Source organism: Andrographis paniculata, unplaced genomic scaffold, assembly GCF_009805555.1.
Source record: "Andrographis paniculata isolate CXL003 unplaced genomic scaffold, ASM980555v1 Contig80END, whole genome shotgun sequence".
Lineage (NCBI taxonomy): Eukaryota > Viridiplantae > Streptophyta > Magnoliopsida > Lamiales > Acanthaceae > Andrographis > Andrographis paniculata.
In genome coordinates, this window is record NW_026137618.1 from 5,034,171 (window position 1) to 5,178,349 (window position 144,179).

Genomic DNA, 144,179 nt, shown 5'->3' on the forward strand with positions numbered 1-144,179 from the left:
TATCTCGTCACATCACTCAAATAAAAAAATAAATAATTATTTCTCTCTCCAATCAGATCACTTAATATCCAAATTATCTCAAATTATCATACTTAATACTCCTCACTTAAATTTTCGTGCTAAATATAAATGTTGCACGATGTTTTGGACGAAGAGAGTATAATTATATTCCCTCCGTCTCATAACAAAGTATTTATTTTTCCATTTTAGTCTGTCCCATAACAAAGTATCTATTTCATTTTTTAGTAACTATATTATTTACCTGACCTTATAAATATCTTTACAACTTATAATTTATTACACAAATGTCATTATCTTTATATCACACAATACTGATAAGGTTATTTTAGTCATTTTTACTTTATTTCTATTGCATTCAAATATAATACTAATATTTCTGAGTAAAAAACAAACAGATATATAGTTATGGTACGGAGAGGTGAGAATATTTCTAAAGAAATTTTTTTTATCATAATTTCAATAGGGGCAAGTGAATCTATACTTTATTTAATAAAATTATACATTAATTTTTTTATCGTACAATTAAATTAAATATTATTGTCAAAAAACAGTCACACAATCCTCCCAATTTAATCCAAAAATAACGAACTAATAATTTGTCGTATCCGAAGCTACAAAAAGCACACTGCCATTGCCGATCGCCATTTTCTTCTCCCTCGAATTCCAAGCTCTTCCCTGTCCTCTAATGGCGGTCGGCCCGACTTGACGACGTCACCATCAAATCCAACTTACAAACTAACAAAACACACGCCGGAGACAACTGTTCTGTCACCATCACTGCTTCCCCGGTCCGGGCCGGGCCATGGCTGTCTCCCCAACGTCTCTGCTACTTTTTCAGTACTCCACTCTTTCTCTCTCTAAACTCCCCATGTGATTCGTTTTTTTCCTCTTTTTTCTCCTCCTTTTTGCAATGGCGCAATCGATTGAAGTTATCTTCTAGCGTGTAGGATTGCCTTTTACCCAAACGACGCCATTATTGCAATTTGGGGAAATTTTTAGAACCCTAGAAATTTCTGATTGAAGTTTGTGCATTTTGAGTTGGTTGAAATTAGGTTAGGGTTAGAATTTGGAATAGATTAGATTGTTGAGTTTGAGAAAAATGGGGAAAAGAGGGTTTAATTAGGGTTTAGGAATTTGATCGGAGGAGGCGCCGGTTTCAATGGCGCTGCTCAGGCGACTCTTCCACCGGAAACCGCCGGATCGGCTTCTGGAAATTTCCGAGCGCCTCTACGGTATGTATATATTCGTTTTTACAACTTCTTCGAATCTTCCATATTTATGAAATTCGTTTGTTTTTCTAATGTAGAGATTAATATGGTTTTTTTTTTTTTTTTTCGATCTTTATATATTAATTATAATATTAAAATATAAGTATAAATTAAAAAAAATTATAAAATAGTATTTTGTAATACTAATAGAAAGATATTTATAAAAAAAAATAAAAATTATATAAATATAAAAATATATTTAATTTAAGTAAATGACACAAAACAAAACGTAAATGCGACACTTAGAGGCTGATTGAGAAAATATTATTTTTATTTTTTTATGAGCTGGGAATCCATAGCCAATGCTCTTATTGAGTAAATTCTGACGGAACTTACTAACCAGTATATTAAGTCCAGTAAAACAAGTCATATTACTCAGTGTGTTTGTTTGAGAGTTTTAATTTTTTATTGAAATTTGAATAATGATTATTATAGGCTATATGATAGTAATTTTTAGTTTAATATAAAAATTAAATATAAGTATTATGATTTTATATTTTGAAAAAAAATATTTGATGAATAATAAAAATTGATAAAAATTCTTGAAACAAACACATCCCTAGGTGAACTATTCAGGGTAGACGGCATTTACATAATGAATTTGATATTATTATTATATATTTGTTATGACGTAGGAATTTATTAGATACTGTTTGAATGAATTTTAGGTAAATTTCAAATTTAATTTAATAATTTGTAAATTAAATTGGAAAAAACTATGTCACACTAGAATTTCTTTACAAGATTTTAAAATTATTTTATATAATAACATTTCAAATTTTCGATAGTCATAAAAAATTAATTAATTTATTATTTAAATAATTTTATAATAGTATCGAAACAACTTGTAAAGCTATTTCAAGTTTTTTTTGACAATTTTCTGTGGAATTATTATTTGAGTATATGAAATTTGTATCTAATTATAAGTCTTATTTTATTATTAATAATAAGTCATTTTGAAAATTCTGCAAAAATATAATGTGGCGTGAGAGTTGCAATTGTTCATATGTGCAAAATATTGAAATATTTTAAATATTAAATTTATAATTTAAATTAGACTTGATTTCATTATTAATAATAAACCATTTTGAAAAAATTCTTCAAAATGTAACTAAAACATTTTTGTGTAGTATTCGATTGCTGCTTCTCCGCCGCCGCGCACGGCGGCGATGAGTACAGAGCTTACCTGTCGGCGGCGGTGGCGCAGCTGCAGGACCACTACCCTGATGCCGCCTTCATGGTCTTCAATTTCAAGGAAGGTGAACGCCGGAGCCAATTTTCCGACGTGCTGTCGCAGTACGATATGACCGTTATGGATTACCCTCGCGGCTACGAAGGCTGTCCGCTCCTGCCGCTCGAGATGATCCGCCATTTTTTCCGGTCGACCGAGAGCTGGCTGTCGGTGGACGGCCAAAACAACGTCGTTTTGATGCACTGCGAGCGCGGCGGCTGGCCGCTGCTGGCGTTCATGCTCGCCGGACTTCTTCTCTACCGGAAACAGTTTTGCAGCGAGCAGAGGACTCTGGAAATGGTTTACAATAAAGCTCCGGTGAAGGAGCTTCTCCATCTTTTATCGCCGGTGAATCACCGGCCGTCGCAGCTCCGGTACTTATCGTACATTACGAAGTCGAATTTGAATTTCGGTTCGGATTTGGCGCCGATGTTGCTCGATTGCGTTGTACTTCGATCGCTTCCGTCGAGCGACTTCGATGGCGCCGTGCTCCGTGTCTACGGCCACGATTTGTTGTCGAAAACGTCGATTTCGAGCTCGAAGACTCTGTTTTTGAGCAATGTGACGAAGTGCGATCGTTCGTCGGAGAAGATCGACATTCGACGTTATGTTCAAGGCGATATCATTCTCGAGCTGGTTCGTTCCGGCGACGATTTTCCGCCGGAGGAAGTAGTTTTTAGAGTTATGTTCCACACGGCATTCGTCCCGGGGAACGTTTTGCGGCTAACGCGCGACGAAGTCGACGTTCTTCGCGACGCGAAAGAAAGATTCTCAACGGATTTCCGAGTCGAGGTGAGGTTTTCGGATTCGGGTCAATCTGTCGAGGACGGAAGGGCGTCGCCGGAGGAGTTCTTTGAGGTGGAGGAGATTTTTAGTGTCGCGGGCGACGGGCACGGCGGAAACGAGGATATCGATAGCCATTCGATTCAATCCGGAATCGTAAAACTTGACCGGAAAACTTTGCGCGACGGCGATAATCCTTTGTATTTGGCGTTCCCGGTAGAGTCGAAACCGGCGAATAAAGAATCGAACGAAAATTCGACGCTTTCGTACGATCCTCCGTCGAGATATAATGCTGCTCCGGTGGCGTTCGATCCCGACAAAGATGGATCGACAGGTGGAAAATCAAACCCGCCGCCACCGCCACCACCACTGCCGCCACCGCCGCCACCATCTTCGAGCGTGCATAACATTGTTAGAGTTATGCCGCCATTTCCTCCGCCACCACCGCCACTTTCGAATAGAGCACCATCACCACCTCCGCCACCAATTTGCGGAGCTCCACCTCCGCCGCCGCCTCCTTTCACCTGTGCACCTGGCCCTCCGGCAACTCCCGGACCTCCTGCACCTCCTCCTTTCAGCTCCAAGGCATCTCCGGCGTTAACTTCCGGCAGAGGGCGAGGATTTTCGTGGCTCGGGATATCCGCGAGTGCGCCTCGACGATCGATGCTACGGCCGCTTCACTGGAGCAAGTTCGCGCGTGTATCGCAGGGGAGCTTGTGGGAAGAACTGCAGAAACATGGAGAACCTCAAGGGTATATACTTTATTCCGATCAAAATTCGAACTTGATATTAGTTTCAGATTTTGCTCGATCGATTATCTTTGCAGGTCGCCGGAATTCGATGTGTCGGAGCTGGAGGCGCTGTTCTCGGCGGCAGTCCCGAAGCTCGAAAATTCTGGTGCGAAATCAGCAGCGCGACGGAAGTCTGCTGGATCGAAGCCCGACAGAGTTCATCTGGTATCGTTTCGATTCATAAAGAAATCGTAAACTTATGCACGCATTATGTTTTGAAAATCGACATGGTTTGTATTGTAGATCGATCTGCGGAGAGCGAACAACACGGAAATCATGCTAACGAAAGTGAAAATGCCGCTTCCGGATATAATGGTTCGTATAATCTTGTCGATTTACATTTTTCGCAACGTAAAATTTTCATCGAAGGAAGTAAGAATGCGGAGCTTGAAGCTTAATTGTTTGTTTTTGATCGACAGGCTGCGGCGCTTGCTTTGGATGAATCGATTCTCGACTCGGATCAGGTCGAAAATCTCATCAAATTCTGTCCAACTAAGGAAGAAATGGAACTTCTCAAAGTAAATTCTTCGTATGTTCTTTGGGAAAATTGCAAAAATATCTCACACGTATACCCCATTATCATTTTTTTGTTGTATTTATCTCGCTGTCAAAATATATCCTGTATATATTTGCAAAAGTTGCTATTTTTGTCTTTATAAGGTATACATGTGAGATATTTTTTGCAATTTTTTCTATGTTCTTCTCTCGAACAGAATGAACCGTTTCTTTCGTATAAATCGATTATCGACGAAATCTTTTTTAGGGATACACTGGCGACAAGGAAGTTCTCGGAAAGTGCGAACAGGTGCGTCTTTAATCTTGTAATAAAATCTACGATGAAAATGCTCGGCGCAACGTTTATATATGTTAACGATCCTTTCAGTTCTTCCTCGAACTGATGAAAGTCCCTCGAGTCGAATCCAAGCTACGCGTTTTTCTATTCAAGATCCAATTCACTTCTCAGGTCTGCTTGACGTAGTAAAAATCCTTCGAAAAAATTAGAACTACGGCGCGCTAACATTATCATTTGTTTCAGGTTACAGATTTTCGGAAAAGTTTGAACACTGTGAGTTCTTCATGTGAAGAGGTAATAAAGCGAAAATTTATCCGAAAAATGGAAGCTTTTTTGTTCCTATTGTCTCTTGATGGCTTCAACTTTAGCAATGCATCGATCAGATCCGGAAATCCTTTCGACTGAAAGAAATCATGAAGAAAATCTTGTACCTCGGAAACACATTGAATCAAGGAACTGCCCGAGGTACGACTTACTTTACATTTAATCTGTTATCGATGATCGCGTAATTTGTCTAAAATTTAAGTGTTTTACATATCCGGCATGATCCTTAAAATGTGTCGACGAGCAGGTTCTGCTTTAGGCTTCAAATTAGACAGTCTTTTGAAGCTCATAGACACGCGATCGACAAACAATAAAATGACGCTTATGCATTATCTTTGCAAGGTATCGTCTTCGCCCCATTTCAAACTTCGATCATTTTTATTTCGCTCCAAATTAATATTAATCTCGAGCACATCAAAAGTATAGGTGCTTGCTTTAAAGGCGCCGCATCTTCTGGAATTCCATCGCGATCTTGTTAGCTTGGAACTTGCCTCGAAGGTTAATACTACTATGATCGAACTTTTATTTTTTTATTCGTAAGTCCTATAGAAATAATTTCGATTTCGATATATATATATGGAGAAAATTGCAAAAAGTATCCCACATATATACCATATGATCACTTTTGTCTTTTATTTATCTCGCTGGCACAATATATTTTACATGTTTGCAAAAGTCGCTATTTTTATCCTTCGGACGCGCGTGGTGTTAATGTCATGCGCGGCTAAAGGATATAAATAACAACTTTTGCAAACATATAGGATATATCTTGCCAGTGAGATAAATATAAGACAAAAGTGATAATAGAGTATACATGTGAGATAGTTTTTGCAATTTTCCATATATATGTATATGTATTTGTATAGATACAATTAAAATCGTTGGCGGAAGAAATGCAAGCGATAATCAAAGGTGTCGAAAAGGTGAAGCAAGAACTCATAGCGTCGGAGGGCGATGGTCCTATATCCGATGCTTTTCGCAAGGTATTCCTTACATACGATTTTCTCTTACACTTTGCTCGAAAAGTTTCGATCTTTATGTCATTAGAAAATACGATGATTTATAATTTCGAATCTCGACTTCATTTTTATTTTTTTTTAATTTATAGACATTGAAGAACTTCCTTCGCGTTGCTGAGAACGAAGTGTCGTCCGTAACAACTCTATATTCACTAGCGGTAAATAACTGCCCGCTCGACGAGCTAGCTTGTGAGTAGTGTTTGGATTATGTTGGAGGAAAAATATACGGAAAAAATTTGAAACGATACTTTTCTTCTTCGCGTTCGTATTCCTATGGTCGCCGTTTGTTTAAAAATAGGAATTCAAACTTGTAAGAATTCACAACTGTTTCTCTAATAGCTTAAACTTTTAGATGAACAGTGGCTCGATATATTAGCCTATTGTAGTAATAATGTAGTTCATTGTTGTTGTTTTTCCGCAGGGGAGAAATGCCGATGCATTGGTTCTATACTTCGGCGAAGATCCCGCCCGGTTCCCATTCGAGCAAGGTATTATTCGTTCTACTCGGCCTTTTGTTTGTTTTTTTTAATGATGTGATAGGTCGAGTTTAGTCGAGCTTTTCATGTTAAGAAAGGTCATTCGTTTTTAAGCTTTATATGTAGGAGAAACCTATGGTTCCCCGTTTAGACACAGGCTTCTCGAGTTCTAAAAAAATTTTAGAAGAATAAAAAATTAGTATTTGATATAAAAAAATATTATAGATGAACATTTTAAAAAATTTAAAAATTCTTTGTATTAGAAGAATAAAAAATTAGTATTTGTACATTTTTTACTATAAAAAAAAAAAAACAACTAGATTTACTTACTTTCTTTAAAATCTGTATCTAATGCCATGAGCATAATTTTCGATGACGGAGGAAGTACAAGATTGTCATTTTTGTAATAGTTGGTCGTCATTGTATACAAAAAAAAATATATATTTTATGCAGACTCATGCTAACACAAGGGATTTCATGTATTGAAGAAAATATTGTTAACACAACAGAATTTTATGCCTCAAATAAGACTTTTTATCATTTACGATATTTTCCCGATTGATGATCTATTGTCTCGTCGTTGGCGCAGTCACATCGACCCTCTTCAACTTCGTCAAAATGTTCCAAAAAGCCCACGACGAGAACTGCAAGCAAGCCGAACTAGAAAAGAAAAAAGCTCGAAAGGAGGCCGAAATGGAGGGCCCAAAGGGACATCATCGTCATCATCATCATCGAAGAAAGACATGAACAAGAATCGACATATAATTCTCAATCTCCGTCTTATGAAAATCTTCGAAACATTAAGACATGACAACAACCTCGACGGGGGACAACTTGGCGTGGCATCGATGAGGGGGGCTCCGTCGGCCCCCCTCATAATTCGATGGAATTCCACTTTTACAAAGATGAGTCGATAGAGGTACGCGTTTTGGATCTCTATCTTGAACACGATGAAGCCATCTCGCTCTATGTAGAAGGTTTTTTTTTTTGTTGGCGCCATTGGAGTTAGACGACATTCGTCGCTTTCTTCCTCGAGAGGATTCGACTCGGAATCGACGGAATTCGGGCAACATTGTAGAAAAGTCTATCTAAAGATTGACTATGATTCTTTTGTTCTAACATGAAAAATCATCTTCTTTGTAATAACCTTACCTAACTTACCTAAATAGAACAGTGTACATATTTAGGTGTATTGGTAGACTGAGAGAGTGAATGTATATACTTTGATGTATGTATATATGCATATATAAATATATATTATATATTTATTTGACTCAATTAATAAATCTAATAAAATATATGTTATATTATAAATATATATATTGCGTATAATTAGTTTTATATATTTTTTTATATATTGATTGGATCAAATATCTCAGGCAATAGATATTGCCTATTTTTATATTTTTTAAATTTTTGTTGCAATATTTATAAAAAAATTTTTTAATTAAACATCACATTCATAAAAATATTAGGTGTAAGGCTCGTCATAAGAAAAATATACTATATTACATGTAATATTTATTTATATTTGTGTTTTCTATTTAATTATTTATTAATTTTCAATTCATTAAAAACTTTAAGGCCCAGTTTGTTTGTAAATTTTTATTCAATTTTTATTATATATATAAATATTATTCCAAAATATTATAGAAATCTTATACAGTGTGATATATTATTAATAAATTCAAATACGTTCTTATGTAATCAAAGTTTATTTGAATGAAAGTATTTATTTGTATTTTGGTATTTTAGATTATTTTTTAATTTTAAAATTAATTTGATAAATGAGTATTGATATGAATAATTTTTAAATATTGCATTACATTAAACTTTTGTTAAAATAATATCCATGGGATGTTATACTGAAAATCTAGCTAAAATTATCCTGTGTTGAAATGCCTTTTGCATTTTGGTTTGAATGAGTTCTTTTATTATGTAAAATATGAGAAATTGTATATATAATATAAAAATAATGATTACGTGTAGTATAATCAAAATTTTCTTAAAATACACACTGTGTTCATTTAAAAAATTTAATGAATCAATGTTAAATTTAAATTTAAAAAAATTGTATAAACAAAATATTTAATTTTAAAATAAGCACAAATAATACTAATGCAAAGTCGGAATGAACTAAACTTCATGGGTTACAAAAAGTTAAAATAAAAAAAATAAAAAAAATAATAATAAAAAAAAGAATTTCCAATGATTGATAAAGTATGTAAGAATACAAATTCTAAAATAGTTACATTGAAATTGAAAATAAAAAATAAAAAATAATAAGAGAGATAGAAACCTTGTTTATAACATCAACTCTAAACCCTTTAATTCTAAACACTTTTCATTTCCTTCGTATATTTCAATCAAAAAAGAATATGAAAACGAGCACGAGCACGAACACGAGCACAGATCATCATGACGATTGTTATACTCTTCTTTGCATCGTTTCAAGAACACATAGCCAACGACGGTGTCGAGAACAACGAGCACGGCGTACAAATAAGCGACGAGAATCGCCTCCAAGTTCATCCACGGATCGGGACCGGTTCCATGTTGATATCCTCTCACAACACGGTACTCAAACAAAGCTTCGATCGCAACCAACGCCGTGTTAGTAGCCACCGACAACGACAATGCGGTAGCCATCCATTGACGCGTCAACACAAAAGCCTCGACGATCCCGCCAAACCCGCCGCGCCTCTCCGTCGCAGATATCACTAAAGATATTCCACAAACGACGTGCAAATTTGCGATAACGACAACATAAGCAACGGCCAAACCCAACCCGAGAAACACACGAGCCCCAATTGACGAAAACCCTAAAATCCTAAAAAACTCGAAGGACGCGACGGAGAAGTAAAAAAACACGGCGTGGATCGATACAACGAGCAATGAGTTACATAGGTGAGTGATCAAGAGTGGTTTGAGCTCGACAATCCAAGAAATGGGTGAGTTTTTTCTCGACGGCCGAGAAAATTGGAGGGCTCGTATAACGATGGATTTCGAGACGACGAGAAATGATAGCGCGAAAGGCGAGACGAGGAGGGATGAGAGAATTATTTGAGTGAGTTTATAATCGAGAGCGACAGATAATTGTGATGAATATCGTGAAACACCTGCGGAGAGCGTGAGTGAAGTCACGTGGGCGTGGATTAATGAGAAAAGGCGCGATGATGGGGCGAGGGACGGGGCGAGGAGGGCGGCGAGGGCGAACGGGACGGCAACGAGCGACGGCGACGACGAAAAGAATTGGAAGTTCTTGAGGAGAGTGAAGATGGAAGTTCTTATGATGTTTAGGGTTGTGATAGCCATTGTTGTGATGAGAAGAAGATCAAGAAGAGGGAAAGAAGAAGTGCTTTTAAATGTGATTTTAAGAGGGAAAAAGATTGGCCAACAACTTATGTGTTTTTATTTATTTATTTTATTTTATTTTTTTTCTGTAATTTTTTTTTTTTAATGACATGGAAACTCGCAGCTGCTATCCGAAAGTATATACAAGATCAACTTGGTTGAATATTTTTTTTCTACATTTGGGGATAGGAAATCTTGACTATAGGTTTTTATTATAAAATGAGAACTCGCAGCAGCTATCCGAAAGTGCGCAACGAACTAACTTTCGGTCTTATAGTTTTTTTCTACATTTGGGGATAGGAAATCTTGACTATAGGAAGTGGTTGAATTCAACCAATCTTTTTTCGTGTTGAGACTACTAATTAATTTATTCTTACAATTATTAGGGGGTTGTCCATATTTTGTTTATATATATTTCAAAATTATTAAAAGTATATTATTTTATAAAAATATTGTTTCAACTCATATAATATTATATTCCTTTAATCTTATTTGAACATATTTTTTTAGTTTTTATAATAAATTAAAAAATAATAATTTTTTATTAGTTAGTAAAAATATTTACAATGATATTGATATGATTTTATTTTATATATAAATTAATTGTACAAATAATAATATATTTATAGTTTATATAAAAAATTAAAAATATTTGTATTTTTAACTTGGGTGTAGAAAGTATTGAATATTAAATTTTTTATTATTTTTTAAAAATTTTAATACTTTCAAAAATTAATTAAACATAGCCTTGTTTAGTAAAAATATGTTTTTTAACATAAAATATTATATTAAACTACTATTTATATATTTAATACAAACCAAAAAACACTCTCTTTAAGTTTTCTTTTTTTTTTTTTATAGTAAAAATTAATGGTTTAAATAACAATATATATGTATTTCTTTTGAGTGTGCATTGAATTTGAAAGGTTTAAATTTTTTATTTAAATAAAATTTTATATAAATATTTTTAAAGATGAAATATATATATATATATTAACAGTCCAAATAATAAAAAATTACATAAAAACTTGAAAGATATACTAATATATTATGACATACAAATACATATTGTTTCTCTCATTGAATTTATTGATATGATTTCAAGTTATCTGACATATTAATTCAACAATTTATGTAACAAATTATAAAAATAAAAAAAATAATAATAAAAAAAAAAAGATTTTGTTTTTTGATTTTCAAGATGGAGTGTCCATTTCAAGTCATTTTCTTCTTTTATATATTATTTTGATTAAGAACTTGGTTTTATCTAATCAATTGTCATTATCCTCTACTAATTAATTAAATGTCTCTATAAAAAAGAATGTAACATTTTTATTTTATTTTATTTTATTTTTTTTAAAAAAAAGTTACTTATTATGGTAATATTACAATATTCAAGTATTTTCTTTTACCTTTGTTGGTAAATACTTATATGACCAAGAAATATAAAATGGGACATGCATAGAGCTGTTAAACGAATCGAATTGTTCGTGAACTCGGCCTGGTTCGACTCGATTCGATTCGGTTAAAGCTCGTTCGCGAATGTTAACGAGTCGAGTCGAACAACATAAACAAGCTTGTTTGATTAACGAACGAGCCCGAGCTTTGTTCGCGAACGTTCGTTTAAATAATATATTTATTATAAATATTATATATACATATAAAATTATAATTTATAAATAAATAAAATATTAATTTAAAATATATAAATAAAATAATTTTAAATTTTTTTTATAATTTATATATCAATTTAAAAAAATAAGACAAATGACCTCGAACGAGCTTAATCGAACCTAAACGAGCCGAACACGAACACGAGCTCAAACAGCAAAAATTCTTAACGAGCCGAGCTTTATTCGCGAACGTTCGTTTAAATAATATATTTATTATAAATATTATATATACATATAAAATTATAATTTATAAATAAATAAAATATTAATTTAAAATATATAAATAAAATAATTTTAAATTTTCTTTATAATTTATATATCAATTTTTAAAAATAAGACAAACGAGCTCGAACGAGCTTAATCGAGCCTAAACGAGCCGAACACGAACACTAGCTCAAACAACAAAAATTCTTAACGAGTCGAGCTCGAACACTACGAACGAGCTCGAAAGCTTAACGAACGAGCCCGAGCCTTGTTCGCGAACGTTAACGAACACTTAAAATTTAGCTCGGCTCGGCTCGGCTCGGATCATTAACACATGCACGAGTGGATGTAAAATAAATTTAAAATTATAATTTTATTATTTTTTAGTTCATTATTAGGAAGTAATATTTTACGTATTTTTCATATTTTAATTTATTTTTATTTTTTTATATGAATTAATTGTTGAATATAATATTTTATATAAAAAAAATAAATATATTTCAAGTGTGTTTAGTTTGTGTTTTTTAATTAGTGTGGTTTGCTTTATTTTATTTTCAATTTTTTTATTATATAATTCTCGAAATTTTCTATAAAAATATACTTATAGTATTTTATAAAATATTATATTTAATTTAATATTTGAAAATAAACAACTAAAAAATAAGACCAAAAAAATCACCATGAAAAGAGTTATGACAATCCAAGACTCTATTTTCATGCATAAATTTAATTTTTTTGACATTATTCATTAAAAAAATGTTTTAAAAATAAATACCACACAAAATATAATTTTTACAATAAATTATCATGTTAAATATCTAATTTTTTATTATTTAAAAAAATTCAAAATTATAAAACTTAAAAAACCTCTTTTACGAATATAGTCTAAATTTGTATATGGGACCAAAATTGTAGCAAAAAATTATTTAAAAAATCATTATAATTATTTCACGTGAGATGAGTTTCATATTCTGTCGGTTGATTATTAATATATTTCAATTAAATATTTTTCTTTTTCTTTTATTATTATTATTATTATTATTATTATTATTATTATTTGTGTAATACTATAAAAAGTCAGTCTACAGCTGCAATGATGTTTATGAATTGATATTTCTTTTATTTGATAAATATTATATATATGAGCTGTCACACATTTTAAAAATATATATAAATTATTTTAATAATGTCAGAAATTATTTTAAGGGCAAAGAATGAAGATAACATATACTCCCTCCCTTTCAGATACCATATCCACGTTGTCGTTTCTGTTCGTCCCACATACTATGTCACTTTTTAATTTTGAAAAATGATTACACACTTTAATCTCATTTTAAATTTTAAATTTTTAATTTTTTTTAAAATTTTAATTAAACTAATTAGTTATCTTAATCTTAATTTATAATTATTTATATGATAGGATAATTATTTTCACTAATACATTATTAATTATTTACTAATTACACTCCTACTAAAATACCGTGTCTACGGTGTAGCAGACAAATCATTTTTTATATATATAATTTTATTTAAATATAATTAGGTGCTTGCATAAAAGACAAATCATATAATTCATAAGTTATATGCATAAATAATTTTTTTTTTAAATAAACACTATTATTATTATTATTATTATTATTGGCAAATGATTTCACATATGTTACTTACCTAATCAATTAATGAAATTAAAATGTATAAATATTATCTTATCTATTACTTAAAAAAATAACTAAAAACTGAAAAATTATTTTTTCATTCTTGTATGTTATTATTTACCTAATTATTTATAGAGTTTGTTTGAGGTGTGTTTGGTTTTATTTTGAATTTGGAGTTTTGATTTAAGTTTTGTCTTACGTAATATTTTGAGATGATATTTATAAGAGAAAATAATACTATGTTTTTGTTAAAAATTATATAATCTAAATAATATTGATTTGAATTTAAAATGTAAACCAAATACATCTTTGATTTTTTATTTTATTTTATTTTTTAAATTTGAGTTTCTTATATTTGAATTGTTTAAATAGTATTATAATTTAATGGTTTATTGAAGAAAAAAAAAACAATATTTTATTTTATTAAAAATTATACCGATTGAATACTAAATAATTTTAGTTAAACTAAAACCAAACATGCAACAATTATTTTATTAAAAAAATTTAAATCCAAATATATATTACTTGCTCTTCGACTAAATTTATTTTCACATTTTTCTTAGTCCCTACTTTAAATTTACTATATTACTAATTTCGAAAAAATCAATAAATAACATTTAACTGTTATATTATATTCAATATTTATTTATAATAAATATTATTATTTTATTATTTTATTTTCTTCATTTTTTAATTAAATTTTCAAAAGACCTTAACTTTTATTATTATTATGATGAAAATCATTTCAAATGATTTTGATTAATGAATTATATAAATAATTAAATGTTGAGTAAGTGAGAAGTCATCTTTGAAGTTTGGTATCTAATTGGACATTTTACCACATTAGTTGGCATTTATTGAGATTTTAACCAATTTTACCTCTACAAAAATATACATTTATTTTTTTGTCACAAAATTTAATAAATATTATAATTTAAAGGTAATTGGTATATTTTTAGTACATAAAATATTATTGTCCATATTTGTAATGTATAATGAAGTTTATATTTAGTGTGTCTGTTTGGGGCTTTGGATTTTGAGTTGGGATTTTAATAGTAAAAAAATTTTGAATTTAAATAGTTGTATGATGTGATATAAATAGGTGTTGATGTGATGTTTTGAATGTAAATTTGATTTTTAGTATAATATAAAAAAATAAGTATTTGATTTGATTTTTTGGGGAAAAAAATGAGATAAATAGTGAAAATTAAATCCAATCTCCCAAACAAACACACCCTAAAAAGAAAAGTAAATTTTTTTTGCATTAAGACAATAAAAAATGACAAAATTAATATATTTTTCGAGAAGAAGATAGTACGATAATAATATTTTTTATTTATATTTAATAATTTATTTTTATTTAAAATGCTTTCTCCATTCGTAATTAAGCTATTTATTTTGTCATTTTCATTCATGTGAAATCAATATATTTGTTCCCATTTTTTAGTAATTGTATTTTTCACATAAATAAAAAAAATTACAACATATATATTATTAAGAAAATAGTATTCATTGTTTTTTAATTAATTAATGGGTAAATTTGACTATTTATATTTCTTTTATACCACATATATAATATTAATATTAAAAATTACGTACAAAAATAAAAAACATATATAAATACATATCGAACAGAGAGAATAATAAAATTTAAATTGACAAACAAACAAACGAAAACTTAGGGTGTGTTATGTTTGTGTATATGCTTGGGTTTAAATAAATGTTACTTCCTCTATTCGTATCTAAGGGTCATATTTACCTTTTGCATCATTGTACTTAATATTAAAAATATTTTTATATTTGGATGATTTTTTTTTTAGAAATGTCTTTCTATTAGTATTATAAAGCACTAATTGAAGTATTTTTGCAATTTTTTTTTAATTTGTACTATATTTTGATATAATAATTAATATTCAAAAATCAACACACAAAAAGTATATGAGACTCTTAGAGTCGTATACAGGTAGTATTATTTATTTATGCACTAAAGTCAAATTAGAATATAGACTAAATTATTTTGTGGGGTGTAATATATATATATATATATTTATATTTATATGTTTGGTTCCGTTTTAAAAATATTTTAATTTCATTTAATCACTTTTTTCTTACATACATATTATTGGGTAAATAGCATAAAATTTCTTAATTGATTTAATAGATCTTCTATTATTTTATAAAGTAATAATTATATTATTAATAATATAAATTAAAATAATAGATTTATAACTATTCAGTAAAGATTAATTACTTGAATTATAATTTGTTATTATTATTAGAATTTAATAGTGTGAAAATGTGTTTTCTTTTATATTTTTTTAATAGTAGGAAATGTAATATTTTATGAGATGAAATGATATACTTCCTCCGTCCCAAAATTATAGTTTGGGTTGTGTTTGACACGGATTTAAGGAATATTGATATTATATTGATAGTGGGTTAAAAGTACGGGTAAAAGACTTTTTTGCTCTTGTGAGTGTATTAGTGTAAAAACTAGTGACAATTGTGTAATAATAAAGAAAAAGTAAGGATAGTTTTATAGTGATATAATTATTTATGAAAATAAGACTATTGTTTTGAGACGGATAAAAATGATAAACAACACTGTTGTAGTGGGACAGAGGGGTACTATTTTATAAGAAATAACTTGATACTAATTTTATATATATATATATATATAAAGAGTATTTACTTTTTATTTTGGTCACAAAAAATCAATAATTAAATACAAATTATTACTATATATATATATTTTAGATATTTACTTTCTCTGTCTTTAACAATTTATCTTTTTTTTTTTTTTTTTTCGTCTGTCTTGTAACAAAGTATCTATTTTATTTTTTAGTTATTGTAATATCTACTTAACATTATAAATACTCTTCTAATTTACAATATATTAAACAAATGTCATTACCTTTGCATCATACAATAAGGTTGATTTAGTCTTTTTATTTTTATTTCTACTGCATTCCAATAAAATATTAATATTCTTAAAACTCTGTAAAAAAAATAAATAGATAAATAAATATGAGACGGGGGAGTATATATTATTCATTTATTTTTTTCTTATTCAATTTGGTCACAGGCATAAAAACTTACTTTTAAACAATACATTAATTTTATTTTTTCTAAAAAAAAAAAGTCAATAATTAACAATAATTGTGAAAACTCAGTAGAAAATGACATTAGATCCCCCAAATTTATTTAAAATTAAAATTAATTTATCATCTAATCCAAGAACTTATTTAATTATATTTCTCCAATCATATATGTCAGATTGCATAATTATCCTACCAATATTTGTCCTACCCTATCATCAAATAATTAAATAAATAAACATGAATAAATGGAATCAAAATTAGGTTCAATAATATGGTTCAATTACAGTGAAAAATAAAAAATAAAAAATAAAAAATGGATGTATTTGATGTGATATATATATATATATACATATTTAATATATTATTATTTTTTATATAAAAAAAATCATGTTAAATAAAGAGAGTGAAAAACTTTAAAAAAATATGTATATAAAAATAAAGTTATATTAACACAATGATTGAAAGATTTATGATTTGTTCACTTATGTTTTCAAACACATCTTTGTAATATTCATAAAAATAAAAAGTAAAAATATCTCTTTAAAAAAAAATATTACATCCATTTTTATTTTTATTTTTTTTTTTATAAGATTATTATCAATTTATGTTACATCGTAAATTTTATTTATATATATATATTAAATTTTTATTGTTTCCCCATATATATTGAATAAATATTATATTGAATTATATACAAATTTTACTATAAATATATAAATGTGCATCATTATTATTATTATTTTGAATAGTAATTTAAATATAATAATGTTTTACTAAAAAATCTTATATTTTTTTATAAGAAAAATCGTATAAACTGAATAGTAAAAAATAAAGAGAATTGTTAAGTGAATTGTTAAAAGAATATTTTTTTTTATCCAAAATATAGAAAATTATGTAAATAATATAAAAATAATGAATATGTATAGTATATTAAATTTTTTAAAAAAATATAAAAAATTTTGGATAAAAGAACAAAGTTACAAATGCATAGATGAAAGCTTGGGTTGAGTTATTCCACATAAATAAGCCCAAAAATTAATTTGGGACTATTATTGGGCTTTCATAACAAGCCCAAAATTAAAAAAATGAATGGCCCAATAAAATATGGTTTTTTTATGTTATTACTTACCCTCTCGTAATATTCTCAATATAATCAAAATTCATCAATTTTGGTCCAAATATAAAAATCTTATTAATTTTGATCCCAATATAACTAAAACTCATCGTTTTTTTGTCTCAATATAAAATTTTTATTAATTTTAGTCTCAATATAACCAAAACTCATCGTGTCACAATATAATCAAACCTTATCTTTTTTTGGTCTCACCGTCAACAAACCGACGGAAAATATTGACGTAAAAAAAATCAAACCTTATATTTATATTCGAAGAAATTGTACAATCTTGCAAGTCCACGTCAGCATTTTCCATTGGTTTGTTGACGGTGAGACAAAAAAAGATAAGGTTTGATTATATTGAGATAAAAAATGATGAGTTTTTGTTATATTAAGACTAAAATTGATAAAAATTTTATATTGTGACCAATAATGATGAGTTTTGGTTATATTGAGACAAAAAATGACGACTTTTGATTATATTGAGACCAAAATTGATAAAATTTTTATATTAGGACTAAAATTGATGAATTTTGGTTATATTGAAATAAAAATAATTATTTTCCTATTATTATTATTATTATTATTGTTGTTGTTGTTGTTGTTGTTGTTTTTTTTTTTTTTTTTTTTTTTTTTTTTTTAATATATATATTTAGCATTTCATATATTTATATTAAATATATAAATTTTATTTTTATAGAGTGACTAAGGTATTAATTAGTGTTAAATAAGTATGGTATTGATAAGTCCATAAATAATTATATTGGTAGTGGGTAGAAAGTATGGATAAAAGACTTTTATGTTCTTGTGAGTGTACTATTGTAAAAAATAGTAGCAATTGTATAATAAAAATTGTTGATGTAATTTTTCAACAAAAATAAAGTAAAATTCAAAGATATAGAAAATATCCTTAAACTTGATTAATTAGTGCCTGAGATTAGGAATCTCTAAACACTGTATGGTACAGAAAATAAACTGGAAAATAAAAGACTGAAATTTAAAGTGGTGATCCCCAAATCTGACTTTGCTTTGTTGAAGTTGATTGAAGATGCCTTGCCAAATGATGATCCAAATCCTTAAATATTCTTTGAAGAAAACGTTCAGAACCGTCGCACTGTTTCACCAACCGTTCCCACCAGTTACAGAACTCAAAACTGCCTCTTTCATTGACACATGTCTTTAACCGCCTCGCCAACCGCATAACCCAACGACCGACCAACCAACCAATCTAGATACATAATTGGTCGCCAGATCAAAAGACTCACTGGTCGCCCCATCAAACGACCACTATTTGGTCTCTTCAATCGTCTGACCTATCAACAGACCTTTCTTCGCCCGACTTCCTTTTTCGACCGACCCCCATAGCAGCCAACCTTTGTATCAACCGACCCATTTATCCGACTGCGGATAATCCGACCTGCTTGCCCGACCGCGGACCATCTGACTTGCTTATCTGATTGAGAACCAACCGACTGAGAACCACCGACTGACTTTGGATACCTTATTATTATTATTATTATTATTATTATTATTATTATTATTATTATTATTATTATTATTTGTGCGTAACAACATGCCTCCTCCTCAAGACTCCTAAGCATCATTTCTTATGATGTTTTAGGAGTTAGTAGGTTAGCATCCGAGGCTACGTCAGCCTCAGATCCGACCTCCATCCTTTGAGGCTACGTTGGACCCGACCTCCATTTATCGCGGACTGGTGCTGGCCTGGACGTTGGTCGATCTTGCACTACCATTGTATTCAGACTCCCGTCCGACTTATTCCTCCTTTCGGCCACTGTTGTTCTGTCATTCTTTTGCTCGCCTGAAAAGTTATGGTCGGCGACCTGACCCGTGTCCGTCCATTCGGCGGGGTCCTCCTGACCTGTATCCGTCCATTCGGCGGGGTCCTCCTGACCTGTATCCGTCCAGGTTACGTAGTCCTCCCGATTTTTGTCCGTCCAGTCGACGTGGTCTTCCCGATCTGTATTCGTCCAGTCGGCGTGGTCCTCCCGACCTTTGTCCATCCAGTCGGTGTGGTTGTCCCGACTACGGTCCGTCCATTCGGTGTGGTCCTCCCGACCATGGTCCGTCCAGTCGGTGTGGTCTTCCCGACCATGGTCCGTCCAGGCGTCGTGATCCTGCCGACCTGTCTCCGTCCATTCGGTCGTCCCTGGTCGGGCCTGTCCTCCTGTTTGGTCCTGTCTCCAGTCTGTCTGACTGGGTATATGCTCAGGAATGGCGTTGTCCGTTTGGGGGCATGACATTTCTGGCGGTGCAGGAACCGAATTCAACATGAATTTTGATTGCTCCATCAAGTTTTGCATTGCGTCATGTATTGCCTGTAGATTTGCTATCTGCTGGTCGTACATTTGCCGAAAACCTGCTGTCAATTCGGCCCGTAGTTGGGAAGCTTCTTCTGCCGTGATAAAGCCAACGGCTGTACTGTGGAATTGAAAATTTGCCATATGGATCAGCAATTTTCTCCCACTGTGGTCGCCAATTTGTTGATGTAATTTTTCAACAAAAATAAAGTAAAATTCAAAGATATAGAAAATATCCTTAAACTTGATTAATTAGTGCCTGAGATTAGGAATCTCTAAACACTGTATGGTACAGAAAATAAACTGGAAAATAAAAGACTGAAATTTAAAGTGGTGATCCCCAAATCTGACTTTGCTTTGTTGAAGTTGATTGAAGATGCCTTGCCAAATGATGATCCAAATCCTTAAATATTCTTTGAAGAACGTTCAGAACCGTCGCACTGTTTCACCAACCGTTCCCACCCGTTACAGAACTCAGAACTGCCTCTTTCATTGACACATGTCTTTAACCGCCTCGCCAACCGCATAACCCAACGACCGACCAACCAACCAATCTAGATACATAATTGGTCGCCAGATCAAAAGACTCACTGGTCGCCCCATCAAACGACCACTATTTGGTCTCTTCAATCGTCTGACCTATCAACAGACCTTTCTTCGCCCGACTTCCTTTTTCGACCGACCCCCATAGCAGCCAACCTTTGTATCAACCGACCCATTTATCCGACTGCGGATAATCCGACCTGCTTGCCCGACCGCGGACCATCTGACTTGCTTATCTGATTGAGAACCAACCGACTGAGAACCCACCGACTGACTCTGGATACCTTATTATTATTATTATTATTATTATTATTATTATTATTATTATTATTATTATTATTTTTTGTGCGTAACAAAAATAAAAAAGTAGGGATAGTTTTATGGTGATATGATTATTTATGAAAATAAGACTATTGTTTTGGAACGAACAAAAATAGTAAATAAGACTATTGTAATGAGACGGATGGAGTATTTAATTTTTATATATGTACTAAATAATTTTTAAAAATCAGAATTATACTACAAAATTTTAATCTAATTCTCCAAGAATTCTATATCTAACTTGATTTAAAAAAAGAAAAAAAGAAGAAAGTATTTTATAAATAAAAAAAATAAAAGATTTTAATAATATATACGGAAAATAATAGAAAAGACAAGCTGGCAATGGTAGGCTTTTATGTATATCCGTTAGATGACTCAGCAGCCATTTATTTATCAATTAATTTATTTATTTTGCCATTGACACGTTGACGGAGTGTTGGTTTGTTATTTTCGAAGCCCCTCTCACTCCTCCTTCGGCGCTCTCTAAAACCTCCGCTCGATTCGCGCGCGGAGAACCACCGCGGTGTTTGCGCGTGATCTACTTCAGGTGATTACCTCTTTTGCAACCGAATTTTGTGTTTAGTTTACTTGATTTTGTGTCATATGGTTGGTTACGTATACGAAACTCACTGAAATCGGAATTAATTTACTGGATTTGGAATTATGTTGGTTTCTTCCTCTTTGATTGGGAAATTTGGTGTTGCGATTTATTCCATGTGTTCCGGTCGAGGTTTTGGTCGGTGGAATTGTTTGTGGAGTGTGCTTGAAATTATTTCGTGGTTACGCAAATGATAGCGAAAGAAAGCTTAGTTCATGTTTGGATTGTCTGGTATTGAGGTGCTCCTGGATATTGACGATAAATTAATTTTTCAAAATTTGGATGGTAGTGTTAGATGAAGGTTTTGTAGGAGAAGACAACTAATTTGAAAATTAGACTTAAACAACAGTACGAGAACGAGAAATGTAGGCAGAACAGAAGGTGATAAGTGTTTATATTATATATGTATTGGAAGCTGTATGGAATAAGTTTTGTTACCTTTTAGTTGTTTTAACTACATGAGCCATTAATGATCAAACTTTTCTTAGTAAATTGAGTTGAAGAGCACTTTATTCATTATTGTTGATTAAAATGCTAGAAATAGAATGAAAATGAAAGCCAATCAGTATAAATACTTGAAAGATAATATACAACTCTTCTATGATATTGGACACAACTATATATGATGTGCTGGATTAGGTTTATACTTCAACTCTAAATGACCTTCTGAAGATTGTCTTAAATTTGTTGAATAACTATGTGATATAAGATCTTAAACTAGGTAGAAATAACAAAGGATATTATTCTATCTAGTTATTTTAACACATTTTAATAGATCAATAAAATCAATTTGGAATATGAGAATGCAAATGCAGGTGATTTTGATAATGGTTAAAAAATTAAATAAGCATACTCGATAAGTTCCGAAGTCTAGGATCAACTGATTTTTTGTTCTTTTTTTGGGTGATATTATCATTTTAATCCAAAATATAGTGAAAGATACGATAATGGTTGAGGAAGGTTATGGTTAGTAATTTCTTCATGAGGAGTAAAATATCTTAATAATTTCAAGTATAATTTCTTGATATACTTTTATATAACAAAAATCGGTCTAGATTTCAGATTCACTTATGGCCCAGCCAATAGTTTGTAAAATGTGTTATATTATTGTTTTTCATAGTTGTCAATAATGCACTGTTGAAGAGTGGGCGGAGGTCCGCCACAGCCATTCCCTGGCGGTGCATTTCTGCACTTGCAGCCATGATGCGATGTGGTGAGGGGTGGCCACAGCAAAAAGATGAATAAATTTGATGTATAGACTTAAATGGAAAGTAAATACAAAATTTAGCGGATGGAGAAATAATTTTTATATGTATCTTTTATGTTTTCAAATAGCAGTTATCACATTATCCGCTATCTGGTCAACTGCTATTTACCTTTATCGAGATTGACAACTATGGTACTTTTGAATTGTCCTCTTTGCAAGCATGCATCTACCAAACTACCACATAAATGACATAATTTCTATTCTTTCTCACTTCTCAGGAACATGGAGATTGGACCTGGAGCTTCTGAAGCACTTTCAAGAAACTATAGACTTGGAAAAACGCTTGGCCATGGCTCATTTGGAAAAGTTAAAATTGCCGAACATATTCAAACAGGTCATAAAGTGGCCATTAAAGTCTTAAATCGCCGGAGAATGAGGAGCCCTGTTATGGAGGAAAAAGGTGAAATTTTTTTTTTTATTATTTCTCAAAGAAGGTTTCTATGAGAATGCTTCTTAAACTTTATTTATTTATCTTTTGCTACTTTATGAATTCTTCTTGACAATGCTACCTTTGTTGGTTTTCCATTGAGATTACTCTATATAGTCTACAACTTTCTAAATGCTATTTATGTTATGCAGTGAGAAGAGAGATTAAAATATGTCGCTTGTTTGTGCATCCACATGTAATACGTATCTATGAGGTTATTGAAACACCAACCGATATATATGTTGTCATGGAGTATGTGACACGGGGAGAACTCTTTGATTATATTGTTGAAAAGGGAAGGTTACAAGAGGATGAAGCTAGGCGTTTTTTCCAGCAGGTAGAATTCTTTGTCATCCTATTCCTAATGATCTGTGTGGTCTATGTCATATTCTTGTTTTGGATCAGATTATTGCAGGTGTTGAATATTGCCATAGAAATATGGTTGTCCATCGTGATCTCAAGCCCGAAAACTTGCTTCTGGACTCAAAGGGGAATGTGAAGATAGCTGATTTTGGTTTAAGCAACATTATGCGGGATGGACATTTTCTGAGGACAAGTTGTGGAAGCCCAAACTATGCTGCTCCAGAGGTTGTATAGTCAATATAGATTTGTGTGTGAAAGTTACTTATGATAAATTTTAGGACTACTTTTTCTCGAAGATGCAGTTTGCTACTTTGCTGTATCTCTGCTCCTTATATTTGAGTTGCTTGCAGGTTGTGTCGGGAAAACTCTATGCTGGTCCTGAGGTAGATGTTTGGAGTTGTGGTGTTATTTTATATGCTCTTCTGTGTGGCGCACTTCCTTTTGACGATGAAAACATTCCTAATCTCTTCAAGAAAATAAAGGTACACGCACAAGGAACAACTCTATTTCATGAGCTTTGAATGCTTAGGATTATTGGTATCCCAAAATGTGACATGAATTAAAAATTATTTTTCTATGATTTTTGAATATGTTAGAGTGGAATGTATACACTCCCAAGTCATTTGTCATCGGGGGCTCGTGATCTAATTCCAAGAATGTTGGTAGTCAACCCTATGAAGCGGATAACCGTCAATGAGATACGCCAGCATCCTTGGTTCCGAGTAAATCTTCCACGCTATTTAGCTGTTACTGCACCTAATGCCACAGAGCATCTAAAAAAGGTAGCAGCTGTTTCTCCCGTGGTTTTAGGGAAAGTTCAGACACTTTGAATGAACCATAGAATAGTATTTTGTTTTTTTTTTTGGTAACTATATTGACATAAAAAGGTTGCATTTGGATGGGTATAGTGAAATTTACTCAACCACTCAGTTTGTATTTGAGGTTTTATAAATTATCATGTTTCATGAGTAACATTTAACCATTTTTTCTCCATTCGCCAACACAAAATTTTGTATATCCTACGAAAGTAAATTAGCTGGATTCGTATCTGAACTTGTTATAATCTAGTCATCAAATTTCCGTGCTTTCTTGCTAACAATATACTTGCTTTTTTTTTTTCGCAGCTGGATGATGAGATTATTCAAGAAGTTCTTCATATGGGATACGACAAGAGCCTGCTGATAGAGTCACTGCAGAATAGAATGCAAAACGACGTATACAACATCATGAATTTTTGGCTGCTCTTTCGTATAACATTATTTCTGTAATCATCTTAACACTGCCGTCTTTTCCTGCAGGCTACTGTGGCATATTATCTATTATTTGATAAACGGTCCCCAATTTCAACAGGTTATCTGGCTGCTGAATTCCAGGAGTCCATGGTATGTTTAAGTTTAATGGAACACATTACTTTCCGACTGTATTTAAAACCCGTGCCTTCCTGGTCCGTTAAGATGGATTTTTATACCAACCACGTATCAAACAATTTACTAGAAACAAGATTAAAACTGTGAAATGAACTCTTCAGTATCTTAGCGAGCTAGAAAAGTTGATTCTTCTGTCGTCTGAAGTCTATGCTAGATTATCCTAGAACTGCATCTGTTAGATGTGCTCTAGTTTCTGATCGGAAAAGGAAACCACCCATTTTTAATCTGATGTAACATGAAAAGTAATTATTGTTTGGCATAATGTAAAGCTCAGCTGTAAATTATTTATCATTAAAAAAAATGTAGCAGAAAAATGCATAGTCGACATCCATATATTGGTAGAGGTGGCTCGGTGTTGGAATTTTCAGTCGATATGATTTTTATGGGTTTGACGTATCTATTCCTTTCCAATGTAATAACATCTCGATAAGGTGCTTAAGTAAGATTCAGACATAGCTTATCCATTCATATGTGTATTTGTACTCTGTTTTTAGGAGCATGTTACGACGGGACCTTTCGTAGATGCTAGCCTGCATGGGCCTCCAATGGACGGGACTGTGCTATCCCCGACAAGAAAGAAGCAGTGGCTTGTTGGGCTTCAGGTTTGAGTCTGAAAATGATTTTTTTTCCCCTTTTTCCCATCAGTTATTTGAAACTCGATTCTTTCTTGGTGATAAAATGTGACAGTCTCCAGCACGTCCTCGGGATATAATGATCCAGATTCTCGGTGCTTTGCAACGACTCAATGTCAGGTGGAAAAGAGTCGGGCACTACAACTTGAAATGTCTTTTCACTCACGGCGCTCCGGATCAGGACGGTAATCACATGCACGACAGCCATCAAATGTGCAATGGCGCTACCACAGATGATGCAAACGTGTTACGGCCGCAGGGTGTTGTTAAGTTCGAATTGCAGGTACGTTATTCGAATTGCCCTTTTATACTTTATTCGATTTCTTAAGTTAGATAGTGCTGGGATTAATTCAGCGTGCTTTCCATGAAATAGCTTCACTTTAAGATTTCATCATGCATGTGTTTGGGAAAAAGCATAGACACAATAGGATAGCACGAACTTCATGGACGTCGTATCTTGAGTAGTAAATATCTACAATAAAATGTAGCGAAATTTTTAAAAATTTTGAAGCCAATATATCTTGGATAGATAAAAAATATCGAACCCTTTATTTAGATTATATATAAATTTACTTTTCAGAAAGTGATATATAATTATATATATGTTTTAAATAATGTTTAATTATATATGTTTCGGTTATAATGTAAAAATAAATTAAAGGTTGGGTGTAATTTATAAATATAAAAAATTATATAAAATAATATAAAAGAAGAATATATAGGGAATATACTTTTTAAAAGCGAAAATTGAAATTTATAGTTGGAGTAAAATTACAGTAGATCAATTTTTACTGTAAAAACGGAGTAATGGGCTGAATGTGGTTTTAATACTCCCTTGTTCACCAAATTTATGTATGATTATTATTATTATTATTTTTAATTTATCCATACAAAAATATGCACAAATAATTCTTACATATTCTTTAGTTTATATCCTTCACTTAATCATAAATATATCACCACTATTTATGCACTCGATTTATAAAAAATAAAAATAAAAATTTCTCTCAATTTATTGACTTCATTTATGTACTTCCTAAATATATTTATTTTATGTCATAATTAACTAATATAATATAATATTCATTAAAACCCATATCCAATTCAAATGAATATAAATTTTGTGGACGAAGGGAGTATAAAAGTAACGTAGGGGTATTTTGAAAAATTAATTAGAGCATGTATTTAATTGGTAGTGCATGTGTGATGTAATGACAATGACAAAATTGTCATTATTGCTAAAATACGGGTAATATTTAAGTAGATGGTAAAAATAGTTTCTATTTATGGCTTAAGCACAAATTTGACGGACGGACTTAAATGGAAAGTAAACATAAATTTAAGGAGTAGTAGAGAAAGACTAGTTTGATAGCTGTATTTGATCATCTATCTACTGCAAGGATGAACAGGAATGTAGAATTGACATGAGTTATATATAAATAAATAATGACAGCTTTATAAAACGAGCGAGGTCGAGTATCTGCTTGACTTACAGAGGCTTAGCGGACCAGTGTTCCTTTTCTTGGACTTCTGTGCTTTTTTCATGATGAAGCTTGGCGCGCCGTAGTAGTGTTGTGTTCCATTGCCGCCTAAAAAGCGAGATCGAAGCAGCAGCAACAGCAAGGTAAGATCTTTTTATGGTTTTGCTTCTTTTTGTTGTGTGTATATTATATATATATATGTATACACTTTGCTTGTTTTGTACATACTATATGTATTACAATATATATATATGTGTGTATATGTTATATCTGGGCTTTTGTTATGTATGTATGTATTTTGCTTATACTGTCGTATTATATGTATAGCATATTTACGTGTGTGTGTGTATATATGTGGGCTTTTGTTATATATGTGTACATTTTGCTTGTCCTGTACATACTATGGGTGTGTTTGTTATGGTTTTGGATTTTGGGTTTGAGTTTGAATAGTAAAATAAATTGCATTGAATTATTGTACGACGAGATATATGATATTTTGGATATAAAATTGATTATTACTATAATATAAAAAATAAAAAATAGGTATGTAATTTAATAATTTTTAAGAAAAATATGATAATAAATCTTGGGCAGAATTCCCTTGGCAAACACACCCTATGTATTATAATATGTACTCCCTCTCTTTGAATCGAAAGAGGCTTTTCGGAGCTTTGATATTTTTGTTTTTTTGATTTTATATATAAAGTTATTTTACGTGTAATAATATGTTTGATATTTTTATATTAGTATATGATTATTTTTTAAAAAAACAAAAAAATGGTATTTTTGAATAGGACAAACTAAAATGGTAAAAGATATATTTAAGTTGCGACAGAGCGAGTAATATATACATAATATAGGTGGTTATATACTTGATGTGAAAATTGAAATAGAGGCTGGGTTTGTTTGGTTATGATTTGTGTGAGTTTGTGATTTGGTTTTGATTTAATTAGTATTTTAATATAATATTTCGTCTAACTAGAAAATATATATATTTTTACTTTGGAATGTTTAATTACAAAATAATCATTTTATTAAACTTATTTTTTTCTATAAATACTCTTATTTTATATTACATTATTACTTTTATACAAAAAAAAAATAAAATAAGGGCAAAAATATTATTACATTACACTATTTTTACCTATTCACTATAATTAAGTAAAGCGTATACTTCTTATTTTGACGGAGGGAGTAATATTTTGTAATAACAATACTCCCTCCGTCTCCCTCTAAGGGTCACATTTAGTCATTGTACTTAACATTAAAAATATTTTTATATTCGTATAATTTTTTGTACAAATATCTTTTTATTAGCATTATAAGACACTAATAAAACTATTTTATAATAATTAATATCCAAATATCACGCAAAAAGTAAATAAGACCTTTAAAGTCGGACGGTAGTATATTTTTATTCAATGTTAAAATAGTGTTAACTTTGTTAGGGATAAAAACTAGCTGAACCTAGGGTGGTTATGCCCATTTTAGTTTCTATGAATAGTGGGATTTTTATTTTCTTTTAGTTATTGAGGATCATAACTTTGTTCTTGCCATAATTGTTTGTATTGTTTTAAATATTTTATGAAAAAAAAGTGCATTTTTATTAAATCAAATTTCAAGTACAAATTAAACAAAATACGAAGTGTGTTCTTTTAATAAAAATAATTCATACATATTTTTCTAAAAAATTTAATATATTACACATTTATTAAATTTATATTTCCTATATATTCTTATATACCTTACATAATATATATATATATATATATCTTCAGATCATTTGGCAAAACAAGCACGAATCTAAGTATGAGCTATTTCTTCAATAAAAGTTAATTAAGTAGGAGGGTATTCTTAAAAGTCATTTTCCTGTGACCTTATTTACAACCCAAAAAATAGAAAAAGAAAACCATACACAATACCAATAACCAAAAAACACTTAGAGGGTGGTTTTCTTGATACATATAAACACACACATATATATATATATGTATATATATAGAGAGAGAATATATATATATATCTATATAGAGAGAGAGAGAGGCTTCTCATTAAAAGGGTATAATCCTTCAGTCTTGTTCTAGTCATCTTCTTCTTCATCATCTTCATCTTGTTGTGGGTATGTATGTAATGTTTGTAATAAGGATGGACAGAAAGATCCAAAGAATATTTCTTATCAACAATTTGACAACAAATATTTCACAACCTCATTCATCCATTCATTCATTCAATCAATACATACATACTCGCAGCGGCGGCAGCAGCAGCAACGGCTATTTTTATTAATATTAATATTAATAATATTATTGTAGCCGACATCCTTGCTCTTCCGCCTTTAAATATAGAAGCGCCCTTCGAATCCTCTGCCACACAACAACAACTGTCTTATAACATTCAAACACACAAGAACAACGAAAACGATTGATCATCCTTTCTCTACCGTTATCTGTCGTGACATCTATAACACAGCTAAAAAAAGAAAAGGCAAAAAAACTTATTTATACTTGAAAGAAAAAAGAAAAAAAAAAGAAAAACTGATTTTTCTCTAAAAAAATCATACAATATTCAAAACTTATTTTTCATTTCGACACATTTCTCATTTAAAATATATCATATTTAAAATTCATTTTTCATTAAAAAAAATTAAATTCAAAACGCTCCAAAATACAAAAGAGAGGCACCCTTAGCATTATCACAAGAATTCACTTCACCATAATATATGTGTGCGAAAATGCTAAATCGTCCTTACATGTATCTATAACTCAAATTTCATTGCATTATTCAATACTTACCTCTTTTGTGTCTCTCATTCGAAGGAGATCTAATCTCTCCGATGGCCTGCGATTAGTTAACGTCGCAAGCTGCATTCATAACATATATATATATCATCATCGTCATCATCAAAAAAACCAAATGTCCAAACCATGAATCACAATATATATATAATATATATATATATGAGTTAAGACATGCTACCCAAAAGCTAAAGCGCTCAGGATCCCGTATGGATGGCATTAAGCCTTCGGCTTTGAACAGCTCGGCAAGCCTTATTCTATCTGAAAGTGAAAACTCATTCCCATAAACGGCCAAATTTTGGAAGAATCAAACACGGGCATTCGAAGAAAATGTTTATGGGCAACTATTTACCTCCCTGTGCCGCTTCTTGTGCATCTTTTATCCATTTTTTAGCAAAGGTTGCTGCCTTCTCGACCATCTCTAGTAACTAAAAGAGTTGAAAATCAATCACTACATTTTGTTTAAACACGAGAGCCAGCATCTAGACTCGTTTGTTTGTGTTTTCAAATCAAAATTTACTATTCAATAATTTTTTTTATATTACATTAAAAATCAATTTCGGATTTAAAATATCACATCCACAACTAAATAACTATTTCAACTCAAGAATTTTACTATTCAAAGCTCAAAGCCCAAATCTCAAACCTACAAACAAAAAGAACACACCCCTAGACGTGAAAAGAAAAGATTCAAATTTATAATAATTTAAATCACTTGGACACAATCGTAGATGCTCTCTCTCAAAAATTCTTAAATTACTGTGTAAATGTGAGACCCTGGAGAACTAAAACAAAAAAATAAAATGCACGCATCTGCATAAACAATCAACTGCTGCTGAACTAACATGTTGTTCAACAAATACCATACATTCAGCATCAATACTACGGTTCAACATATTTCTTACATCATTCGACAACAAATTTCTGAAATTACAATTATTGTCCTAAGTAACAACCACTCAAATGAAAAATTCAACTAATTAAGGTTTAAGATCTAATTCAGAAGGTGTGGATGATTTTAAATCGCAGCGCATGATGCAAAGCATTTTTAGACGATTATGGTGCATAACAGGAAAGGTCCCATTATTCATATGTAGAGTATAGGAATTTAATTGTAAACGAGTTTGAATCTAAGAATCACCAGACAAATGGAAAAGCCATTGTTACGCTGCATTTAAAGTTTAACTTACATTGGTTCTCTCATTTTCCTCTGGTGAAATGTTATCTTCTACCCATTCAACCTCAGCAACTCGGTACCTTCATATGGAACAAATTATACAGGCAACAAATCACTAAAGAAACTTAACAAACAGAGCGTGAGAATCGCATAATTATTTGGAATGCAAGCGCTGTACAGTGACAGGGGATTTACCCATCTTGATCCCAATTTTGTAGGATGTGACATCGCCTGCGACTTTCAACCTGCATCCAGCAGTTGTTCAGACTGAAGAGCACGACAAAGCAACTGAAATGTCGACTAGAGCACGGAGATAACACTTCAAATCACTATATCAGTTTTCAGAATGCATGTACAAATTCGAAAGGGATTCTTTTTTCCTTGGCACTCTTACCATCAAGTTCTTGTGGAAATGACAGCATGAAAAAAACTCTAATTGCTCGATTTGACATAATTTAAGAAGAAAATTGTTCCGTACATGCATCCAGCAGCAGCAACTAGTTTCACATTGCGTGACTTATTTAATCTAAGATTAAAAAGAATGGAGTAGAACAAAATTTAATCTCATGCATGACAACTAAATAAGGTTCCCATGTACGACTCTAATTATCATTTTAGGATTCTAAATGGATCCTATATAGAAATTGCCGTGCAACTAATGTGTTTTTGCAGAGATAGTCCTCCATCGCCGGAATTGATACGTCATTGCTGATGGGGCTCGCCGGTGTTGATTTGGCGTTTGCATGTCTAATCTGTCAGCGCCACCTGAGTGACGGGTAGATTTTTTAATTTCTTAATGTAAATTTTATTTCCTTAAAAATCTACTTGTCGCTCATGTGGTGCTGGTGGACCAGACATATCAGCGCCAAATCAGCACCGGCGAATCACATCACCAACGATGTGTCAATTATGGTGATGAAGGACTATTTCTGCGAAAAAATTTAGTTGCGGAAGAATTTCTATACAAAGTCCATTTAGAAGAGTCCTAAAGTGATAATAGGGGTTAGGTGCAGTACCAAAAAAAAATACAATTTACCCTTGGAAAAAATTATGGCTTGATTGTTTGTATTTTTCAACCTTGCTTTCGCACTCTAATCATTCTACAATAAAACAATTTCTCCTCTAAAACATTATATCTAGAACCTATTTTTAATTCGAAATATTTCAAATCCAAAACATGAACACAGATATCAAAATATGATGTTCGATCATATTTAGTGCTATTCGTCATCCAACTAGGCAAACATATGTTCCATTCTTATTTCAACTTATGGATCCATTCAGAAATTTCCATCCATGTGCATCGTCGAGAAAGAAAAAGTAACTAAAAACGTGCAATCTGCTTCTACTTTTACCTCCAAAAAGAAACGTCCATCCAGAAGTGGCTCACAACTGCATTAAGAAAATGTAATCACATCTATGGTCCTGAAGCGCCAATAATAGTAGTCTATGAAATCGTAACTTTTTCTCCAAAAGAAAATGCAACATAGTATTGAGTACAATTAGTATTGAACACCTACTCTATAATCTCCACCTCACATGCATAATCAGCTATTGAACCGGTAGATGAGTCGATTACAGCCTAGAACAGAGAAACGACGGCCAGGAAAGTGAGTGAATATGGGGCAATAACATTTCCATACATATATATACATAATCAAAGAAATTAACACAATGTACCATCCCCATGCGACGGTTTCCTTCCATTATCCTCCTCACCTGTTTCGAAAAATTAAGATATAACTTCAAATGATTCAGAGACAATACATGAGCACAAATTTAACAAGTTCAGCTAGTGTTTGGGAATTATGATGAATGGTAAAAATAAGGACCTTTTTTGGCAATCTAACTTATATTCGTAAACAAAAATCACTTTCCCCGTGATACGAGTCATTATGACAGACTTAAAATTATTATAATAAAGTTAAGCAGTTGATTTAATCTCTTTGAAAAATGTTTTAAATGTGTAACTCCCATTTCTTAATTGAATTAATTAATTGATCGGCATGCCTAGAGCTGTTAAACGAACCAAGCCTTCGTGAACTCGGCTCGGTTAAAGCTCGTTCGTGAATGTTAACGAGTCGAGCCGAACAACATAAACAGACTCGTTTGGTTAACGAACGAGCCCGAGCTTTGTTTGAGAACGTTCGTGTAAATAATATATTTATTATAAATATTATATATACGTATAAAATTATAATTTATAAATAAATAGAATATTAATTTAAAATATATAAATAAAATAATTTTAAATTTTTTTATAATTTATATATAAATTTTAAAAAATAAGACAAACGAGCTCGAACGAGCTTAATCAAAACTAAACGAGCCAAACACGAACACGAGCTCAAACAACAAAAATTTTTAACGAGCCGAGCTCGAACACTACGAACAAGCTTGAAAGCTTAACGAACGAACACGAGCCTTATTCGCGAGCGTTAACGAACACTTAAAAAATTTGACTCGACTAAACTCGGATCGTTAAAAGCTCTAGGCGTGCCACAAGTGACCTACGGAAAAAGAAAGATTCTATTGGTGACTATATAATGAAGAATGAAAATAAACTACTCACCATTAGTCTATACCGTGGTTCAAATATGTTTAGCTGAAATTTCTGGCAAGGTAAGATAACATCCATGACAAAAAGAGGTAACAAATCGACACCAAAACATGTCAAGCTGTCTTGCTCCGACTTCCTTTCAGCATATTCTTCGGGAAAGTTCTTTTGTATGATGTTGTTTAATGTGACACTGGAAAAGCCAAAAAACTAATCAGCTATATAAGCCACACTGGTAACCTTTTTTAATTATTAAAAATACGTTAGTCATAGTAGCATTTCATATGAGACAATTTATAAACGACCTCTGGATCACACAACTCCACTCTTAAAATGAAATTCCACAATCTGTATACTATCTCAGCTGTGTATCTATTGCTATTATCTTTGTAGAAATTTCAGTGTTTGGTTACATTTATCCAAACCCAGACCACTTCACTATTTTCCAAAGAAAAGGGTGGGCGGGAGAGGAAGATAAAGAAGAAAGAAAGACTCCCATAAACACAATAATTGTAAAAAAGCATTATGTTTCTCTCATAAATTTATGCAAAATTTAAATTTCAATCGACCACCTAATCTTGAATCTATTCAGACCTTAAATTTCAAAATACTACCCATAAGATCACACACAAGTTACATAAATACCTAAGATTTGATCTTTATTACCTATAAATTATCACACCATCCAATCAATGCCACCTATACAATATGAAATCATTAAATCATTATAAGATACTTAAATATAAGAAAACTAACAAATCAGAAGGCGCAGATACTATTCAGTATTATTTACACAAAAAAGTTTTTTTTTTTTTTTTTTTTTTTTCTTTTTGTTTAACTATCCACAACACGACTTGAATAAAACCAATTTTAGTAAGCATTGACACATAGCATGCAAGGGTTTATACTATAAATTGGAAGATAAGAAACAAGCGATCACCATTCTAAGCCATAAAACTGACCTGATTGCACATGTTCTGGGACTAACAAACAGAATTGTTCGACACAATGGGCATCGATTACCTGGCATGTTTATGTGATATAAGCATCAAGGTGAACACTACCTTTGCATAAAGTTGAACAACGAAAGGGAAAAATGCACAAGAAAGAACACCTCTGTCCATGGTCTGAAACAGGCATGAGCGGCAGAATGAATGGCCACAAGGAGTTGTGATTGGTTCATACAGTAACTTCAAACAAAGTGTGCAATCAAAATCATCAGTTCGCTGTGGTTTTACATGACTTCTTCTCGTAATCATAGTGGCTATTGACTTCTCTAAATTGAGGAGAGGCTTGCTGCGAAAGGGTTTACCAAATATCAAAATTTTCCAAAGCATTAATTGTTAAAACAATACAGAATCCTTTGAACAATATTATCATCAATCTATATATTACCTTTGAGGATCAATTTGCAGCCCTGAATAAATAATGTCATGAGCCAGATCAAACTTTTCCAACTGTCCAATAATATAAGATTGTATGTCATTGGTGAGAGCTTTAACCAGACAACACATCGCAAGGAATAAACAGTATGAAGCCAAGTACAAACAGATAAACTAACTAGAGTCAATGAAACGAATATTACGCAGACACTTTCAACACATATAACCATGATCATGCACCGCTAAGACTATAACATAATTCAGTCCATCAACCATAATTAGTCACTATTTAAGCCAGAAAGTTCGATATTAGCATGGCTCATATACTATAAAAACAAAGTGAACCTAGAAGACCTCATACCAGTATAAGTGCGTTTGCCTTGAGAATGTAGGATGCTATTGAATTACTTTGTAGACTCATGACCTTCTCCGCATCCTTCAGTGCAAGCTAAAACAATGATCAAGCATTAGATTACTGGGGCTACTAAAAAACTATGTGTGCCTGAAACAAACTTGAAGGAAGTCAGAAGCATGGGAATATACCCCAGCATGGGTTGTTGGATCTAGCCCACTCAATGGTCGGTGCTCTGAAGCAGAAGCTGGCCTATGTTTAAGGAATTGGCTAATCCTGGAGGGCATTGGCATTAATAGAAATATGCATCCTCATGAGTGATAAAGAAACCTAAAGAACTGACAATTGTGAATAAAATACTCAATTACATGTTAAAAAAATAAAATGGCGTGCTTAGGCACTGCTTACCGAAGATATGCTGCACATCGGCTACTCAAAATAATAGGATCATTCGGTTTGATGTTGTTAGATCGGGAATAAAACTCGATGGCCTAAGAAAACATAAAATTTAGTGAGCTGACAATCATATGCAATGCGATAACATCTTTATCCAATCAATAGGATACAATTCGAGGGTTTCAACACTTTTAGCCTCGGAAACTGAATTAACATCACCACAGTATTTGTATTATATAGCAATACATTTGAGATGCCAATGCAATCCACAATAAATAGCAAGTTATGTGTATGATACACAAAAATAGATAAATAATCTACCCTTTTCCACAATTTATTATGCTCAGATATATATCATTTGATGATCAGGAAAATTTAATAATAGAATGAAACTCAATGCTAAGTAAATACATGATTGTATCAGGTAAAAAGCCAGCGGTGCTGATTGACATATTAAAGAAAATGTAACCCATGGCCGTACATGAATAGAAATGTGAAAGCCAAAGTTTACGTAAAAAAAACTAATAACATTTAAAAGTGTGTTTATCTCTAAATGAAGATAAAGGAATAGAAGAACCAAAAATTCAACAAACATAATCACACTGTCTATCAAAGAAGTGTCCAGCATCTCAGGCTACAAAAAGTCACTGCTTTATATGTAGTTCACCCGCCGTTTAATTACTCTTAATCTTTAGAAATAGGAACTCCAACAAGCTTCGATCAAAATGATACTCTTTCAGAAAAACATCAAATTCTGATTTCATAGAAAAGGTAGAAGTGAACATGGAGAAAGGAGAGAAATCCTGACCCATGATAACGTAATACACAGCCATCAAACTCCAACATAACCTAAGCCTTCAACCCATGCAACATTCAATTTATCTGAAATCTGAATAAACATTAAGAACACTCACCTCATTCGTAAGGACCGTACAAAACTTAAGCATTACAAAAGCAATCACATATGTATTCAAGAAGCACCGGGAATTGAGAAACAGCATTCTCAATCTTTTAGGCATTACTCATTCATATTCCACAAACATCACGACCATTGTTAGGTAGACTAGAATAAATTGCAGAATAAACCACCTGCTAAACTCCCCCAACCTCCACCCCCACCCCCCAAAAAAAGAAGATGTGCCTCTTGGTCTCATACCTCTGTTAGGCCTTTGTCCAAATCGAAATCTCCTCATATAACTTCCTATTTAAAGTCTAGAAAAAATAAAACAAATGCAGCCTGATCTAGACTGCCAAGAATGAAGCATCAGTCTAAGTGTATCCCAAGAAACCTATGGGGTGTGTTTGTTACTTTCTCCGCGCCTTATTTTTGCATTATGAAACCTATAGTAAAATAAACCCTCTCCTAAAAAACATCAAATCCAAAGCTTACTTTCCCTTCAAAACCTATTTACCTTCCATTCAAAATACCAAATCCAAAACCTATGGTCTATTTTCAAGAATTTTAAACCCAAAGCATCCGAAAACACAACCAAATACACCCCATGATCTCTCCAAAGTCTCGTATCAATCAATTAATGCATGGATACAACTTCACATCCTCATTCTCGACCAAATTCTACCACTTCCCTCTAAAACCACACTCATAAGAACCCAGCATCAATCAAGATGACCCCATCCACAACATCAATCCCTCTGAACGTCGTCAAACCTAAGCTAGTACACTCATAATTCAATTGCATAGATCAAAACCACCAAAAAAAATATAATACACACTTTTCACAAACAGTTATTCAACACCACCAACTAGTAATAATATAGCATAAAACAACGACAATCGACAACAAAACTGAAAATATATACATGCATATATATATAATTATATATAACAGAATAACACAAAACTAGGGCGGCAGAGAAAATCATCAAGCAAACTGACCTGGTCTATTCGGTTTTCACGAAATGCAGTGTTCCCCATGTGCATTAGATCATAGAGATGGCTATACCTCTCCAAAGACATCGACGATCCTTCTTCATCGCTCTGCATCATCAACAACCATCAAAATCAAACACGCACTCAATGATTCAATCCACAAACAGAGAAGAAGAAACGAAAGCAATTTCACAATCCACACCCATGGAAAGTCGCAGACATCTTCAATCCCTTCCAACTTCCAATCGACGGCAGAAGAACTCGACATTTTCGATAATCAAATCAAATCAATCAATCAATCAATATGAACTCGAAACAACAACAATTACAAAATCACGAATCCATCCCTTCGATTGGGAATTAAATACGAACAACACCAAAAGATTAATACACTTCCAAAATAGGCTAATGTGGCGGTGGCGTCGTGCGTGTTCCTCCCTGTATCCTTCGTTGTACGCTTGGCCACTATTCGTTTACGTGGTTCTCTCTCCTTCCCTCCCTCCTGACTTTTCAACCCCACTACTACGATGCTCCCCCTACTCCTTTTTCTCTCTCTAAAACCTCCCCCACAACGTAGACCGTACTAATCCATCGTCTTCCGCGCGTGTAATTTCGGATTTGGAGAATCCATGGCACTGTAATTTTTCGGATTTAGAGCTTTCGTTCTCAACAAAGAAAACGACAATCGAACTGCACGATTTCTTCCAATTTTCTTTCCCCAATTTTTTTACGGCGACAGAAAGAACGAGTTTATATCGGTGCTGGACCTGTGGTCCAGGACTGGGGGTGGGGGTAGGGGTGGGTGAGACGCGGTGCAGTGGTCCGAGGGGTGGATAATAATAAGACGGTTGGAATGAAGACGAGCTTGTACGACAGGTGGGTTGTGATTATTGGCTGAATTAATTCTGACAGGACCTATATCACGTGCGACCCACGTGCTTGAGGACTTGAGATGGGAATATAAATTAATTAAATATTGGTCGTGATTGATGTACAATACTTTTTATATTAATTTATTAGTATTTTTTATTTTTATAATTTACAGTATTTTGGAGTGTGTTTTTTTTTTTTCTAATATATATTTTTTTAAAAAATTAATATATTACATAAATTTATTATACACTTAGTTAAAAATATATATATTTCTATTTTGACGATTCAAAATTACAAAGTAATTAACTATTTCACAAATATCTAAGGTTCTATTTTACCATCACATGTTATTTTTATACAAAAAAAAAAAAAAGGACAAAATACTATTACTCTCTCTATCCCACTTATCAAGGTCACATTTTTCATTTCTGTTGTCTCACATGTCAGTTTCATTTTTTTGAAAAAATGACATTTTAATCTTATGTTAAATTTTATAATTTATAATTTTAAAAAAATTATTAAATTAATTAGTTATTTTAATGTTAATTTATAATTAGCTATATTATATTGTATTTAATTTTATTAATATATTATTAATTATTTACTAATCCTATCCCTCTTAAATTTTCGTGTTTACAACAACTTTGACATCATTACTGAGACAGAATGAGTATTTCTTGAGGAGATGTTACGGTGTTGTTTTGGAAAAATCAGTAATGTGCTGATTTTCAAAATTAGCACCTATAAAATACAAAAACAGCACAAAGTCTTTATTAAAAACAACACGTGTTGTTTGTAATAATGACATGTACCGTTTATTTATAATTACACGTGTGATGTACAGGTGTATATCATGTGATGCATGTGTTGTATCATATTATATCATGTGTTGTTACTAACATTATTGTGTGATATGATTGTATTATATTAATATAAATAATGCATTGTCACTAACATTATCTGTGTTTTATTTGCTAGCTATCCATGTGTTGTTGCCGTCATTTTTTAAATTCTGCATCAAAATTAAATATTTACTTTATAGCTAGACGGCATGAGTATTAATATAAATGATATAATTATTTTAGGAAGTAACTTTTAGCGGAATTTTAATGCTAGTAAAAATTATTTTGTTTTGGCCGAGTAAAATAATATTTTTTTTCATATAAATTGTTCAATTTTTTAAATTTAGTTCATTCATATAATTTGTATTTTTTTTACAAATATAATTATACATTTTAATTTTATTTTAAATTTTATAATTTATAATTTTTAAAATTCTAATTAAACTATTCAGTTAAATTAATTATAATTTATAATTATTTTTATTAATACATTTCTCAATTATTTATTAATAATACTTTTATCTAAATTCTCTTAAGTACAATAATATGGATAATTTACCGGATAATATAAAAGTATTGATGAATTTGCCAATAGTTGTAATATATTGTAATAAATTACAAATAATTATTATACTTCCTACGTTCCGCAAAAAGGGTGGCATTTGCTTTTTGTACTTAGATTTTTGAATATTAGTATTATATTGGATTGTAGTAAAAAGGACAAAAATATAAAAGTAATGACACCCTTCCAACGGGACGGAAGGAGTATTAATTGTTTATTTTTCAAAAGTAAAACTTCCAATAAATGGAGCCCTGATAGGGTGTGTTCGTTTGCAGGATTTTGTCGAAATTCTCCTATTCATTCAAAAAATTTTCCCCAAAACATCAAATCAAACATTTATTTTTTATATTTTATATTATACTAAAAATCAATTTTACATTCAAAATATCACATCAACACCTATTTATATCACATCATATAATTATTCAAATTTAAAATTTTTACTATTCAAATCCCAATCCAAATCCAAATCCCAAACAAACACACCCTAAGTTCTTTTTACTTAAGGCACTGTTTGACGGTGATTAATAAAGAGAAATAATTCGATGAAATCAAGTGGGTGCCGTCAATACTTAAGATGGCGCAACCAAACAAGGCATAAAGACAAATCAAATATTTTTTTGCCTTAAAAAGAAAAATTTTGGACCACTCATTCGACAGTTACAACACTCCAAACTAGCGATTGATTGCTTGCTTGTTTGTATTATTCTTTTTGGCTTCTTTTTAAACAGAAGTTTTGGGATACTTTTGAATTTTTAAATTTTGAAATAATTAAAACTAAAAAAAAAAAAAAAAAAAAACTAACATTTGATATAATTTGATAGATTATAAAAATATATATATATAATTAATGTGATATTTATTTAAAAATAAATAATGCTATATAAGTCAAAATTGATTATATATACAAAATGCATATATATATATATATATACAGATATACCGGAGAAAATCGATTTTTATTTTTTGAAATAAGCATTCTTGTCTATCATGTTAAAGTTAGTTATATTAATTTATTTTATTGAATTATATAATCGGTATGTAAGAAAATAATTCTTAAATCAAATATTAGCGGAAGCGAATAACAATATTTAACAAACCTTTCGCAATTACTAAAATTTAAATTTGTTTTTGAGATTTCTTCTTAAACAGACCATTAGAAAGACGTTGTCAAACTTTGGAACCCTAAAAAGATATTGCCAGATCCTGCAAGACGTTGTCAAACGATTCTCAAATAGCGATGGTGTATTCTAATTTTAACCGGTACGTGAGAGTATTTATAATAATAAAAAAAATCGTCAATCACGATTTTTATGCCACTTCTCAATATATTTTGAATGTGATAAGACTTAATGGAGAAAAGTGAACTACAATTTAATGTCAGTTTAATTATATAAGATAATTCAAAATAATCAAAATTCAAATATAATTAATTAATTAATTAAACTATCACAGTATAATTATATGTACTAACATTTACTCTACACTATCATTATAGGCGTTTATTTTTTAAATCACTGTTCAATCTCTTCCATATATATACAATTATTTTAAATATATACTCTTGTCAGGAGTCAACTTGTAATCGTGAGATCATGGGTTCAAATCCGACGCCTCTGGATCTATCTGTCACACATGGTTAGCTTAGTATAACTTATTTTGTCAGGCCTAATTTGTAGTCGAAGGTTTACCCAGTGCACCGGGGGCAGGTTCCCACATTATAAAAAAAAAATAAAATAAAAATACTTACAAAAGTATTCATTTTTTTTTTTAATATTTTGCAATGATAATAATACTAAAATCATCTTACACACTTTCACTGATTAATAAAATATTATTATTTTTTAATATATCATTAAAATAAAACAATAGTATTTAAATCGAATAGATGCAATATTTTATATTTGAACAATAAAAAACAACAAATATTAAAACCTCATAAATTGACTGAAAGGATGTTTGCATAACATATATTTATCCTAAAAAAATGTCTTTGTTTACAATTTGCGTCAATATTTTTTGTTTGGTTTTTATTTGAATCTGAGGTTTTTTATTTGAATTTTGTTACGAAAAGTAATAATATTAGTTTGTTTCTTTTCTAAACAAAATTTCAACATATTTTTCAAAAAAACCAATATACTATACACTTATTATTTTTATATTACCTACATAATTCTTTATACCTCACGTCAAACACAAAAAATTAAAAATAAAATTTAAACTGAACACTAACATACTTGGAATAATAATACTCTATCCGTCAAGATAATTAAGTCATATTTATTTTATAGTTGTCCATTAAACTTATGCATAATTCTTTTGTCGTAAACAATTTTCTCCACCCACAATTTCATACATATACTTTAACATATAATAATCAATTTGCTACTATTTTTTTCTATTTATCTCGTTACTATATTATTTATACTTTAATAAATTTTCTATAATACTTTCGCTTTACCGTTTTTTACTTACCCTAACATTTAAATTAAAATACTACTACCTCCGTCCGATTATAAGGGTCTCATTTATTTTTTGTGTATTCATCTTTAAATATTAGTTATTATATCAAAAACATAGTACAAATTAAGTAGAAGGACATTTGTACAAAAATAAAAAATAAAAAATTATACAAATAAAAAAATATTTTTAATGTTAAGTACAATGACGCAAAACGTAAATGTGACCCTTAGAGGCGAACGAAAGAAATATAACTTTTTAATCTTTCATGCAAGGACATTGTGTCATAATTAGTCCAAATAAAGGGAATACAATTTACTTGTTATATTTATATTTACCTGATTCAACATACTATTTATATTTTCGGAACATAAATCTACCTTAAAAACACACCGTAAACGAATACATGCCATTAGTTGTTACACTATGCATAAAATAACGACAACAAATTACTAACCTCGAATGGTCATTCGAAGTAAGCCACCCGTAACATTCTACGTTGATCGGCTCATGTCAGGTCACCGTGTTACTCTTGAGGCCATTTGTGTCGATCCTCACCCCAGGTTTAGGGTACTTTGCGAATAAACAAAATGCCAAAACAATTGCTACTTTAAATAACCATACAAAGAATTTAGAAGTTTGTATTTGCCTTTACAATTGAGATGCGCGGTGTTCGGACAATGGCGAAGATCTAAACACCTGTGATGATGAGCTCATTTTTATAAATATCCAAAATGATCGATCATTCCTTTGATCCAAGAAGAATGAACGAAAATAAACAACAAAGAATTAAATGCCAAAAGATACCAATAAAAACATCAGCAAGATTGATCGTAATTTCTTCATTCTAGTATTTTGAGTGTTACATTTAGTCCTTCCCTAAACATGAAAGTTATCTTCCCAAAGGAAAGAAATATTCACACTTATTATCAACATAAACGATTTTATTAGGTTAGCTTCCGCGAACCATAACAAAGGTTAGAAATCCAAATATCCGAGGGAGAAGCAACATACTCATCGTGCGATCTTTATTACGAGAATCAAACAAAGATTATGAGAGCAACTAAATGGAGCAAATTTCTACTTTTTAGTTTTTTTCGATGGAGTTTTCTGTAAATGAGCTGAGTGAGCTCGAGTATATGTTGTTCGAACTCGGCTTGAATATATTATCATACAAGCTCGTTTAAGATTCGAACTAAATAGTAGGTCGAGATCGGCTCGTTAAGTTCAAATTCAAGTTCGAGCTCGACTCATAAGGTTCGAGCTCGAGCTTAAGTTAAAGTTATAATTTTATAGGTACTATATATTTATATCTTTAATATATTTATTAAATGTATTTAGTTTTACTTATAAGTCATTATTTATTATAATAAAATATTAAAATTTTATTAATAAATACAAACTTTTATTTCAAAATTTATATATATAACTCCTTCCATCCCTGAGCTTCTCATTTATCTGTTGTGTTTATTGTACTTAACATTAAAAATATTTTTATATTTGTATAATTTTTTACACAAATGTCAATATATTATAATAGTATTATAACACCCTAATAGAAGTATTTTTGTCATTTTTCGTTTATTTGTACTATATTTTCATATAATAATTAATATTCAAATATCAACATGCTTATTCGAGCTACTCGCAAGCCGAGCTCGAACTTAGCTTGTTTATCTCTATAAACGAATCGAGTCAAGCTGTTAACAAGCCGAGTCAAGCTTGGCTCGCGATTATTTTGTTCATTTAACAACTCTACGTCTCACTACGATGCTAAAGCATAACTATATCCAACATAAATCGATTCAACTCTAAATTACCATCAACATTAAGTTTAAATAACAAAAAATTACCCGTGTAGCGTCATCGCTCCGATGCAATGCCGTAGTAGCTAGCTAGCTAGCTCATCGATCCACCCGGCCGTGCTCCATAACATGTCGAATATCAAACAAATCGACATCAACCAAAGGCGCAACACTTTCGTTTCTAATCCTCTTAACACTCGGGCTCGCCAAACCCCGGTGTTGAAACCCATACAATTTCAAAACTTGATTATCCGCAAAGTTAAAAGCTCTCTCCATGCTCCTCAAACACCTCTCGACCGGATAATCCACGTTGCCCCCACAAGGCTTGCACCCGACAAAATGTGTCACAAACGGCCACCTCTCGTCGCCCAAACCCGATCGCCAATCCTCCATCATCTCCTCGTACCGATCAACCAAACCCTCCCAAAACCCGTGCAAATTATACGAATTCTCTACATAAACCTTCCCCATCCACTTATCCTTCGCCATAATCAACAAATATATCAACGCAGATTGATCATCCGCTTCGAATTCCGGCCTGCCCTTCAAATTCGCCGTCAAGATCTTCCCTGCCTCGTCCCTGATTGAACCTTTTGGCCCCATCGTCGCCCAAGCATCGAGCAAATCCAATGTCCATTGGCAATTACGAACCAAGAAACTACCTGTGTTCAGAGATATCCATGACTTTTCAATGAATAACAGATCAGGGTAGCCATGGACGACTAAGTTGGATTCGTTGTACTTCCAGAGAGGAAGCTTGAACGCCATGTCTGTGAAGTATGCATCGCTATTCATCCACCAGATCCATTCGAATTCGGGATGGGATAACATCAAGCGACGTATCAATGGCAGCTTGCCCCAATTCCCTGCCATTGCCCTGTCTAGATTAGCCATGTTGTACACAATCTCTACGCCATGGATTCTACAGTAATCTACCTTGTTCTTCAGTCCTTTTAGCAGGTAATGATCGCCAATTGCGTTTTCACATGGATTTGGGGGCGAACCAGTCACGAGCAAAATTCTAGGGTTTCCGGTGTTAATGTAATTTGGGAATTGGGGGTTTTTTTGTAGCCATACGTTCCGGTCTTCGTCCCAGGAGATGGTTGTAGGTCCGAGGCTGAAGGTTGAATTGACGTCGGGAAACTGTTCGTCGCCGTCGCCGTCGTTGTCGGAGCGGATCTCCGCCAGAATCCGATTCGTTTCTTCAATTATCAGGCGGTTGTCGCCGTCGGATTCGTTGGACGAGAGGCGACCAAGGCCAATCGTGCCGCGGAGGACGAGGATTGTGATGAAACCGCAGAGAATTGTGATCTTCAGGTTGTTGAATGTTTTGTGGATCTGCTGCCGGCCCCGGGGGAGCAGCCTGGCGGCTCCGCCGCGTGGTTCGCCGTTCTCCGACGGGAGTGAGGCGGAGGTCCGCTTCTGAGCTGAAAATGGAGTCGGCAAACTCATTCTACTGTGTTGAAACACGTAATTGACCTTGGAGAAGTAGGCAATACTCCTCAGTAGGGGAATTCGAGCATGTGAGTGGTTCCTCCGCCGGAAACCACCATTAACGGCGGCCGGAGAAATGAAAGTTGAGTGCGGAGAAGGGGAAGAAGATGACGGAGTGGAACCACACGTCTGGTTGTTAATTTTAAAAGAAATATATATATAATAATGTTATTTTAAATTAAAAATGTCAGTTGGCGCTTCTTTTGTCTGCGTATGGTCATATGATATGTCATACTAATATCTTCAACCATTATATATATATATATATAATATTTAAAAATTACTATTTGAAATTTTGAGGTGTGTATTTTAATTTAATTTTGAATTTAGTTTAAAAAGTTATTTAAATATTCTTTTATGAAACAAATGTTTTTATTAGAATTTGTATTTCAAACAAAATTAAGGCTTGTTTATTTGTGAGATGTACGTATTCTCCCGGGGGACGATTAGAAGGTGAGTATTAAAATATTACTTGAATTAAAATTTAAATAAAAAGTTACAAATCATATAAAATCTAAAATACTAGTAACTTTTACAAAAATATTTATTTCTTTTATACTTGCGGGAACTATATAACTTTTTAGAACCATGGCGTTTTTCTCAGCTCGAATAACAGCTCTATCCATATTGTCGAAACAAATAAATTTGAATTTATGTAAGAAACATTCAAATGTGAAGTTACTACAACTACTGCTGTTATCTATACACAGAAAAGACAATTTCAACACAAGTTTGTTGTCCTAAAACCATAAGACAAGAGTTAGTAGTAACTAGTTCATCAACATCATTTCATTCTATTTCTTCTTTCTATCGCAACCTAGCTCGAATCGACTACGAGTTTTTTAGTCACGAGCCGGATACCTGCGTTTTGCTGATAATCGTAAGCATCCAACGAGAAATACGCATCCAGAGAGTCGCCTGGAGAGAACAGAGACTCTAGCTCGACTATGTCAAATGTGCTGAAAACAACCCTCGAATTATCCTTCTGGTAAATTTCTGTCCCCAATCGGGTAATTTCTCCATCTGCTGCTGTTGGTAAGCTGTAAATTTACAGGGAGAAAAAAAAAAATCATAAAATTATTGCCTGTTTATTGTAAATTGGAGCGCGAAAATGTTTGGGACGAAAGCGAGCATAGATATCAAAATACTAACAATGAGAATAACCTGTGATATATTTTGAAAATATTTTGAATTTTTGAAAATAGTAAAAAATTACGTAAAAAGTAAAGCTCTCTGCGTATGTTTACAAATAACTCTTGGCAGCTATTCATCTATAAGCATTTTTAGAAAATAACATCAAATGCTTCATTTTCATTTAAAATATTACATCAGAAACTTATTTTCAATACAAAACATCACATCCAAACATATTTTGAAACGATTATTTACATCACATCAAAGATTTATTTTTTTTACGTAGCCAAAATTATCCAAAACTCCAAAACACTTCTAAAACATCTAACCACAGCCTATAGTAAGTACCTAATGTGATGTAAATAGACATTGGATGTGATGTTTAAAAATAAAATTTTGATGTAATATATATATTTTTTGAAAAAACAGATATTAGATGCGATATATTTTAGAAATATATATATAAATATATCGAATAGTGCCAACATAAATATGAAAACATACGGTAAAAAGCCGAGAGGAACTTACTGCAATCGAACAGTCGGAGTATTGTAGAAGCCCGGTTTTCTGGTTACCACAGGATGCCATTCAGAACTGCTACCCGATTCAACAGAGAGTTTCTGGGCAAGGCTGTCGATTAAATCCAAAATCTTGGCGAGGCTCGGGGGTGCATCGACCACAAAGTTCAGCCGTGGTCGTCCATCGCGGTTAAAAAACTTTCCGCTGACCCCAAACCGAATCTTCAGGTGCGTACACTGAAGCTGCAGCGGGAAATTCTGGTACAGTACCTGTATTTTCTTAGTCCCGCGGAAGAAGTCGACGAGCTTAACTGATACTAAAGATTCCGACACACTGTCGGGGTCCAAGAAGTCATGATAGCCGTACGATTCCCTGTTGCTGAGCGTTGTCGATGATTCTGTAGGCGTCGTTTCCGTTTTCTCTTCTTCCATACTGTCCTCGGAGAGAGATCCGCTCTCCAGTCCATCGGCAAGAGTTCCGATACCAGTGAACGGGTCCTGGTTCGCGTAATTGGATTCGTCGACAGGCGACGCTGGAGTCATAAGCGATAGTATTGGATGTGTTGGGGGAGATGATGGAGATTGTTCGATCTGAATGCTTGATTCGATCGGCGGTGCCGGCCTGACGGGGCCTTTTCCGTTAGCTCGACTTCTTGTGGTAGTGTTGGGAGAAACCCAACTGTTCTCTGTAAAAATCTCCGGGAGACTCGATTCCTGTCAGCACAGCCAAGAATCGACATTAGTAGCTGGATTGACGATTAGTGTAATAAGAAAGAAAGCGCCGAGTCATATTAGAGGAAGATTTCGGGGAAGTAGTTACACGCAATATATGATCAAAATCACAACATTCGCATTAGTATGTCGAGTTTAACAATTATTGTCTTATTCTCATTTTTACATTACATATTCCTCGAATTATAAGTACTATGATGAGGGAGTGTCGCATCACAGGCAGCATGAAATGCGGAAAATAGTGGCGAAATCATGTCGAATTGGTTCTAAATTACTTCAGAAAAGTTAAAAGAAGAGTTTTAATGCAAAAGCTGAAGGGGATAAAATTCGAATTTACCAAAAATAGAACAGTTGCGCAGTACTTGAGGACTTCGAGATTCATTCGGACATCGTCCAAGCTCCTGGGAAGTAACATAAAAATGTCGATCACATTGAGTTTCAAAAGGCCAATAGACAAACAAATGGGCATCATCACCTCGAATTATATACAGGTTATTTTTAGACACCTACGATTGTTATCGAACACTGGCACAAACATATTCTACAGTGGGCTGATATTCTCAAATCAACGGATTCTACCAATGAAATCCCTCGGAATCCCTCAAAAACGAAACCCATAAACTTAATTAAGAGAAGATACGAAATACGGAAAAAATGTAAAGTCTCATGCAACAGTATTTTAAATGTAGCTAATGGAAGTGGTACGCATAAGAAACCAACTCCATGAGTGACTGTTGATAAATTAGAAAATAAAGGGTTTGTTCACTTTCAAAAACACTACATACTATTTCTAATGAAAATAAACTATTTTCTCTCATAAAACATTTAAAAAACAACAAAACAAATATTTTAATAATATTCTCACAATCTAATAACTAGCAACAAAAACCTCAAAATTTTCTAAAGACTAGAAGAACACAACCAATGTATTGCCTAAAATGCTATGTCACACACTGACCTATGTGTTTGCCGACCAAGCCCAAAATACGTTGCAAGACTTGCCATCTGGAAAGAATCTCAACATCGTGATTATATGATATAATATATATATATATAACATGAATGCTCAATTTTCATTTACAATATTAGGCATATATAAAGTGGTTGATTATCTAAAGAATCCAAAACATTCTAATATATGGATGTAAATTGGAATTAAAGTTGGGAAAATGGATAAAATGTTATTGATTCTTATATCAAAAGGCTCAATCGAATTAAAAAAATGTGCAGATATGGATACCTTCATATCGCCAGCTCTCCTTCCAAACTTCTGTGTTAATATAGCCAGCGAATCAAGTGTCCCTCTAGGCTCAGGAGGGGATCTATTAATTTCAGCAAATGCCTCTTTTACCCGAGCACAATCGAATCGTAGAATATTATGGCCAGCCCATATTCTTCCTGTACACGGAGCATACTAAGCATGAATAGCGAATATGAGAGTCGTAACCCATAAACATGAAGTGTATACAAGCAAACAAAACTTATTAATACCAACACATGTTAGACTATGAAAAGTGATCTTTAAATCACACTGGAGAAGAATATTTCACATAAACATTACAAAGATGAAAAATCATATTGCAGCCTTCAAATTCCAAAGCCAAAGTACGAATTCTTCAATATTTTGAAAAATTATTGCACCTATACTCCGACTTCTTTCATGTTTGTCAGACCACATCGAATATTGTCTTCCCTAAGTAGTTGATAGTATGTTACTTAGATATAAATTTAAATTTCTTATTTCCGGTGGCTCTCATATATAAGCAACAAAACAAATCAGAAGCTAAAACACAAAAAATGTGCACCAAACTCTATGTACAACTCATCCTTCCACAACACAATAATGAATGACCAAATGCTTTGTGTTTACAGCACCCTCTTGTTCGCTAACGTAAAAGTTTCTTCCCACCCAAAAAAATCATTTTCGACACTTGAACTCTGCAAATCGTCACATCCAACATGTCATGAGCATGTTTGGTTGTTCGCACTATGCTCCCAACAATTTTCATTTCAAGCATTTCCCAAAACTTTTCAAGGTGGAATCCACTTATAATCTATTATTCCTGCCTCTATCATGAAAAAATAAAATATTTATTGTACTATATAGCATTCAAAGCTCAGTGTTCTTCAAAAAATATTACCCAAAAAAAATACAATATATATGTAACAATAAAAGTCAGAGAAAACAAACAAGACATCATTCTTTAGAATACTTTTACAATTCTCTATACTTCATGACAAAAACACTTAGAAATATAAACACTAAACTAACACACTCCTATTTAAGTTAATTATCAAAAATTATTTTTAATAATTTTTATTTCTATTATATACAATTTCTATAAAATAACATTCATATAATTTATTGAACTATAGTTTTCGTAAACACTTCAACACACATTTTAATTTGATTTAGTCAAATATATTACATTGTAACTCAAACATTAACCAATCAACATCTCATAAACAATGAAACCGAACTTCCAAGAACAATTTGAAATGACAAACAGGCCATATCATTTTTGGTCTAAAAATTCAAATCTCTAACATCCCAAAAAAATCAAGAAAATGCATGCTTAAATTAGTCTCTTTTCGAAACAAACTTAGGATTTCGACAATAGAATGCAATCATACAACCTTCACAATCTACAAAGAACTAACAAGCAGTTGAAGCTGAATAAAAGCCAACAAATTGTTTGCCAATCAACACAATCATCCAAAACCAATATCTGCAGAAACTGACTATGCTATGAACAAAAATCAAAATTACCATGGAGAAGATCATAGACGACATCAGCAACATCCTCAAAGGCTGGGGCGGCCACCACAGCTTCCCTTGTAATGCCATTGCAGCGAACGGAGAGCGACGTGATGCGCGAAAGGTCTGCCGGTTTCACCAACGTGGAGTAGCTCCGGAGCTCCACTAGCTTCCTAGGGCAGACTAAAATGGCTCCGAATTCCAGAATGGTGTGACCCTGCCCCGGCCGGTTCGGTACCGTCGTCTCCACGTCAAAAAACACTATCTCCGATCGATCGTCGCTCGTCACCGCCATTAAACTCCCCGGAGAAATCGAGAATCAATCCAACTTCGATTGCTCCTAAATATATGTGTATATATAGAAACAAGTGGGGAAAGGGTAACTTGCTGTGTAAGAATTAAGGTTTTATAGAGGCGAGGGGAGAAGGAATACGTGCAAATTAGGAACACGGCAGGCGGAAACGTGAGACGCCATTAAAACCAATTTTGTGGGAATAGGGGAAGCATATTCTTCACTTGATTCATCGGATATCCCAAAATTGGAGAAAATCAATGAGTTGGATGATGAAATTGACGTGGGAGAATCTTTGTTTGTGGAGATTAGTGGGTGAATTCCATAGCCGGAAGCGATTAACTAACTTTTCCCCCGATTGAAGAAACCCTAATCCCCAAATCGGCTTCAGGAGTGGAACACAGTGAAAGCCTTTCTGCAGCAAATAGGGTAAGAATTTCGAATTCATACTATCTGCTTTCTGATTTGTACGCCAGATTTCTACACCAAAAAAAAAAAAAAAAAAAAAAAAAAAAAAAGTTTAGCAAAATTATCTTTAATTTTTTTTATTTAAAATAGAACAAAAATTAATATTGTTGCCGTTCTCACAATGCTTCCATTTCTGTGTCATATAACAATTTGACATTTTTTTATTTTTATAAAATTTATTAATTCAAAATTTATTTATAAATATAAAATAATTTAATTAACAATATAGCATATAACATCATAAATATCTATATTATAATGAATTGTAGTGAAAAAAGACAAAAATACATAATACAATTACTAAATCAGAAATGGTAACCTTGAAAAATAACAATCTTCTAATGGGACGATGGAGAGAGTATTATTTCCTTGAATATAATCTATTTTGCACCAGTGATATAGACATGAAGAGCACCATCCAGGTTAAATAAATAATAAAAATTTAATAAAATATAATAAAAGAACAAACGAACATTTTCGCACACTCGGATATTCATTAAGCATAATGAAATTCAATAATAATATGTTCTAATGCACCAGCAATGATAGGATCGAAATAAAAAGAACAGACAAATTGTAAATCAAAACCAAAGAAATCCAATAAATAACAGATAATTCAAATCCATTTAATTTAGAACTAACTAACTATGAAATCCAAATCCTCTGGACTTCATATGAATGTCAAGATTTACATTCTTTTGTACACAAACAAGATAAGAGTGTTAAAATATATGTACCTGCTGGAACATGTATATATGTTTTCCAGGAGGATGGAACATAATAAAAATAAGATCCTGCTATAGATACTTCTTTCAATAACACTGTTCTAAGATCGACCTCATCTTGCCGACGCTCCTCGCCGTTCTGAGAAATTTAATCGATTCAGTAAACCGTATACTCACAACAAAATCACACGAATTGGTCTTCGCCTTCCATCTGCACCGTGAAAAGGGCGAAAATTTTAGTACAAGTCATTTCAAGAAATGTAAAGAATCCATTTAATAGGACAAATTTTTACGGTTCAACATTATATAGGAGTGCCGAGTGGACATGGTGTCAACTAAATTTAGCATTTCATATAATGTATTTTAGATGCACTGAACATAAACAAATACTACCGTCTGCCTACAAGAGTTATATTTACATTTTGCGTCATTGTACTTAATATTAAAAATATTTTTATATTTGTATAATTTTTTTATACAAATGTCATTATAGAAGAATTTTTGCTCTTTTACATTAATTTACGTTTTGATATTACCTATTTAAAAATCAACATGCAAAAAATAAATACTACTATAACTTCTGCAGACAGAATGATGGTATACTATATGGTATATTATGAAAAGAATATATTAAATATCTACTGACAATGGCTAGTGTTAGTATGTTGAATCAATATATTCAATGTAGTGCTAACAACACCTCAAATATAATTGACAACACTTTACAAGACGGTATATAAAATAGTTTACACAATACATACTATCAGTGATCTCAACACATAACACCCTAAGCTCAGATAACCATAGACTATACATACTAATAATATACGCAATATATACTATCAACATGGTGTTGAATTGCCCCAATTAGCACCATAACAGGTCCCAACAACAATATATTATAACTATAGAATTAGCCTTATTTGGGAGATTTTTCGAATTTTGGACCTATCTAGACAATTTGTATCCTTATATAAATATGTCCTATTTCTCATGAATAAAACTGAGAATTCAGTATTACATTCCAGCAAATATATATATAATTGAAGAAAATACATGAGTACGCTAATAGTATGCAACAATTTTTATGCCTTTAATCAACATCTCATATATATGTATATGCATATATATTCAACATATTGCATAGCTACAATCAATAGTTAAAACACAAGAACAGCAACTTTGTTGTGTGACTTTAAATCTATTGAGAACAACATATGCCTATTAATAAAGAACATATTTTGTATATGGAAGTAATATATGAAACTAAGCACAGTGTCGATAAATACTATCCACAGCTAAATATATACACACATATATAATTCTACAATAGTAACTCCATTACAAGCTATAGTTGATAAGATTGCGTTACATAATCAAGGAACAATTAAAAAATTATATTGAAAGTAGCGTAGCTTTTACCTCTAAGTCAAAGATTTCGAATCAAACATTTATCCCAGGAATTAAACTCCAACAGCAACAGGCCTTTTGCTTGTTTTGATTCCTTTGATAGCTGTAAACAGAGGTAAGTAAACTCAAGCTTAAGACTTGATCAATTCATCGCTAATTAGTAATATGCATATAGAAAAATTCTATATAGATCGTTTTTATCCTTGCCTTTTGCATAATCAGGTGCGCCGAAAACAGCAGAACCAGCAACTATTGCATTGGCTCCGGCTTCAATTACCTAACAAAAAAAAAAATTCTCAACTATTACCATCCTTTCGGTACATGCATGATAAACAGGATACCGAAATAAGCGAATGAGTGGAAGAAAATAAAGTAGAAAACATAGTTATAAGAAAAGATAAAGAAGGTTCGAGTTGTGACCTTATAAGCATTGTCAGGACCGACTCCACCATCTACTTCAATCCATGGGTTCACTCCCTGTAAAGCCAATTGAAGAAAGAGAAATTTTTAAGAATTTTCCAGGAAGCGAGTAAATCAGAAATATATATATACATATTTTCATGTGTGTGTGTGCAGGCGTACACACACTACCTTCTCGGCACACATTCTTCTCAACTCAGATATTTTCTTTACTTGACTCTCGATGAAACTTTGCCCACCGAAACCGGGGTTCACGGACATAATTAGCACCAGATCAACCACTGCTCATCAAACAAGAGAAAAAGGTTGAAATCATCACTGATTTCAGATTACTCATTTTCTCAGATTTACAAATAAATTATAACAGGATCATGTATCACCAAAAACGTATTCAGAAAGAATAGACTGCTTAGTATTATCTCAGAAATGAAATTAAATTGTCCCTCCTCGCTAATTTTCTTGATGTAAATATATGCATTAGAATGGCAACCTAGCTGTTAAAGATGAAAATAAATAGATAATATAACTGGTTCTCCGAAATGAATTCATCCATGGTTACATGCTTGTTTAGGAAAAAATCACTAATCATCATGAAAATTTTCAACCGAAAATGGATGAAAGCAATGCTTGAATTATGAAAGATGTTAATCTTACCATCAAGAACATACTCAATCTCCGACAGTGAAGTAGCAGGGTTAAGGACAACTCCAGCTTTAGCACCAAGGCTCTTAACCTGAAAAAGACGACATTGAAAGAGCATGCAAATATAGATAAAATGCTTAGACTAAAATATAAATAATACCCTTTCGATTCACTCTGCAAAATACAAGTCGTGAAAACTTATTACATTTTAGTGAATAAAAGCCAATACAGAAGCTAAATTCCCACCACTGACCACAGAATTCGAAGAAATAAATTACAGACAAGAAAGAAGATCGTTTGAAGAATAGTTTTGGCATTAGAAACACTTGTTATATGAGTTGGCAGGATAAAAATATTCGAATACTCTTGATATCCAATCTTCTTTACAAAGAAATTTAGAAAACTCTTATATGACATATAAATCCCACAGACATAAGTGTAAAGAGAGAGAAAGAGATAGACACAGAAAGATTCAAGAGAAGCAACAATGCAGCTGAGAGTCGAAACAACTCTTGCCCTGTACACAATTAACTAGTTTTCAGACATGATCAGAGAAAGGTAATTGAGATTCTTGATTTAAAATTCAGATGAAGAATCGAGCCTGACATATACAAACTAGTTAAACAAAACGCAGACAATCTGTTTCTGTACGGCATTGCCATTTCATAATCTTACTTGATTCACCGTTCGATGTAAATGGATGGTTGAAGATTGTTCGCAGTGAACACTAACTATGTCGGCTCCAGCTTTTATGAAGTCAGGAATTCGCTGCTCAGGCTCCACAATCATCTGCCATGCTTTAACAGTGTTAAATATAACAATCAAGACGCAAGTTATTGCGCATACTTATACATAAACAAAAATTTTCAAAAAAATCACAGTACCAAATGCACATCCAATGGCAGATCCGTAACAGGGCGTAGTGCACCAACTACAAGCGGCCCAATTGTAATATTTGGAACAAAGCGACCATCCATCACATCAACATGAATCCAATCACAACCAGCTAACTCCACAGCTTTCACCTAGTCGCATAAAATAAAACAGAAGGAAAGTAACCATGTAAACCAATTATCTCCACTGCAAAAGTTACCGTATAAATAATTAATCAAAAAATGCTGATGCATATTTTATTTCAGACCACAAACAGATGAAATAGTTTCAGCCGGTAAGATTGAAAAAGTGATTCCAAAAGCAAAGTTAACATAATGAAATGTTACCTGCTCCCCTAATTTAGCAAAATTTGCTGAAAGAATAGACGGAGAGACAATAATGTCACTTTTCGAGAACTTATCAACCCGGGCAGATGCCTTCACTACAACTTGTGATCTTCTCCTGTTTCAAACATAAGACAAACCTGTCACATTCAACAAGCTAGCTAAAATGTTTCAAGAGCGCAAATCACAAAATTAAAAGCACTTCCCAGCGCAAAAGCTTAGACAAAAGGCAATAAAAGAAACAAGTCAAGAACCACGGGCTTTAAATGGCATTGATTGCATACCAAAAGAAACAGGACCGAATAGCAAAGACAACTTTCCAAACCCAAAATCAGGGCAGTGATTAATAACTCCAGAGTTCCTTTTATCAAACCTGTCGAACGCATACATTACTAACTAAAAAACTCCTGAAGTTGAATGACTATCTAAGTCAGTGTTTCTTTCGTTCATACTTAGAAATCAGAATCCCCAAGCAAATCATTTCCAAATTTCAAAACTCCCTTTCTACAGCATGAGAACCTTTGTCCAAAGCCTTTGTCTATCCTTTCGCATGAAAAACCAAATCATATGTTGCCACATGTATAATTATAAATTTTAAAAGCGAAATTTTAACAATAAAAAGTGAAATTCAGGCCGAAACTCGAACTTGATTTTTGAGTGGATATTCTAAGTTATGGTAGTAAATACAAGGAAATAGAAATACAAAAACGTAAAGTAGTGATCTCTAAATAATTCTCCGAGAAATTTGTTGTTGATCGAAGATTCCATTGATTTGCAGAGTCATTGGGCTTTTATAGGCAACTTTCAGGCAATTAGAATCAGTTTCTGGAAACTTCCCTCCTGAGTTTTGTGGGATTACTGAAAAGATGAATTTGACCGTTTGCAACTAGCTGTGGTGGAGTGGACAAAAATATGAACCGCAAAAAATGGAAGCGCACAATTCGGTAGGAGATTAAATGGAATTTGTTCCCTCTAGAGGCCGAATTTTGTATATTAACAATAACATATATATATATATATATATCTTAATCCCTATGGCTATCTAATTTTCGATATCAAGTGTCAGTATATATGTAAACTCAGCAACATTCGATAGGAGGAGATGACACATGACAGCACAAAGTTTCGGGAAAGGGTCTCATCCCACCTTCGAGACCTTTAGCAAATCCCAAATTTGAATATCCATGTTCATAAGCTTCAAACAAGAATGGATATCATCTCTCCTAAGTCATGGTTCACTGAAATTTCATACCCAAAGTATATAATTTGCAATGATATCATTTCAAATCCCTAAGCAAATTATTCGAATTCTAAAGACAAAGACGCGTGAAGAAAATACTCCACAAATTCTTCGAACTTCAGTCAGGCATAATTACAAACAGGTGGAAGGCACAAGCAGTGCAGCAATGAATACCTAAAATTTAACCCTAATTTTCGCCAAAAGACCTAAATTACACCAATTCTCCGACCGATCACTACCATTACCGTCCAGAAAAGTCGAAAATTGTAGAGCAATCGAACCAGCACACCCAATTTCGAATTACAAGCATAAGAACAGCCCGATTTGGATAAGGCTCCGGCCATAATTACAAGAACGAAGAATTTCATACCTCGAGGAAGAAACCGAACTAGGAAGTGATGGATGAAGCTTTCGCGGTCTGAATCCCCCGTCGATTGACTGAAGCAGAGTAGACGAACCCAGCGAGGCAGCTACCGACGCCATATCTACAATTTCGAGAAGCACTGTGTCCCGCTGGTTGGATTATGGCTCGTTGTTCTTCAGAGAATTGGGCGAATTGGCAAGAAAAGGGAAGGATATGGGTATGGTGGAGGATGTGAGGCGGGCATATATGGAGGACACGTGGCGCGAATCGGGGGGATGGGTTATCTATCTGCAACGGTTGGCCATTGTTGACTGCTCCCAGGTGATGATGATGATGGTGGTGATTGTCTTCTTGCGCGTCGAATCAAACCCGAAATTATGCAGTCTTTGGATCGATCGATCGATCGATCTTTGTCCGAGGAGTAGAGGAAATGCAGGGAGGGATCTGTGTGCGAATTTAGGCGCGATCCATGAATGTCTTTACGTGAGGTTTTGGCAAAAATGATTGATTTTTATCTTAGAAACTCGGTGTGTTTCTTTAACAAAATTTCTTTTAAATTTTACTCATCCCCATCCTGGTCCGTCCGCCTCTGATATCAAATATTAATTATTATATTCAAATATAATATAAAAAAAAATTACAAAAATTTTTTCATTACTATTATAAAAAAATAGTAATAGAATAACATCTATAAAAAAAAATATATACAAATATAAAATACAATGACCTTTAAAGCGGATAGAGAATAGTATTATACTATTTAAATATATAATTTTATTCACGTGACGTTCCATCAAATATTATTTTAATATCAAACTCAAATCAATTTTTTTTTAAACGAAATAAAAAAGAAACATTTTTATGAGATTCCGCTCATGCATATATCCAAACACTCGTATACAGGGCTGTGTTTACTTGTACAATTTTTCATCTTATTTTATTATTTGATTTTTCTTTTAAATATTAAATCAAATATTATTTTTTTATTTATTATATTATAGTATTAAAATTTAATTTTATATTTAAAATATCGCATCAATATATATTCATGTTACATCATAAGTCATAATTATTTTAGTTCAAAATTTTACTATTAAAAATTAAAAATCAAAATTCTACAAATAAATACAAAAATTCAAACCAAAATACTAAATAAATAAATCCAATATTTTTAAAAAAATCGGGTCAATAAACATTAATTAACAAAGACTTATCACATGTAAAAAAAAAGGTTATGAGTGTTTGGATATGCTTGAACGGGATGTTCACTTAACATCTTTGGATGTATTTTTTATACATCTTATTAAAAATTGTGTTAAAAATATAAAATATTATATTATTTTAAATTAAATATTTTTTAAATTTTTTTTAATGAGTATTTATTTATTTTTCCCTTTTTTTTAAGGTATATTATATTTTTCAGTTTTTGGGAATTGCAATTCGACTTGGACGAACAAAGCCGAGTGTGTTTTTTTTACAATTCTTTTTTAAATTTTACTATTGTATTTATATTTTAGTATTTTTCAAAAGAAATACTCTCTCTATTCTAAATTATTTTTTAGAATTTTATATAAAAATAATAATATTTTATTAGTTAATAAAAATATACAATTTTTTTGATATTTTTATCCTTTAATTATGTATAATGTAATATTTTTAATTTAAATAAAAATTAAAAAAACTTTGATATTAATATATAATTATTATTTTTAAATAAAAATAATACAAATTCAAGTGGAATAAAAAAATACATACTACTGTTTTCTCTAATAAAATATTATTTTAATATAAACTCCAACCAATTTTCTCTAAAACGCACAACAAAAACAAAAATAAAACTCACACACTCTATAATTTATCCAATAAAAAAAAAAAAAAAAAAAAAGTAGAGAAATGCAAGACTAACAACCCCAAGAAACGCACCGGGATATATACATTTAATTGTAGGGTGTGTTTGTTGGGGAGATTTAATTTATTTTTCAAAATATTAATTAAATATTTATTTTTTATTTTTTATATTATACTAAAAATTAATTTTACATTTAAAACATCACTTCAATACCTATTTATATCATATAATACAACTATTCAAATTCAAAATATTTATTATTCAAATCCCAACTCAAAATCCAAATCAGTATACAAACAAACTTGTGCTCCCTCCGTCCCACATAATTTGTCCTTATTTTCTATTTTCGTCCGTCCTACATAACTTGTCATTTCTATTTTTGGAAATATAATTATGCACTTTAATCGCATTTTAAATTTTAAATTTGATAATTTTCTTAATTTTAATTAAATTATTTACTTATCTTAATTTTAATATATAATTATTTTTATTAAATAATAATTATTTTTACTTATACACTTCTTAATTAGTTATTAATTATATTTTACCTCTCGTATCTACGACTATACACCCATATTAGATGAAAGAAAGGACTAATAAATGCTGTGCGGATGTGGCGCGCCAATTAATTAAAAGTGTGGGGGCCACTTAAATGTGCCCATGTCATATGTCGGCTCTCTTTATTTTGAATTTTTTATTTTATAAGTTTTTAAATTTCCTCTTCCCTGTAAATATTTACAATGCGGTTTTCATTTTGTTACATTTATTTGCACTCCTTAATAATTTATTTCGCGCGTAAAGTTGTTTCATTTTTTTCGACAGTGACGCCTATTTATAGGTCTCCAATTTCATCACTAAAAAAAATACAGCTTCTAAATTTCTCTTAAAAAAAAAAATACAATATGATATCAGAGAAAGATCATTACATAGTGTCGATGGACACTCCGAATGTTGTCGGAGAGTCGAAGAAATCGGGTTCGGGCTTGAGGTATTGGATTTCGATCGATTCATCGGGCCAAGAAAGTATTTTCGACGCGGATAAGTACGCCATCATGCAACGTGTACAAATCCACGCTCGCGATCTTCGTATTCTCGACCCTCTCTTGTCCTATCCCTCGACAATCCTTGGCTGCGAAAGAGCCATCGTTCTCAATTTAGAGCATATCAAGGCGATCATCACATCGGACGAGTTATTGATTCATGATCCATCGGACGATAACATTGTTCCCATTTTGGAGAATCTTCGAAGAAAGCGAAATAAGTGTGATTTTGAAAATGGCGCAGAAGATGATTCGCCATTTGAGTTCCGAGCACTCGAGGTAGCACTGGAAGCCATTTGTAGCTATCTTTCTGCGCGCGCATTAGAATTGGAGTCTACTGTTTATCCGGCTGTACATATGTTTACGTCAAAAATTTGCGGCCGTAATTTGGACCGTGTACGGAAGTTGAAGACTCGGTTGACTAGACTAACGGCTCGGGTACAAAAGGTTAGAGATGAACTCGAACAACTATTGGGCGACGACGATGACATGTTGAACTTTTATTTATCGAGAAAATTAGCTCGCCGTCGCGGGGATGAGAATGATGTCGAGGAACTTGAAATGATACTCGAGGCCTACTTTACGCAAATTGACGGCACGTTCGATAGATTAACGACGCTTCATAATTACATTGACAACACTGAAGATTATATAAATATCCAGCTCGATAACCGTCGAAATAGGCTAATTCAGGTCGAGCTATTTCTCAGCACCGGAACTATGTGCCTCGACTTATATTCTTTAGTAACGGCTATTTTCGGTATGAGCATTCCGTACCCATGGAACGACGGCCACGGATACGTTTTCAAGTGGGTCGTTCTATTGGCCGGCGTTATGTGTTTAATCGTGTTCGCATTCATTGTAGGGTACGCTAAATTCAAACGGCTTGTCCGATTTTGATTCTTTCGTGTCGAAATATGTTAGAAATATTTTAAATATTCAGTTTTAGTTTAGCATATTTATATTTAGTTTTAGTCTTATATATAGATTATTTTACTTATATCTGAGTCTGTTTTGTATTGCTTATATATAGACTTTTGATGATCAATAAGACAATTTCATTATTTTTTCAAAATTTCTAACATTTTGAAAGTAGCGGGAATTCCCGGCGATGATGTTCCGGCTGCCGGCGATCACATTGCTGCCGGAGGTGGGACGGAATTTGAATTTTTATTTTTATTTTTTTTAAATGGTGTTTTTACAATTTAGTGAAAAATTAATGGTTGAATTTATGTAGAAGATGTAAATTTTGTGTACTTGATGAAAAATATTGTCATCTTCTATACATTTTTCATGTCGTATTATGCACTTTTATGTGTTATCGATGTATTTATTTTATTTTATACATTCAAAATATTAATTTCTAATTCAGTAAATAAAATTTCTATGTATTAATAAAATACTTTTATATTTTAGTTGAAAAAATAACATTTGTATTTGACTCCAATTATATTCAAAAGTTTATTTTACTCTAACCAAAGGGAAATTAAAATTTGAAAACTAGTGTGTTTCTTTTTTATGGAGTTTGAAAATTTTTTATTTGAATTTGATATTAAAATAATATATGTTGTGAAGTTTCGTAATTTTTTTTTCGAAAAAACACCATCTAAATAATAGAAAAAATTTGGGGTCCGAGGCATAAAGAACCACATTGTTTATCTAATTTTTTTTTTTTCGATATAATTCTCAATATATATATATTATCTTATATAAACAATCAATATTTAATATAAAATATTATTTTTATATAAACAGACCATTTCTATACTTAACATAATTTTTTTTTGGAAATTAAATCACTAAACAAACATACCCTTTATATATATATATTATATACGCGCAATGTAAATTAAAAAAAATAATATTCTCTCGGTCTCATTTCAAGATAAAGTATCTATTTTTTTTAATCATACATTAATATCAAAATACTCGTAACATCTACTTATATTACAAATATATTATTATAAATGCAATTATTTTTTACGTAAAAAAATATTAAAATTTTTTACGCATTTCAACTAATTAATAAAATATTTTCTTAATTTATTACAAAACTTAAAAAAAAAAAAAAAAAAAACTCATTTGAACCGAAACAGAGGAAATACTATCCAATATGTCATTTGTATTATGTTTATGTTGGTTTCGTTGTATATATTCTGTTTTATATACTATTTTTTATATAATTTTTAATTTATTTTTTTATCAAAAATATTAATAATAATTTATAATTATTTGTATTATAATTTTAGTAATATATTTTTTAATTATTTATTAATTATATAATTCTTAAAATTTTGTATATTTGGCTTTTTTTTTTTTACATAATTAATAATTTTAAAATTTGTAACTATTTATATTTCAAAAATATTATATAAAATATATTTTCCTTTATAAGATTTGTTAAAATTTTATATCAATTATTAATTTTTTATGATTTTAAAACTTTGTTATTTTTTAAAAATTTTTATTTATTTATTTGTCACAAACATATATTTATTGTACAGATAATTTTATAATTAAAATACATTCCAAATTTCACCGACATAATCACTGTAAAATCGTACCGATATTATTGTATGTGTAAACACAACATATACATATATATATATATATTATATTTAACTGAAATAGAAACCCCAAAGAAAAACACGCAAACCACCACCACCTTAATTCTCTCCAAACTCTCGATTCTTCTGCCTCAGATCCTCCGGAGCACTCGCCGCCGACGGTCGCACGGCGGCGCTGCACCAATGCTTTGGTAAATGCATCCCTACTTCCCTCAGATTTCGTCGAATGTTTTGCTTTTGCTGCGAGATATGGTGCTGAGATTGAAGAGGTTTGGCAAGGCGGCAGCAGCAGAAGCTTCGAGTGCGTCGCCGATTACCGAGCGGGAAGACGACGCCGCCGTCCGTTCGAAGATTCCGGAGTTGAAATGCGGCGCGAATCTGTTGAATCTGATGGGAGTGTTCGCGATTTCGGTGATGGCTGTTTCTCTGGTGTTCTCCCTGTCCGTGGTGGTGAGGGACCCTCCCGCGGATGCTTTTTGGAAGGTTTCTGAGGCAAGGAATCTCGATTTCGACCTGCAGAAAGGTAACTGCGTCTTCATTTGAATTTTGCTTGTTTGTTCATTGGAGCCGACGGACATTCCGACGAAGGTAACTGTTTCGTTATTCGAGTTGCGATGAAGGAAATTTGTTGTTGCTTGTGGTTATTTATTTATTTATTTTCACTGCGGTAGATTGATTGAACACTGCTTGTGCAGTAATGCTCAGTAGGTTGAGAGATCTGTATTTGTGTGCCCAAAATTTGAAGAATTAATTGGAAAATGGACTGAAGAGGGTGGTTGGGGACGGAATTGCTGTCATTATGTTACGGATTTGTGGTCCAATCGATCGTAAAGTGCTCAACGTTACCGATTCTAGATACGAAATGAAAAGGACCACTGGATAATGAACTTTATGGAATTTTGTTGCAATAATTACAAAGTGAATTTTTCTGTGATTATTTACCTTGGGGAACATGGTTGAAACTTCTGAAACTAAACCTTAAATTGGGAGGACCGAGTCGTATAAAAATGTTGATCTTTCATTTCTTTGGCATGATTGAACATGGTGAATTATATTCCTCTTTATCTTAATTCTTTGATATATGACTTTTCTCTCCTAAAATGATCAAACATGGTGAATCTCAAGCCTTAGAGCTTATATATGGTGTCTGGAGCTATTGAAAATCTGGTGATGTATAAGAAGTTTTTGCCTCACTGTTAGTGAAATTCAGTTTGTGTTGCCACTAGAATTTGCCAAAGAAATGAATATCGACGCCACTAGAGTTAGGGAAGAACACAAATCTTTATCTGATAATAGGAAGTTTCTGTCTAGATGTTGTTAAAAGAATGCATAGCTTCCGATAAAATCGTGGATATTGTGAATCAATAATGTAGCAAAATTTCACTGTATAGTCGATATATTTCGGGTCTTTTTAGTCCCTAATATATTTTGAAAAATACTTAAGGTAAGTTTGCAAGGAATTGTCAATCAGATATAAAATGTTAGAATTGTCAATCAGAAGAGGATGAGAATACCTAAGAAATCTGTGATTATTTTTATATCGTCGATAAACTATGTCGTATTATAAAATGTTGAGGACCTGCTTTCTTGGTAATCTTTTCACTATTGTTTTTTAATTTCCATATTTGCCCTCTTTTGTAGTGATGGGGTCCTGACATGGCTGTGCTTTTAAATAATAGAAACTTTGTTTTATATACTTGGATGAGTCGAAGATCGATTGTCTTGATTTATGAACTTTGTGAGGTTTTACACTTAAAAAACAGGGCCTTGACCTTTACAATTGTTTATTCTTGACTAGTACTTGTTTAGATTCAACAAAAGTAGTTAGATCAGCCATTCTTATAGGTAGTTTGTTAACAGATTCTAATCTAAACATCGATAAAGTAATCTAATAGTCATGTCATAATCAACACAATAGTTTATGTTCCGAGTTCTGATATGTGAATATGTTACAGTAACTTTGTGTGTGCAATGATAAATATTGTTGTAGCTATATCACATGTTTTATTATTCTTCGCATTTTACTTTTTGTTCTTACTTTATGCATTAAAAACGTAATTAGAGAGGTTTACTGGTCATTTGTTTAATTGCACGTCGCTTTGTAATATTGTGACAATGTCATAAGTTCGTCGTATCTCCATTTAGCAAGAATCGATTAGTTTGTTGCACTTTTGTCTAAGTTTTGTAGTAATAAACGTAATGTTACATATATAAAGAAACAATTTTCAATTGTAGTCTCGACACTTTTACTTTAATACTCCCTCCGTCCCGACTAAAAGTATCCTTTGGAGTTTTGTACTAAATTAAGAAATAATAGTATTTTATTGGTTAGTGAAATTGTGAAAGAACTTTTTACATTTTTGTCGTATATAAAGTAATTATACGTGTAATGGTATGTTTGTAATTTAAGTAAAAGTTAGGACACATATCTTTACAACTGTGAATTTATTTCCGAACACATTAGCAGAGCAACTTCTCTTGTCGATTAATTTACCTTCTAAATTTCATTGTGTCTTGTGGCAGACAAACTACCCGACGAGGATCTTGCTCGGAAAATCAAGGAAAACCCATTAGGTGACCTCCTCGCGACGGGATTCGATAAAAAATCTTGCCGTAGTCGGTTCGAATCGGCCTTGTATAACCGAGGCTTGTCGAAAAAGGCTTCTCCACGCCTCATATCACGGCTACGAAGCTACGAGGCTCTACATAAGAAATGCGGACCGTACACATATTCATACAACAAGACACTGGAAAATCTAAAGCTCGGCCGACACCCGAGCACCCCTGAGTGCAACTACGTCGTCTGGATATCCATGGGCGGTTTAGGTAACCGGATATTAACTCTAACTTCGACATTCCTCTACGCACTTCTCACCGATCGAGTCCTCCTCGTCGATCGCCGCGCCGGAATTTCCGATCTTTTCTGCGAGCCATTCCCCGATACTTCCTGGCTACTTCCGGAGGATTTCCCGTTGACAAGCCAGTTCGGTCGTTTCGACAAGAACTCGAATGTAAGTTACGGGAATATGCTGGGCAGTGACAAGACCCGTTTGGCGATGGAACAGTATGTTTACGTCCATTTAGCCCACGATTATGGCGATCGGGATAAACTCTTCTTCTGCAATCAAGATCATCTGGTGAAGATCCCGTGGTTGATCGTGAAAAGCGATAACTATTTTGCGCCGTTCCTTTTCTTGACCCCGGGTTTCGAGCACGAGCTACATGGTCTTTTCCCCAATAAAGAATCAATCTTCCATCTCTTAGGCCGGTATTTACTCCACCCGACGAATTCCGTTTGGGGACTTATTACTCGATACTATCGAGCTTATTTATCTAAGGCCGACGTAAAAGTCGGCATCCAGGTGCGGGTCTTCGATCCGCGACAAGGCCCGTTAAAACACGTATTGGATCAGATACTGTCGTGTGTTGCGAAGGAGAATATATTACCGAAAATCAGCGAGCGGGACGGCGTCGATGTTCCCGGGAAGGGAAAGACGGTAGCTGTGCTGGTGACGTCGTTGATTGCGGCGTACTACGAGGAGGTGAGAAATATGTATTGGGAGCATGCGACGGAGAGCGGGGAGGTCGTCGGGGTGTACCAACCGAGCCACGAGGGGTTCCAACAAACAGGGAAGCACTGGCACGACAGAAAGGCGTGGGCGGAGATGTATCTACTTGGGATGATGGATAAATTGGTGACGAGTTCTTGGTCGACGTTCGGGTACGTGGCGCAGGGGGTGGGCGGGGTGAGGCCGTGGATACTGACGAAGGCGGAGAACGGAACGGTTCCTGAGGTGGTTTGTAGTAGGGCGGAGTCGATGGAGCCGTGCTTCCATGCTCCGCCGTACTACGACTGCAGAACGGGACGGGGGGCGGATATGCGGGGGCTTGTGCCGTATGTTAGGCACTGCGAGGATGTGAGCTGGGGGTTGAAGCTGGTGGATATTCATCAAGAATGAAGGAGAAGAGGTTTTGTTATTATTTTATGGTATATGGAGGGTCTTCTTGCTTTCTTTCGATCTTATTATTGATTGATTTGATCATCGGCGTTTTGGACTCCAGGTATGTTCGTCTATCTATGGCTCTTGCATTTATTTTATTTTATTTAGCAATATTTAATTTTGCTATCCTATGCATGCTGTTATACGTACTTTTTTATTTATTTATTTTTATTTTTTATTATGATTATTGTGTTTTGTTGTTTTTGTGAATTTATATCTGGGGTAGATGGGATTGCCGGAAACAAATTTCGTAAACAAAAATAAAAATGAATTAACCAGGGAAATTAGATCGATTCCAAATTCAATTGAACTGAATCTAAAACCAAAATTGAACTATTAGGCCATTTCCAAATTATGGAACCTATTTATATAGTTTTAATGCAAAAAAATACAATTGTTACTATTATTTCAATTCATTTTGCTATTTTCAAACGCCCTGCAATATTTATTTTTTAGTTTGTCCCAAGCATATTGCAATAATAGAAAATAATTAATTATACTTAATCTCTAGTCTATATTTTATTCTCTCACATCATCCAAATAAAAAAATAAAATATATATTTATCTCTGCATCATATTACCTAATTTTTAAATTATTTTACTTAATATTAAATATTTTTAAAAAATATTCTTCAAATATTTTATTTTGTATATTATTTTAAACAAATTTTTATATCTACAATTAATATTTGGATAAATTATATAATACCTCTTTGTATTTGAGTAAAAATGTATAAAATATAGCATGTTCGGTCCGTGAAGATTTCCCAACCAAAGAGAGGCAAAATCGATTTGGTGAAGATGAACAATGAACTTATACAAAGTTTAGTTTATATGGGAGAGAAGAGGAATCTGTCATATACAATGGAGGTACGTATGAGCCAAACCAGCTTTCGAATGCCGAAATTTATATCAATTTAACACTGTATTTCTTTTATTCTCATTGCCACAGTAGTAACAAACGAAAAAAAAAAAAAAAATTAATATTTTGAAAAGAAAAATAAACATAATTATATTAAAAATATATATAATTTTTTACACTAAAAAAAATAAATAAAACTTGGAGCCCATTCCAGCCCCTCCTTAGAGATGCGAGCAAGGGAAACTTAAAAGGAACTTAGAAACTATGGTGTGTTTCTTTTGATTTAATTTGAAAAATTTTGGTTCAAATTTAATATTAAAATAATATTTAATGAAATATTTTTAAAAAAATATAAATTCCAAATAATATATAATTTAAAAAATTTGGACAAACAAAAACACACCCTAACAGACCACCTACTATGGAAAAATGAGACGAATTGCATGGCGAAATTGTGCTGAAGAAAAAGAAGATAGTGTAGATACAAACTTCGATTCTAATTTGGTAATTAATTAGGCAAATATTTAAACTCTGTTTACAAACACATTTTTATTGATTTGACACTATTTATTTTTCAAAAAATATCACATCAAATACTTTTTCTTTCGTAAAATATCAAATTAAATACTAACTTTTTTATTTTTTTCAAACTTTCAAATTTCTAAAACCTAAAAAAAAAAAAAAAAACCCTTATCTAAACAAAACCCTTAGCTTTTCCAAAACCTTTTATTATAATAAAGGAGTTCTTTTGTCAAACCGGGCTGTGCTTAGAACTGGATTTTGAGTCCTGAATTGAAATTGTGCGATTTTACCAGCAAAACCTGACGCCAAAAACCGCTGATATTCCTACAACACACCGCGCCATTTAGAATATACGAAAACTTACCTCATCGGAAGCACAATAAACAGCCGAAACATGAACTCGTCCGTCCGTCCGTCCATCCACACCAGACAGTAAAAAAACAGTTTGAGCTTTTACCTGGATAATCACAATTCACACGGTATGTGAGGGTCGAGAAACATAAACCATAGCGTTTTACACCCAACATATAACTCGGCTACACGGCCATTATTCGAGTTTCTCAATTCTTCCTTCCTTCACTCAGGATAATGTGATATCCGTGCCTGAATTTATCGTCAAAAGCACCACAAAAAAATCAGGCTTATCTCTATTCTGAGTATGATGAAAAGAAAAAAACTTCAAAATTAAATTGATAAAAATGATAATTCGGAACCCACGTGGATTTAAATGGTGCGCTCGTCACCCCGACAGGAGTGTTGAATGCAACCTCCTGAAACGGGCCTGCCATCTTCCCGCGTGGAAACCATCCGAGATCCCCACCTTTCTTCCCGGACGGGCATTCAGAATATTCTGCAGCTATCTGAAGAAGAAACATGCACAAATAAGGATAAAAGCTAGATTCTTGCAATTTGTGTCGTGCCGGTGAAATTCATCGACCACATCTACTTCCCGAGGTGTGTTTTGGCGTTCTCGAATGTTTTAATAGATGCTACATGTTATGTTTTAAATAATAAAATATGTATTTAATAAGATGCTTTGAAAAGAATACATTGCCTCCGTCTGCTAACAAATAGATGAATTCGTATAAAAGTACAAAAATATCCTTATTAGATGCGAGTTCGTACAACCCAAGAATATTTTACTCTTTACACATTTACACATTATCCACTAAATATAAAATACCATTTTTATTTAATCAACGTACAAATAGTAAATATATCTATTATTTGAGAACGGATATAGTAGTATTTAGATACTTTCTCCATCATTCAAATTTATGCTTTTTTTTTTTTTTTTTTTTTCATAAGTGTTTTCATATTATTTATTAACAAAAAGTACCTTTATTTTTTTGTACTTTTTTATTACAAAAACAAAAAGTAACAATTATTATTTACTTTTATTAAAACACATGCTTGGATGACAAAAGAGTATTATATTTTAAATGAAAATTAAGAACATGATGTGATGCTTTTTAAAAGAAATATATATATTATTGTAGAGTGAATAATGCAAAACTAACATTATGAAAACAAACAAATTCCTAGCTTAAAGTGCACAGTCAAAACAATGTACAGTTCCCTGACTCTAAAACGCCCAAGAAACTACATAAAATGGAATACCACCTTAAATCATAGCCGCTAATGAGAATTTCTATTAAGTGGCACCTTAATTATTTTGGTCCTTTTAAGTGGAGTGTATCTCATTAGTCGTTTGTATAACCGCATAATGCTCACGTAGAGGATCCCCCTAAGTGCATGCATAAGTGCTAATGTAAATACAAGATCATTAGGGCAACGACAACTAAAATACACAATCATTTTCGCACGGAGTCTACTTAAAGTACCTTGGCAAAAGCAAGACATAAATCAAAACTCAATACCTTAGCAAACTCGGCCGGTGGAACCTTGTCTCCATTACTAAGCCATCCGTCTTGTAGCTTCTTATAGGCTTCATTGATCTTACCTTGCTTCTCACACAAGATATGCCTCGCTAACAAGGGTCAACGGAAAATTAGAACAATTAATACTTAGGGTGTGTTTAGTTGTAGATTTTTCTCTGTTTTTCTCCCAAAACATCAAACCAAACACCAACTTTTTTATTTTTTTAATTTTTTTACACATCACTAAGAACCAATATTTTATTTAGCACATCGTATCAACTCCTATCTATATCATATCAAATATCTATTAAAATTTAAAAAAAAAAAAATTTATTCGAAACCCAAACCCCAAACAAACACACCCTTGATGTCTAATAAACGTAATCCCCATGAAGCAAATAAATACGATGCACATGAGTTGTGAGTATGGGTATAACAGAAGAAGAACCTTTAACATAAGTGCAAGTCCCGAGACCATCTCCCTTCCCTCCTTTTCCTTTACCCTTGGATGCCGAATCATCACTTGCCCCGGCTGATTGTTTTCCCTTACCTTTTCCACCTTCCTTCGCCTTTGAATCCTTCCCCATTCCTGTCGATGGTACATTCTTAATAACGAGAAGACCAGAATTATTACAGAGTAAATGAAAGGGCTGCCAAACTACTCTTTTGATATTTCCCTCGACAATGTGTGTCACAAGTACACATACAACTAACCAATGTTAATATGTTATCAAACCGAATATAATTCATTACTACTCACGTCAAGCAAACACAACATTCATTAACAAACGAGATTCACTTGGAAAAGAACACACAATCATTTTGTTTTTGTAATTTTGTTTCCACATTATGCAATCTATGAATCTACAGGAAAATAACCTTCCCCAACATCTATTTTTCTTCCAAATCTATTTCGAGTTCCAAAAATACATACGAGAAATTTTCTATTCAACACATCACATCCAACGTCCAAAACCTATTTTGCATTCACATATAACATATATATACATAAATATAAATGTATTTAATTATATATTTATATATATATATATATAACTATTATGCATTCAAAGCATCAAATTCAAAACCTCATTTTCCATTTAAAAGGTCATATTCAAAGTAGATTTTCCATTCCATTCAAAAAACATCACACCCAAGTCCCAACCCCACTTTCCATTGAAAACTTCAAATCTAAAACCTATTTTAAATTAACAAAAACAAAAATAATAACGATGATACATTCAAAATATGAAACAATCCCGAACATATGCTGCTGACTGGCATTCATAGCTCTATTTATCATTAATAATAATTTTTTCAATTTTTTTTTTTTTTTTTTTTAAAAAAAAGCATCACATCAAATATCAATTTCCTATTACAAAAACATCTCACCAAGTAACTTAATAATGTTATCAAAATTTTAACTCCAAAACCTCTGTAGTACAAAATCAACCAAACAACCAATGCTGAAAAAACACAGAACACGAACTCAAACCGGAATCTAAAACCTCCATTCTACTCATTAACCACAAAATAATATCAAAACAAAGGTCCAAATTCACACATACAGCTCTAATTAAAGCAATAATAGTACGACAATATCGATAAACAGTACCGAGTAATACCCAGAGAAAACACTCATATTCTACAATCAATCTTCATCAATTTCACGAACTCAAAAACGTAGAACTCTCCCTATCAGCCAATTATAATTACAGTCTCACTAGAAGGATGTAAAAAGAAAATTAAAATCGATGTTTTTTCCTTCGCACGACATGATCGGAGTCGGAGATGGAGGAAAAATCAATTGCAGATGAACTCACCTGGTTAATTCGACTATGAAGAGATCGATAAGGATTAAGGAAGATAAAGTGATTCCTACGCGACCATATGCAGAGAAGGGTTGCTGCGGATGCTTTATACTACTGACATTGACATTTTTACCATTTTACCCCTGTTGAGGTTAAGATATGACGTATTTATTGTTTGATCGTCTAATTTTTTGTTAATGATACATTCACCCCCTTATAGATGAAAAACGTGGATAGTAGTACATTCGAGTTGGGGATTTAATAAAAAAAATGTTGGGCATTTTTAATTTTTTCTTTTTTTTTAAAAAAACATTACTTTGAATATGATAAATTATATACGATAAAAATATGAAATCATATAATTGATACTCAAAGAATTCTATCAAAACATATGATATATATTTTACTAAAACTATAAAATGTATTTAGATATACTTTTAAAAAAATTTAATGTTTTGTAGTATTATTTTTAAAATAATAAAAATAGTAAATAATATTAAATACAATATAATCTTCTTTAAAGGTAACAAAATTGTCAATATTGTAAAAAAATAAGTTTTTTAAAATAATAGGGTGAGTTTTACGGAGATTTTTTAGGTTGTTATAAGTTTTTTTTTAATAAAAATGTAATATAATATTATATGATAAAAAATACTCCTAATAAAGAAAACTATATTCAAAATATGCTTTTAACTTAATATAGCATTTGATGCATATATATTTTCAATAAAAAATGATATATTTAAATATTAATTTTCCTCTAAATTTTAACAATTCTAAACATAAATGCCCGAAAAACACAAATAAAGGATGTATTTGATTGGAAATTTGAATTTTGAACAGTAAACAATTTAGATTCAAATAGTGGTACAGTGATATAATGATATAAATAGATATTACGTGATATTTGAATATAATTTTTTTTTTAATATAATATAAAAAAATAAAAATTAAACATTTGATTTAAATTTAGTGAATAAAAAAATTTAAGATAAAATCTTCCAACCAAACACACATACTCCCCGGCAAATATTTACTCAACAAGCCGTTGTTACCGTTTATATTCAAATGCCAAGAAGTCTTAAGGATGTTAAAACCGTGTTATGTTAACTATCAAAATCTAAGTTAAGTTATAAGTCAGTCTCTCGAACGGGTCTCATGAGCAATTAATTAGCCAATTGTAATATAAGCAGAACCTGTGTTTTATTTGTCTGGTGGTGTCGAAAAGCCCATCATGTATTGAGTGTTTGTCGAGTCGCAATACCTACTCTGAATCAGAGTCTTGGAACGACATTTGGGTCGCATTCGTTGGCTCCTCGTCGGTGATGGAAGGTGGGACGAGCTGGTTTGACCCCGCGCTTGCTCGTCTCCTCCGGCTTGGCCTGTCCCTGTCCGCACTCTGCATTTAGCTCAAGGATTGGTTAATACCCGTTGGACGAGGAAAACATAGAACATTACTTCAATGTAAGAATGACTTGAATGTGAGCATTTTCATATTTTGGGGGTTGTAGGGAAGTTTTTGTTTATAGTTGGTAATGACTAGACTTGTTAAACAAGTCAAGCCAGCTAAAGTATCTGATGTTTGTGCTCAACTCGAATATGGTACATGCTTAACTCGACTCGTTTAGAATTCGAGTAGTTAGGCTCGACTTCAAGCTTAAGCTCAGCTAGCAAGACTCAAACTCAAGGTCGGGTTCAACTCAAAATTTCTACATATTATATATATATATATATATTTAAAAAAAACTACTCTCTCCGTCATCCAATTGTATGTTTATTTGACCGGAGACGAATCTTAAGAAAAATAGGTAAAAATAAAAAATTTTACTTTTTTTGGTAAAGAAAAAGTAGAAAAAATAATATTTGGATGATGAAGAGAGTATAAGTTAAATAAATTTGAATGACAACTAAAAAATGAAACGAAAATAAATTTGAATGACAACAAAAAAAGAAGGTGAAAATATATTTGGATGATGAAGAGAGTATAAGTTAAATATATTTAATTTTATTCACAATTTATTATAATATAGCATTCAAATTTCATTAATAAGGAAAAATTTTAATATATGAAATTACATACTACTACATATTAATATATAAAATGATACATATACATATCATTACTAAGGAGCTCAATCAAGCTGCCAGCGACCCGACCTTGAACTCAACACCTTTATAGAAATAATAATTTTCGAGCATGAGCTTGGCTCGTCTATTTCTATAAATGAGTTGAGTGAAGCTGCTAACAATCCGGGTCAAGTTTAGCTCGCGAACTACCCGGTTTGTTTAACAGCTCTACCCATGATCATTGTGTATAAGTTATATATATATATATGTGTGTGTATTATATACCTCGGATTCGGCCTGGTTGTTGGATGGCGCTGGTTGGCTTCTCTTCAGCCAAATTAGGCCAAACGACATTAAAGCGGCCAAGAGCAGAGAGGGTCCGATTCTGGGGTCACCGAGGAAATCGGAAAAGGAGGAGACGAAGCCAGCAGCCCGATGTTTGATGTTTTTTCCAGATGAGACGACCTTTTGGGAACCTCGTGACCACATTTTATCTCCCTCCTCAGGCACCAGCTCAGGTGATTTTGTTTTCTGCAGAAGATGGTGTGTTTTTGAAACGCGTGGATGAAATAAGATCGGTAAAAGTGTAACTTACGAATGGAGGGATCTCTCTGGCGTCGCCATCTTTGATTGTTTGGGAGATCCATTTGATGATCTGGTAATCAAAATCATCGATCATTAGTAATGACACGGTCAGTATCTAAAGCCGACTTGAAGGAAAGTATGCCAAACATGGCGCATTTTCAGCACCAAACATAAAATACGGTTCGACATATTTATACCATAGTTCAACAATTCAACACAAGCTCGGATGTTTTATATATTTAATTAACTTTGTGTGTGATTCATTATATTTTTTATACCTTTCAAGTGAACAATTTATGGAAGCTTCAAAGATTCTAACCTCCGGAACTTCGGTTGAGCCATTGTACTTGGCGACGAGCGTGAATACAGGATCAGCTTCGGTATGCATTAAATCAAGGAAGAGGTTGTTTGTCTGTTTCCTGGACTGCACTATTTCATTATTTGTCTCATTCCTCTCGTAACGGATTATGATCAACCGAGCCACATCTGTCATCAGCCTCCTAGGACCGCACGTCTCGAAGCTGTCTTCCGAATGAATATGGAAGAAACAAAATCTCTGCAAGAAAGAGGTGGTCTTAGTTTCTATGTTTTTTGCAAGATGGTAAAAGAATTACCAAAACAACGATAGCCATTGCTACCTAAAACATGTATTGTACCATAGAACAAAACCAGGGATGGTGTTTAATGTAATAAGCACGGGATAAAATTAGCATATAGGTACGAAATGAACAAAAGGTCTAGCTCACTCTCTGATGGTTTCCACAGTGGAATGCATTCTCAAGTCAATAAAACAAGTAAACTTATCGGAATCAATGAAAATAAGAATGAAATTTCCAAGAATGGATGAAATTCAGGTTAAGACATTATAGCTAGGGCCAAGAACAATAGAATATAAAAACCTAAGGGTGCCGTTTATTTTGTATATTTACACTATGCAATCTACAATAAAAATAAAAAATAAAATAACCCGTAAAAACATCTCATCCAAACCTCATTTCCATTCAAAAATTTACATTTGGGCAGGGGGGCCCGGGTCTCTAGGTGAAATAATTGTTGTATGTGATGTTTTCTGAAAAATTTAAAATAGAAAAAGGAAAAAAAAAATTATATGAAAAAAATCCCTAGTAGTTTCTATTCAAAGTACCTCAAATCCAAAACACCCCAAAATCCAAACAAACATACCCTAAGCCTGATCCAGGAATGAAAATAATCTCAATCCATCGGGACATGCATCAACATGAATATAAAGTTAATCTAATATCATATTTCAGATGAATAATTATTTTATTCTTAAAGAATTCTAAAAGCTGAGAGTACAACTAACAAAAATATTCAATGCCGTGCAGTCAATAGTACAGATTTAAAACAAAGATGCCAGTATAAAGCAGGACCAACACATGCAATGGTAATTTGATTTAGAACAAAATCACTACAAGAAAACCGTGTAATAATAGAAAGATGAACACTCACATTCTGGGTTTCCCCATCTAGCCAGGCAAATGTCAGTCTCTTTTGTTTCAATGCCAAGGTAGCTGGAGCTGAAACCAGGTCTTGATTGCCTATATCTGACTCAACATCGCTCGACAGCTGATCTTGCACGCTGCGTATGATCTTTAAACATACATAAATTGCATTACTTCCAAAGATCTTTTATACTTCCTTTATCTCAAACATTTTGCTATTATGCCTAATTTGGGATGTTCCATAACTTTTGCAACTTTCATTATTTACACAATTTTATCTCTTTTATCCTTCTAAATGCAATTTATAAAATCATTCCAAAAACAATTAGGGGCAAAATTGTCGGGAAATGATCAAAATTATATCACCTAAAAAACTCAAAAGCAAAACAAGTAAAAGTTTCTGTATGGAGGGAGTATAAGACATGAGATAAGTCTGATATCAAAATCCCACTTATTTGATATCTGAAAGAAAATTTTCCTGGATAATGACTTGAGCCGACTGTATTGGAAATGCAGACGGTGGCTTCTGCCAACTTATCCATATCTATTCCAAGTATTTCTAATAGAGCCATGAATTTATAATTATGTTGTAAAACTCGGAGAGCGTATTCTGTGTAAGAGAACTGATATATGCTACTACGGAAACCATTTAGAAATTTCTAATACCATGGAATGAAATTCAATGATTCAAAAGAAAATAGAGAGATAGGTAAAGAGCTCACTCCACGCATTTTGTTGAGTTCTTGGCTTGGCCTTCCAGCAACAATGGCACAGTACCAAACCTTGACGTCCTCTCCGGCGCGAGAATGGCCATGGACATCACAGCCGAGTTCCTTTGCAGTCACGTTTCTCAACTGGGGAAGCACTGAAAGCAGGGAGCACAAATAATGAGATCCAGATATCATATAATAAAAAATAAGTGGCTTCATATGTTCTGGAAATGATTTATGCAAAGACACTGGTGATTGATCATCTTGTAAACCACTGATAAAATCTGATGTATCTTAAAGCAAGTGCAGTTTGAATCCAATCTGATTGTCCTTCAGTTTGCTTAAAAGAGACATTAAACAAACCCAAAATTACATAAAGCAGATTTATGAGAAAAAGAATGATACAGTCCAGTGTGTGTGTTTGTGTGTGTATGGAAGTTCTGCCGAACAAAGCTTGTCAAAATTTTTAATAAACTCTGGTCCTTAAAACATACTCCCCTCGTCCGGAAAATTTAGCCCCATTTCTTGGTATTTTTACAGAGAAATAGGACTAAATTTCCCAGACGGAGGGAGTATTAAGTGTCACCAAAGAGGATGCATTGAAAAGTCAATTGTAAATGATTACAGCATGAGTAAGAGAAACCTCAGAGAATCAGGAAGGAGAAACTTTGTAATGTATCTATAAAATTTATAAAAATGATGTAATAATATCTCATGTCTTAACAAAATTAAAAATATATATATATATATATAGTGAGATCATGCTAATAGTTCAAGTTTTTAGGTGAAATGGCAATTCAATTACTCTAACAGTACGGTCTTTATAAGCTAGGATAGGTTATATAATAATATTAATTACATTAACTTGATTAAATATTAGAATAATACGCGTTCCCAACAAATTTAAGCTTTCAAGTAACATATCATTAAAGCAATACAATGTTACGAAAATCTATCTCATACAATCAAAAAGTGAATGGCATAACCAAAGAGTCTAAGACTTATCAGACATTGGAGCACAAGTTCCAGGACAGTACCGTGATGTTTATTCTTCTCCATTAGATCTGTAAACTGTGAACTGTTGACCAATCCTGCAAAAAAAAATTATTAGATGATATTCGTTCGGTTAAGACATTATTAAAATTGACTGGTAAGGAAATAGATAGAGTACATGCCTTGGTAAACAACAGGATCAACTCCTGGATCTTTTAAAAAAACTATAGCAGGAGCTGACTCCACACCAAACCTGTTGAATTAAGAATGTTGTATAAATGAGTAAATGACAAAAAAAAAGAATCAGCAATTTTACCATGTTAAAATATATAACATGGTGTAAAAATATCGTTACAACAGTCCATCTTATGTACCATCAATACACAAGGAAGTTCTAAGTATTGAATTTCCACCAAGGGTGTGTTTGTTTGGAGGTTTGGATTTTGAGTTGAGATTTGAATAGTAAAAATTTTGAATTTGAATAATTGTATGATGTTGATATAAATAGGTGTTGATGTGATGTTTTGAATGTAAAATTGATTTTTAGTATAATATAAAAAATGAAAAATAGGTGTTTGATTTGATGTTTTTGGGGGAAAAAAATTGGATGAATAGTAGAAAAAAAATCCAATCCCTCAAACAAACACACCCCAAGTGAAAAAACATGGAGAAGGAAGCATAAACAGTTGCTTTCTCCAATGCTTGTTGAAACATGCAAGTTTATCCACTTATAATGCTTGGTGGAATAAAAAGATCATGCTTGATTGATTTACTAAGATCAAGGGCACATAAGAATTCAAACACAGAGATAACACTCCCAAATCAGAGAGAGAGAGAGAGAGAGAATGATAAAGAGAAAAAACTACATACACATTCCACCAAAAAGATGATTCATCTTCTCTCCATAAAGCAAAGGCAAACGTAGCATATGGTGAATAGTCTTTAGCAGCCTGACGAATGAATGGAGTAGCACGTTCTCCAGTTTGTGAAATCATAATTACCTTGACCTACAAGACAAGGTTGAGAAAAATTTCATGCCCAATAAATTAATGATACGACAAAAACTTACTCTGTCGAACACGAGAGCTATTGGATATTAAATAGCCGTCTCCCCTAAAAGATTAAGCTTGTAGGGATACGTATCATCATTTATTTATATATTAAGGATCTACCAACACCATCCAAATAAACCAATTTCAACACCTGAACTCTATACAAACTAGTCCACAACCACTCTTTCCACTTCAAAAACTTCGAAAAAAAAAATAAATCAAATTTAAAAAAAACTCCCAAAATATTAAAAAATCCCAAAACACAAGCAAGCACAACCTGAATAAATCACTATTATTTGTAAGGAAGCCGATGAAAGAATTTTCTTTTTCCTCTTTTTTTAAGATAATCATAACTGAACAAAATGTAAAAATCAACTTATCAAAAACGGCAGAAAGTTCAGTATAGACATAGGCAAGAAAACTGAGGGCACACATGGAAGATAAACTATTCACATTGATTTATTGATTAAAGTATGTTTGTGATACAAATGACAGTTTTAGGAAATTAAATTGAGTATTTTATGGTATGAATTTGGAGATAGATGATATATGAATAATATGAAGGTGATGAATTGTATGCTTGATTTGTTTTTACGTGTTTCGCAACAATAATTTATTTAAATATCAAGTCATGTTTCATTAGTGGAATACCTTAATTAGGAATATATAATGTGACACTATATGTGATTCGTACGTGTAATGATCAGGTTGAAGATGTCTGTATATATATGTGAAAATCAAACAAAAGTAAAGGATTCAAGATTTGACATGAATGAACCAGGGAACATAAAACATCAATGTCTGATTCGTATGTGTTAGTATTGGCAGTAATCTGTGATATATTTTGTAGTCTTAATCAGGGAGTTGATTCTGACTGCGAAGAGGTGATTTAGTTTCCTTGTAATTTTAAATTGATGTATTTTCTGATCATTTGCATATGGAAATTAGGATAGCACCTTCATATTTTACAATATTAGGTACTATATATTATGAGTACAAATCTTGGAGGAGAACAATTACAAAATGATCAACATTCAATTACAAGGATTATCGTTCGAATTTTAATTTCTTATCCTTTGCATTACTATTTATATCTCTTTTTTGATTCTCTACTTCCAACTTCAGTTTATCATTTTATTTTTATACAACTTATTTCAGCATATTTTATGTATATAATTCTACAATTTACACAAATTAATTGTATTTTAGTGCCAGCTCACTTGCTCTCCAACTATCAATCATGATAGAATTGTACATTATTTTGAAACCAGCAAGCTACTTCCATAATTAAGCGGCAAAAGGAGTTTCTAAGTGCAAGCAACCATCAACCCCATGCTTTCATCACATTCAAAATGATGCATCTTAACACAAGATAAAGCAAAAGAATCGATGAGAACTTTATGAAAGTAACGTACATTAGTGAATGCTGAGCAAAGAATATACCTGGTGCGGTTTGCTTTTAGCCAGAAAATTCTGAACCTGAAAGAAGGGAAAGTTCACAATAAGTGTATGTGAAATTAAAAAAGGTAGAGGTGCCATCTTGCAAGAGCGGGTACAGAATACATAATATTTTTCGACGTAAACTTGAATTGCAGGATTAAACTAGTTCAGCAAACCAATTCGGGTATTGTTAGAGGATTTGTACCTTATTGGTGTAGATTATATTCATTAGGTAGACTATCTGGAACATAAAATGAACTTGTGGCAAAAACAAAGCTTACTGCGGAATTAAATATGTGTGTGTGTGTGTAAGTACATATATATATATATATTCATGTAACTAGGGTTGGTTTTGACCCATGTCTGGCATATAATTTAATAGTTTAAGTTGTTCTGTATCTGCATATATCAGCCTGTATATAAATACCTCTAGCAAGAACTAATAAAATTTCTACACTCATAAATAAGAGTTCTCTTGAATTGCAGATGTTAGTGTGATAAACATGTCTCTAAAATGCAGCTAATTCTCAAAAGTATTATCAAGTGAACCAAAGTTTTATGTAGATTCTAGCGTAATACCAAAAAGTTAAAAAGATCATAAGACCACAGATATCAGTCTGATTTTGCTAGTTCTCCCAGATCAGATTTTGCTTTCTGTAGATATTGAGGTACACAATCATCACTGAATACATAAACCTCAATAGTCCAACCAGAATTTTTTGGGTAAACAAAATATTAGATTACCAATGACTCCTTGGAGTAATAAGGAATACGAGGTAAACTGAGAATGCTTGTTGCCAACCAGTCTGTGATTGCATCGATAGAGAGCTCTCCCTCATACCTAGGAAGAAATATCATTTAAGTCTACAATTCCTAAAATAAAAGGAGCGCAAGCTTCATCAGTTTATCTAGAAAAGGAGACATACCTAGAAAGACAACTTGAATCTTTACACCCCGGTGGAAAAACTACCAATGCTGGAAGTCCTATTATACAAACAACCAACAGAAAAGCAATAAAAAGTAAGCAAAACCAGTTCATCAGGTATTAACTACTTCACATCAATTTTCCCTTGATAAAATTAATAAAAGATGCGAATTTATATACTACAATTTATACTATTAAGAACAAACAACAATATTTCACTCATCATCAAAGTAGGTAACTCAAATTCCAACTTTTTCTTATTTTTCAACCTTTTGATTTCTCAGCTCTGGGGCTCATCTCTCATCAAATTTCAAATCTATAATATGCACCTGCGTGCAAAAAAAAAAGCTTTGGAAATGGAAACACATTAACCAAGGGGGAGAACCAATTAAAATCAAACATTTTCCTATTTTTCAACTTCCTTATTGCTTTCACATAAATCATGTTTCGGTTCTCAGAATTGAGGCCCCATTGAATTTCAATTTTTAAATGAAGTATCTGCAAGCAAAAAACAAGGCAAATACAAGCCTTAGTAATGGAAATAGGATCATTGAGGGAGAGAATCAATTTCAAAGAAGTAATAAACTCATGCACGCAGAAGCACTTCTCATTTAAAAAGATGAATTTTCAAATGCAATCCAAGTCATAGACTTCGTATATAATTTTGCTGGAGATCATCAGAAAATTCTGAATTCATTTCCAGAGAGGACAACCAGAAAGATCAGCATATGAATCTTACCACTTCTAAAAAAGGGTTGTCCAGTGTATTTTCTCTCAGCTAGATACACAGCAAGCTTAACATCACCAAGTTCAACCAGTGCAGTCTTTGCAACCCCATTCAGCAGATGAACTAACGTCAAGTAAAACTATTTAAATAGGAAAAATCTAAATATGTAGCTTAATTAGAAATGGAATAGTCAATAAATTAATGAAAAGTATCTAACCAATTCTCTCCCAGATGGGAACAAATTGCCTACAACGGTTGCTTCCCAACGAAGTAATCTGTTCCGGATCAAATAACACAATGTGAGAAAAGAACTAATCACTGAATCATCCATTTTTCATCTGATGACTGAGATAATGTTGTTACTTGTTAGCATTCTTTAATTTACTAGATCTGGCTGGTTCTATCATATAGGTTGATGTGGAAATAATTTTTTCTCCAAATTAAAAAAACCATTCCCTCCTTTCGAAGATAATTTCTTCACTATTAGCAGAAATTGTGGTTTTTCACATTGACATTATTAGTGAGAAGCTGCGCCTTTTGTTGTTTCAAGATGACTTATAATTTTTTTTGCAAGCTTCTACAGTGTTAATTGTGAAGTATAATAGAGGCATGAAGTCCTTAAATTGTATTTAGTATATGAACGATTGTATAATTGGGTGCTTGGTCTTTCCTCTAATGATTGTTTAGCTAGCCGTCAATTTAACAATTACAAAAACCTGGCTGTATCAATATAAAAGATTCAATATTTCAAAGTGAGAACCTACATCATGATGACCAAAGCAAAAGGAAAACCTATATAGTTAGAATTTAAAATTACTGATCTGTAACAACAAATACGACAGTCACCTGAAGTAGCAAAGGTTTGTCATCTTCAAATGAGGATAAAAAGTTCTCAGAGGTGATTAAACCAAGATCTCGATCAGCAGGGTCTACAACAAGGGTACAGATTTATTAAGATACATTTGTTATGTATAAATAAAAATATATAAAATGTGTTAATCAAGATAAATAAGTGATTATCTTGAAGGGGGTGAGGGGAGAGTTCCTAAACTATAGAGAAGATGCCTGCACCAACCAGAGGAAGGAGCCACTATCAATGGAAGGTCAATTTCAGAGAGATGTCTTTTCCCAGAAAGATTCCCCTTAACCTTTTCAAGAACATCCTACAAAAACCAGCAAAAGAGCCTAATGAAATACATACAGGGATTACATGAAGCATAAATTCCAGGAGTCGTAAATGAATGCAGAAAAAGAAAATACAGCAACAGGAAGATGCAGCCAAGAAGCTTACAACATATTCGTCAATCTTATACATATCATAGTCCCTTTTCAACAATGGATTTGTCAGAAACTCGAAGGCATATTGAACCTGCAAAGCCAAGAGATTAACCAATGTAAAGTAATATTTAGATCTTCTTGCAGTAACAATGTTTTCCAAAGTCATAAATAGAGAAATTTCTGTTGTGGTCATCTTGTCTAATTGCAACTAAAAAAGTTAAAAGAAGGAAGATGCCAAATAAGATCAACTAGCTTTAGCACTTACATATATAATGTTTGGCAAATTTCATGGGAGATGCACCCAATTTTAAGCCTTATCTGCAAGCGGCAGATTCTGCATCTCCCAATAAACCGAGAAAATAAGGCAAAAGATGCATCCATGCAATTTACGCTCCAAAAGGAACCCAAATGTGAAAACACAAACCAACATTGAAATCAAACGACAGTATATACCATGTCCATCCAAATTATTGTTTCATAAAGCACAATGCACTCTAACTTCTCTTTTAAAAGCCAGGTGTGTTTGGTTGGTTTGGGTTTTGAATAGTAAAATTTTGGATTGAAACAGTTATTTGATGTGATATACACCCAGGTGTCAATGTGATGTTTTGAATGAAAAATTTAATTATAGTGTAATTTTTTTTAAAGAAAAATATAAAGGTGTCTAATATGATGTTTTGGGGGAAAATTTCATGAATAGTAAAAAAACCTAAGGAACCCCACAACCAAACGCTCGTGCAACATAGAGTTGTTTGCTTGTGTTTTCAAATCCATTGTGGAATGTTCAATTGCTATTTTTCATCTAGAAATATCACATCCGACAGCCATTTTTCATTCAAAACATTACAACCAACAATACTTTCACTTCAAAAAGATCAAAACCCTAAGCACCAAAACAAAATCAAAACACAAGTAAACACACCCATATTTATTAGATTAAAATCAAAATGAAAGTTTTAATGCATCAAAATATACAATTAAATGATGTGACAAGAGTAATGAGCATTAGGAAAATAACATTGAACAATGCAACAAGGTAGAAAGTGGGAATAGAGTGTTTCAGACCTTGATAAGATCAACTGTGGGAGGAACTTCAACACTTGAATTCCTAGAATACATATAATAACATGCTTATAAACAAATCATACAGAATAAGATGTTCTAACCATGTTAACCAGTGTCTAATTCAAAACAATTACCAATCAACGACAAGAAATAAAAAACGGTTCAACACAGAAAGTAAGAAAAAAGTCAGTGTCTAATCAGGTAATACAAATCTGACATCAATACAGAGTGAAAGAAACATCCATACATCCTGCAGCACCTATAAACCCATTTGATGGTGTTTACTTATTAAAATATTAAACCAAAGCCACAAAATCAGAGCCAAAGTTTCTGATCAAACCAATTGGTGCCTTCACATAGCACAAATGAAAGGAACTATATTGCCTATTTACAATGTAAACTCATAAAGAATCGGCAACTCCTATAAGAGTGAAAATAACCAAACAAAAAATGCATTCCCGTGATACAGAAGAGTTTTTAACCAAAGCCTGGGTAAGCTAGGATATCCTCAAGATATCTACTATTGACTAAACAAAGTTGAAACATTACATATAAAACCACAATCAGGTGACATTATTTTCTTACCAACTAATCCATGTAATTCTCTCTGCCCACATGCATTTTGGTATGCAATAAAACTTCATCATGGTAACATTTACGGTAACAATGAAAACACAATTACAGTTTCCAGAAAGAACCGAAAAAGTTTCAATGAATTTTCTGAACTCCTAAGTTATAGAGGTAACTGTTCATCACTAAATATTTTCTCAAATATATCCTGCTCAAGTAGAAAAACCTGGAAAGATACCCCATTCTAATTTGTCTGAATAAATCTATCCTAGCATATTTCTTGCCCATATGTAGAAATAATCATTTTGTTTGATTTAATGCTTTCTCCCATTGTAGACAAAAACGAAGTACCATCTTTATAGGATTAGAGAAGTATCAACAATTAACCAGGTATAGCCCCGTGCATCATAAATTAAATCCCACAGCCCACTTCTGGGCTGGGAACATGTTTTTCGATAAAAAGCACCTAAATCAGGACCACGGAACAAGGTCTGGAGAAAAAAGAAAAGGAAAGAACTGTACAATGCAACTTGCAGAAGCAAAAGGAATATAGAAACATGCATACATACATACATATATAACAGTAGCAAATGGCATTACAATGTGTTTTTGTAAGAAGTTATCACTAAACATCATACTTGCATTCCTCTTTATAAAATCCATACAACTCTAGTGAACCTAATTAGTTGAATGATACTCAACCAACTTAATTCAGAGATGTATACATACGTATGAGAGTGTTATCTCCAACAAAGGACGCAAGAAGCATCGCAACCCTCAAAAAGGAGAACAAGCTTATATACCAATGAACAATACTCATACACACAAACATAAGCAAATCCATTAACAATACAATACCATACAATCTGTGAACTAAATATAGACAGATATAAACACTGTGCAGAAACTTACTCCAGCAAGCATGCTTTATCAGAAGAAGATAATCAAAACAAGCAAACTTCAAATCAAAATTTTACCATTTGGAGGTTATATTCTGGTACGCCTGAGTCACTTCTTCCACTGAACTATACTTAGGGATCCCCAAAACTGCAAAAATCACAACGACAAGAGCTAACAAATGATCAATCCATTATACTCCAACCGAAATCAACACATGGAGATGAGATTTTCGATGCGTACCGTCGTAGTAGGACGGCGGAAAGTTCCGCGGCAAGACGACAAGCTGGAAGCACAGAGACGTCGCCAGGAGCAGAAGAGGAATGGAGTAGGCTCTGAGAGCAGACTTGATAGACACAATCGAGAGTTGATTCTCCGTTGAAGTTCGCCGGCCGGGAGTCGCCATGAGTAAATCGCCGGCGAGAGACGGGAAGGGTTAAGGAGGTGGCGTTGGACTTGGTTGTGACTCCGTAGGTCTCTCACTAGTCTATTTCTTTTTTATTTTTTATTAATTAAATAAATAATCTTTCACATATACGTTCACCGAAGAAAAAATAAATAAATACACGCAAATTTTACCAAAATTAGTTATACATAATATAAAAAATATTTCAAATTAAAAATATTTTTAATAACTGAATTCAATCGATGTTTCTATACATAAAACTAAAATAGATCATTCTAATAATTTATCTACTTGGTTCAGCTACAAAATAAATATTTCTATCATAATTTTTTCACCTATATTTTTTAATATTAATATTATATTGGATTGTAATAAAATAGACAAAAATATCCGTAGTATAATGTAATATAAAAGTAATGGCATTTGTATAATATATTGTAAATTTGAAAAGGTATTTATTATGTTAAATAAATAGTAGAATTACTAATGGTAACTTGTTTTTGAATAAACGAAAATAGAAAATGATAACATTTTCAGGAAGTATTAATTTTGTAGAGTTTAAGAAATAAAAATATTTTAATTGTTGCTTACAGTTCAAAATAGTGTAAAATAATTTTTTTTTCTTTTTTTGTAAAAATAATGATATAAGAGGTATTTGCGAAAATAAAATTATTACTTTATAATTGAACATAAAATATGTTTATTTTTTGTTCTGGATATAGAGAGAGAGTATAATATTTATTTATCTATTTTATTTTTATATATTCATTATGTTGATTGAGTTTAATAAATAACATGTTACTTAGCATTATTTAGCACTCTAATTTTCCTCTCTTTTCTTAGTCATTTAAATTTGTGTTATTTTTTATTATCATAACAAAAATACATTTTCATTTTTTTTCTAAAAAAAAATAATTTTATTCATCTAAATATTTATCCATATACTTATATAAGTAATTACTACATAAATATCATTAATTACAAATGTTAAAACACACTTAAAAAAAAAAACTGATGTTTGATCTAACACATCTCTAATCCGATCTGATTCAAATTAAAATAAACTCTCTAATCCTAATTCATTTCATTTGGTTGCTCATTCCCCTCTCACCCCATTTCTATATCGAAAATCTACTTTTTATATTTTCATTGCTTCTCGTGTGATTTATAATCGATTTTCTATTAAATTTTTTAATTTTATGCCGTATTAGAACCTCCTCTTACTTTTGTCTGCTATTTTGATGGATGAATGACTTGATTGAACCATTATTAAGGGAGCCGGTAGTTTGGCCAATTTTGCTACTTTAACAAATGCATCGCCAATACTGCGGAAGTGGTGATGGAGATGACACATGTGACAGTAAGTTGGCTTAAAAATGATTGTATCGTCGATTATTTGGCTAATTCCTTAAGTCCCAAAGCATCAAATATATTGATTTAAATTTTAGTAAACACAAATATATAGTTAAGCAGTACAATTGATAAATACTAGAGTTGTAATTCACTGTTAATCGAATCTCCAAGCAGGACAAATAAACAATAAAAAAAAAATACATAAATTTCTGTACTCAATTCAATCACATAAAGATCTCTACATTTGAGATGGTGTTGATTACTAAAAACTTCAGTCGAGAATTACACCAACATGATCCCAAATTAATCCTTACAATGATTAATTCCAAGAAAATAAATATATAAGTAAACAAACTCATACCCATGCACTGCGAGCTCTCCTTAATAGACTCCTAACGAGTCTCGGCTTCTGCTTCTGTGAATCACTGCCACAAAAGATCGAATGGAATCAACCTCGACTTAGTTTTCAATCCTCGAGTAAATTTTCCTATAAATATTATAGTTTCCCAAGTAATTCGCTCAGCAATCAGACGACATATAAAAATTACCATTCAGTCATGATCTCCGATTAGATAACTTTTTTTACGATGAATTCGATCATTGAAAATTTGCCGAGGAGAAGTGATGAACTTAGCTCTCTCAATTCATTGATATACATTGTTGAAAGACCATTTTTCAAAATTTTAATTCACACAAAATGCATGCATGATTCTATTAATTCCGTATTGAATTTTAACAAAATTATCTAAGGCGTCATCCTACTAATCTTTGGATAACATTAGCCAAATTTTTTTTTTATGTTAACAATTTTGATCCTCAATCATAAAACAATAGAAAATAGACTTATAAATGTTCTGATCAAAGCATGTAATGTTTATTTTATTTTATTCTTTACTTATTCTTAACCATTTTAATCTCTTGATGGTGATTTTGGTGGAAAGATAACCAAAGTTTTGTAAAGATAGACTGTTATAATGTTAATACTTTTAACTTACTGAATACTAATGATAAATTTAAGAATCAAACACCAATTAGTAGTATAGAAAATATGATAGAAACGAAAAATACACGCTATGGTAACCCAATTCGAAAAATACTTGCCACACGTGGTTCGCCTACTATGATTTTTCCGCCGAGCCTAATTTGCATAGCATTAGGTTCAGCCAGAAATTTATTCAATGCACACTTTGTTCTCACATCATTAAAAAAAAAAATTATTATAGGGTGTGTATAATAGTACCCTATTAATAATAATATAAAAAAGAAAAAAAACACTATTATAGGTAGGGCTGGCAAACGGATCAGGTCGGGTCAAAATAAAAATTTATATTAGTTAAAAATAATTATAGATTAAAATTATAATTAAATATTTTAGTTAATATTAATTTAAAATGTAATTAAAATGTATAATTATATAGAAAAAAAAATGTCAAATTATGTAGGACGAATAAAAAAAGAAAATATTAACATTTTATATGAAATAGAAAGTGTATTACTCCCTCTTATTCTACTTAATTTGTCCACTTTAGTTTAGATAGAGAGTTTTAGGTACTATGTAATTAGTAAATAATTAAAAAGTGTATTAATAAATATAATTATAATTTAATAAAAATAATTATAGATTAAAATTAAAATGATTAAACAATTTAACTAAAATTAAAAAATATATAAATTATAAATTTTAAAATATGATTAAAGTGTATAATTATGTTTAAAACAAAATAAATTATGTGGAATCAATAGAAAAAAATTGACAAATTAAGATGAATGAAAAAAAATATTTAATTTATATTATAAAAATAAATAAATAATAGTTTGTGCTATTAATAATTTGTAATTTTCTACGTAAGCGATGCTGATGAACCCAAGCGCCGGCCACAGCCCACGTCAGCAGACAAATATGGCCCAATGTAGTCAGAGCCACGTGGCGACGTGCTAGAGGCCATAAAATTGATGTTCGTTAGTAAGTAGGTCCCATTGAAGTGACGATAGCATGATGAAACACGCAAGCTCGTGTCCAATCAGCAGCCAAACAGCCATCCTGTGTGGGCCCCACCTGCTGACGTGTCGACCATCGGACGGCGCCATAACTAACTCTCATCCCATTCACCCCGTCACAGTCAAACTATACTGCCTTACCACTGAAATTACTTCTTTACCCTCCTTAGAACGTTTGTTATAATAACGTTCAGAATTATAGTATGGATTGTGTTTGGTATGATATTTAAAAAATAATGAAACTTCTTACGTTCTTTAATAATTTTTCTATTTTTTTATTTTGGTCCGTCTCATAACAAAATATTTTTTTTTTCTTTTTAGTAATTGTACTTTCTACTAACATTACAAATACCTTTTCAGTTTACAATATATTACACAAATGTCATTACATTTATATCATCTAATACTAATAGGGTTAATTTAGTTTTTTTACATTTATTTCTACTTTATCCCAATATAATACTGATATTTCTAAAACTTCGTACAAAAAGCAAATAGATATATAGATATGAGACGAAGGGAGTATTATATTGGTAGTGGATAATAAGTACGGATAAAAGACTTTTTTGCGCTTGTGAATATATTAGTGTAAAAAGTAATGATAATTGTGTAATAATAATGAAAAAATAAGGTTAATTTTATAGTAATATAATTATTTATGAAAATCAGACTATTATTTTGAAACAGACAAAAATGGTAAATAGAACTTTTGTATTGAAACGAAGAGAATAATATTTTATTGATATTAGATAATTATGTTAATCTTTTAATTGTCAGGTAAATTAATGGAGTATATATATGACTTTCTCCAATTTCGGCACAATCGACATACTTTATTAGTAATACTATATTTAAAGTAATAATATTTAATTAAAAATTAAATTAATAATATTAAAAACTTTAGAATATATATTTAAATATTTTTTTTATGTAATTAATAATATTAATAATTTTAAAATAATATATCTGTAATTTATAATATGTATTAAAATATTTTAAAAATATAATCGCAATAAAAATATATGTAATATGAATATAATTTTGTAAATAATAAGATTTTTATAATATAATTAAATAAAAAATATATTTATTTATTTATAATTAAGATAAATTAATTTTATAAAAGATGTGAAATTTTAAATGAGTTCTACCTTATGTATGACATTATATGTTATGTTGTTAATTAAATTGATTTATACTTGTTAAGTATATTTTGACTTGATAAAATTTATATTTTGAAAGATGTCCATTGTTATAAGACGGATAAAAATGAAAATTGTGGTAATTAAAATAGGACGAATAAAATATTTTTTTTTTGTTTCAAATTAATAAAAAAAAGACGAATAATTTGTTTTTATAAATTTTACGAATGAATACTTATTTTTGTTTTATATAATAAAAATTTGTATATTAATGATATACTATAATATTTTATAATTAAAAATAAATCTTTTTAAAAAATTATTATTACGTATAGAATAAAAAACTTAAAAATAAACAATGGTAACTTTAATCTAATTCCTTTTAATTTAGCTATTTTTAAATATTTTGGACTGTCAGTTAAAGCTGAATATGTCATGAATTTTGTAATTATTGAATTATGGAATATTGTCACATTACTACGTACCCTATAAAATGTGGTTGAACTAAAAAAAATAAATTCATACTTATCCACATATAAATTCCCCAAATCACATTTTCCACATCCCAATGATGCTTAATAAACACTAAATTGAATAAATAAATAAACAAAATTAGTTAGATTCCTATGTTGAAAACACGGAGTAATCAAATATATATTTGGTTGTCTAATCAAATTTATTACTACTATTATTATTTACATGATTCTATTTTGTTTATAATATATATTCTAATTTTTAATAAAAAATTCAATATTTAGTACAATATATTCTTTTTATATAAATAAATAAATAATTTTTTTAAGTTTCGTAATCAATTTTTTTATTATTTTAATTCTATAACTAGAATTTGCATAAAAAAAATTTCGCTTAGCGCGCCATAGCATATGCGTCCGCCAGATAGACTTCATGTGGCGGACAAACGTATATTTATTTTTATTTAAAAAGAAAAACAAAATTCAAAAATACTTTTCAAAAATCCATCCAAACGAGAAAACCTAATTCTAATTCAAAGTCAAATACATAATTTACTCTTTTATACAACCAACAATTTCCCATTTTCATCGCACCCCCTTAATAGTTAACACATACGCACAAATATATATATATATACACATACATACACACACCATAATTATCATGTTAATCACAATTAACAATACTAATCACACTTTTAAATTTTAAATATATATTTTTTTGTTAATCTTTCCCTCTCAATTGATCAAATTTTTCAATAACTCCAAATGCAATCCAAATCTTGATCTTGATTCCCAACCCCTCCTTCTTCCAAACCCTCTTTCCCGATCGACGAATTCTCCGTGTCCCGAGACCCGAGCCCCTGGCTCAGGTCCGGGACATAGCCCGTCAGAAGGCTCCGGAGAATCGACCCATCTTGGAACCCGAACCCAGCCTGGAATGGGAATCCAGGGCCTGGGACCAAAGGGTCCAGGGGGTTGCCGAGGCAGGCGGCGGCGAAATCATCGCCGTCGCCGTCTTCAATCTTGGCATTGGAGAAGCAGTGCACGTGGCTCGAAGCAGCCTCCGACGAAGACGGGTCCGTCAACGGAGGAAGCTTCGATGCCAGGTCGGGTTTCTTTGTTAGCCCGGAAATATGCACTTTCTTACCTCCGGCTGTCTTGTGAAATACCCGACTGATCACCCAATCGTTCTGAAAAAGGAAATGGAGTTTCGATTATTTCAACCTTAAGAATATCAAAATCGTGTCGTAGTTTGAAAATATCGATACGTAAGACATCTTTCTCTCGTGTATATCGCTGAATGCACGTATGTCAATTTTTAAAAAATATGAATCATTCGAAGTCTATGCTTGAAAAGTTCTGATTTCGATAAAGAAATCATAATGTATGTTTTCAACACAAAATTACAATCACTAACAACTATATAAAAGCTTTCGAAAATTTCGAATTACAACAAAAATTATTTACATCTAAAGTAAAAACTTCCGAAAACTTTGAATTACAGCAAAAATAATCGTTAACATTAGTATATAAAAACTCTCGGAAAACTTCGAATTAAAATTAAAAAAAAAAAAAAGAAAAAAAGTAAGACATATATTCAGCACCAAACTAAATCAAAATACATGAAAATCGAGGCCAATGCTATCGACAACTGTAATTTTCATACCCTAAGGTTGATATTAAGCCTAAATCAAGCCAAAAACAAGCCTAAATCATGCTCCTAAAACTTCGAATTACCACATAAAAACGTAACATATACATACACACATAGAGAGACGAGATACGGATAAATAGATGTGTATTATGTGAGTGTTCCTCAAAACATTCGACGCAAGAATAATATGTAAAGATGAAAATAAGCCGAAATCATCGATCAAAAACTTCGAATCAGAGCAAAAATCATAATCATATTCAACGGAAAAAGGAAAAAACAAATGAATTACCCTGGATTGATGATTATCAGGGGAGAATTTGGCCTCCAATCTGTATTCATGGCAAACCCAATTTGATTTTTCACCTTTTGGAGCTCTACCCATGTAGAAAACCAGAGTTTTCTTCATCCCTACGAGGACTCTTCCCCGGAAAATTTCCTTATCTTTTCCGGTGGCTTTCCAGTACCCCGACGGCGTTGCTCTGTTCGTTCTAAGCCCCGTCGGATATTTCTTATCATTCAAGCAGAAAAAGTACCACTCCTTCTCGCCGTGCTTCGCTTTCCCTTCGATAGTAACAATCAAACACACAATCAGCTCATCGGAACTCAAAATTCAAAATCTGAGATGTTATTGTTACGATAAGTTGTGAAACAGTTGAAGACACGATCAGCTCATACAGCAAATTCAGAATTTGGAATTCAAAAGTTCAAAATCCGAGATGTTATTGTTATGGAAAGTAGTGAAGCAATCAAACACACGATCAGCTCATACAGCAAATTCAGAATTCGGATTTCCAAAAATTTCAAAATCCGAGATGTTATTGTTATGGAAAGTTGTGAAGCAATCAAACACACGATCAGCTCATACAGCGAATTCAGAATTCGGAGTTCAAAAAAATCAAAATCCGAGGTATTATTGTCACAGAAAATTGTGAAACAATCGAACACACACAATCAGGTCATACAGCGAATTCAGAATTCGAGAGTCCAAAAAATTCAAAATCCGAGGTATTATTGTTACAGAAAATTGTGAAACAATCGAACACACAATCAGCTCATACAGCGAATTCAGAATTCAAAAGTTCAAAAGGAATCAAAATCCGAGATGTTATTGTTACGGTAAATTATGAAATTCAGTGAGTAATTGATAGTTACGGAAGTCAGAGAGACGTACAGGGCAATTCCCAGGGCTCAACTCTGTTCATATCCACCTCTCCAATGGCGACGGCAGAGAAACCGCTGTCGATCGCTTTGTTCGCGAGGTAATGAGTGATCAACTCCTCGTCCGTCGGATGGAATCGGAATCCCGGCGGAAGCTCCATCTGGCCTCCGGCGGCGGAATTGCTTCCCATCGGCTTCGAAGTTCGATTCAGTTCGAAATCCTTCGCCAAACAATAAAAAATTAATAAAAATTTCCAACCGATTTCGAGATTCAGGGGTGATGAGGAACTGCTAAACGGGGAGAGGGGAGAGGAATTTGGGAAGAAAAGAGGAGGAGGATGAGAGGGGGCAATAAATAATGGGTGAGAAGAGAAGTATGGATTGGAAGAAGAAACGTGAGGTTTAAGCAACTGAAGCAGGTTTGTTAATGGCGTCTCTTTTCGTTCTTCGAATTTGACCAAATGCAGCCCACCTATGAAAAGACCATTTTGCCCCTCGTTCACATTTTGGATTTAGAACAGTCCTTACAGAAGCGTTCAAGCAATTTTATTTAATAATAATATTATTATTATTATTATGGATAAAGTATGTCCCATAGTTGTTTATATACTACTCCCTATAGAATATAAGGTTTATTCTTGTTTTGTTTATTATATTTTTATTTTTTAAAAAATATATATAGTTCACAAAATTTTAGAATTTTGTTTTATTTTTAAATTGGATCATTAATTAAAATTTTGTTAGAATAACAAAATATGTATTGTATTTGTATTAAGGTTTTCTGTATGAATTATATATTCTACTGAGCTATGTAATTTGCTTATTGTAATGAAATCAAAATATATTTTCCATATAGAATTATATAATAAGCTATCAAAATATGTGATATAGTATCAACATGTGTTGTTAAATATTTGCTATTTTATTATTTTTTTTTATATAAATATGTATTGATTGAATCAAATAATCAACCAACACTGCGATTTCATAAGTCGTTTGTGGGTTCGAATAATAAAAAAAAAGTTTGATTTCGAAATCCTCGATTCTGCTTGATTGAATTCACTTGACAGAGTCCAATTTTGATACAACGCATTTCAAAAATAAAATAGAAATCAATTAACCAAAGCTGTATGAAATTATATTACATGATGTCAGTTCATATGTATAGATATGCTATATGAATATATGTTATGTAATGTATTTGTATTATGTTAACATAAATAATGCGTTGTTTACCCTTATATCATATACAGATTATTTCTATATAATGTGTTGTCAATGCTATATTTAATTTTATAATTCAATAAATAATTTTATACTCCTTTCGTCCCACTTCAAATGAGTCTTTTGGGGTTTTTTTTAATAGTAGATTAAGAAATAATAATATTTAATTAGTTAATATAAGTGTAATACATTTTGACATGTTTGCCGTTTGACTTTATGTATAAATTAATTGTATTTGAAATGATATATTTGTAATTTAGTTAAAAAATTAATAATATTTTGGATCAAAAACATCAAAAGAACCCGCAAAACTGGGTCGAAATAGATTCAATGAAGAACAAAAGGCGGGACAAAGGCAAACATCGCAAGCACGAAGGTGTTCTCTCACAAACCTTCCAATAGCTTTTTCTACTCTTCCCTTACTAAAAAAAATTATGTCCCGTAAGAATTGGCTCGGTAATGTTGTAATATTCTAACATGCAAGCCACACAAAGTTGAGTGTATCAGGATTGTAGACTGGCCTCATAAGTCAACACAAATTATTTCAATGCGCTTATTTACACGAACAAACACATTATATTTAAAAAATTTTCAATAGGACTTTCGAAAAAAAAATTGTGTCCATTATTGACATAATGGTCTATTCAATCTGTTTAATCTTTATCCAATATAAGATGTCCTAACAACAGCTTATTCACATACGAGAGTTGACCTACCACCGGCCCAACTCCGAAGTATCACAAGTGTGGGGATAATCTTGTGACCATGAGGTCATATGCAGTGGCAGAACTAGAATATTAACAGAGGGGAGGGGAGGCGCAAAATTTTTATACAAATAAATTTTTTATTTGTAAAATAATACTACTATCATCCACTTAATAAATTTATATTTATTTTTTACATATTAATATTAAATATTAATTATTGCATCAAATATAGTCCAAATAGAAAAAAACAATCTTTTTATTAGTAAATATTGATATATTATATTTTAAATAAAAATAAACTAATCCAGTTTCTTATTAAAAACAAATCGAACACTTTGATGTTTTTATTATTTTTTTATTTATTTTAAATATTTTCTATAGATTATATATATATTATTCTTTTAAAAATAAAAAGATTTAATAAAATAGGATAAAAATGGGGTTGGGGTGGGCACCCTTGCCTCTTAATAAGTCTGCAGGTCCGCAACTGGTCATATGTTCAAATTTTCAACGTCTCCGGATCTTGCGTGCTACACATAATTAGCATAATGTGATTTATACAGGTGAAGGAGATTTGACGCGCGAAAGAACAAAAGAGAGGAAATTAGCATATTTAATGAAACACAATTGGAGTGAGATTTTGTTATCAAATCAAATCGGGTCGTATCGAGTAGGGTTTGGGGCGTATATAATGGTTTGAGTTTGGGTCGAAGTGAAACAAATATACCAATAATGCATAAGTTTAATGAATAACAAAATAAAATTATCATAATTTTAACGAATAGAGATAATTCTATTTTTATTTTGCTTTTATTTTTTCGAAAAAAATATGGGGAGTGTTTGTTTTCTGTTTTAGTTTAAAAGAATATTTTTTTTTACGTAAAACATGAGAATTATTTAAGTAATATAAAAATAATAAATATTCGCGGTATATTAATCTTTTTTCCAAAAATGTGTTAAAAAATTTTGGGTAAAAAAACAAGGCCATGTCTAACCAATGTTCTAACCAAAATTCAAAATCAAATTATTCCTATAGCATTTGAACTTTTTACAAGGTTAGGCAATAATGACTATAATAAATTTTATTTTTTTTTATCATAAAAGAATATATTAAAATAATTTAAAGCAATTTTAAAATAAATAAAAAATTAAACAAAAATACAAACTAAAGAAAAACTAGGTTGAATTGCAAATATAAAAATAAAAACAAATAAATAAAACATAACTTAATTGTTTTTTAGTTTATTGTTATTCAAACTTTAATTTAAATAATATTTTACGAAAAAATAATATATATTTGTTGGGAATCATAATATAAAATATTAATTAAGAATGGAAAGCAAATTTATTAAATCAGTATATTTTTTAATTGTGTTTTCGATCCATTTAATATTGAAAATTTGAAATTATGATATATATTAAAGTATTCGATTATTTAGATTTGTCTGATTTTGATTTGAAATTTATATTTTAATTTAAATAATACTTTTTTTTATTAGAAATTGCATAGAATAAATTAGTTATAATAATAATTTGTATTTGAAATATATATATTTTTTTTAAAAAAAAAAAACTTTGTTTACTCATTTCAATAATTGAAATTTGATTCGACCTTTTGGGATTATATATATATATAACAAAATAAAGCTTGTGTGTATACATACATACATACATGAATACAATCATATCCTCAATTATTGTGTATTTCTATTTATGATTTAAATAATTGACAAAGTCATCACTTATAGCATTAAATTGCAAGATTACATAAAATAAAATTTCTTCCTTCTTTCTTTGATTTGAGATACAATATTTAAAAATAATAATAATAATTAATTAATTAATTAATAATAGTAAATTATGATATTATTATTTTTATGTGAGTGATATTATTAATAATTTTAAAATAGGACTCAATATGTTATATAATTTAAAAGAAATTTAAAATACATATTTATATATTTTAAAAATATTAAAATATATATACTCCCTCCGTTTCATAAAGAAATATCAATTTGCTCTTTGCACGTAGTTTTAGAAATATTAGTATTATATTATAATATAGTAAGAATAAAATAGAAATGACTAAAATAACCTTATTAGTATGTGTGATATAAAACTAATAGCATTTGTGTAATATATTGTAAGTTGTAAGGGTATTTGTAATGTTAGGTAGATAGTACAGTTACTAAAAAAGAAAATGGATACTTTATTATGAGATGGACTAAAATGGAAAAATTGGTAGTTTGTTATGGGACGGAAAGAGTAATATAAATATTATTTGATAGTAAATAAAATTTGATATAGTATAAATAAATAATATATATTTATTTATAATTCCATAAATTAATTTTTATAAAAATTAAAAGTTTTAAATATATATAAAAATATTTATTTATTACGGAGAAATATAAATATTTTTTTTTTTAAGTGGATTTATATCATGTATGATATTATAAAGGGAGTATAGATTTGGATGATGAAGGGAGTAATATTTTGAGATGAATGATTGACTTTTTATAAATAAATAATACTCTCTCCGTTCAGCTACAAAATATATATATTTCTATTTTGGAACGTTCAATTACAAAGTAATTATTTCATTAAATACCCCATTTTTTTTTTCATAAATACCCATACTTTACATCACATCATTACTTTTATACCAAAAAGTAAGAACAAAAATATTATTACACTACTTTTACCTACCAACTATAATTAAAATACTATTATTTTTTAAAATCTGCGCCAAAAATAAATATATACTTATTGTTTGGACGGAAGGAGTATATTTTATATTAATGTACGTATATATTTATATTTTTTAAAAAATATTATTTATAAAATTTGTTACATTATAAAATATTAAGTGAATAAATTAATTATTATTATTTTTTCAATATGAAAACATCATATGATATAATAATAATAGTAATAATAATTGTAAAGATTTGTATCTCATTTTGTCAAGAAAGTCAAAAAGACTAATTTAACCTTTTTGAAAAAGGGAAAAGTGAGAATAATATTAAGCTCAGAGACATTATTGGAATTGGACTGCCACTGTGTTCTCTGGACGACACGTGTCCATTATTATTAGTATTATTATTACTTCTTTCGTCTCATGTAATATAGATGACACGAAAATTTAGGTAAAATATAATTAATAAGTGATTAAAAAGTGTATTAGTAAAAATAATTATTATTTAGTAAAAATAATTATAAAGTAAGACTAAAATAAGTAAATAGTTTAATTAAAATTAAAAAAATTATAAAATTTAAAATTTAAAATTTAAAATGCGATTAAAGTACAAATTAAATTTTCAGAAATAGAAAGGACAAGTTACGTGTGACGGATGAAAATAGAAAATAGAGACAAATTATGTGGGACGGAGGAAATATTACTTAATATGCTATGTGTATTTCTTTTAATTTTGTTCGAAAATTTTTAATTTAAATTTAATATTAAAATAATATTTCATATGATATTTTATGATTTTTTTTTTAATATCAAGTCTAATTAATCAAATTTGAAATGTTTGGGAAAAAAAAATTCCCACTATTTTTTAATTTGATATGTTTTAGATTTTTCAAAAAATTCTATTTATTTACTTACATCTACTCTTTTTTTGGTTTGTTTTTCTATATATATTATATAAAATAATATTAAATAAAAAATTAAATTAAAATGATAAATATATGATTATAATGTAATAATAAAATAATTTTATATTTTACTTAACTTCCAAAATATATTTCTATTTTATTTTACCATTTATTCATAAATTTTTAAAGATATTTTACTCAATATATTCTCAATAAACTTTCTATAATATACTTCAATTATTTTATAATATTGATAAAAAAATGAACTAAAATTACAAAATAAATATATTCAGTTGACAAGATATCAAATATTGGTTTGTTCATTTATTTTTAAAAGTGTAATGATTTTCAAAAAATGTTTTTTAAAAATACAATACTCATATACATTAACACAATATATATAATATATATTTTATTTATTTTAAAAAATTAACAATTTAACATAAAATATTACTCTATCCGTATGCAAATTTGTACTTATTTGATTGGATACGAGTTTTAATAAAAATATATAATAATTATTACTTTCTTATTTTATAGTAGAAAAAAGTAAAATATATAATAATTTTTTATTTAAAAAACAAAAATATTTTTTTTTTGTGACAAAATAAAAAAGTATAAATTGAAATGACGAAGAAAGCACTTTTTATATTAGTATAATTTTTCTATCTAAAAAGACACATTCTTTTAAAAATATAAAAGAAATAAAACATAATATTCTTGAATTTATATAGACACTTGTCCAGCCTAATTTGTAAACTGTCATTTTCGATCGAAGTATATCCAGAGCTAACCACGATATCAAAAATAAATACATAAATAAATAGATATTCAGTGTGCATTTTTGAATAGCGGCTGCGGGTTTTACGTCATTAAAAATATATATATATATATAAATAAATAGATAATAATTGGATAAATTAATACTCCCTCCATCCCGCGAGGGATGAACTCTTTTATTAGATACGCAGTTTTTTAGATAGTGTCGATTAGTAAGTTAATAATAATAAGTTATGATATTAGTTTATTATTTTTTATATGAATACTATTGTTGGTATTTTAAAATTTTTTATGATTATATCTCGACAAAATATATGCAATATGGATATCATTTTTTTAATGATAAAATTTTATATAATAATCATTACTATAAATTAGTTTTATAAAAAATAAAGAGTTTTAAAATAGATAAAAAAAAATATGTTAATCGAGGAAAGAGATAGAAATAGAGGGGTTTTGAGTGGTCCTACGTATAAGATGTTAGAAATTTAATTAAATTGATTTATATTTGTTAAATATTCTCCCTCCGTCCCATAACAAAGTATCTATTTTTTCATTTTAGTCCATTTCCTAACAAAGTATCCATTTTCTTTTTCAGTAACTGTACTATCTACCTAACATTACAAATACCCTTACAACTTACAATATATTACACAAATGTCATTACCTTTATATCACACATACTAATAAGGTTATTTTAGTCATTTTCATTTTATTCCTACTATATATCAATATAATACTAATATTTTTAAAATTACGTGCAAAAAGCAAATGAATACTTAATTTCGGGACGAAGGGAGTATTTAAAATTGATAAAATTACCAAAAATAAAAAAATAATTTTTTCTGGGACGTTAAAAAAAAAAAAAAAAATCTTCTGTGGCGGGACTATCGATATTGTTGGTGTGACATATGATGTGGACCAATGAAATGACTTAATTTTGTTTGAATCTGTGATATCTTTTTCCTAATTTATTGAAAGTGATATTTAATATTTTAGGTATTATTTAAAGTCACTTTTAAAAAATTCCAATAGTTTCTTTATTTGAAATGATTGTTGAAAAGACTATAATAAATTTTTCAGCCAAAATTGCAATAAATGCCATAAAATAAATCTTTTCACAGTCAGAACTATCAATGCGTGTCAAACAAATATAAATATACACATAAATTAATTAATATACTCTAAATAATTATTGCTGCCTCTTATTTGATCGGACATGGAGATGAATTTTAATAAAAATGAGTAATAAATATTAATTTTTTTATAATAAAAAATAGTACAAAAGTAGAATAATTTTTTACTTAAAAAAAATAAGAATATTTTTCGATGACAAAAAAAATATATATATAAATTTGAATGACGGAGGAATTTATTTTTATTAAATATTTATCAATTTATACAGGAGAGCTTCATTTATTAATAACTTTTTTTATTTAATTTGTAAATGTTCAATTCTTATATATAAAAAAATTAAATATTAATTATTTATGAATGACTAACTCGATTGACAACTATATTTTCTCCGCTCGGGAGCTAAATATCAATTTGTTTTTTGCACGTAGTTTTAGAAATATTAGTATTATATTGGGATATAGTAGTAATAAAGTTGAAATGACTAGACTAACCTTATTAGTATGTGTGATATAAAGATAATGACATTTGTGTAATATATTGTAAGTTGTAAGGGTATTTGTAATGTTAGGTAGATAGTACGGTTACTAAAAAGGGAAATGGATACTTTGTTATGAGACGGATTAAAATAAAAAAATGAATACTTTGTTGTGGGACGAAGGGAGTATTAATTATTATTTTCTCGCTCCCAATATAATTAAATATTTTCATTAGTGATATAGTATTAGAAGAAATGATGTTTAAGTTAATAATAATGAATTATGATATTATTTTATTAATTTTTATATAATTAATAATATTAATAGTTTTAAAATAAATTTAATATATATAATTAAAACAAATAGAATATATATTTAAATATTTTAAATTTTATATCGCAATAAAAAATATATGTAATATAGATGAAAGTATTTTTTTTTTTTTCAAAAAAATAGAAATAAAAGGAGTTTTAAGTGGATTTTACCCGATTTATATGTTTTTGTTACGGAAATTCCAGGAAATCAAGATGAGATAACAAAGACAAAAGAACACAAGATTTGGTAACCCAGTTTGATCACGATGATCTACGTCTGGGGGCGCTGCCAAACTAGGAATTTTACTATAAAGTACATGGATATTTATAGCCTAAGCCTTTGACAATAATATCCAAATCATATCTCTAAAATCTAAAATATAATATCCAAATCATATCCCTAGATTTTAGGATATAATCAGGCTTCATATCCCAACAATCTCCCACTTGAAGACTGATTTCATCTTCCACTTCAACATACCTCATCCAATCTCCACTCCCCACCATTCGGTGTTCTGATTCGAATCATTCCTTTACCTACAATTTTCAGTGTCTCATCATCTCCAAGATAGACAACACCAAAATTACCTGTGGTATAGGATTCCATGATTCTCGAATCACCGCATGAGTGGAATGACGTTCGACCAAAATCCATGACTCAATTGGACTGCTGACGCTCAGAATCAACGCATCGAATATCTCCTCCGTTGCGTTTGCTGAACCCTGATCCTTCTCCGGCGCCCTGCACTGTCGTTTCAAGTGCCCCTTGCAGTTCCAATATACCACATGACTTGCATCTTCCTTGTCCTTATTCTTGATCTTCACCATTTCCTTTTGCCTCAAATCTAAATTCAGTCGAGACATTCTCCCAAAGGGTTAGTCGAACTGCACTCATCGTCTTCCTGTTGATCTTCTTGTATTCGGCTTCATCCATGTCTTCGGATTTCTCCTTCAATACCGCATCTAGATCTTTACCATTCATGTAATCTTCTATATGCATATTTTAGAAATCGAAGTTCATACCATCGAATACCTTGACAACATGACGATCACCCATCTTGACTCCCACAAACAAACCTAAGGTTCACTTGATATGAGAGCACATCGGATATTCCGCTGCGTTTGCCGAAACCCTTATCCTTCCCTACCAACCTTGCACCGACTATCACAAAGGGACTCGCTGCCTGACCTACCAGTCGGGACTGACCCAACACCGCCAGGAGACTTTCGACACAAAGCACCTCCGCAGGTCACAAGGGATTCCCACAACGATCCAACGTCCGATTCCTCTCAATCCACCCTATCAACGAACTAGGCTCTGATACCACTTGTTACGGAAATTCCAGGAAATCAAGATGAGATAACAAAGACAAAAGAACACAAGATTTGGTAACTCAGTTTGATCACGATGATCTACGTCTTGGGGCGCTGCCAAGCCAGGAATTTTACTGTAAAGTACGCAGGCACATGTTAAAGTAAGAATACATGGATATTTATAGCCTAAGCCTTTGACAATAATATCCAAATCATATCTCTAAAATCTAAAATATAATATCCAAATCATATCCCTAGATTTTAGGATATAATCAGGCTTCATATCCCAACAGTTTTGATTAATAAATTTACTCAAAATAAATATCGAGCAAAATCCCATTATCAACCGGAGTTTTAAAAAGTAAGTCTAAATTTGAATTTGAGATTTTGTTAAACTTAAATTTATATTTTGTGCTTTGGATAAATAGATATATGTCATCATCCCGATATTGTTGGTTTGTTTGTTTTATCAAAAAATATAAACACATATATTTTTAAAAAAATATTTATATAATTTTTTATACATCACATAAAAAAAAATATTCATCGAACCATTTCATATGAAATGAGATGTCTTGGATTATTATTTATTGAGATATTATTAGTTACTTTTCTACAAATCTTATTGTTCATATACTCTTGTGGATATAATACATAGATTCAATTTTAGTACTTTTTTTCTTTTATAATATACCTTGGCTATGTTTCTTTATATGGGTTTGAAAAAAAATTGGTTTGAGTTTGATATTAAACTAATGTACGATGGAATGTTTTGTGAAAGAAAAAAAAAATATTTTTTTCGGAAAACGAAGAGTCAAAATAGTAAAAACCTGAGATTTTGGGCGAAAGAAACATATCCCTTAAGTTTTATACCTCAAATTTTTATAAACTATTTGATATTTCCTTCGTCAAATTTCTGTTGTCCTAAAGTATATTTGCACGTTTTTTAGGTGATTATCTTTTTGTTATAAATTGACAAATTTGCCCTTAATTGTATGGTAGAGATTAAAAGTAATAAATAAATGAATGGTAAAAATGTAAAATTTGTGTTTAAAAAAGAAAATAGGATAATAGTTGTTGAACGTCCCAAATAGAAAAATAAAACATTAATTTGTGGACGAATGAAAGGAAGTACTACTATTCTTCTTCTTCTTATTATTATTATTAGTATCAAATATTTCAAACTATATATATAACGAGAATGTTGAATTTAAAAATTTAGTATTGTACTGAATAATACAACTTATTACCAACATCACATAGTATTATTATTAGTAACACATAATTTATATTAATATAATACAAACACTGTACAACAAACTGACACATGACGCATGCAATAATTGATTTTAACGCATGATATACTCTTATACAATACACTATAATTATGAACAAATAATACATACTTTTACTACAAACAGCACATGTTGTATTTCTATATTTGCGCTGAAACTCTCCCCGTGTATATATATATATATATATAACGTAATTAATGCGTAACAATGTCTTCATAATCACTCTTAACAACCTAATTGCAGTCGAACACACTCTTATTATATATGTCAGCTAAACGTTACCTTAAAATAACCGAATGGATAATTGACATTGAACCTGGATGATGCCACGTGTCCGGTCAATTATTGATGCCAATATTATTATTATTATTATTATCATTATTATTATTATTATTATTATTATTATTATTATTATTATTATTATAGTTAACCTAACCATGGTTAGGGGAACTAAACCATATGGTTTTGTCCAATATTTGTTTATCAAAACGGGTTGAGTAGGGTCATGTTCCTTCTATTCCGACATTATTTGTGTTTGAGGGTCTTTATTTTCGTTCTAAATAAAATGTTCATTTTTCTTTTCCGTCAATTTTATATAATTTGTTTTTTTTTTAAAAAAATATAATTATATATTTTAATCATATTTTAAAATTTATACTTTTTTTTTAAATCTTTATTAGTGATCTTAATTAACACTTTATAGCAAAACTAATGTATCTTGATAGTATTCTTTTTGTGATTTGAAATTGAGTTGAAATAAAATATTGATTTTAATTTTTATTTAAATAGTATTTTGATGTGATATTTTATAAAAAAAATAATATATTTTTATTGAAATCTGTGTAAAGTGAGTAATGTTGATTTTGATTTAAATGATAAAAGAACGAACCAATACATATTTACTTAAATGATATGATTATAATTCCTAAATTATTATATAATTAGTTAATTTTGCATAATTAAATATTAACTAAAGTTATGGAGTACTTCTTTTGTCCTAACTAAAAATATTATTATTTTATCATTTTTGTTTGTTTCACTCAATTGTATCTATTTCATATTATAGTAAGAGTGCTCAGACACTAATATCAAAATAAATTTGACTTTTGTATAAATTACAAAATTACCATTATACATACAATTAATTTATATATAAAATACAAAAGTAAAAAATGTCAAAATCATCGTACATACTTCTACTAACTAATAGTAAAATATTACTCTGTCCATCCCAAATATGATGTAATATTTGATTTCGGCATGAAAATTTAAGTAGATAGTATTAAGAACAATAATTTGGGAATTAAGTGATGGCGATGAGAAAGAAAGATATATTTATAAATTTTTTATTATTATTTGAGCGATATAATGAAATAAAATATGGTGTAAAAATTAAGTAGAGTTAATTATTTCGTATTATGGAAATATTGCAAGGTGTTACATGCCAAAAAGAAAAAAAATATTGTAGGATCACTATTAGAAAAAAAAATGTTATATTTCCGGAAATTTAACGCACATCTTAATTTGCGATAATTAAAAGTCAAAGCAATTTTGTGACAAATTTATGTCACAATTTTTTACTTTGACGGTTCCGTGAGTAATATTTGTAAAAAAAATTACAATTAACTTTTCGCAATTATTTAAAGTAGCGACTGATGTAATAAAAATATCTAAAAAATTTCTATTTCATGTCTTTTGATTATTTCGTTACAAAAATTGTCACAATTTTTTATTTTTCCTTTTTTTTTTTTTTTTAAGTTGCAACACAAATAACAAAAATATTTATAACATTTTAAATTATAACAGATATTGTCATGATATAATTTCCATAATTTTTTAAGAAGTTACGGCATAAGTAACAAAAATTGCCTTTAACTTCTTTATTATTGTTCGTTATTGATTAAAATAACAACAAAATAACAAAATCATCTTCAAACTTATATTGTAATTGAATAATGTTTATAATTATTCATGATTATTCTAAATTATGACATAAGTGTCCAAATATTCAAAAAATCTTAATCTATATATATATATCTTAACAAAATATAACTATTTATGATTACAATTATAAATAATTCTATTTACTTTTTATTCTATTTAATTAATATTAATTTAATTTATTGCAAATATTAATAATCGAATATTTAGCTATTTATAGTTACCCAATGGATAATAGATTTAAATATATTGTTAATTTTGAAATTATATGTGATGTACTCCGTAGTATTTTTTAAAAAAATAATTGAATTTAAAAAATAAAAATAAAGATAAATGATGAACAAATGAATAAAATTCAAAAAATCATAACACAATATATATTATAGGAGTATATGACTATATGTTCAATAATTTTAAGATTTTTTAATATTTAATAGAGGAAATCAATTTTTTGTTAAAAATTTATGATAATATATTAAATAAATATGTATATATTGTTAATAAATAAATTTATAACCAATAATATTTTTATAATAAAAATATAAAAACAAAAAAATAAAATAAAATAAACCAATCAATTATTTAAATCATAAATAGAAATACTAAGTTGGTGTGTCACATTTTTAATAATTATAAGTTGAACAATACTAGTGATTAGCATATCACTTCGAGAATAATTCATAGCATTGAACAATAATTATAATATAATAATAATTTTTCTTTTTTTAAAAAAATATAAAGTCACGAAAATGTAATGATATTACTATCTAACTTATTGTTACATAAATATTACTATTTCAAAAAATTAACAATTTTGTTGCAGTTTTTACTTGTTATGATATATATATTTTTTTAACTTGTTGTCACATAAATGTCATCAGTATAGAAAAAGTCACTGACAAAATTTCACAAAAATAATTTAATATATATTTTGTTGTTATGAATTGTAAAAAACTTAAATATTTATAGACCATACAATTTTTTTTAAAAAACTACTAAATAATACTATAATAGAACATATAATTTTAAATATGTACGCATAAAAAAATTATTTTTCACCATATCTTCGTAATTATATATAATTCACAATAAAAATATATAAAATTATAAAATTAAATAAGAACACTAACGGGTTTGTTTGTTTTATGAAATTATTCAAAAAATTACTTTTTTACATGGAGTATAAAGAATCACGTAGATAATATAAAAATAATAAATATGTAATATATTATTGTTTTGGAGAAAATTTTTTGGTAACCTAATATATAATATATATTTTATTCACTTACAAAAATTTAGCAAATCAACATAACATATTATTTTTATATTACTAATATAATTTTTTTTATATCTAATATAAAAAATATATTTATTTAAAAATACAAAATGAACAAACTAACTAATAAATTTTTGAAAAAAATAAAATAAAAAGATCATGTATACTCCCTTCGTCCCTTAACAATCTATCCATTTTTTCATTTTGGTTCATCCCATAACAAAGTATCTATTTTCCTTTTTAGTAATTGTACAGTACTTTACATTACAAATACCATTTCAATTTACAATATATTACACAAATGTCATTACCTTTATATCATACAATACTAATACGGTTAATTTAATCTTTTTACTTTTATTTCTACTTTATCTCAATATAATACTATTATTTTTAAATTCTATGAAAAAACAAATGAACATAGATATGGGACGAAGTAAATATTTTTTAAATTATGAATTATTACGAAAATAAAAAGTACAAACATTTAATGGGATGCTTTAATGCGTGGACGGTATGGTAGTTTTCAGTTTGGACATTATTTGTTCAACTAATTTTTTTTTATATATATTTATTTGTTCAACTAATTCTTGTTACATGATGTGACCTTTTTTTTTTTTTTAATTTTTATATATTATGCAATTTTTTATACAACTCAATTATTATTTTATAGTAATAATAACATAAGTGTATTTATAGCCAATTACACTCCTACTACATATTTGATGAATATATATATATATATATATTTCACAATTTTATATTTTTTTCTTAAATGATATTGCATTCAACATCGACATATAATATACTATGATATTAAATAAAAAAACCTATTAAAACTATTTGTGATTCAAATTCTTATTATTTTTAAACCCCAAATTAAATTCAACCCTTAAAAAACAAACCTAAAATTTTCAATAGTTTTAATTTACTTATAAACAAAATAAAAGATTTTTCACATAATGTAGAACTATATATTATGATAAAAAAAGGGGTGATTTTCACATTATTAATTCACACCGATGCCAACCAATGTCCAATATATACAAAAATCTGTATGTATATATTATTATTATTATTATTATTATTATTATTATTATAGGTTCGCAATATAAAAATATAGTTTTATATCATCGACTTTTTTCGAATAATAAATAAGTTGGCATCATTTCAATATGATCGACCCTTCAATTAGCTTTCTTGTATTTGGCGTCCTTCCAAGCTTTAACCTCGGTGTCGATCTTGGCTTTAACTTTGGCATGAAAGCCGGGGTAAGGTTCATAACCGAAACCCGATTGCAAAGCCTATAATCATATTGATATTAAGATTAGTGTATTTGCCGCAAGAAAACATCTATGGGTGTGTTTGTTTTGTGAGAATATTGAAAAAGAATTTTTTTCAATACGAAGTATAAAGAATCGTATAGGAATATAAAAATAGTAAATATGTGTAGTATATTAATATTTTTTTGAAAAACGTGAAAAAAGAAAAAATAACTCATACTTCTCAAATGTTACACATTAAAGAAAAAAAAAAAGAAATATTATTAAGCATTCATAAGTTTATGTCAATTTTGCCAAAAAATACACATCCTTAGGGATTTTTATTTTTTTATTTTATTTTAATTTTTTCTTACTAGCATTTGTTTTTTTATATAAATAATTTGTGGATTTTTTTAGTTTAGTTTGAGTTGATTTGATTGTTTTTGTTTGAATATTATATTTTAAAAAAAAATATTTTTATATAAAAACAGTAATAATTGCATAGTCATTTTTTTAAAAAAAGAAGAAACTAAAAAAAAAAAAAAAAATAAGAATCATATTATTAAAATCTTTCTTACATAATATATATATAGTACTCCCTACGTCGTATATAATTTGGTCTATTATAAGCCAACTAGTAAATAATTAAAAAGTGTATTAGTAAAAATAATCGTTGCATAGTAATAATAATTATAGGTTAAGATTAAAATAACTGAATAGTTTAATTAAAATTAAAAAAATTATAAAATATAACTTTAAAATATAATTAAAGTATATAATCATATTTTTGAAAAAAAAGACAAATGATGTAGAACATACGACAGATTATGTGGGACGAAAGGAGTATCAAGTAAAACTTGGCGATGATTATTTGATCATATAAGTTAAAACTTCATTTTAATTTTTCTTTTTCTAAATTTTTTCATATTATACAATTTCTATTCGATCTTACCCAAACCCGATTCAACCCGACAGATACTAGTCCATACCCGACTCCAAAAAAATAAAAATAAAATAACTTATTTATTCAATTGTATTTTCAAATACATATTTTCAGTATATCTATATTAATTTACTTATTTCATTAAAAAAATATCACATTAAATATATATTTTTTTATATTATATCAAAATTTCACATTAAACACATGCCTATATCACAAGAAGCAATCATTATAATTTATATTTTTATTATTATCAAAACATACAAAAACACACAAAATCACTTTTCAAAAGTCTTTGAAATAAAATTATGTGAATAGTGTTTAGAGTTCACATTGAGTTTTACTAGTAAAGGTTTGAATTTTATTTAGCTTACTTTTCAAATATAAATACTAACTATATAGGTATATATAATTTTTTATATCATCAATTTGAATAAAGTCAAAAGTCAATTTATATATATACATATTTAATTTAAACCTTTACCCTAATAATTTAAGAATAATAGGTTATAAGAATACCATTCTGAAATTACGTCGTATTGGTTTTACCATAAATTTTTACTATTAAAATTTTCTTTTTTAAATATCACATTAAATAATTATTTTTTTTTATATATATATATTATACTAAAAATACAAATCTATTTAACATTCAAAATATTACATTAAACAACTATTCGAATTCAACTTTTTACTATTCAAAAATCCAAACCCAAAAAACTAAAATCCACAAACAAATTTGTGTTTTTGTTTGAAAAAATTTATTTTGATATGAAATATATAGGAAATTGTTAATATAATACCTCCTCCGTCCAAACAATAAGTATACATTTACTTTTGGCGCGGAGTTTAAGAAATAATAATATTTTAATTGTAGTTGATCGGTAAAAGTAGTTTAACGATATTTTTGCCCTTATTTTTTTATATAAAGTAATGATGTGATGGTAAAAAGCAAGGATATTTGTAGAAAAATGTGGGGTATTTAATGAAATAGTTACTTTGTAATTGTACTTTCCAAAATAAAATAGAAATATGTATACTTTGTAGCCGGACAGAGGGAGTATAATAATAATAAGTGTGTAGTATATTAATTTTTTTTTTAGGAAAAGTTATTGAAAATCCTTTTGTTAAATAAACAATAAAGCATTTTGTGTTTAACACAACATTCTATAGGTATTTTTGTTCTAAAAAGTATTGAACATTACAAAAGTATCATAGAAAAAAATATTTTGTAACTTTTTATTAACTTTTATTTTTATGAGTACATATTAATATTTTTTAAATTTTGTATGTTTTAGAAAATATCAAAATCAACGACTATTTCACCTAAAAAACAATATAAATCAGACCACGAAAAAATTGCAATTGATCGTTAAAGATCAAACCAATAAACTTAACGCTGACATGAAAACATTCGGACATACCTCGAGCAAGACGAAGAACGGCGCCATAAGAAACGCTTGGGTGAGGTTGTCCAAAAGAGCCGGCGCGCGCTTCTGCAAAACGTAGTAGCAAAATAAACGAATAACAATACATACTTATATATATATATCATCGAACATGTTTTTTTGGTTGGATCAATACCTCGAACATGCCGTGGCCAATGATCTGAAAGGTCCAGCAAAATATCTGCGACGCAAGAACAACCTGACAAGACAACAACATAGATGATCTTTGATGAATTCGACTCCCAACATACATTTTTTTTTTGTCCGAAAATTGGGAAAGCCTCGAATCATTCACAAAATAAAATCTAAAAATTTCTACAACTTGAGTTCAAGACGGGACTAAAATTACAATCCGAATCCGTGTTTCAATGTTGGAAAACTGCTTGGATTATCATCGAACACTAGATAATCGAGAAGATATTGAATTCAAACTACATAAGGACATAAGAAATTTGAATTTATTACCAAAAACGACGAATTTCTTGAAGACATCGACTTTAGTTCGAAGGATTTTGGCGAAAACAAGAAAGATCAAATACAATAAAATCCCCTGCGACAGGAGCTGAAGAATTCCGATTTGATGCAAAAGATTCAGGGGAAGTATATGAACCAAACATGATCAGATCATGATTCGAACTACAGCATAAGATTCAATCTAAAGAACAATCCAAATTCATCCACAACAGTTGGAAAATTCTATGATCGAAAACTAAGAACAATCCAAAATCAACCAAACAGTTCAAAAACTCAAGAACAGAATCGAAATCAATTCATCAAAACAGTTGCAGATTAGGACTAATCCATATCAAAATTGATCTCCCCATCCATCAATCACATGATTTCCAAACCAATTCGCGCAAAAATCAATCGAGAATTTAACAATATAGCGAAGAACACGAAACCCTAGCCCCCAAAATTACCTTCCACGCCATGGAAAACCCGAGGCGATGGCCGAGAGCGCTGCTCCCAATCCAGCAAAGGAAGCACATCAGAGCGGCGAGCGCCCCCGCTCTCCTATCCAAACTCACGTAATAGAGCGCGTAAATCAAGGCCAAAAGGAAGCCATAGTTGAGCACCAAGTAGGCGCCGCCGCTCCCCAACGGAATCGGCGAGTGCTCGACGAGAGGCGGCGTGAAATACAGAACCACCAGGAGCGTGAAAGCGATCGGCCACACGAATATCATGTGGATAAAGACGTTAATCGGATTGCTGTGATAGGCGCCATAGAAGGCAAAATGCGACTCCAAATCAAACAATCCCATCCCCTTCGACCTTCCTCTGTTTCCTGATCAAATTTTCTGCTCGATTTTGTTCTGGATTGCTGTTGCCGGGCGAGAATCGGGAGGTTTTGTTGGGTTTGGATTTCAATTTTGGTTTCGGAATAGGTTTTGGGGATGCTGCGGAGCACGCCGGTTGGCCGGCGGATTTCGGCGAAACCTGCGGATGGATTTTTGGGGATTTGTCGTCGCTTTACGTTGGAAGGAAGGAAAAGCTGCAGCAGCTTCAAGATAAAAAGGCCTTGCGAGGTCCCGGAGCTTCGAATCCTGTCGGGAGTGGGTGAGGTCCGGGACTTCGAGTTATAAACCCTATCCGCATATGGGATTTTTACAGCCGTCCAACAAATGAGTAACGAGGCAAGTAGGATTTATGGTAATTGCCTAAGCGGTTCCTCACGGGATTTTACTATTCATAATTATGAATAATTGATTTATTTGTATATAAAAAATATTGGATCATACTATTTGATTTTTAAATATTAATTATAATATCAAAATATAGTACAAAAGAAAAAATTGTAAAAATATTTTCATTAATGTCTTATAAAACTAATAGAAGGAAATTTGTACAAAGGCGTATACAAATATAAAAATATTTTTAATATTAAATACAATGACGTAATAGATAAATGTGACCTTTAGACGGACATAGTGAGTATTATAGGAATAAAAGTGTTATAATTAATGTGTAATTTGAAAATTTTGCAAAATACTCTTTTCGTTGGTTTAAAAATTGCATAATATTATCTCGTATTTCAAAAAATATTGTACTCCCTTCGTTCCTTTTGAAAGGGCCATTTAGAGTTTTGTATTAGATTAAAACAATAATATTTTATTAGTGATTAGAATTGTAAAAAGATTTGACAGTTTTGTCATTACACTTTATATAAAAAATAAGTTTACGTGTAACGGTATGTTTATAATTTAAATAAAAGTTAGAGTATTTTGGCATCAATGTATAATTACTTTTACTAAAAGAAGAAAGAGAACAAACAAAAATAATAAAAATTATACTCTGAAATGGGACGGAGAGAGTACAAAATTCCCTAAAAATGACATAGAATCCATATTTTTCGAAAATGTTTTGTATAAAACATGCTTAATTTAGGTTTTTATTTAGAATCGAACATCAGTTTGGGACAAGGGGTGTTTCGTGCAAATTTTAGATTAACAGGGTTTCACGCAATAAATAAAATAGAGGGTATTTTGTGCATTTTTACTAAAAATACAAAAATGTGTTATATAATTTACCCTAATTAAAAATGTATTAATAAAATTAAATACAATATACTAAAAAGAATTATAGATTATATTAAGATTAAGATAACTAATTAATTTAATAAAAATTTCATAAGTTACTATAAATTATAAAATTTTAAATATGATTAAAACGTAAAATATTTTTCTCAAAAAGAAAAATGACATGGTATGTGGGACGAACAAAAATGAAAAATATGATATGTGAGATGGAGGAGTAGTATTTATGTAATACTAATGAATAAGTAGTAATAGTTTTATAATGATATAAATATTTATAAAAATGAGACAATTATTTTAAAACTGATAAAAAATAATAAAATAAGACGTTTGAATTAAAACGGAGGGAGGATTAAAAATTAATTTTACATTAAAAATATTATATTATAAACATATTTATATCACATGAATGAACTATTAAAAAATAAATACTATTAAAAATAAAATATGCAATTATCAATTAAATATTCAACCTAATTATATCAGTTTCCAAAATATTTTGATATTTTTGATTGATTTTGTTATAGTAAAATATTAAATAAAAACTTTGCAATGTTTCTTTTTTAAGTTTTTCCTTTTCTATATATATATATATGTATATAAGTTGTTACTCTCCAAGTTACATCATTTTTAAGGAAACTACGATAATTTCTATAGAAAATATTATATTCAATCATGATTTTATTTAAATATATATAATTAAAATGTCTTTTAGCTTGGGAATTAATTTTTTTATTTTAATTTTGCATTTTAATCGAATAGTAATTGAATGTAATATTTCATAGAAAAATTATTGTATTTTATATAACACTATAATAATTTCATGGTAAATATATTAAAATCAAAATCCAAATAAATAGACTTTGAAAAAACATGTTGTATACGTTGAGTTTGGGTTTCTTCTATGTGTAGAGGTCTAACAATTCAAATTAGCCCAAAAGAGTTAAGAATTCACTCTTGCCAATTGTTGTCATAGCCGTCATAGTTGGGAGAGGGGTCAATTGAGTGCAGGGTTTGAGAGAGACAATTGTTATCCACGCACGTGAGAGAATTGACAAACAAGAGAGAATTTCTTCAACTCGGTTCCGATCAACGGTCTCGTCATCTTCGGATGTTCTTTTTGGTATCGTTGATTTTTCACTATCTATTTGGATTCGATTTTGAATCTTATTGGTTGAGGATTGGAATAGGTTGTTAGTAGTTGGGAGATCTCTTGTGATTGAGGTTCGATTCTTGTAATTGTGTGTAAAGTTTGATAGCCCTTTTGGTTGTGGTAATTTTTAATTGTACGAACTTTTTTGATATAGTGAATTTTGCCTTGGGTCGGGTGGTAGGCCTCGTGGTTTTTATCCTTCACTTTGAAGGAGCTTTCCACGTTAAAAGTTTTGGTGTCTCCTCTTATTATTCCCGTTGTTTATTGGTGGTTATCATTCATCGTACTTTGGCACAAAGGAGAATTGATTGAAGGGAAAGGTCTTAGTGGAACAGTTTGAATACCCTGCTTAGGCGTGACTACGCTTAAGGAGTACATCGAATCTGATTTTGGTTTGCATTTTATTTTTCTTCCGGTATTCTCTCAACATAAAGTGGTATCAGAGCAATTTTGTTTGGGAGTGTAATTTACCATTGAATGATAGATGTGAACTTGGGAAGAATGATTTGCTTAGATGGAACAAACTATCATAGTTGGAAATGGAAGATAATTGATCTTCTACATGTGAAGAAGCTACATGGGTCAGTGTTTTCTGTGGCAAAGCCTGATGCTGAAACTAGTGATGCAGATTAAGAATTGAAGCATCGACAAGTATGTGGTTTCATAAAGCAATGGGTAGAGGACAATGTTTGAATCACATTGTGAATGAGACCAATGCCAAAACATTGTGGGACAAGCTGAAAAGCTTATATGTTTCGAAGACTGGCAACAATAAGTTATTTTTACTCAAGAAGGCTCTGCGATTGAGTTATCATGAGAGCAAGTCCATTTCCGATCACATAAATGAATTTAAAGGGTGTTTCGATCAGCTGTCAGGCATGTGAGTGAATTTTGATGATGAGATACTTGGTTTATGGCTACTTAATACTCTTCCAGATTCATGGGAAGGTTTCAGAGTCTCTTTGCATAATTCTGGGCCCGATGGGATAGTAACTTTGGAGTTTATCAAAAGTGCCATTTTGAATGAAAAGGTGAGGAGAAAGACTCTTGGCACTTCATCTTCTCATTCGGAGATCCTAGTTATGAATAATAGGGGGAGAAGTTGGAATATAGGCCGAGATCATGGGAATCGAGAAAATAGTCGAGGAAGAAGTAAGTCAAAGCCAAAATACAAAGACCTTTAGTGTCATTATTGTGGCAAACAGGGACACATAAAAAAGGTATTGTTTCAAGTTGAAAAATGAGCAGAAAGGCAAGGACAACAAGTATGAGCATAAAGATGATGATATGAGCAATGATCGTGTGAATAAGACAATGCCGGAGGATCTTGTCATTGTGTATGAAGAAGAGAGGATTCATCTTACCCAAAATGAGACTAGTTGGGTTGTGGATAGTGGAACTCCATTCTATGTGATTGCCAATAGGGATTTCTTCACATCATATACTCCGGGAGACTTTGGAGTCTTGAATATGGGAAATGATGGATTGGCGAAAGTAGTAGGCACAAGAACAGTGTGTTTGGATATCAGTAGTGGATACACACTAGTGCTGAAGGATGTGAGGCATGCTCCCGATGTTCGACTGCATCTAGTCTCCACTGGTAGGTTGGATGATGATGGATATTCCTGCCATTTCGGTGATGGAAAATGGAAGATTACCAAAGGTTCTATGGTAATTTCTCAATGTAAGAAAAAATCCAGTTTGTATTGGTTTCATGCTATTATTTCTGCGATTCGTGTTAATGCAGTTCAGGATGGGAGTTTTTCGAGCTTATGGCATAGGAGATTGAGTCACATTAGTGAGAAAAGACTCAATACTTTGGCGAGAAAGAATTTACTCCCTGCTGTTAGACGTGCTCAGCTTGATATGTGTTCACATTGCCTTGTGGGAAAATAAAGACGGGTTTCTTTTGTTCATCACCCTCCTACGAGGAAAAGAGATATTCTTGAATTGATCCATTCGGATGTGTGCGGTCCTTTGAAGGTAAAGTCTTTTGGAGGTGCAATTTATTTTGTTACCTTTATTGATGATCACTCAAGAATATTATGGGTTCAAGTGTTGAAATCGAAGGATCAAGTTCTTGATGCTTTTGTTGAGTTTCATGTTTCTTGAGTGCATCAGGACCGATAATGGAGGTGAATACCGTAGACCATTTGATGCTTATTTTCGAAAACATGGTATTCGACATCAGAAGACGTCTTCTAAAACTCCGCAACCAATTGACTTAGCTGAAAGGATGAATAGAACGTTGATAGAGAGAGTCAGATGCGTGCTTTCGAATGCTAAATTGCCTCAACATTTCTGGGGTGAGGCTTTATATGCAGTTGCTCGCATTATTAATCTGACTCCTACAGTGGTTTTGTAGACAAATGTTCCTGACGACGTTTGGTACGAAAAAAAAGTATCTTATGATCACATCAGAGTTTTCGGATGCAAGTGTTTTGTTCATGTGTCTAAGGATGGGCGATCCAAGTTGGATGCTAAGACTCGACGGTGCATTTTTTATTGGTTATGGTGATTATGAATTTGGCTATAGGTGTTATGATCTTATTGAAAAAAAAGCTTGTCAGAAGCCGTGATGTTGTATTCATGGAGGATCAAATGATTGAGGACATTGAGACGAACCATAAGCCAAATGTTCAAAATAAAGACTTGATTTATTTGGATTGAGTTCTTACACCAAAATTGGTTGGTGATGAAAATCAGTCTGTCGCCGATGATGCCGTTGATGGTGTTGATGTTGGTCCAGATTATTATGAGAATTTGATGGATATGCCAGAATCTTCATTGAGTAGGTCTACCCATGATAGCAACCCTCCACTAGGTATTCATCTACGGAGTATGTGCTCTTGACCGAGAATGAAGAGCCTGAGGATTATGAAGAAGCCATTCAGAGTCTTGAAAAAAAAAAGTGGATTTTTGCTATGAAAGATGAAATGCAATCCCTACATGCTAATGATACGTATGAGTTGATTGAGCTTCCAAGTGGTAGAAGGACCTTGAAAAATAGGTGGATCTATAAGGTGAAGCATGAAGAACACTCATCCTCTCATCGATACAAAGCCAGACTTGTTGTGAAGGGCTTTAGTAAAAAACATGGTGTTGATTTTGAAAATATTTTTTCATCGGTTGTCAAGATGACTTCTATTCGTGTTATCTTGGGTTTGGCTGCTTGTCTTGACTTAGAAGTGGAGCAAATGGATGTCAAGACGGCGTTTCTTCATAGTGACCTCGAAGAAGAAATTTATATGGAGTAGCCTAAAGGTTTTGTGGTGAAAGGGAAGGAGAACCATGTATGTCGATTGAAAAAGAGCTTGTATGGGCTTAAACAGGCTCCGAGGTAGTGGTACAAGAAATTTGAATCTTTTATGATTCAACAAGGGTACAAGAAGACTGATGCCGACCCTTGTGTTTTTGTGTAGTGGTTCTCAGGTACTGATGTTATCATGTTACTTTTTTATGTAGATGATATGCTCATAGTAGGTTCTTCAGCCTAAAAAATAAATAATTTGAAGAAAGAGTTGAGTAAGCATTTTGCGATGAAGGATTTGGGGCTAGCTAGAAGTATTCTTGGGATGTATATTTCTCGAAATAAGGAAGATAAAAAGTTATGGCTATCCCAAGAAAAATATATCGAAAAATTGTTGCAGCGGTTCAACATGGACAAGGCCAAAGCTACTTCTATCCCGTTTGCTGCTTCATTTAAATTAAGTGTGAAGCAGTGTCCTTCTACTGAGAAAGAAAAGAAAGATATGCAACGGATTCCTTATGCCTCAGTAGTTGGAAGTTTGATGTACACCATGGTGTGTACTCGGCCGGACATAGCTCACGCAGTTGGTGTTGTCAGCCGATTCATGTCGAATCCTGGCAAAGAGCATTGGAGTGCAGTGAAGTGGATTATGAAATATCTTCGGGGAACTTCGAGTATGAAGTTGTGCTTTAGTACTGATAAGCCGGAGCTTGTTGGTTATATAGATTCTGATATGACCGGAGACATTGATAATAAGAAGTCTACTTCTGGATACTTGATAACTAATGCAGGGGGAGCTATTTCATGGCAGTCCCGATTGCAGAAATGTGTTGTACTCTCTTCCACTAAGGCGGAGTTTATTGCTACTACCGAAGCTTGCAAGGAGTTATTATGGTTGAAGACTTTTGTGAGTGAAATCGGTTTCGCTCAACAAAAGTATATTTTGTATTTCGACAATCAAAGTGCGATCCATCTTAACAAGAATCCGACATTTCATGGGAGATCGAAACATATTGATACAAGGTATCATTGTATTCGAGAGGTTTTGGATTCTAAGTTGATTGAAGTTGATGAAATCCACACAGATGAAAATAGTGCAGATATGTGCACTAAAAGTCTTTCAAAAGACAAGTTTGAGTTCTGCAGGATGGCTGCAGGGCTGGTTGCCTCCTCCATATAGTCGGAAGAGAGAGAATTGTTGAGTTTGGGTTCCTTCTATATGTAGGAGGCCCAACAATTCAAGTTAGCCCAAAAGAGTTAAAAGCCCACTCTTGCCAATTGTTGCTCTAGCCGTTATAGTTGGGAGAGAGGTCAATTGGGTGCAAAGTTTGAGAGAGACAATCGTTATCCACACACGCGAGAGAATCGGAAAGCAATAGAGAATTTCTTCAACTAAGTGCTGATCAACGGTCTCGTCATCTTCGGATGTTCTTTTTGGTATCGTTGATTTCTCCTAACTGTTTGGATTCAATATTGAATCTTATTGGTTGAGGATTTGAATGAGTTGTTAGTAGTTGGGAGATTTTTTGTGATTGAGGTTCGATTATTGTAATTGGGTGTGGAGTTTGATAGTCCTTTTGGTTGTGGTTGTCTTTGATTGTACGAACTTTTTTGATATAGAGAATTTTTTCTTGGGTCGGGTGATAGGTCTCGTGGTTTTTATCCTTCACTTTGAAAGAGTTTTCTACGTTAAAAGTTTTGGTATCTCCTCTTATTATTTCCGTTGTTTATTGGTAGTTATCATTCATCGTACTTTGGCACAAAGGAGAATTGATTGAAGGGAAAGGTTTTTGTGGAATAGTTTGAACACTCTGCTTAGGCGTGACCATATTTAAGGAGTACATCGAATCTGATTTTAGTTTGCATTTTGTTCTACTTCCGGTATTCTCCCAACAGTATATGAACATCCGCATATTCGAGTTTCTCGACGGCTTAATGAAGCTAGTTGGAGTTCCATCTAGAGGTTCTTTAAGGAACTTCAGAAAGCCCTTAGGTGATCGTTTCGTATATTTGGAATTCAAGAACGGTAGCGAATCCGCCGATTGAAATTGAAAGAAAATGATTTAGAAATGAATTTTTATTAAAATTGAAAAGAAAAGTACAAGCAGAATTGAACAAAAACCGTAAAGAAAACGGATAAAATGTGCGAAAAAAGATAAAATACTGGAAATATAAAATACTTAAAACATAAATATAAGAGCTGAAATGGTGTTGGTCGGCGAATCCTTATTTCTTGCCGAACATTTCCTTTTATAGTTCTATTTTTTTGTTTTGCATTTATATTCAACTTTCTTATCAAACTCAAGTTAATTTATGTTATACCACTTGAGTTTGTAGAGCATATTGAGATATTTTAGATATTTAGTTTTAGATTTAGTATATTTATATTTAAATTTAGTCTTATCTATAGATTATATTACTTAAATTTAAATTTGAGTCTATCGTTGTTTTGTATTACCTATATATAGACCCCTTATTTTGATGATCAATAACATTATCTCATTATTTTTTTCGAAAATTTCTAACACGTTCAATTATCTTCATTAATAGCGGACTCTCTTCAATTCCTTGAAATAACTTTCTCACTTATTGACGATGATAAATCCCGTTTCAATTAGTTACCTTCGATTTTTAATGGAAGTAACTTTCGTCTTAATTACTTGACTTCAATCCCTCTCATATAATTTTCAAATGGTTTTTCATCATCATTTCCTCAATTATTTTCCGTAGCCGTTATTTTCTTTTGTTTATTTTTCCGTAAGGCTGCGGATTTTTCGGCAATGAGATGAGCTTCCTCCGGTAGGCTAGATTATGGGGTGTTTGCTCTCATCTTGTGCCTTGTTTAATTTGGGCTTTTCCTTCAAAAAATATTGATATTGTCCTCAAAATTTTTCCAATGTCTTGAGTTTCCTTTTTGCTTCCTTGTGCTATGCTTTTATCTTGGCTCGGATCCGCCATTTTAACTATTATTTCCGTTGCTTTTATTTCTTCGAAACTTTTCTAAAATATTTCGAAATTCTTGATATAACATAACACAAAGTTGAAAAATAATAACAAAGACATTTAGGATGCTGATTAGCACAAATAACTACTGCTCGTATACGGTAAATATTACATCATCCGTCTCACTTAATTTGTCAACTCTTTCTATTTCCGTCTGTCCCACATAATTTGTCATTTTCTTTTTTGAAAATATAATTATACACTTTAATCACATTTTAAAATTTCTAATTTATATTTTTAAATTTTAATTAAAATATTTAATCATCTTAATCTAAATCTATAATTATTTTTGCTAATATATTTCTTAATTATGTACTAATTACATAATATCTAAAACTCTGTACCTAAGTTAAAGTGGACAAATTAGCTGGAACGGAAAAAATAAATGAATATAGATTGTGTGAATTATTATTATTATTATTATTATTATTATTATTATTATATCGGTTTATACTATATATTTGTATTATTTAAAAATTTTAATATAGTCCTTCTATCATCTAAATATTTGTTTTCGATTAATACCTGTGTTTGTTTGAAGGATTTTGCAAAATTTACTATTCATACAATTTTTTTATTTAAAAATATCAAATCAAATATTTATTCTTTAACTTTTATATTATATTAAAAATAAATTTTAAATTCAAAGTATCATATCAATATTGATTTTTATCACACCACATAACTATTTCAAAATATTTTTACTTTTCAAATATCAACCTAAAATTTATACACCCAAACAAACACATCTACTATTCTAATATAGTTCTTTCATCATTTAAATATGCGTTCAAACTTTCGACATATATTTTAACATGGTTGTATATTTTTCATTATTTTTTGTTTTTTTTTATAACAAAATATTAAGTTTTCCATCTCCTGAAAGGAATATCGTTTATTTTTTGCGTAATTATATTCAATATTCTTATACTGTATAATTTATTTCAAAAATATCATTATATTTGTATTATAAGAAACTAATAGAAGTAATTGTCTATTTATCTTGATTTATCCTACGCATTGATATAGTAATTAATATTTAAAATATATATAAAAAAATCAATGGAATTTTTTTAAGACGTATATATTATAAAAATAGTATAATTACTAAAACTAACAAAAAAAAATTTTAATGGCAAAATAAATAATAATAATAATAATAATAATAATAATAATAATAATAATAATAGAGAGAATACGACTTTGTTGACATATTAATTTTGGAAGTTTTGAAATTAATCAAAATTTAATAATATTACATTAAATATATTTCTCATTTATAAAATATTATATTAAATATTCTTACCATTCTAGCTGAAATTATTATTTTTATCATTTTTCGCACTAAAAATTATCTATTTCTATTATAGCATCAATACTAAAATATTTTTAACTTTGGCATAAATTATAAATGTATCATTATACCTACAACTAATTTATATACAAAATACAAAGATAAAAATGTCAAAATCATCTTATACATTTCCACGAACATAGTAAAATATTACTCTTTTTGTCCCGATTGAATTTTATAGTAAATTAAGAAATTATAGTATTTTATTGATTAGTGAAAGAATGTAAAATATTATTGATATTTTTGCCATTGCAAGTACATGATAAATAAATATTTTTATAAAAATTAGAGATATCTCGATACTTATATAATTACTTTTACTATAATAGAAAATAAATAGTTTTGAGTGAGATAGGCAAAAATAGTAAATTAATACATTGAGTTGAGACGAAAAAAAATATTATCTTTTAATTTACTATAGAAAAATTCTACTTTAAAACGGAATGAGAAGAACTATTAATTTTTACTATTTTAAAATTTTTAAATATCCCCAAAATCCCCGAAAATATATGTCTATCTTATATTGAAATCAATTATAAAATATTCTTTTTATTTTAACTGAAAATAATTTTTTTACTATTTTCGTTTATATTAGTCAAAAGTATCCGTTTCTTATCCTATTAAATACTATTTAACATTTTTTATAAATGTTCAAATATATCATTAAATATCTAATTAATTTATACATAAAATATAAAAAAAAATTAAAACTATTTACATATTTTTAATAACCAATAACAGTTACATATAAAAAAAAATATATCATTTCTTTTTTTTTTTTTTTTTTGTCTAGAAGATGATGTTGTTTTATTTTTAATAAATTTATTATTTTAAATATATTTAATGAATATAAATCAATTTAGGATGGTGTATTCAATCATAATTTCGTAGGATTTTGTTGAATTTTTAAATTTTGGGTGTATTCAATCAAAACTTTTAAAAGTCTTTTAAAATCTGCGTGTATTCAATCCAGACTTTTTAAAGTCTTTTAAAATTACGAGGTATTTAACAATTCATAGACTTTTAAAGTCTACGGACTTTATTGGATTTTGATGGAAAATTATAAAAATTTGTATTGTATAAAATCTTTGCTAATAAGTAGAGATTTTGATGAATTCTTAAAATTATTATTACTATTATTATTATTGTTGTTGTTGTTGTTGTTATTGTTATTGTTGTATACGTGATAAATAATATGATAATATTTATTAATATTATAATAATTTTTAATAAAAATAATAATTTCAAATTATTATTTATTATCAATTTGTTTTTTTTGAAAATATATATTTTTTTATTATAAATATAATATTTTAAAAATATTATTTTCATAATAAATATATATTATTGTTGTCTTTTTTTTTTCAATTATTAAATACAATATATTGTCGTTCTACTTTTTGAATTATCGAATATACTGTATTATCATATCGGTGACAAGTGGAATAAATATTTATATATATATTTTTAGTTGAACCGTTAGTTTATATTTATTTACTTTTTTTTATTTTAATATTTATTTCAAAAAATCGTAAATTATATTTTTATACTTTATATATATATATATTTTTATGTAAAATATTATATAAATAATAACAATAACTAATAAAAAATATAAAAATAATTTGATATATTGAATAATAATATAATACTAAAAACTATAAAATAAAAAATATTACTAATATACAATATAGTAGTGTTATATATGTTATAATATTTTTTTACATTATTAATAATTATATAGTATTTATTTAATAATTTTATATTATAAAAATATAATAATATATAATAACATTAATTATAATATATTATATTTATAAAACTTGTGTTTAATATAAATTTATATAATTATATATATTAATAAAAAAATTATTTTTAATTCTACTAAATCTATATAAATCCACGAAGGATTCAATCAAATTTGTAAAAATTCATCTAAATCAATTATTAAAATCCACGTAAATCTATAAACTTTTAAAATCCAAAAAAATTCATTCAAGTCCCAATTGAATACACCCCCTTAATTAAATTTCTAACATCTTAAAAATAGATCAACTCAACACTTCTTTATTTATATATATCTTCAATAAATAAATATTTTTATTTATATTTAAAACTTCTTATTTTTTATAAAATTAATTTTGAAGTCAAATTACAAATAAATAAATTGTGTTGTATAAAATTATATTATTTACAAAATAATATTCATATTGTATATATTTTATTAAAATTTAATCCTAAAAGTATTTAACATATCAACAACACTATTCATATAAAAAATAATAAAATAATATTAAAATATATTATTAATAACTTACTAATTTATCATTCACCAAATAAATCAACTGACTCGAGCCAAAGAAATATTATTTTTTAATTTATTATAAAATTTTAAATAATTTATTTAAATTAGGGCGCCTTGTTAGTACAGCTCTAACCGCCGCCAATAATAACTAAGAAGAGACTTTAATGCATAAATAAATTAATTAAGGATATAAATTTTGATAATGGAATCCATCACATTAAATATCGAATTATTGGCGAAGTGACAAGTGCTTTATCCATAATTAAATTATACCCAGCGGTTCCGGCTACAAAATATATATATTTTTATTTTGAAAAGTTCAATTACAAATAATTATTTTATTAAATATCTTATTTTTTTTTCATAAATACTTTTACTATACATAACATCATTACTTTTATACCAAAAAATAAAAACAAAAATATCATTACACTACTTTTACCTGCCCACTATAAATAAAATATTATTATTTCTTAAACACGGAGGGAGTATTATTTTAAATTTGTGTCACAGTGTGTTTGTTTGAAGGATTTTGATAAATTAATACTATTCATACAAATTCTTCAAAATATCGAATCAAACATTTATTTTTTATTTTTTATAGTGTTATTTCAAAAATTAATTTTACATTAAAAATTATTTATATCACATCATACCACTATTCAATTTCAACTTTTTTTACTGTTCAAATCCTATCTCAAAGTTCAAACCCCAAACAAACACACCTTTAAATTAGAGCTGGCAAACGGATCAGGTCGGGTCGGGTTCAGGTTCGGGTCAGCTTAAAGGGGTTACAAAACTCTTTAACTGAACCTGACCCATTTAATTAAATGAGTTGATATTTAAAACCTTAATATGACCTTTTATTAATCGGGTCAATCTGAATCTGACTCATATAATTCGTTTAAATCTAAAATTTTTAAATTTTAATTTAAAATTACAATTTATACTAACAAAATTTTTAAATGCATATAGCAAAAAATTATTTATTCATATCATGAAACCGATATTCAAGAATTGAATTAACAAACACTATATAATAGTACACAATACAATCCTTTATTTTTTATTGTTTATTTTTATAAAATTGGCCATAAATATTGAATTGTATTGATAAAATTATAAAAATATATTTATATTTAAAATAATATTAATTAAACAGGTTAAACGAGTTATTTTCATGTCGGAAATGTAGACCTTAACCTGACCCATTTAATTAAATGAGTTAAACGGAGTTGACCCAATTATTAATTGGGTCGAAAATTTCAACCCAAACCCAACTGTTTCACATCAGGTTCGGGTCGGTTATCGGATCGGGTTTATTTTTGTCGGCCATACTTTAAATTCATATTTAATGCGTTAATTACTTTGCCCATAAGTTTAGCAACGCCTATTAGGAAAAAAAAATAAAATCAATCTACTTATATATATATATATATATATATAAACTATAAAATAATAGGAAAAGGAATCAAATAGAATATAGTTATGAACTTTCCTATATTTTTAAATTTTTTATTTTATAAATTTTATTTTAGTGTAATTTAGGTGACAATAATTGTTGATGCAACTACAATAAATTTTACATCAATTTGTATCTAGAGATAAAATAATAGGTTGAATAATATAAAATAGGTATGTTAGATTTGTATTTCAAAGATAAATCAAGTAGGAGCATTATTTAATTAGTATAATTTTCAATAATTTTTTTTAATAAAATATTATTTAAATTAAAAAATATAAACTTAAATTTCAAACTTATATAAAACCCAAATATATAAAAGCATGTAAAATATGAACGTGTTGTCTATATTTATAAAATATATATTATTTGAGTAATATAGTTTGATGTACTTTTTTTTATCTCGAAACAATTGATGAGTTTGGTTAGTGATATAATATTTAATATAAAAATATGTCGTAAATTAATAATAATATGCGATGGTATTATTTTATTATTTTTAATATAAATAGTATTGTTGATATTTTTAAAATAAAAATTAATATAGGACTAAAAAAAATTAAATTATATATTTAAATATTTCATATAATATATTTTAATAAAGAGTAAATTATTTTTTTTAAGTCCTGTGACTTGGATCATCTTATTATTTTAATCCCTTAAGTGGAATCTGTCGCAAACTAATCTCATAAGTGAAAAATTTTCGTTGTTTTAGTCATTCGGCGCCGGAGACGCCCGCGTGACTCGCCGGAAGCCACGTGTCCGCTAGGTCAGCGATACTTTCTTTAATTTTTTTTTTTTTTTTTCAGTTAGACCAAATAAAAGAAAATAATAAAATCCACACATCCGCCGGGTGTCGCTGACCTGGCGGATACATAGCCTCCGGCGAGCCACACGGGCGTCTCCGGCGCTGAAGGACTAAAACAACAAAAACTTTTCACTTATGAAACTAGTTTGGGACATGCTCTACTTACGAAACTAAAATGATAAGGGGGTCTGATTACGGAACTAAAAAAAACAGTTAACCCTTTAATAAAATATCTAAAATACATATATTATTTTGTGAGAATATAGTTTTATATAATACAAATAAATAAAAATATAATTAATATAAATTAATTTTGTAAAAATATCAAGAGTTTTAAATAAAAATAAAAAAATTTGTTTATTGAAAAAAAATAAAACAAATGAATTTTGACAGTATCTTATATATAAAATATTAAAAATGTAATTAAATAATTCATATTTATTAAATATACTTGTAAATATGTTACTTGTTATACGACAGATTAAAATAAAAAATATATTAATTATATGAAACAAAAAAGTTAGAATGTATATATATTTTTTAAACATAAATTATATTATAATAATAATTATAAAAAATTGTATTGAATTATTATTGTTATTATTTGATTGAAAATATTTAGTCAGAATGTATACATATTTTTTAGAGCATATATTGTACTATAATAATAATTAAAAAAAATTGTATTGAATTATTTTTATTATTAGTATTACTAGATTCAAAATAATTAAATTAAATATTATATTATAATTAAATTTTATTCAAAATATTATATAAATATTTTTTATATGATACTCCCTCCGTCCACAAACTAATTTCCTATTTTTTTATTTGGAACGTCCAACTACTATTGTTATATTTTATTTTTTAAACACAAATTTTATATTTTTACCCTTAATTCATTTATTACTTTTAATCTCTACCATACAATTAAGGACAAATTTGTCAATTCATAACAAAAAGACAATCACCTAAAAAACCGTGTAAATATACTTTAGGACAATAGAAATTGGACGGAGAAATATTAAAGTTCTATTATTATTTTTTATTCAAACCCCAAAATACCAAACCTCAAATCCTCTAACAAAACCAATTATTTCTTTAAGCAGAAAATTTTTAAATGCATGTTCTTGATTATCATCCTATGTAGTATTTATTTAATTACTACCCTATGCATTTAATTAATAGATCATAGGTGTGTTGAATTGTTTGCAAAAACTTATCGTTGCCAGACAAGACGATCATGAGTCCATCCCCACACCATACAATATTTTACGGAACTAATTTATATTTGATTTATAATAGTATAATATATTATTAATATAAAATTTAAAAATATATTTAATCTTTTATATATTATATCTTAATAAAATATATTTAATCTAAATATCATTTTATAGTAAATAAAACATATATACTTTAATTTTTCGGAATAATTATATCACTTTTTTTATTGTCTTGTATATTTATGTATAATTTATTTATAATAAAAAATAATTTATTCACAATTTTATTCTTTTTATTTTTAAAAATAATAATCAATTTGTCGTAATTTATTTTTTACTTATTTTACTATTTTTATTAACTCTTTAATAAATTATCATAATACTTCTATGTATTTTTTTTTAATCTATCATATATTTATATTAAATTAATATTATTTTTTAGTTTTCGTAACCAATAAATTGACATAAACATTTTGTGTAGAAAAGGTTTGTTTGATTGTAATTTGAAATTAATTCAAATTTAGTCCCTGGTAAACTGTTTCTTTAATCCTGTAACTGGACCCTTTTATCATTTTAGTCCGGTAAGTGGAGCCTGTCGCAAACTAATCCCATAAGTAAAATTTTTTTCGCTGTTTTAGTCCTCCGGCGCCGGAGACGCCCGCGTGGCTCGCCGGAGGTAACGTGTCCGCCAGGTGTCGGCGGACACGTGGATTTATTTTTAATTTTTTTAATTTTTAATTTTTTTAAATTGTACCAAATAAAAAAAATACAAATAAAATTTAAAATAAATTAAAAATAAATTTTAAAAAAAATTTAAAAAATGAAAAAAAAAAATCCACGTGTCCGCCAGGTCAGCGACACCTGGCGGACACGCGAGCATCTCCGGCGTCGGAGGACTAAAACAACAAAAAATTTTCACTTATGAGACTAGTTTGTGACAGACTCTATTTATGGGACTAAAATGATAAGGGAGTCTATTACGGGATTGAAAAAATAGTTTACCCTATTATATTATAACACAACATATGCTATCTTGTAACACAACATATGCTGACGTATATGTAAACATATACCGGTCACTCATATGACGTATATTGACCCAGTCAATTCAACATCATGATGACTTGATCGGATAACATAAAATCTGCTACCATAAAAATTGGTTATTTTGTTTAGTAAAATAATAATTCAAGAGAGAAAATTACAAGAGACTCTGGTTTATTTATTACGTGAAATATAAAAAATTGTATATATAATATAAAAATAAATTGGACTACCAACGTGCATTTAAGGGCATGTATGATATAATAGATGGTAGAATAGTTTCATTCACAAATTTAAGAGATCATGAAATAATTTGCCAAAACATTGAATTAAATTTATTAAATTATTAGTATTATATTTTGTTTGATATATTTAGTTAAATAATTTTTGTTTTTCCACAAAATTGTACTTTTTATTTGTAGAAAATAACATACTATTCATAATTTATAGTATTATTATAGAATATGTTTTCTTTTTTTTTACTATATTAAATTACTTATATACTTTCTAAAATACTCATATTTTATGTCACAATCAATTAATATATTATATTTGTTAAATTCTATATCTAATCCAAATGAACATATTTTTGATAAACAGAAGGGTATAAAATAGAGTGCTAGATTTTGCATCTTAATTGAATACTTTATTCGTTCCAATACAATAGTCTTGTTTACTATTTTTGTCTGTTCTAAAACAATAGTTTCATTTCCATAAATAATCGTATCACCATAAAATTATTCCTATTTTTTTTTATTATTATTATATAATTGTCACTATTTTTTACACTAATATATTCACAAGGGCAAAAAAGTCATTTATCCTTACTTTTTACCAGCTACCAATATAATATCAATATTTTTTAAATTTCATGCCCAATGCAATAAGACTATACTTTTGGGATGAATGGAGTATAACGTAGATATTCGATCTGTTCATTTAGGTAAGTTATGTTATCATTTAATTTAATTCGTATTTGACTAAAAATTAAGATACATGTACAAATATACCGACCTGATGCCCACTCCTATGAAGGGTGTGTTACTAGGTTTACTTTGCAATTTATTAATATTATTATTTGTATATTATTCAATTTCCATGGTTATTTATAAAAATACATTACTCTGTTATTTAATTTTGTACTCATTTTCTTTTTTGCAAAATACAAAAAAGAATAAGTACAATATTTAATAACCAAAAGAATATCTTATACATATATATATATAAATCATATTAAAACAGTGGTAAAACTCATACTTTTTCACTACAAGAGTTAAACAGTTTCATTAAAATCGAAAAATTCAAATATTTTTATATTTTTAAATAAAATTGACGATTAAAAAGATATATTTTAACGTCTTCAATCAATATAGAGATATCCGTTCATGAGAATGATTCAAATCCATTAAATCTAGCCAGGATGGACTGTCTATGTAGTCGGCGACGTAATCGACACATATAGTAACTATGATGACACGGAGATAGAGTTGTTAAACGAACTGGGTCGGGTCGAACCCATGGGCGAGGGTGCGGGTCAAAAAGTAGGATGGGCCGTTTCGATAATAGGCCGGGCCAAGATAGAAGTGAGCCACATAATTGAATATATTGTGTTGAGGGTCTAGATTAGTACATATTTTAGGTCTCAAAATTATATCATAGACCAAAATTTACGATATTTTTATTTAGTTTTGGCGTATAAATTAAGAAATAATGATATTTAAATAGTAGTTGATGATACTATTTTATATGTAACAAAAAAATTTTTGTTCTTGTATTTTAATTTGATGTAAATAATAAATTTGAGTGTATTTATAATACATTATAGTATGATAAAATTTAATACAAAAAATTAGGGAAAAAAAAAACTAAAAGAATATTTGTTTTACTAAAGATATTATCTTAAAACATTACTATTTTCCAAAAAACTTTTACAATTTTTTTCACATGTTTTTTAAAAAAATTAATACACGACACACAATACATTATTTTTATATTCCTTAAACAATTTTTTATAAACTCACCAAAATACTAGAGTATACTTTTATTAAAAATTGTACAAAATAAATAGTATTGATTTGAATTTGAAACATAAAAGACAACTGAAATGAGACGTTGATTTGATTCATTTTGAATTTTTATTTAAATAGTACTTAGATATGGTGTTTTATGAGAATAACTAGAGTATACTTTTATTAAAAATTGTACAAAATAAACAGTATTGATTTGAATTTGAAATATAAAAATACAAACCAATGATTGATATATATTTTTCAATTTTAATTTTAATTTGCACAATTGTTCTAAGATAATATTTTGTAAAAACAAATAGTACTCCCTCCGTTCCTAATCAAAAGAGTCCTTTGACGTTTTATAATAAATGAAGAAATAATATTAATATTTTATTAATCAGTGAAAATGTGTGTAAGAATTTTTGATATTTTTGTCATTTATTTGTAATGGTATGCTTGTAATTTAAATAAAAGTTAAATATATTTTGGTATTAGTGTATAATAATTTTTTTAAAAAAAAATATAAAAGAAATATGATAAAGTAAGACAAACAAAAATAATAAAAATTGTACTTTGAAATAAAACAAAGAGAGTAATATTTTTATCGACAAAAATTAGAAATATCAATATTTTGATAATAAAATGAGGTAGATAAAAAAACATAAAGAAATTGTATTATGGAAAATTTATTAAATAATTAATATAAAATGATAAGTAACTAAAAGATAAAAAAAATTAATTATTATTTATTAAAATTATGAGTGAATAAATAATTTATTATAACTAAATAATGCATAAATTTAACGGACAATAAAAAATTAAAATAATGATATAAATTCGAAAGACGAAGGAAATACTTTCTTCATCCGTCTATAAGGGTTATATTTACCTTTTGTGTCATTTTACTTAACATTAGGATATTTGTATAATTTTCTGTACAAATATTCTTCTATTAGTATTATAAGACTATAATAAAAATAATTTTGTAATATTTTATTAACTTTTAATATAATAGTTAATATTTAAAAATGTTTAAAACTGAATGTAAGTAGTATAAATTAAATAAACTAGATTACCCTTAACAACCTTAGCGGACTGGGGGTCCCAGGACTCGCCAAAAGTATATCAGTTGCCGGTTGGGGTGCGGATTAAGGAGATCGGTAGGAATATTTGGACCTCAACATCCGAAAGATCTGCGCCGTCAATTTAAGTGGGGTCCATATCATTTAATGGTGTGGATCGAACAATTAAATTGCACACCTGATGGCGCGCCGTCTCTAGAAGATTCTTCTCTTACCTATTTTTATATGCTTGCTTCTATTTAAAAATTTAAAATTATTTGTTGACCTAATTTTCTAATTTGAGTAGAAATGAGAAAAATAATAATAATAATTTATAGAAAGTTCTTTTAAAATAGAACTGTAATTTGTGAGATATTCTAATTTATATATGTCAAGTTTTAATCAATTTAAATATACTTAGTTGTATACAGTGACGGAACAAATAGTAAAAATTCGAGCGGGCAAAATCAAATTTTTTTTTTCTTCTTTTTTATCGATTCAATGTGGTTTTCTTTATTCATGGTACATCTTGACAAAAATAATTTTTTTAAAAAAAATTTAAACATTTAAAAAAAATTTCAACAAAATTACGTGTAAGATTTAATATTTTTTTACTATAAAAAATAAAATTTAAGGACTAAAAGTATAATTTATAATTTTTTACATTACAAAATAAAAAATTAGGAATAACAAATTACTATAAGATACATAATTTTATTATTTTTTATGTAAAATATATATATATATATATATTTTGAGGATCGAAGAATCCCTAAGCCCCATCTAGTTCCGGCCCTGGCTGTATATACTTTTGAATTTGGTAAATAATTATTTATGATAAAATCAATACTTTTATTTAAAATATACTTTTATATATGAAAAAACACTTTATAATTTTTTGAAATGGATTTTCGAAAAAAAAAATACTAATAATTGATATGACTAGTCTAATTATTCATTTATTTTTTATTTTTGTCCGTCCCACATAATTTGTCTTTTTATTTTTTGAAAAATTGATTATACACTTTAATCATATTTTAAAATTTAAATTTAATTTTTTAAAATTTTAATTAAACTATTTAGTCATTTTAATCTTAATTTATAATTATTTTTAATATATAATAATTATTTTTGCTAATACACTTTTTAATTATTTACAAATTATACTTTACTTAAATTCTCGTATCTATAGTAATATACCCATATTATCCGGGACGGAGGGAGTATATTTTAACATATAAATATATTTATTTATTTTAAAAACAATAACTGAAAATTTTGAAAGATGTACCAAACATATACGATTTTCTAAATCAAATCATATCATCATTTTGAAAGTAACACAATTTATTTTTATATCTTAATTATTTTATTTACATATCATAAGGTGATCATGTAGTCTAGCGATGGAGTTGACTTTGTTTAGTTCCAATGGAGATTTGGAGTTGATTTTTACTATGGAGGGTAAGATTTTTTTAATCCGACCCGACGTATTTATCTGATGTTGAATTCAATTATTTGTTTATCAGGTTGAGTATAATTTTGATATTATATATTTATTTGGGTTCGAACTAGGTTTAGGGTCTACTGATGGATCCGATCTGAACTTGATCCGAATAATATATTAATAATATTTAAGATAAAAAGTAATTTTAACAATATCATTTTGTTAAAATTGTTTTTTTTTTTTAAATTTGATTTATTTATTTACGATGATTTTATTATATTATAAATAAATTTTTAAGAGTTGTAAAGATATTTCATGACTGTTGAATGTATGAAGTATTGGACTTTGAGTCAAATTCGAGTATAATCAGGTCCGATTCAAGTCTCAAGTCTAACGATATGTATTCAAATAGGGTTTATTAAATTTTTTCTTCAAAGAAGTAAATTAAATATTTTATTTTTTTATATTTAATATTTTATTAAAAATTAGTTTTATATTTAAACCATCTTTTTAACACTTACTTATGTTACATTATACAATTATTTTTTTTTAAAAAAATTATTTAAAATTCAAACCCAAATGGTAGATTTTGATTGGATCCTTTTGGGTTGGTGTTTTCATGGAATTAGGCTTTTGTTTTTGGCCCAAACAAGTTTGCTTTGAATTGGTAGGGAGGTTTGGGCTTCGTTTTTTTTGGGCCTTTTAGATGATTGGACCGGTTAGAGACCCGATCATTTTTGGGTTTGTTTTTTGAAGATTTATAAAAATTTCTACTATTTAATAAATTCTTTTCTTAAAAAACATTAAACATCTATTTTATATTTAAAATATTGCATTAATATCATTCAAAGTTAAATTTTTTTATATTTGAAATATTACATCGATCTTATTTGTATCATCACATCGTACAACTGTTCAAATTCACTGTTCAAATCAAATTCCAAACAAACACACAAATTACGGTCTATCTTTATTGGGCCGGCGTGGACTTTTGGGCTCCTTACTATATTGTTTTGGGCCTCTTGGAGGGTGTTTATATTTGAATTTTTGTAAGTGGTTTTTGGTTAATTGATCACAATTAGGTGCTTAGTTACGTTTTATTCGTTGTAATAGCTTAGAATTATCTTGTATCTCCCTTCTAGTTTTAATACAAGAAATTTTAATTAAAAAAATAAAAAAGTAAAAATTGGGTAAATTGTATATACCTATATGTATTTTATTATAAATGTAACAAATGGTGTTTGTTTGAAAGTTTTGATATGAGTAAAAATTTGAATTTGAATAGTTGTTTAATTTAATATAAATAAAAATTATTGTGATATAAATAAAAATTGATGTGATATTTTGAATGTTAAATTAATTTTTAATGCAAATAAAAAATAAAAAATAAACACTTGATTTTTTGATATTTTTAAGTAATTTCTTTTTAGAATAGTAGAAAATAAATCAAATCACACACACACACAAAAAAAAAACATATGCTTTACTTATTCTGTGAAATTATCTTTGTGTTATTGTTGGAACTAGATTTGTCGAAGTACCAAATCCCTTTGTAAGGTTCTGAGCCTTTTCAAATATTTTGCACCCTGAGACGCTTCGAGTCTTTTTACATATGCTGAAATCAAGCGATTTTCACCGACAAGAGGATGGAAGTCGGCTTGGGGTTTCGGCAAGTACTCCAAAAAGCCTTGCTGACAGTTGAGACTTGCGATCCTTAGCCTCGGAAGGGCTTCGGACTATTACGTGTGGCGTGTGCGCAGCCCTTAATGAGAAGGTCAGCGAGTTGAAGACATACTTGTAGTGTTCTTAGCAGTAAGAGGCTCTGGACGGTCGAATATCGAACATAGAGGATTAGTTATTTCTACTAAAATTTCTACTTCTCTAAATAGTTTTTAAACTGGTCTCTAATTGTCTTTTCTACATCTCATGTCCAATATCCATCTTTGACTTTGCCAAACTCTCCTTTGTGGCTAGATGGACCTGGCAGCAAGCGGCTTAGCGGACTAGGAGACTTTAGCTTCGGAAGGCTCTGGTCTGTTTTGAAGTGGCTCGACAGGCTGGGGAGGCTTCACCGTCAGGGGGCTTTCATCTCTTGCGGGGTTCTGAAGCCTCTTCTTATTTATGTCTTTTGGTTGCGCCTTCGTAACTACACACTTAATTATGTAAGTGTTTACAAATAAATTGAGTAAAATATTTTAAATATTATTCTTTGAATAAAATAAACAAATCAATTGATAATTAATTTATTTCACACTTTATAAAAATTAAGTTATGGTTCATCTTCATTATAGAAATTGTGAAAATAAAGAGTTAATATGTCAATTTTTTAATATATTTTTATTGAATAATGATATTTAAGACATCTCATCCAATTTATTTACATAATACTTTCATAATTAAACATGCATTTACAAACAACGTCAATATTTGGATGTTAATGATATTTTGTATATACTTTAATATAATATAAGAGAATTTTACTCAATAAATAAAATACAAAGAATTTTATCTATTTATAATAAAATATAGGTGAATATTATGCAATCTTTATTTGGATGTTAATGATATTTTGTATTTACTTTAATATAATATAAGAGAATTTTACTCAATAAATAAAATACAAAGAATTTTATCTATTTATAATAAAATATAGGTGAATGTTATGCAATCTTTAGCATTAGTAATATTTTGTATTGATTTTTTTTTTTAAAAAAAGTATATAGAGTATATATATTGTGTTAATGTATATGAAAAAGGGACTTGTTTGAAATTAAATAATGTTTTGTTATGTATGCGTTTTTATATATTAGATATGAAAAATTGTACTAGTAACAACATTAATAATATTTTTTATTGATTTTTTTTTTTTTTTTTTTTTTTTTTTAAGTATATAGAGTATATATATTGTGTTATTGTATATTTATAGTTTATCTTTTTTAGTAATATTTATTGGAAATCGTATAAGTAACAACATTAATGTTGGAGGTCAATGCGTTGATTAGGGTTAATCAGCACTATGTTTATTAACTATAAGCAACATGAATGGCTATATCACAGTGAAAATTAAGATTAAAACAACGTATTCTATGTGAATTATTATCATGTATTGTCGGTTAATACTATATATTTGTGTTGTGTTATAAGATCAATATAATATGTGTTGTGTAAATGTTGCTATAAATTGATTACTGTGTATTGATTAGCCTCGACACCCTAATCGCCGTCCCATTAACTCGATGCAACAATTGCATTGCATGACGACTTACTAACATGATTCCCGATATATATAGAAAATCAGATACATTCCATATATATATATATATATATATTAACTATTGCATTATAACTCATGAAATTAAAATAATTAATTACATTACTAAATATTATTATCGACCACTTAACGGTCAGCAAAATTTAAATACTACGAAAGTTTTGATTTTAAATTTCAAAATTCGAAAAACAATACTAATTTCTTTGAAAGGAAACAAGTATAATTACGAAACCTACTAAAAAAAAGGATAAAAATGTATTTATTCTAATTTATAATATATATTATATGTGTAATTATGTATGAATAAATGCATAAATATTATTTGCTTACTCATTTTATGTAGAATTCGATAATTATCCCTAATAAAATTGGATTTATGCATTTTACGACATTATTATTTTTCCTAAATAGATAGCATAATTTTCAAGTTTTTATTGATGCATCATTATTTTCTTCGTCTATTTGATTATAAATAGCTAATATACATTCATCGTTATTTAGCCTACTCAGTATTAAAAACAAATCAGTCAAAATTTACTAAAGCGCCTAAAAGATGGGTTCTTCATCGACCAATGCTATGGAAAAGGTACAATAAACATTCCTTTAGATCTATGTTTTTCTACATGTATTTTCCATAAGTTCTTATTTATGTGTGAAGAAGATACATTATTAGTGTGAGTACGATGAAAAATATACGGTTTGTTTGTTTAGTGTTTTGATTTGAAGGATTTTTTTTGATGTGAGGTATAGAAAATTGTGTCAGTAATATAAAAAATAATATTTTATATTGAATGCTGATATTTGTTAAAATCATATGATACTTTTGCAACTTTTAAAGTTTTGTTGATTGAGTTGATATTGTAGGTTGATAATGAGATTCAGCGCGACATAGATTCAGAATGGGTAAGTCGCTTTTTGGAAAAGATATTTTTCCAACCGTGTCAGCTCCATGGGATTGACCTTAATAGATATTGTGTAGAATGCAATATCACAAAGTGCAATTGTTGTATCGAAGATGGTTGCCACAACAGCCATACGATACTTACGGTGCACAAGAATATGTCTGAAGAGGTCGTTCTTTTGAGTGATTTGGCACCTCTTATTGATTGTACGAAAATTCAGGTATGACAATATTTTGAGTTATATTTTCTATATATCAATGGTCTTGTATATATATAAATATATATATGGTACTTTAGCTTAGATAAATGTTTGAATCGATTAATATTTTCCACTTAAAATTTGTTTCGTTAACTCAAATGTTATTTTGTTTGTGTCACGCATTTGTAGACTTATAGATGTAACAAGAAGTTGGCTATATCTCGATTTCCTCAACCACACAATGGCTCCGGTTTACTCAGTGAGAAGAATGGAGCTTGCCATGTTTGTCGAAGAAAGTTGAATTATCAATATCATTTCTGCTCCCTCGCATGCAAGGTCATTTTACTTTTTGCGAATATACTTGAGAATTATGCAATAAAAATTTATAAAACTATTTTAAATATGTGGTAAAGACACAAAATTTTTGAACTCTATCAATTTATTAATATGATATTTGAGCAGCGTTTTAAATATAGAGTTGTTCATAGATTTTGTAAGAAATATTTATCACGGATGATCATGGTCTAATGCTTTAGGGTGTGTTTGTTTGAAGGATTTTGGAGGATTTCCACTATTCATCCAATTTTTTCCCCTCAAAAATATCAAATCAAACACCTATTTTTCATTTTTTATATTATACTAAAAATCAATTTTACATTCAAAACATCACATCAAACCCTATTTATATCACATCATACAACTATTCAAATTCAAAATTTTTACTATTCAAATCCCAATCCAAAATCCAAACCCCCAAACAAACACACCCTTAAATTTTATATGATATTCGTTCGATCAAACTATATATATATATATATATTAATTTTTAAAATTCTACAGGTTTCAGACATGGAAAATAATTCAACTGGCCCATATCCTCTGAATAAAAGGAAAAATGGCGATAAACCAAAGACTGCGGAAGGCGCTAAGCATCGCAGGAAAGGAGTACCTCGAAGAGCACCTTTCTTCTGATTTAGAAATATATCTTTCATTTCCTATATTATGATATGCTCAAACGATTTATACTTTAATGGTTATTGTTTTGCATTTGAATACATTTTTTTTTTGGTCTTATTAAGTGAAGAGTAGCTATGCATTATTCAATATTTATTTTTATGATCGACTCATTGTGACGCATTGCTTTTTAATATATATCTGCATACTTATATTTCTAAATATCAACCTTGTTAAGCAAAACACTGCTTAGACGCGATCAAATTATTTGATTTGAATTGATTTGATCTCTATTGATCCATTAACTCGAGAACTTATTCATTCATTTTACATAAGAGTTACCCGTTATTCCATAATAAAAGTGGAATTGTTCAAAGTACTTCTCATATCATTCAACCAATTCATCATCCTTTCATTCAGCCGCCTTCCGTCTATTGAATCGTTGCAATTGATTTTAGATCCCGAAGAGAAGGAAAAAATCTTCAAAAAGTGGGCTTTTATGATCCAAAACTATTATATTGTGAAGCCTAAGCCAAAGTTTTGAGCGTTTTTGTCGATCCAATCGTGACACCGGTGATTGACATCATCTTTCAATTTTTTTGGGCTTGTTCCTAAAAATTTTGGGCTATTAGGCTCATTAGCATTTTACATTAAAAGCCTATATACTAGTTAGTTATGAGAAAACGAGAAAAAAAACAAATAAAGAACACAGAGATTTTACGTGGTTCGATGACGGTGTGTCAACCTACGTCCACAGACAGAAACCAGCGAAATTTTATTATACTAATTTAGAGAGTTACGTTCATTGTCCTATGGCTGGGAATCATAGCTTTCTATTTATAAGCACCCTAAAACACCCTAAACCCTAAGCCCATTTGTTATTAATTAGGATGAGTCCAAAAGGAACTTACCAATTGAAACAACCTTTTCGCTTTGGTTCTGGATCGGGTAGACTGCTAAATCCAAGTCAAGTTTCAACACTAGTGAAAATAGCCGGTTGACCGCCTAGACATGAATTTTTTCAACTGAATCACCAGTTTTTCATCACTTGTATGTAGGTGTTCATCTCGATTTTCATCACTTTTGTTTTACGAACCCCAAGTTATCACAAGTAGTCTAATCAATTTTTATAAATACCATCCAAATAGGATGTATTTTAAGATTTCTTTCACTCCATTGATTTTTCGTTTATAGAATTCGATATACTCGGAGTCTTATATCCAATGTGTCGTTGCACATACATTTGAATCTTTTCAAATACAAAAATACTTACGAGTCACTATTTTCTTGGGCGATCAATTTGTCTAAATGTTATTTGCTAACTCAAATTTGCAATGCTTGTTAAATATCCCACGACTCGATTCTCTAATAATAACTCAAATATCTACCAATGTCGACCACTAAACCGGCTATCGACTACCAATGATAAATCCCTTATGTGCAACACTTCACTCGCCCTTGTCGAACCACCCCTCACCAATGTCATCATTGGAAACTAGAATCCTCACATTATATTTTCACCATTGACACAAGGTTGCTTACAATACATGTGTTCTTTTTGTGTTACATGAGGTTTGGTTTTTGCTGTTTTTCAGGTGACATAATTGTTGGATATTCGTATGCAGAATTGTGTATTCTTTTATTCAGAATAGTGCATTTTCATAATAAAAAAATGTTAAAAACTCATAGAAAATTTCATATTATTATTATAAAATCCATAATCTATAAACCTATGTGAGAGTGATAACACTAATTTGAACATGTTTTTATAGGGATTTCTTGTGACACCCGAGCACTCAAGCCACACAAAGTCGGGCGTGTCGGGATTGTAGACTGGTCCCACAGATCAACACGTATCCTTCTAGCATGCTTCTGTCCCCGCTCACGTGCACATTGGGAGACTTCCGAGGGTCACCCATCCTCAAATTCTCTAGAAAACACGTTTAATTCTAGAGTTCTTTCACCAATTCGAAAAATAATGTACACATTGTTAACATGAGTAGTCTATTCAATCCATTTAACCTCTAATCAACTTCGGATGGCTTAATACTGGTTCATCCACACACGGGAGTTGGCCAAACAATGACCCAACTCCCGGGTATCCGAAAAGTTGCTATTTCTGTCCTTTTTCCGCGCGTGACGTTCACACCAAGCGCAAACACGCGCGGCCAAAGGATAGAAATAACGATTTTTGTAAACATGTAGGATATATTTTGCCAACGAGATAAATACATGACAAAAGTGATAGTGGAGTATACATGCGAGATATTTTTTGCAATTTCCCCACTTTTATACTAACCCATGCATACCAAAGGGTAATTTTACAACCATCAAAATTTTGGGGCCGTTTTCGGAGCCTTTGCTTATGTGAAAGATACAAATTTATTGAAAAATTTCAATTCTAAAATATAAGTCTAGTTACCTTATTGGACATTAGTTAATATTACATTATTTCATTTTTATTAAGTATATTTTATAATTATTCTCATTAATAGGTATCAATTCATATTTTTATGCACCAATGTCCAATGTATTATTATTATTATTATTATTTAAAACAGAATAACATCGTGTGCTCGCGCGAAAATGTACAATCGTACTTATGTGTCGATGCTCAACTTCTTGCAAGTAATTAAGAAGTTGGCATCGTTTCAATATGCTCGACGCTTCAATAAGCTTTCTTGAGTTTGGCATCGTTCCAAGCTTTAACTTCGGCATCAATTTTGACTTTCACTTTGGCATGAAAGCCGGGGTATGGTTCATACCCGAAGCAGGACCGCAAAATCTAAAAAGAAAAATATATCACATGTACATGGATATAATTTTTCTACTTTTGTATGAAAAAGATTAGAAATTAAAGGATGGATTAATATTACATCTATATTACTTGCATTTTAATATAAATATGACCAATACTTTGTATAAATATCAATATACTTCTTCATTGTGTTAGCTATAATAGTATAAAAAAATTGTGCATATTGTTCACAAATATAAATGTCAACTATGTATCAAACTTTATACAATATAAATATAGATACTCTATAAAAAATTTACAGGAAATTAAATTGTTTTAGTTGTGTTTTTAGTTTTTATTTTCATTATTAATCTACACAGTAACTTAATTATTTTATTTTTCTTGTAAAATATCACACATAATACACCATTTTTTTTTTCATTTTATATATTATATACATTTTTTTTTTAATTCATAAAACTACATTAAACACCTCTTACATAATATCATATTATTATTATTATAATTCAAATTCTATTAATATTCCAAAACATAAAAAAACACAAACACTACATTCACATGACACATTTATATATGATACACTTCTTATTTGGGTCATTTAACTAAATATATGTTGAAATAGTCCTATATTTAATTAACTTGAAAATTTTACATTTTATCAAAATATTTTCACATATACAATTTTTAGCATAAAATATTGACGTTGATATAATTTTTAAATAAATATACAAATATATACGCTTAATGAATACATAAAATTGAATCGACATATATAAACATATGTTGCAAAAAATTACTACATGACTCGTCTATGTCAACATTAGAGTATCGTATATGTTTCTTTAGCATAATTTTTCAAAATTTTATTATTTGGACTCTGCGCTTCTCGAAAAAAATATTTTTTTTTCCTCTTACAAAACATCCTATCAAATATTATTTTTATATCAAACTCAAACCAATTTTTTTCTAAACTCATCGAAAGAAACAGATAAGTCCTTAAATAAGATTATATATATATATGCTATTTCATATTATCAATTTATATTGAACTGATGGTTAATTATTTATTTACTTTTTAAATTCAACTCAATATTTTAAATAAGTGAATTTGAGTTCAGTTAAACAAAACCATCTTCTGTAGCTAAGAAAACAAATTGATTTCTTATCATAATTTTAATTGTTTGCAAATATTTCAAGAGTTACTTCAGAAAACGATTTTAACTTAATATTATAATTTTAACCCTAAGGATTCGGTATCTATTGTTTAAATCTTTCAATAAGCAGTCTATTTACATATAGTCTTAAGCTTTGTTTTAATATTATTTATAAATATTTTATTTTTATTTTTGGAAATATATAAAATTAAATACTTATTATTATTTTTTAAATATTTACATAATAAATTAAACCAACTTTGTATGCAAAATATCATATTCAACCTCAAGGAAAAGATATCTAAACACAATGTTTTTCGAAATGGCGACATACCTCAAGCAACACAAAGAAAGACCCCATAAGAGTTGCTTGTGCGAAGT

General features: G+C 30.0%; 14 protein-coding genes across 24 annotated transcripts in view; 4 read left to right on the forward strand and 10 right to left on the reverse strand.

Moving 5' to 3' along the window:
* Window positions 1–625: 625 nt before the first annotated feature.
* LOC127241135 (formin-like protein 20) lies at window positions 626–7,953 on the forward strand. Of its 8 annotated transcripts, none has more exons than XM_051260045.1 (15): window positions 626–1,253; window positions 2,420–4,055; window positions 4,103–4,259; window positions 4,338–4,409; window positions 4,514–4,612; window positions 4,858–4,899; window positions 4,978–5,058; window positions 5,131–5,181; window positions 5,256–5,352; window positions 5,459–5,553; window positions 5,638–5,709; window positions 6,078–6,194; window positions 6,320–6,419; window positions 6,652–6,718; window positions 7,296–7,953. In XM_051260045.1, the coding sequence occupies exons 1-15, from the start codon at window positions 1,181–1,183 to the stop codon at window positions 7,621–7,623; spliced, it is 3,087 nt and encodes a 1,028-aa protein (XP_051116002.1). In that variant the 5' UTR covers window positions 626–1,180; the 3' UTR covers window positions 7,624–7,953. The 8 variants fall into 8 exon arrangements, with proteins under 8 accessions (XP_051116002.1, XP_051116003.1, XP_051116006.1 ...); XM_051260046.1 differs by having other exon boundaries at window positions 5,271–5,352; XM_051260049.1 differs by having other exon boundaries at window positions 4,514–4,558.
* Window positions 7,954–9,010: 1,057 nt separating this feature from the next.
* LOC127241002 (uncharacterized) lies at window positions 9,011–10,021 on the reverse strand. Its single transcript, XM_051259878.1, has one exon. It carries the CDS (start codon window positions 10,019–10,021, stop codon window positions 9,011–9,013), a length of 1,011 nt encoding a protein of 336 aa, XP_051115835.1.
* Window positions 10,022–21,414: 11,393 nt separating this feature from the next.
* Window positions 21,415–27,583, forward strand: LOC127241089 (SNF1-related protein kinase catalytic subunit alpha KIN10-like). The gene is made up of 11 exons (XM_051259978.1): window positions 21,415–21,539; window positions 23,076–23,257; window positions 23,437–23,621; window positions 23,690–23,872; window positions 23,998–24,129; window positions 24,244–24,429; window positions 24,772–24,861; window positions 24,946–25,029; window positions 25,569–25,676; window positions 25,762–25,989; window positions 27,160–27,583. The coding sequence occupies exons 2-11, from the start codon at window positions 23,080–23,082 to the stop codon at window positions 27,271–27,273; spliced, it is 1,488 nt and encodes a 495-aa protein (XP_051115935.1). The 5' UTR covers window positions 21,415–21,539; window positions 23,076–23,079; the 3' UTR covers window positions 27,274–27,583.
* Window positions 27,584–28,999: 1,416 nt separating this feature from the next.
* On the reverse strand, window positions 29,000–38,465 carry LOC127240940 (uncharacterized). 2 transcript variants are annotated; one of them, XM_051259810.1, is made up of 18 exons: window positions 37,940–38,465; window positions 37,744–37,845; window positions 35,859–35,941; window positions 35,642–35,726; window positions 35,460–35,546; window positions 35,112–35,173; window positions 34,831–35,012; window positions 34,679–34,739; window positions 33,732–33,909; window positions 32,840–32,878; window positions 32,680–32,741; window positions 32,515–32,551; window positions 31,355–31,404; window positions 31,173–31,239; window positions 30,335–30,410; window positions 30,164–30,243; window positions 29,980–30,048; window positions 29,002–29,550 (listed from the first exon to the last, which is right to left on the reverse strand). In XM_051259810.1, exons 1-18 carry the CDS (start codon window positions 38,003–38,005, stop codon window positions 29,491–29,493), a joined length of 1,446 nt encoding a protein of 481 aa, XP_051115767.1. In that variant the 5' UTR covers window positions 38,006–38,465; the 3' UTR covers window positions 29,002–29,490. The 2 variants fall into 2 exon arrangements, with proteins under 2 accessions (XP_051115768.1, XP_051115767.1); XM_051259811.1 differs by lacking the exon at window positions 37,940–38,465 and having other exon boundaries at window positions 29,000–29,550; window positions 35,642–35,780; window positions 37,744–37,807.
* Window positions 38,466–42,687: 4,222 nt separating this feature from the next.
* LOC127241140 (probable xyloglucan 6-xylosyltransferase 5) lies at window positions 42,688–45,899 on the reverse strand. Its single transcript, XM_051260056.1, has 2 exons — window positions 44,328–45,899; window positions 42,688–43,173 (listed from the first exon to the last, which is right to left on the reverse strand). Exon 1 carries the CDS (start codon window positions 45,729–45,731, stop codon window positions 44,379–44,381), a length of 1,353 nt encoding a protein of 450 aa, XP_051116013.1. The 5' UTR covers window positions 45,732–45,899; the 3' UTR covers window positions 42,688–43,173; window positions 44,328–44,378.
* A 501-nt stretch (window positions 45,900–46,400) lies between these two features.
* LOC127240870 (protein NEN1) lies at window positions 46,401–51,687 on the reverse strand. Its single transcript, XM_051259723.1, has 7 exons — window positions 51,349–51,687; window positions 50,928–51,255; window positions 49,398–49,555; window positions 49,116–49,162; window positions 48,495–48,558; window positions 47,436–48,139; window positions 46,401–46,813 (listed from the first exon to the last, which is right to left on the reverse strand). The coding sequence occupies exons 2-7, from the start codon at window positions 51,208–51,210 to the stop codon at window positions 46,591–46,593; spliced, it is 1,479 nt and encodes a 492-aa protein (XP_051115680.1). The 5' UTR covers window positions 51,211–51,255; window positions 51,349–51,687; the 3' UTR covers window positions 46,401–46,590.
* Window positions 51,688–52,280: 593 nt separating this feature from the next.
* On the reverse strand, window positions 52,281–58,112 carry LOC127240871 (ribulose-phosphate 3-epimerase, chloroplastic). Its single transcript, XM_051259724.1, has 10 exons — window positions 57,700–58,112; window positions 56,093–56,207; window positions 55,757–55,897; window positions 55,548–55,661; window positions 54,885–54,963; window positions 54,402–54,511; window positions 54,231–54,287; window positions 54,018–54,087; window positions 53,823–53,913; window positions 52,281–52,611 (listed from the first exon to the last, which is right to left on the reverse strand). Exons 1-9 carry the CDS (start codon window positions 57,810–57,812, stop codon window positions 53,864–53,866), a joined length of 849 nt encoding a protein of 282 aa, XP_051115681.1. The 5' UTR covers window positions 57,813–58,112; the 3' UTR covers window positions 52,281–52,611; window positions 53,823–53,863.
* Window positions 58,113–60,471: 2,359 nt separating this feature from the next.
* Window positions 60,472–61,482, forward strand: LOC127241075 (magnesium transporter MRS2-I-like). The gene has a single exon (XM_051259963.1). The coding sequence runs from the start codon at window positions 60,478–60,480 to the stop codon at window positions 61,480–61,482; it is 1,005 nt and encodes a 334-aa protein (XP_051115920.1). The 5' UTR covers window positions 60,472–60,477.
* A 1,741-nt stretch (window positions 61,483–63,223) lies between these two features.
* LOC127241119 (galactoside 2-alpha-L-fucosyltransferase-like) lies at window positions 63,224–67,263 on the forward strand. The gene is made up of 2 exons (XM_051260024.1): window positions 63,224–63,672; window positions 65,673–67,263. Exons 1-2 carry the CDS (start codon window positions 63,345–63,347, stop codon window positions 67,106–67,108), a joined length of 1,764 nt encoding a protein of 587 aa, XP_051115981.1. The 5' UTR covers window positions 63,224–63,344; the 3' UTR covers window positions 67,109–67,263.
* Window positions 67,264–68,855: 1,592 nt separating this feature from the next.
* On the reverse strand, window positions 68,856–72,369 carry LOC127240916 (uncharacterized). The gene is made up of 5 exons (XM_051259766.1): window positions 72,238–72,369; window positions 70,863–71,003; window positions 70,415–70,524; window positions 69,252–69,394; window positions 68,856–69,137 (listed from the first exon to the last, which is right to left on the reverse strand). The coding sequence occupies exons 2-5, from the start codon at window positions 70,999–71,001 to the stop codon at window positions 69,095–69,097; spliced, it is 435 nt and encodes a 144-aa protein (XP_051115723.1). The 5' UTR covers window positions 71,002–71,003; window positions 72,238–72,369; the 3' UTR covers window positions 68,856–69,094.
* An 888-nt stretch (window positions 72,370–73,257) lies between these two features.
* On the reverse strand, window positions 73,258–86,485 carry LOC127240917 (uncharacterized). Of its 2 annotated transcripts, none has more exons than XM_051259767.1 (20): window positions 86,241–86,485; window positions 86,078–86,147; window positions 84,531–84,573; window positions 83,479–83,556; window positions 83,263–83,350; window positions 83,034–83,116; window positions 82,405–82,462; window positions 82,200–82,310; window positions 81,462–81,519; window positions 81,280–81,376; window positions 80,539–80,574; window positions 78,914–79,050; window positions 78,226–78,296; window positions 78,088–78,141; window positions 77,063–77,205; window positions 76,348–76,488; window positions 75,197–75,433; window positions 74,888–74,947; window positions 74,578–74,823; window positions 73,258–73,624 (listed from the first exon to the last, which is right to left on the reverse strand). In XM_051259767.1, exons 1-20 carry the CDS (start codon window positions 86,401–86,403, stop codon window positions 73,490–73,492), a joined length of 2,109 nt encoding a protein of 702 aa, XP_051115724.1. In that variant the 5' UTR covers window positions 86,404–86,485; the 3' UTR covers window positions 73,258–73,489. The 2 variants fall into 2 exon arrangements, with proteins under 2 accessions (XP_051115724.1, XP_051115725.1); XM_051259768.1 differs by lacking the exon at window positions 86,241–86,485 and adding an exon at window positions 83,731–83,799.
* Window positions 86,486–91,862: 5,377 nt separating this feature from the next.
* On the reverse strand, window positions 91,863–94,554 carry LOC127240825 (NAC domain-containing protein 79-like). The gene is made up of 3 exons (XM_051259640.1): window positions 94,198–94,554; window positions 93,316–93,587; window positions 91,863–92,562 (listed from the first exon to the last, which is right to left on the reverse strand). Exons 1-3 carry the CDS (start codon window positions 94,373–94,375, stop codon window positions 92,125–92,127), a joined length of 888 nt encoding a protein of 295 aa, XP_051115597.1. The 5' UTR covers window positions 94,376–94,554; the 3' UTR covers window positions 91,863–92,124.
* Window positions 94,555–109,228: 14,674 nt separating this feature from the next.
* LOC127241138 (2-hydroxy-palmitic acid dioxygenase mpo1) lies at window positions 109,229–113,410 on the reverse strand. Its single transcript, XM_051260055.1, has 4 exons — window positions 112,825–113,410; window positions 112,041–112,103; window positions 111,881–111,952; window positions 109,229–109,555 (listed from the first exon to the last, which is right to left on the reverse strand). The coding sequence occupies exons 1-4, from the start codon at window positions 113,164–113,166 to the stop codon at window positions 109,439–109,441; spliced, it is 594 nt and encodes a 197-aa protein (XP_051116012.1). The 5' UTR covers window positions 113,167–113,410; the 3' UTR covers window positions 109,229–109,438.
* Window positions 113,411–142,550: 29,140 nt separating this feature from the next.
* LOC127241095 (2-hydroxy-palmitic acid dioxygenase mpo1-like) overlaps window positions 142,551–144,179 on the reverse strand; it is a 3,748-nt gene continuing 2,119 nt past the window's right edge. Inside the window, exons 3-4 of one of the 2 annotated variants that reach the window (XM_051259985.1) lie at window positions 144,133–144,179; window positions 142,551–142,671 (exon numbers count right to left, since the gene is read on the reverse strand). The exon at window positions 144,133–144,179 is cut by the window's right edge and continues 25 nt beyond it. In XM_051259985.1, the coding sequence (XP_051115942.1) occupies window positions 142,555–142,671; window positions 144,133–144,179 (164 nt within the window). In that variant the 3' untranslated portion in view covers window positions 142,551–142,554. The remainder of the gene's footprint in view (window positions 142,672–144,132) is intronic. The other variant, XM_051259986.1, reaches the window with a different exon arrangement.

Excerpts from the sequence above, each read along its gene's own strand:
- LOC127241140 (XM_051260056.1), bottom strand. The coding sequence starts at position 45,731 with ATGAGTTTGCCGACTCCATTTTCAGCTCAGAAGCGGACCTCCGCCTCA.
- LOC127240825 (XM_051259640.1), bottom strand. The coding sequence starts at position 94,375 with ATGGGAAGCAATTCCGCCGCCGGAGGCCAGATGGAGCTTCCGCCGGGA. Across the intron at positions 93,588-94,197 it reads TGAGCCCTGGGAATTGCCCT|GGAAAGCGAAGCACGGCGAG; the intron begins GTACGTCTCTCT and ends TTACTATCGAAG. Across the intron at positions 92,563-93,315 it reads CTGATAATCATCAATCCAGG|AACGATTGGGTGATCAGTCG; the intron begins GTAATTCATTTG and ends TTCCTTTTTCAG.
- LOC127241075 (XM_051259963.1), top strand. The coding sequence starts at position 60,478 with ATGGACACTCCGAATGTTGTCGGAGAGTCGAAGAAATCGGGTTCGGGC.
- LOC127241135 (XM_051260045.1), top strand. The coding sequence starts at position 1,181 with ATGGCGCTGCTCAGGCGACTCTTCCACCGGAAACCGCCGGATCGGCTT. Across the intron at positions 5,059-5,130 it reads AGATCCAATTCACTTCTCAG|GTTACAGATTTTCGGAAAAG; the intron begins GTCTGCTTGACG and ends CATTTGTTTCAG. Across the intron at positions 5,353-5,458 it reads GAATCAAGGAACTGCCCGAG|GTTCTGCTTTAGGCTTCAAA; the intron begins GTACGACTTACT and ends GTCGACGAGCAG.
- LOC127240917 (XM_051259767.1), bottom strand. The coding sequence starts at position 86,403 with ATGGCGACTCCCGGCCGGCGAACTTCAACGGAGAATCAACTCTCGATT. Across the intron at positions 82,311-82,404 it reads TCCCATCTGGGAGAGAATTG|TTCATCTGCTGAATGGGGTT; the intron begins GTTAGATACTTT and ends ACTTGACGTTAG. Across the intron at positions 78,297-78,913 it reads TCATCTTTTTGGTGGAATGT|GTTTGGTGTGGAGTCAGCTC; the intron begins GTATGTAGTTTT and ends TTAATTCAACAG.
- LOC127240940 (XM_051259810.1), bottom strand. The coding sequence starts at position 38,005 with ATGTCGAGTTCTTCTGCCGTCGATTGGAAGTTGGAAGGGATTGAAGAT. Across the intron at positions 31,240-31,354 it reads CAAAATTGGGATCAAGATGG|GTACCGAGTTGCTGAGGTTG; the intron begins GTAAATCCCCTG and ends TTCCATATGAAG. Across the intron at positions 29,551-29,979 it reads GAATGAGAGACACAAAAGAG|AGGATTCGAAGGGCGCTTCT; the intron begins GTAAGTATTGAA and ends GTTGTGTGGCAG.
- LOC127240870 (XM_051259723.1), bottom strand. The coding sequence starts at position 51,210 with ATGGCGGTGACGAGCGACGATCGATCGGAGATAGTGTTTTTTGACGTG. Across the intron at positions 49,163-49,397 it reads GGAGAGCTGGCGATATGAAG|ATGGCAAGTCTTGCAACGTA; the intron begins GTATCCATATCT and ends GATTCTTTCCAG. Across the intron at positions 46,814-47,435 it reads ACTCCGACTGTTCGATTGCA|CTTACCAACAGCAGCAGATG; the intron begins GTAAGTTCCTCT and ends GTAAATTTACAG.
- LOC127241138 (XM_051260055.1), bottom strand. The coding sequence starts at position 113,166 with ATGGGATTGTTTGATTTGGAGTCGCATTTTGCCTTCTATGGCGCCTAT. Across the intron at positions 112,104-112,824 it reads GGTTTTCCATGGCGTGGAAG|GTTGTTCTTGCGTCGCAGAT; the intron begins GTAATTTTGGGG and ends TTGTCTTGTCAG. Across the intron at positions 109,556-111,880 it reads CGTTCTTCGTCTTGCTCGAG|GCTTTGCAATCGGGTTTCGG; the intron begins GTATGTCCGAAT and ends ATATGATTATAG.
- LOC127241119 (XM_051260024.1), top strand. The coding sequence starts at position 63,345 with ATGCATCCCTACTTCCCTCAGATTTCGTCGAATGTTTTGCTTTTGCTG. Across the intron at positions 63,673-65,672 it reads CGATTTCGACCTGCAGAAAG|ACAAACTACCCGACGAGGAT; the intron begins GTAACTGCGTCT and ends GTCTTGTGGCAG.
- LOC127240871 (XM_051259724.1), bottom strand. The coding sequence starts at position 57,812 with ATGGCGTCGGTAGCTGCCTCGCTGGGTTCGTCTACTCTGCTTCAGTCA. Across the intron at positions 55,898-56,092 it reads TTGCTAAATTAGGGGAGCAG|GTGAAAGCTGTGGAGTTAGC; the intron begins GTAACATTTCAT and ends TTATGCGACTAG. Across the intron at positions 53,914-54,017 it reads CGCACCTGATTATGCAAAAG|CTATCAAAGGAATCAAAACA; the intron begins GCAAGGATAAAA and ends CTCTGTTTACAG.
- LOC127241002 (XM_051259878.1), bottom strand. The coding sequence starts at position 10,021 with ATGGCTATCACAACCCTAAACATCATAAGAACTTCCATCTTCACTCTC.
- LOC127240916 (XM_051259766.1), bottom strand. The coding sequence starts at position 71,001 with ATGGGGAAGGATTCAAAGGCGAAGGAAGGTGGAAAAGGTAAGGGAAAA. Across the intron at positions 70,525-70,862 it reads GACTTGCACTTATGTTAAAG|CGAGGCATATCTTGTGTGAG; the intron begins GTTCTTCTTCTG and ends GACCCTTGTTAG. Across the intron at positions 69,138-69,251 it reads AGCGCACCATTTAAATCCAC|GCACGGATATCACATTATCC; the intron begins GTGGGTTCCGAA and ends CGATAAATTCAG.
- LOC127241089 (XM_051259978.1), top strand. The coding sequence starts at position 23,080 with ATGGAGATTGGACCTGGAGCTTCTGAAGCACTTTCAAGAAACTATAGA. Across the intron at positions 23,622-23,689 it reads CTAGGCGTTTTTTCCAGCAG|ATTATTGCAGGTGTTGAATA; the intron begins GTAGAATTCTTT and ends GTTTTGGATCAG. Across the intron at positions 24,862-24,945 it reads AGAATAGAATGCAAAACGAC|GCTACTGTGGCATATTATCT; the intron begins GTATACAACATC and ends CTTTTCCTGCAG.